This window comes from Balaenoptera borealis (assembly GCF_965194805.1).
Source record: "Balaenoptera borealis genome assembly, chromosome: 14".
Classification (NCBI taxonomy): Eukaryota; Metazoa; Chordata; class Mammalia; order Artiodactyla; family Balaenopteridae; genus Balaenoptera; species Balaenoptera borealis.
Genome location: NC_138875.1, coordinates 77,506,122 through 77,649,496, shown reverse-complemented (window position 1 = coordinate 77,649,496; position 143,375 = coordinate 77,506,122). Strand labels below are relative to the sequence as shown.

The following is a 143,375-nucleotide window of genomic DNA, read 5'->3' as shown; positions in this document are numbered from 1 at the left end:
ATGATCATTATCACCATCATCACCATCATCATCATCATCACCATCATCATCATCCTTAGTGTGTCTGCGGTTGTTATTCTGCCCACAAAGAACCTGGTTGATTGTTTGTTTGTTTCCTGAAAGCCAGGAAACCCCTGTAATATCACCCACTGGCTGTTCTTTGAAGTAGGGCTGCCTGCTCCACCGACCGGGGAGCGGGGGAGGGAGGGAGCCATGTGTTACGGTCCTGAAGCATATAGATCTTCCCCTGCAGATCATTAGGCTCACGTTTGTCACATTTATTTTAAGGAAACTGGTAGGGAGAGGGTGGGTGAGGTTAACTGCTCGATGGATGCTGGGCGGCCCTCTTCTCCAGATGGAGGGAGGTTCAGCAGGGCCCGGAGTGACCCCAGAGGCATGACTAAGGCCCCCGAGCCCAGGCCTGACCAAACAGAAACAAGACTCTCAGCCTGGATCGGTGGCTGGAGGCTAAGCTTTCACCCCTGGGACACTGGGCTAGCAGGGAAACCCGAATAATAGTTTGGTTGTGATTCTTACCAAAGCTTGGGAAAGCACCAGACTTCATCCTATCCAGAGCGGGTCAGGCTGGACTCCTCTGGACCCCACTCCCAGGGCAAGTCAAGGGCCATTCTGTGTGGAATTCTTCTCTGGCGTGAATCATTCCATAGGGTGGGGAGGAAATGGTATGGGGCCTTTTGGGCTCTAACTGCTTGTCCTTCAGGTGGCAAACAGGTCCCCAAGACAAGCTAGTGAAGGGATCCGCTCTGTCCATCGTCAAGGGTCAGACGTTCCACAAACTTTTATCAGGGGCCTTCTGCACGCCTGGGTGAGGCACAGTGAGGGCCATTTGGGGCTGAGCTTCCTAGAGCTGTGTGACTCTGGGACATCACTTTACCTATTCAAGCCTCCAATGATTCATCGGCAAAATGGGGAAAATAAGAGTTCCCACCTTGTAGACTTTTTCTGAAGGATTAAAACACATAAGTGGTCAATAAATGGTAGCTACTATATCATCCTTATGATCATGACCTAAGTTTAGCTTTCTCCTGAGAATCCTCTCCTAGCTCCCAAACTCTCTCCATTTTCCCAAAAAGAAAACAAATTAATCCATTAAACCGTATGCCTCAGCCCTTCCAGAAAATAATCAGGAATACACAACAGTCCTGGATAAATTGGTTGGAAATTAACTCCTGGTAGATAGGAGAAGGAAGCGATATATTTATTCAATGTTGATTTTTCTGACCACCAAAAATATTCCTTTTTGCGGACCTGCTGGAGCTTCATAGATTAACAGCCTTGGCCCAGCACTCAGGCTCTCATCGCCCCGACCCCGGCAAAGCTCCCCAGTCCCCCGGAGAAGGTGTGACTTCAGACAAAATGGTAAGGATGAGGGGGTGGGGGGCGGAATGCAAGCCTGTGTGTGAGGTGATTGTAACCAGAAACACCTCGGCAGGCATCTCGCTGCTGTCCGGAGCGGCCGCTGGCAGGCAGCCGGGCCGGGAGCCGGGAGCCGGCCCGAGGTGCCCTGGTTCCCCGCTGACCGCCCCTCCTAGGCCCGGACGGCCGATAGCTTATCGCGCCCACTCCGGGGGCGCCCGGTGCGACAACCGGAAACGCGGCTGGAGGCCGGGGGATGCTGCATGGAGAGATTTGTGGCGCGGTGCGCGCGCGCCAGCGTTTAGGCTCCGAGTGCGGGCCTTCGTCCGTCCACCCTCGGCCAGGTAAGGCATCAGGTGGGTGGGGAGAGACGGACGCGCCTCTGCTCTCAAGGAAGTGTTCGCTCTGGGCCAGTAAAATGCTGGCAATTTATGGGCACCGGGGAGGTGGGAAGGGGGTGTGGAGGTGGAGAGCCAAACAGGGATGCCAGAGGTCAGTGCAAGCTCGGAGCATCTGGGCTTCAGGGTGCGGATGTCACGAACAAAAGGAGAGGAGAGACAGCTCTGGGACCCAGGCTGTGCACCCCAAGTTGTCAGTGAGGGTGCGTCTGCTAGGTGTGCCTGACCTCCGGTGCGCTTTCGCACAGCTGGCCGGAGACTCCTGGGCTCAGGCAACAATGTTCTGTTCTGCTGCGTACCAGCATGCATTTGGGGGTGCCTGTGTGGTGGGGTGGGAAGCCCTGAAGTAGAGGCTGATCGTGGTGCACTAGGAAACGACAGGGATCTGGAGTCTGAAGCCCTCAGTTTGAGTCCAGGTTCTCCACTTTTTACTGTGCACTCTTGGGCTGACTGCTTAACCTCTCTGGGGTCCAGCCCCCTTATCTTGGAGGGAGACATTCTAAAGGCAACTAAGTGGGTTATTGGAGTTTAGTAAAATGATGATTTGGAAGATCGTTATAAAATAGAAAAAGCCTTATTTGGCGTGGTCTATCATTATTCGAAATTTAGGGTACTGTCTAGGGAGAGTCAACCGGCTCTGGGATGTGTGGTCCCCTGGAAGGAGGCCAGGGCAGGATCAAACAGGTTGAACCATGGCCTGCTCCTGCTCTGAGCAGGTGTCCCCAGACTCGACTCGGGGAAAGACATTTGGGAGGAATGACGTTGGGAGGCAAGAGTTGCAGACTTCAACCAAGTGCATCTCCAGGCCTCTTAACTCCAGCACCCCTAACAAGTCGCTCGGGACTGGGCCCCTGGGAGATCGCGGCCAGAGCCTGGCCCCCAGCGCGTGGTCTCCAGGGTGTGCCCGGGCTCACCGCGCGCCCTCGCACCGGGCTAGCCGCGCGCTCCCGCAGCGCGTCGAGTTCACTCGGGACAGCCGGGGACCCGCGGGCAGACGCGCAGACAGACAGACGCCGCGGTGCCGGGCGGTCTCCGGCTGCGCCCGGGTCTGCGAATCAAAGGAGGGGCGGGCGTACTCCTCTCACCCTCTCACCCTGCTCCGCTAGCCGGGGAGCCCTGAGCGCGGCTCGCACGAGTCAGCTCACGTGGCCCCCGAGCCCCGTGGCGTCCTGGGGTCCCTTCCTAGGGCACTGGTCAGGGTTTACGCTCCGTCTCTTCGCTTTAAGCAGGGGACTTTCACCTGCTCAGGGACTCCGAAAATCTGTATGCAAAATCGCCTATTTAAGTGCTGTTTTTTCTTTCTTTCTTGGTGCGGAGGAAGTCCATTTTTAAAATCTGCTTCTCAGTGGGATCCACATTCCCCCAAAGGTTAAGAACCACCTTTCCCCACCAGGAGCTCCGGGTCTTATCTTGGATGCAAGGTGGAACATTCTAGATTTTGTGTTCTCCTACATATACCTTCAAAATCAGTTGGCTGTGAGACTACCCCGGTGCTCACGCGCGCGCGCGCCCACACACACACACATCTCAAAAATGTCTCTTCCAAAAGTTTAAAGGGAAACTGAGGCTCAGAGAAGATTTGCTGCTAGCTCAGGGTCAGACAGCCAGTTAGAGGCTGGAAGCAAAGCTCAGGCCCCTTGGATCTTAATCTAAAGCTTTAAGAATCCTGAGTGTCCTGAGTCCAATCGTTACTCTTTAATGGAGCAAGCTAACCTGGTTTGAAGGACAAAAACTTGTGGAGCGTGCGGCTGCCAGCAGCACGGGGAAGGTGAAAGACCCAGCTTAGCTCTTTCCTTAATTAGAGGGTTTTTAACCTTTTGGATCCACCGAAAAGCTAATGAAAACTGAGTTTTCTCCAGAAAAATACACCAATGTCTATAATTTTGCAAATAGTATCCAGTGCTCTGCAGATCTTTGATGGCCACCCATGTAATCATGTTAAGAACCTTCATTTTAACTGATCCGAAGATCAGGCCTGGGGGAGAGGCCGATTTGGGGGACCCCCTCTGCACACCCTCTCTCTGAAGAGGCTTGTCCTCGGGAATGTACTGAATACTCTACACACGTGTACACGTAGACACAATCCATCAGCAGACCCGCATGGGCACACGGCGCAACTATTGGCGTGGTCCCGCAGACCCCTGGCTACGCACCCACAGCCAAGCTGCGGGGCGCCAGGAAAAAAGTTCAAGTCGCCAGCCCACTGCCAGCTTAAGTGGTCTTTAGCACCCAGGCCCCTTTAGCCTCATTGTTTATCCATCTGAACGACTCCCCTTCCCGTCCCACTCCCACTCCCCCCCCATCTTTTCCGAGGTCGACTATAAAAATAAACTATTTTTCCTTGTTAATAAATCTCCGCCCGGCGCCCTCTTTTAAAGAACTCAAAAAAAAAAAAAAAAAATCACTGAGCCCAGCGCGAGCGAGCAGAGAGATTAATCTCGAAGCAGGATTTATGTGGCGCGGGCATCCTCAAACAATTGGAGTCATAAAGTGAAATGAGATTCGGAGGCGGGTGGGGGAGGGGGAGGGCCTCGGGAACCACAAACACGTTTGTGTAGCTAAACAATGTGGAAACTCTTAAAGACCCTTTTCTGCAGACATCTTGCAGCAACGGCGCTTCCCTGTCAGCCCGCGGGAAAGGGAGAAAGATATATTAACTGAAGACACAATCTAAAATTACTTATGGGTTTTAAACATGCGGGCAATGGGGGCGGGGGTGCTGATAAACTGTTGTCCATATTTCCTTCTCTCGGTGTATTATTTCCAAGATATTTCACCCCCCTTCACAATGTCCCCTCTCTCCCCGCCCCTTCTTTTCTCTCTCCATTCATTACGTTGACTAGTGTGCAGCGGCCGAAGCCTGGCGGGACTGGAGACCAGCCGGCAGGATCCTGGTTTGCGCCTATGTGCGGAGCGCAATTGCGCTTGTGCGTGCGTAAAGACGCGGGTGGGGCGCACGGCGCAAAAGCACGGGGGCTTAAATCGCTCACATCCGCCTCTGGGGTGACCTTTTTTAAGACCCTTTCTGCCGTTACCTGCGGACATTCTAGAGTTTTAGGGGCTCTAGGAATTTCGAGCAGCATATTTAAGAGCGGCCTTGGGCAGGTTGGCAGGGGAACCTTTCCCTTCTCACCTGAAAAGTAATGGCGCAGGAACACACGAATGCCCAAGCAGTTATGGGTCCCAGGCCTGATCTGTAAATTTAGAGCTGGCTACAGCTCTTCCAAGTTTCCAGTCTTAGTCTGGCTGGACTGCTTAGCTTAAGGTGTTCAGCTAGGGGAGAGGCGGACCCTCCGTGTGGTTGGAAGGACTTGTGTAGAATTATAGTAATTCTGAAGAAATGGGTGGCCACGGGCTCAGCACCCTGGAGCGATGCCCCAGAGCAAAGGACTCACACGGTCATCAGAGACCTGCATGAACCAGGCAGCCTGAGTTAATTAGCCTGTTTGAGCTCCAGTTTGCTCGTCTGTAAAATGGGGACATAACAGTACCTACCCCTAATAAATGAATGTAAAGCTCGATGAAAAGAGTAGGTGGTCAATGAATGACAGATGTTTTTTGTTATGACTGAGTTTTTTAACAATGACAGATGTCACTTGTTATGACTGAGCTGTGAGACCCTGGCGGGGGCCACTAGACTGCCCTGTTATTCTACAGAGGGGACATCAGAGAGAGAGACATTCGGTCTCTGGGAGGGAATTATGATACACTTAAGATTGAAACCCTGATTTCTGGATTCATTCATTGATTCAATAAATATTCCATTAGTTTGAGCCTCCATCCTGGGCCCTGGGGACCCAGCTGTGACCAGGATGGCCCTCTGTCCCGTCCCGCAACCCACCGATCACTAGGAGAGACCGTTGAAACCAACGGTGTCTAATTTGGTGCCGAACTCTCGCCTGCGCATTTCCTTAACGCCTTTCTGGTCACAGCTGGGGCGATGCAGACGGAGTCCTGCTCTCATGGGGCACACAAACGTGGAAGTAACTCACACACACAAAAAGATAAAAAGAAAAACCCGCAAAAGGCGGAGACGTTCTCCTCCACCGAGGACGCCACGGTGGCCGCCGCTCAGCGCCAGCCTGGGACCCGGAGCGCAGCTTCGCCCAGGCCGCCGGCTGCTGCTGTCGCCCTCGCGGGGCAGGCTTCCAGCAAAACATTTCTAAAAGTGTCTGGGCCCGATTCCGGAGTGTGAGGCAATTCCTCCGGCCCACGCTGCCGGAGGACCCTTTATTTAGGCGCGTTTCAGCCGGGCAGCTCTCGTCAGCGCCACTTATGTCATCTTTTCTGGGTGCGCGCGGGCAACTTTTCTCCGCTTACGCCCAGCGACCTTCTCTGAGTGGCCCCCACTTCGGTCCTGCGGAGCCAGCGATTTGCTCCCGGGGAGCGGGGGGAGGGGTTGGCCGCCGAGAAAAAGTGGCCGCCGCGACGGTGTTCTCAGTGCCTCGCGAGTGTGGCCGAGGAAATTCCAGCTCAAACCGCGCATTTTAAATTAAAACAGAACGAAAAACAACTACACTTTTTTTTTTTTTTTTTTTTTTACTGTGGCTCGAAATCGCCGCCTAGTTACAAATTCTCCCATCATATGTCTCTTGAATTATCCAGGCGAGATTGCCAAGTATCCAGATGTTATCCTGAATTTTCCAAAATTTCCTGGATTTGCCAGGCGGTCAAAATCTACTCTTATGGGGAGTAGACTGTATTAGCAAGAGGAAAAGGTTCCATCCACCAGCTATGACTCTGAAAGGATACACAGTCTCCTGAATTTTCCAGATACTTCGGGAGTGTCTTCCTTTGCCAAATTTCCCAGTGGCCCCGAGGTTGGGATGGAAGGAGAGAAAAATGGATGTGGTGTTGAGGGTGGTGAGGAGAGCTCAACTGGACCTCTTCTCAGAGCTTGTGGGTTTCAGGGTGCTTTCATGGCCTAGGGAAGAGCCTCAGAATCAGCACCAGGTTTCCCAAATGGATGTTCGGCCCCCTCCCCATATGCACACACAACTCCCCCACGTACACACAGACATAGGAAATTAAGGCGCTCCTTCTGGTCGTCCAGACATTAATCCTCTAAAATTTCCCCAAATATCCAGATAATTAAGTGTATATGGGAGAAGGCAAACTAAGGCCAAAATTTCGAGATAATTTTCTAATTTCCTTTCATCTCCATTCTCTCAAGGAAGGTGTAGAGACAAGTTTTATCTTGAAAGGCAAAAGACAAACCCAAAACCCCTGTATGTGTTTGTTTTACACAACTCCCTCCCAGCACTTAGCAGCCTAGAGCTCCTCAAACCCACCCGAGGTGACTGGGGAGTGGGAGAGGCAGGTCAGGTTTGGGGATGATTTTGTCGACTTTTTCAGCTTCGGAAAAGACTGTCAGATCTCACCCGGAGCGGATATGGCTTTGCAGCCGAGGCGCCAATTTCTGATTCTTCCGTTTCCTGGAGGGCCCCTGCAGGGGAGAAGAGGGTTTCTTTGGCAACTCTCGCTGACACAGCCTAAGGATAGAGGCCGATTCTACACTAGCAAAGCACGAGGTTTCACCAACAATTTGGATATTTGGAACGGAAAACCCGCGGCTGGCTGGGGGCGGGGGTGGAATAATCCGGGCGAGCTGGGTCTTGACTCCCCTCCCTGCCGTTCATCTCAAGGAGGTAGATGTCTACTCGGAAGCAGGAAAGTCTGAAAGCCAAGACTTTTCAGAAGTCCCCTCCTCTGGGGCTCCTTGAGGATTGGGGTTGATTATTGTCCTCTAGTTACGGGGGGACATTTTTTGAGGGCACAGTGGTGCCTTGAATTTTACAGCTGGAAAGAGGGGATTAAGCTGTGTCTGTGGTTGTCCCCCTGGCTGTATGCTGCCACCAGCAGCATACGAAGAGGAGGGAAGGTTAGGATATGTGAAGGGGCCATCCTCTGCTCTACTGTCCCCAGGAAGCCTGTGATGGTTCACCCAAGTCACAGGTGAGGCCCTAGATCACAATCGTGGTTGCAGAGACTTTACTATCTGGGTTCATGGATCTCTGCCCCCTTAGAGAGAAGATGCTGCGCTTTTACTGCATCCCAAGGATATTCCTAGCCCCCAAATGTTAAGGATACTCTCACTAGAATCTGTTTCCCACCAGCGGTTCCCCACCTACCTGTGGACTCTAATTAAACGGAAATACCTCGGTATGGGGTTGGGAATGCAGTTATCAAAATTCAGGGTTTTAGAGTCCCAATACCTGAACCGTATTACTCTCTTTACTTGCTGAGTGCCTGTGGGCAAGCTACTTAACCTCTCTGAACTCCTTCTCCTCTGTGAACCACGATAGCAACGCTTCCATCACATGGCTGTTAGGAGGAACCAGCCGAGGGAGGGGGCAGGAGGAGGGGACAGCCACACCAAGGTCAGGTCTGATGACTGAGTTCTCAGCCAGAGGGTTGCAGAGCGCAGGCTAGCCGCGCTCATCTTGGCCAGACGGTGCCAACATAGTAAAATAAATATATATTGATGGGCTATTCCAGAAACAGCAGTGTGTGGTGTGGGATATCTTCCTACCTCAGCTGTGTGGGTGGATGTCTGCTTCTCACCGCCAAGCCCTAAGCTGTGGGTTCCAATCCAAGCCCTGCCCCTTTCTAGCTGGCTAACTTTGAGCAAGTGCCTTCCCCTCTCTGTGCCTCGCCTGCACGCGGAGGTGAGTCCTCCCTCTGGGGTGGTTGTGTGGATCAAATAAGTAGGTGCCTGGCACATGGCAGATTGAGAGATACAATATCACAGCACGTCGTAACAAACACGTAAGCAAGCCTAACACAATATACACATACTAATGGAAGGTAAGCGCGGTATAATATCCGATATTACGATGTGTTATATTGTATTATAATCCTGGGCACACGTGTGCGCGCTGGGAGGGACGGACCGCCTTAGCCAGGACATGCTTCGCCATTGCAGTGCCTGTGGGGGACACTTGGGCTTGCTCTCCCACCTTTTCTCCAGCGGTTGTCAGCTGGGGTTTCACAGCGCGCGCCAGCGCTTGGCAAAACGCAAGAACTTTCGCTTTCTCCGCGTGGCGCTGCTCTGAGCTGGCTTCACCCCACCCGCGAAGGTTTTAGGAGGCTCCCGGACACTGCGAAACCTTGGCTGGGTCCGGCCGTTCTGGGAGGTATCCAGTAGTCCACAGGCACCAAGGAGACCGTGCGTCGGAGGAAATTCGTGCTTGAGCTCGGCGCAGTGCTATGCAAACACCCGCCGCTGCTTGGTTCGCGCCGACCCCTGGGAGCAGGAAGCTTGGTGGAGGCCAAGAGAGGACCCGAAAACACCCACCGGTTCTTTCCACTCTCTGCTTTAACGTCCACGCGGGGAGCGGGCAGAGCCCGCTTGGAGATGGCACGGTTGGAAGCAAGGCTATTTTTCTTTTACGCGCTGCTTCTCTGGACGTAGCCATTCCCGCAGATGTGCACTCTGACCAACCATCGAGAAACGATTTGGAGGAGCCCTTTCTTTGGCCCTGTAAAGGCAACACACACCCACACAACTGTTTGCAGCGCTAGAAGCATTGGCGAGAATACCAAATCGCTTGCACTCTGAACAATTTGCCCAAAGAATTAACACCCACATAGAGGTACTTGCGCACCCCAGATCCCAGATCGTCGGCACATGGGCACGGAATTGTTTGCACATCGATGATCGTTTGCGTATGTTCTTTGCACTTTCTGGCACGGATATTTATATTCTATCTGTAGACAGAATCACCTTTTCGCACACACAATTATTTGCACGGGCGTTAGCGCGTATACACTTCATTATATACACGCAAATCAGGGCACACCCGCGGCCATCGCGCTTCTGCGCCGCCCTTGGCGCACACACACGCGCAGACTTCAGGGTGTTAAGAGGGAGGCGAGGTCGAGGTCTCTTATCTTCTCGGGAAAGGCCCAGGGTTTGGAGGAAAAAACTCTCTCGGGTCTGCGTTGGTTCTTTGTTGTCCTTGTTCTTTTTTTTTTTTTTTTTTTTTTTCCGGACAGAGGTCGGAAGCCAGACAGTTTCCCCGCTAGGAAAGACGGCGGTGGGGGCGGGGTGGGGGACGGGACAAAGGCCAGGCAGCGGGTCACCAGTTTTGAATAGAGGTCCAGGAACGGTTCTAGGGTTACGGGCAGGGCTGTGAGCCCCGAGTCTTCGGAGCAGCCTCTCTGGCCTCCCCGGGGCCCGAGAGCCAGGTGGAGCCGGGAGGGACCCACGGCCTGCGCTCAGAGGGCCGGAGAGCTGTGTTTATTTTCTGGTTATTCTTGGCCGCCTTCCACGCGATTATTTGTAGCAGCGCAGGGAACTTCAGGGAGAGCGGGGGCCTGGGGGGGTGGATAGAGGTGGAGGTCACTTTGCCAGGCCTCACGAGTTTTATGGCACCGAAGCTCACGCTCGGAGGGCGAAATTACAGGCGGCATCAAAATGTGTAAATTATAGGTTTGCGTTGTGAAGAGGCCTAAGCGCGGTCGCTGGAGAAAGGCGGGTTGTGGGTTCCAAGCCGACTCCGAGTCCGGCGCCGCGCGCGCCAATGAGCCGTGGGCGTTTGCGCACTCCGTTCCCAGGAGCGGCAGCCTGGGCGCCGGGCCGCTGGAAAAGACTGTGTCCCAAACCGGGTGGCCCCAGCAGCCGGAGAGAAAGAGACCAGGCCGATCTCCGGCGGCGCCCGAGGCCCTAAGGTCTCGCAGCCAGAACTGGGGGAATTGGGGCCCTGTCTCCCCCACGCACCCCGGACCCCCATTGTCACCGGAGACGCCTTTTAGCCCGGCTTGCTAATTCGGTCTAATCGAAAATGGTTTTATACGCTTAGCCCTCAGCAAACCCTCATTTAAGAAGTTAGATGTCTGTGCGGCTGCAAAAGTGGAGCGCGTTGGAGACGATTTCGGCAACATTTCAGTTACGGGCTGTCTTAACTTCATTTCTCATCACTTAGCTTTTCCTTGATCTCTTCTGTTTTCTTTTCTCCTTCATGTCTTAACTTTTTCCCCCTTCTTCATCGCTTTTTCTTACGTTGCTTCCTTTCCCCTTCTCTCCTTCTCCCCATCCCTCCTTGTCTCTCTCTCACCATCATTTTTTCTTTTCCTTCTTTTTGTCCTCACCTTGGAGATATTTCAAGCCCCCCTTCTTTGTAATATCTTCTTCCTTATTTACACTATTTTGCATTTCCCTTTTACTCTCACCCCTTCCTCTTTTTATAGAGTTACCATTTTCCCTTCCTTCCTTTTTCCTTTCTACTTGGGTTCTCCACTTCTTGGCGTTGAATGTGCAGCAGTTGAACTTAAACTTTCTTGATTATAGAAAATCCAACTAAAGCAGGTCCCATTGGCCTGGAGAAAAGCAGAAAGGGGGAGACAAATAACAGCCTCCAGAAGCCCTGCCTTTGGTTAGCACCAGCCTCTTCAGGATCGGGTGTGTTGGAGAGGAGAAGTGGGCTGGAGGATTAATAAGAACTCGAAAGTTCTGACTGTCCACTTGGGTGGGGTAAAATACTCAGTTATTAGCGGTCCACCCTGTGTGTTATCAACCACACGTACATACCAAGGTCTGTGCATGTCTGCCGCCCATTCGATCCCCATCTTTGTCTGATCTGAGAACTCAAGAGAAAACCTTGCCAAAAGTTAGCAAGAATTTCAAGAAGAGAAACAAACCACCCACTGTTAAAATCCTTCTGAGACCACCTAGCTCCCTTCCTGGATGCCAGATTTCTATTTTTTTTGTTTCCCCCTGTGAGCCCAGGTCTCCCTCTTCTCAACAGCTATTCGTCCATTGTTATATTTATTAGGTAAATATAAACCCCATAAATATGCCTGAATGAAAACCTTCATGTTCCCTAATATGCTGTTCAGAGCCACCAACATTCATCTTCCAACCGTTTGACTTCTTTGGTTTAACAAAGAGTGTAGGAATTCTACACTCTTGCTCCTTTCCCTAAGTGATGAGAATATTAACATCTGACCATTGTGCCCCCATAAGTAGCCTCCACCCCATCTACCTTTCCAAGGCTTCCTTATTAATAAGTCATTTCCTCCCAGGCCTTAAACTCAGCCTGCAATTCAGACCAGACAGGGAGAAAATGTTGACATCTCTGAGCCACTGGCCACACCAGGGTGATTGTAGCCTCTGCAAGGAGAGGCCCCCTGGGGACCCGCGCTGGGAACTTGTGCTTCTAGGGATGGGGAGACACACACGGGTGTTCCCGTGTGGAGATCAAGGAGGTGACTTCCGGGAAAGAAGTACTGGTAGCAACATCACTGTTCATTTTCCTGAGCACGTACTCTTTAAGTCTGGCTTTCTGGAATGACTGAAGCAGCTGGCTGATGAGCCCTATTTCTGAAGTCATTGATTGCCTAGCACTCATGAAGCTGGAAACCAGTAAGAAGACTGGTGAAGATGAAAATATTTAATTAACTCGCAATGCTAATGAGGGTGTGGGAAACAGCCACTCTCAAACATGGATGGGGAGAGGATACATGGTTACAACCAGTACGGGGGCAATTGGGTATACCCATTAAAAAGAGGAGAGCACGATCCTTTAACTCAGCCATTTTCTTCTGAGGTCTTGGTCCTACGGATGCAGTCATACATAGGCAAAATGACACACGTATAAGGACAGTCAACGCAGCACTGCTGTAATAGCAGAATTTGGTAAGCGATTTGATAGATATTAACAGGGATCTGGTTAAACTAATGATGGTAAAAGGAGCATTAAAATATTATGCAGCTAGAGAAAAGACGGAGGGCTTTCTGTATGTCCTGATAAGAAAAGACCTCTAAGGGGCTTCCCTGGTGGCGCAGCAGTTAAGAATCCGCCTGCCAATGCAGGGGACACGGGTTCGAGCCCTGGTCGGGGAAGATCCCACATGTCATGGAGCAACTAAGCCCGTGTGCCACAACTACTGAGCCCGCATGCCACAACTAGTGAAGCCTGTGCGCCTAGAGTTCGTGCTCCGCAACAAGAGAAGCCACCGCAATAGAAGCCCGTGCACCGCAATGAAGAGTAGCACCCGCTCACAGCAACTAGAGAAAGCCTGCGTGCAGCAACGAAGACCCAACGCAGCCACAAAATAAATAAATAAAATTTTTTAAAAAAAGGTCTCTGAGATGTAAGTAAAAAATGATTAAAAGCAAAGGACAGAATGGTTTGTAAAGGATGTTTGTCATTTGTCAGAGGAAGTACAATTGCGTGTGTGTGTTTAGGCTCTACAGAAGGGGATACAGGACCCTGTCACCCTGTCACCATAGTTACTCCCAGAGGCATGGTTGAGGGAGGAAAAGTTACTTCCACTGTATAGTCTTTTCTACTTTTTCAGTTGTTTTGCCTTTTGCATGTCTGTACCCACAGTGACTTTTAAATGAATAGAAAAAATAATAAAAAGTGGTAGCTGTCCACATGGTCATTTCCCCAGTAGTCCCCATATTGCCATCTTCTGTCCTCCTTTCCCTTCCAGAATAGCAGTCACCATCTGATGAACACTCACCATGCGCAGAGGCTGGGCCAACCACTTTTAAAACATCTCAGTTCATCCTCACATCAGTTCTCCCAAAGAGGCACCCTTAGCTCCATTTTACAGATGGGTAAACTGAGGCTCTCAGAGGCAAATCTCCTACCCAAGGTCACACACTTAGTAAGATGCTTTCTATCCCAGAGAGCCTGTTTCCTAAACCAAATAACTGCAGTCTGACCTCACTTCAGCATCCTCCTCTTTGTCCACTTTTTTCTTTTTCCAACTCCTCCAGTTCCTCTCCCGTCCCGTGATTCCCACCCCATCTCGCACCACTCACAAGTGGATGAGGGCAAATAAAATACTTGAAAGAGAACAAATAAGTCCAGACCAAGGCAGGTCAACTTGGTTCCAAGGTAAATCCAAAGATAATTTGCCAGAATACATGGCAGCAGATGGCATTGAGAGGTGGACTTGAACATGGAGACAGAAGCAAGTCAGGCACGTCCCTCAGCTCTTCACAGGAAACCTACTCGGTGCTTCAAAAGTATTTGGTCCCAAGTCCTGTCCTTTTCTCCCACTCCTACAGCCGTTCCCATAAATCCTAGCTGGTCTTCATTCCTGGAGCCAGCTCTAAGCCTTGAAAGGTAATGGGGTGTGAGAATATGGCTTCGGAAAATTGCTCGGTTAAGATCTGGATATGGAGCTAAGATTCCTGTGGGGAGCCCTTTAACATAGGTGCTGGGGCCATTACCAAACTTCCTCTTATCTGAGGATTGGGCCTCTGCATGTGATGCCTTTCAACTTCAAATGCATTCCTTTCCTACCAGAGCAATGCCCCAGGAAGATACCAGGAATCCTATTTTTTGGCAGCTGGGACTAACTCATGGCCAAGTCAGCAAATAGCTCTTGAGCACCTAGGATGTCCAAGGTGCTTACTGCACACCCAAGATATTAACATGTGTGTTAGTTTCATATACACTTGCATATTATAAAAATTCAATTTGAACTCTTTAAAAAGTTACACAGTGAAAATATGTCTCCATCTCAGCTCCTTCCGCAGTCTTCCAGTTTCCTTCTTTCCAGGCAATCCCAGGTGTGGCTCCTTTTTTGTATATTTTCTGGACATAATCTATGCATGATTAATTTCTTCTTAATTGAAGCTTTTAGACTCAATGAATAGCCATGGCTTACTGGGTAAGGGCCCAGGTGCCTGGGTGCACATACTGGGCTGTGACTTTTGTTCTGGACCTCTGGCAATTTCCTCAACTTCTCTGCCTTGGCTTTCTCATCTGTAAAATGGGGTTGATACCTGCCTTAAAGGTTTCCTATGAGGAGTAAATGTGACAAAACATGCCAAGCATCTAGGATTTTGCCTGCCACAAAGAAAACGTGCAATGAATATTAGCTTTTGATATTAGAATCAATAATAAATAATTGTGCTCCATTTGCAGCGTTTCTGCCCTATTCTCCTTCACTGGGTTCCTTTCTCACGTAGGTCATAGTGTCTTAGACCTTTGCTGGAAAAATAACTGAGGAATTAAGTTTCTACCATCAGAGGAACAATCTTACAATGTGCAACGTTTGAAAAAGAGGAAAGGATGCTTAACTTCTTTAATCCTGGCTTCTTCCAAATAGAGAGATGGGATGGGGGGGGTTACAAAGTAGAACTGGTATTACCGTTACTACGTGTGTTTGCTACGTGTGTGTGTGTGTGTGTGTGTGTGTATGTGTGTGTGTGTGATATCAAAAGTTGAAGGTAATGCCTGAACCCAGAATCTGGTCACTTTGAATGTGGGTTGGATTCACTAAGGAGTGGAATCTGCATTAAACTTGAAAAATGTTTGTGGTCATATTAAAAAGTAGAGTGGCATTTACAAATTTAAATAAATTTAAGGCTGAAACATACTATAAACTATTGACTTTTTCTTTTTTTTAATTAATTAATTAATTTATTTTTGGCTGCGTTGGGTCTTTTGTTGCTGTGCGCGGCTTTCTCTAGTTGCGGCGAGTGGGGGCTACTCTTCATTGTGGTGCATGGGCTTCTCATTGTGGTGGCTTCTCTTGTTGCGGAGCATGGTCTCTAGGCACGCGGGCTTCCGTAGCTGTGGCTCGCAGGCTGTAGAGCGCAAGCTCAGTGGTTGTGGAGCATGGGCTTAGTTGCTCCGCGGCATGTGGGATCTTCCTGGACCAGGGCTCAAACCCTTGTCCCCTGCATTGGCAGGCGGATTCTTAACCACTGCGCCACCAGGGAAGCCCAAAACTATTGACTTTTGAAATGAATTCTTCTGGATAAAAATTCATTCCCTTTCATAAGTGTGTTCCAGCATTGTTTACTTAAATTGAATCCTATCTCTGCACTGTGTTTTTTTGTGTGGCCATTGGAAGATGGTATTTCCTTTGTATTCTTTTGGGACAACTGGCAGGTTGGCAATGGAGGGCTTTCTCAGGCCGGGGTCTGCGGTTTAGGGCGTGGCTGGAAGTCTCTGTACCTTATAGAGACAAACAGTAAATGCTGGGTTCCTCCCTGGAGATGTGTTTTGAAAATGATTTCATAGTTCTTTGCAAAGATCATTGTACAGTTGGATGGTAAATGATGCTTTTTTCTTTTTTGGTCATCAGTAAGTAAAATTTATCCCTCCTCCCTTCCAGGAAAGAATCCAAAAACATAGGAGGACAGAAAGATCACAAATATGCTGAGTGTGAACTTCTTATAGTAACATAAGCAAAAACTCTGTGTGCTTTTTCTTTGCACTTGGAAAAAATTCTTTAAATACATGGTGCATAGATTAATAGATCTAATTCCTGTGTACTTAACACCCAGAAAGAAAACTTCACATATTAACATGTGGTCATATTCATTTCAAATCTTTTTTTTTTAATAACACAAGTAAAATATTATAAAGTTGACGTGTTTTCCCTTTTCTGATCTCATCTCCATATTTCTTCCTCTCCTTAGAGGTAACCACTACTGTAAGTTTGGTAAATACCAGCAGTCCACATTTTTATACTTCTATAAAATATGCACTTCTCCAAAAGCACTACAAAAATTTGGTTTGTACTTTTTTAATTTGCATGAATCTCATATTCTGTACATAGTTCTCCAATTTGCTTCTGTCACTCAGTGTTATATTTCTTTCTTTTTTTTAAATATTTATTTAATTTATTTATTTGGTTGCACCGGGTCTTAGTTGTGGCAGGCAGGCTCCTTAGTTGCAGCACATGTGCTTCTTAGTTGCGGCTCGTGGGCCTCTTCGTTTTGGCATGCGAACTCTTAGTTGCGGCATGCATGTGGGATCTCGTTCCCTGACCAGGGATCGAACCCGGGTCCCCTGCATTGGGAGCGTGGAGTCTCAACCACTGCGCCACCAGGGAAGTCCCATCAATGTTATATTTCTGAGTTTAATTTGTATTGGTAAATAGATATGACATGTAATTGCGTATATTATATAAATATATAATATTTAGTTCACTTTAGTTGCTACAATTTATTTTAGAATAATAATTGTGGTTGACACATGCATAGCACTCTCCATGTGCCAAGCACTGTTCTAGCATTTTCTATAATGAATTCACTTAATCCTCACACCTATGAGATAGCTGCTATTATTATTCTCATTATCCAGATAAGAAAACTGAGGCATACAGTGTTAAGTAACTAGCCCAAGGTCACTTTCTCTGTTGACGGTTATGTAGATTTTTTCCCTTGAACATCTTTGTACCCGCTTCTTCTTGTATATCAGTCATTTTTCTGTGCGCAAGAGTTTCTATCAAGTAGATACCCAGAAGAATTGCTGGGACTTGTACACTGCTGACTTCACGAAACATTTTCAGTGTCACATTTGCATATGTGACCTTGGGCAGCCTTTGCTTTACTGAGCCTCAGTTTCTTCCTTTGTAAAAAGGGGACATAAGAGCTAACTTGTAGGGACTTCCCTGGTGGTCCATTGGTTAAGACTTGGTCTTCCAATGCAGGGGTGGTGCAGGTTCAATCCCTGATCGGGGAGCTAAGATCCCCCATGCCTCCTGGCCAAAAAACCAAAACATAAAACAGAAGCAGTATTGTAACAAATTCAATAAAGACTTTAAAAATGGTCCACATCAAAAAAAATCTTTAAAAAAAAAAAAAAGAGCTAGCTTGTAAAAGTTGAGGTGGGGATTAAAAGAGCTATACACGTGGTAAACACTCAGTAGCTGGTAACCATGATAGTAGTAAGAATATTACTGTTGCATTAGACTATGGCATTGTTGGCCAGACTCTAATCAAGGATACACTTTCCAAAAAAAAAAAAAAGATACACTTTCCAAAGTTAAGTGATCTCTAGGCCCAAACTGGACAATTCTTCTTAGTTGTTATCATTATATAGGCTTGAAAATAAGCAATAGGAATTTCTGTTAAATTTATATATGAAACCACACCAAACAACCCAGAGTGGGCAAAATGAAGCAGAGCCTTGAAATACAGAACTGGGCCATTCTGGGCCACATGATGACTGCTGTGTGACCCTAGGCAGATCACTCGACCTTTCTGGGCGTCTACTTCTCCAGATCTCAAGGAAAAAATAATTTTACTTTTTAGCCTTGCAACCTAAGGTTGCTATGAAGAAACATAGACAGATGGATGGAGGTGATTCCTTTTGAATTATTGAAAATAAAAGATCTGACGTATAAAGATATTATTTTCTGTACCTTATATTTGGCTGGACATCCAGAAACCATTTTTCTGTTGCATACATATCCAAAACATTTCAGAAAAAAAAATCTTAACTTTTGAAATTGGTTTTCCTTAGGAGATAAAAGGAGCGCATTATAATGGTGTGTCAGGGAATTTTTCTCGTTACTGTGCCAGTTTCTGGTTTGCGAAAATGTTAAGACTTTGTTTTTCTACTTAAACTAATTTAGGTAGTAAAGAGATGAGACCGAGAGGAAAATACACAGATGCAACTCAATCCAACCGTTGTTTTGCAAACAATTGGTTACTTGATGGAATTTAATTAGTTGTTTTCACAACGTCTTGCCTGACCAAATTCATTCTTTCCTTTGCCTCTCTGCCCCACGGCCAAGATGTTATAACTCCAACTAGTTGTGTTTGAAATTTCTTCAATCAGTTGTCAGCTAAATTCAGCTTATTTTTATATCAAGATAGCTCACTGGTAGCTTAAGTCAAACCAACTGGCTTCTCTTCAAAGTAGTTTGTCTGAGGCTTGAGGCCACCGGAAATGCTCCGGCCTTGCTCCTAGCTGAGACCCCACTGATGTCAGTTGGAGTTGGGCCATTTTCATTTGCTAATAAAGCCCCAGAATCCATGGTGAAGAACTGATGAAAGGTGCTGGCTACTGCTGGTTGCAGGGAAACAATGCAACATCTCCTCGGGGGAAGGGAGAAAATCAGAAGTAAACGTAACCAATGGTCCAAACCTACTGTTTCAGCCAAGTCCTAATGGTATACTGGTTGGCTTAGTTTTCCTAAGATGATGTGGGGGATAATAGGGTTGGGGAAAGAGCGAGAGAGAGAGATAGAGAGAGAGAGGGAGAGAGAGAGAGAGCGAGAGCAAGGGAGAGGGAGAAGGAGAGAGAGGAAGAGAGAAAGAAAAAGAGAGAGATTGAAAGCAAGGTCAATGATGAAGTAGATGTTTTTTATTTGTGTAAATTAGCTAGGAGAAGAAAGGAGACTGGGCATTACTCAAAGACAGAAAAGGGAGTTTGTATCCCCTGGTGGGGTAAGAGTTAGCATGCTGTCAGCGGTATGTGGGGTAGTTGTATCATGTCAGGCAGAAGTACTACTTTGTTGATGTCATTATTTGGGGATTAAATACAGTTTAATGAGATGTGTGGGTGTCAAGCTGACAAGGAGTGGTGTGGGGACTTGGTACTGCGTTTGTGTGCATTTATATATTACAAAAGTCATTCCTTCCTCCAATCTAGTCCTTATCGAGCTCACCTCATGATTTTTGCCATATCCAAGCACTCTCTATTCTATTTTCTTTTTATTCACTTTTCTAGACCTGAATATCTACTTTGGGCTCATTCTGAGCCCATGAGTTTGGTGGGTTAGTCTTTTTAAAAAATAATATGCATGAAAATGAATATATAAATATTAACCTTTTTTTTTCCCTAAAGTTTATCTGGTTACACTTCAAAGCACCTTGAGAATGGTCAAAGTATGGGCCACTTGAGGGTGATGGTTAAAAACATAGGATTTAGTGTCAGACCTGATTGAAATCCCAGCTCGAACATTTAGCAGCTGTGTAACTGCACTCTAGTTACTTAAGCATTTTGAGCCTCAGTATTCTCATCAGTAAAATGGGGATGATCGTGTCATCTTTATGGGGTTATTGTGAGAATTAAGTAAGATGAGGCATGTAAAGGGTCTGCACAGTGCCTGGCACCTCCTACGGTCCTCAACAGGTAAGTAAAAGTGTGTTATAGGCTGAATTGTGTCCTTTAAAAATTCTTATGTTGAATTTCTAAACTCTGGTCCCTCAGAATGTGACTGTATTTGGAGACAAGTCTTTTTTTTTTTTTAATTTATTTTATTTATTTAGGCTGCGTTGGGTCTTCATTACTGCGTGCAGGCTTTCTCTCGTTGCAGCGAGCAGGGGCTACTCTTCGTCGTGGTGTACATGCTTCTCTTTGTGGTGGCTTCCCGTGTTGCGGAGCACAGGCTCTAGGCGCGCAGGCTTCAGTAGTTGTGGCACACGGGCTCAGTAGTTGTAGCTTGCGGGCTCTAGAGCACAGGCTCAGTAGTTGTGGCGCACGGGCTTAGTTGCTCCGCAGCATGTGGGATCTTCCCGGACCAGGGATCGAACACGTGTCCCCTGCACTGGCAGGCAGATTCTTAACCACTGCGCCACCAGGGAAGACCCTGGAGACAAGTCTTTTAAAGAGGTAACTAAGGTAAAATGAGGTCATACAGGTGGGCCCTAGTCCATTATGACTGGTGTCCCCACAGAAGGAGAGATTAGGACACACAAAAACACAGACAGAAGAAAAACCATGTGAAGACACAGGGAGAAAGGTGGCCATCTATAAGCCAAAGAGAGGACCCAGAAGAAACCAGACCCACCAACACCTTGATCTCAGACTTCCAGCCTCCAGAATGGTGAGGAAATCAATTTCTGCTGTTTAAGCCCCTCCCCCCCACCCCTCAGTCTGTGGTACTTTGCTATGGCAGCCTGAGCAAACTAATATAAAGCATATAGAATATCTATTCACGGAAGTCTCTACTTTATAATCCTGGTGATTAGCCATATACAGACATGGATTTAGGCTCTATTTAGATCCAAGATGATGACACACAAACCACAAAAAAATAATAGTGGAAACTGGCTTGAAGTACTGCCTTCTTGTTGCCTTCTTGGCAAATTCACAGAAATGTTGTCATCCAGAAATGTGGTTATCACACGAGAAGGGTGACTAATCCCCAGTGATTCTAACTCATCATAATTTTTAGGTAAAGATTTTTGGATTCGGTGAAATGCAGTCATTTTTAATCAGGCTGAAATGTTCTAAAGAGCTTCTGGCCCAGATTCATGGTTCAAGATGCAGTTCATGTTGTCAGATGTTTCTGATGGTTTCTCAGGCCTGAGAAATTCATGTTCATCTAAGAATCTTTTTTCAGCTACTCTCTCTTGGCAAATGTCATTAACCCCGCCCCCCCATCACTACCACATGCCCTTCCAATCACCAACTAGACTATTTATATGATTTAATGAATTCCAAAACAGTTCTTAATTGTGATTACAAACCAGTCTCTATACACTTTATTCCCATGAGCGATGAACAGATTTGGCAAGGTAGGGCATGCGGTGTCATGCACCATGGATGTTTGATGGTTTGAGCTTTCTGTAAACAGTGGTCAATGAAGGCTCTTGAAGGAGAGTGCTTGGGCAGGCCCTTCCAGGCCAGAATGAGATGAGAATTTGGATAGGCAGAAAAAAAGAGGAGAGGCTATTTCAAGCAGAGAGGAGAGGCTGAGAAAAATCAGATGCCATCATATTGTAATCGTTTGTTATATGTCCATCTCCTTATTAGACCATGGTGAGGCCATTGAGAGTAGGGACTGGATCTTATTCGTTTTCGTACACCTGTTGCCAAGCAGAGTGTCGGCAACCTAGTGGCCATATAGCATAGCAGTAATTGTCAGGACCCATGGAGTTCTCAACTTAGTCCACTCAATGGACAGAAACACAACTCAAAGTGGCTGAAGTGAGAAAAGAAATCAAAAGGAGAGGATTTTATTGCCTCATTAAATTGGGACGTCTAAGGGCATGTCGGCTTCAGGCATATTTGCATCAAGGACCTCAACAATGCCTCTTCATCTTTTGGCTCTGTTTCCTTCTCTGTTGGATTCATCATCAGATAAGGTCTTTCCACATAGTAGTTACTGGATGCTCTGGGTTTATAGACAATCAGTACTCACTTTCTCTCTCTCTCTCTCTCTCTCTCTGTCCATATATATATATGGATACCTTTATGTACACATGTAGATGCGCACACATAATTTTTAATGAACCATCTAAGTTAGAGACATTGTTCCTTTTATTCTCAATGCAACAGCAACCATTTACTAAACACAAGGAGGTTCTCTTATGCAATCACAGCACAGCTACCAAAATCAGAAAATACAATATTGATTCAATACTATTACCAAATCCACACTTCATTTCCATCAGTTGCCCCAGTAATGGTCTTTGTAGTCATCCAGTCTCCTCTGCCCCAACCAGTTCATAATCCAACCCACGATCATGCATTGTATTTAGTCGACATGTGCTGCTCTCTTTCAATCTGGAAGAATTTCTTAGCTTTTCTTTGTCTTTCTTGACCATGACATTTTTGAAGAGTACAAACCAGTTGTTTTGGAAAATGTCCCTCCATTTGGGTTTGTCTGATGTTTCCATGTATATTTTTGTGAACATAATGTTCCTTTCTTTTTCTTTCTTTCTTCCTTTCGCTCCCACCATCCCCGGCACTGCGATGGTGGGAGGGAAATTATCCTTTGGATAGCGATGGCTTTTTCACTAGAGATCTAATATGGCATTACCCCAGACCTTTGGCTCCTGTGAACTCCATGGAAGTGGGCTGTGAAGGAAGCCCGTCAAAGATTCCTGTGTTACTGGCTCACGGTTTCTTGAGGCTCGTTGGCCAGACTTTTATGGGTGCTGGGTTTTCAAAGACCATGTGACATTTTGGAGCTACCTTAAGCCCACAGGCCATTTTAGGTCATCTTCATCTAGGTGTGTCTGCTTACAGGTTTGGGTCACTCTTAAGATTTGTTCAGGAAGGCAGCCTTCCTGTAAAAAACATAAAGGTCTTTGGTTTCCTTTATTGAATCATTTACACTCAGACCATTTCCATTGCTCCGTATTCCAACTTGTCTGAATTGACTTCGTACCCTCTAATCCATTCCCATAATTGAGGTTTTACTCACAGGCTGCCCTTATACCAATTATGGTGGAGTTCTGAAGCGATTCTTTATTAAATCACATCACTTTTATTCTCTGAGCCTCAAGTGTTCTTATCCATAAACAGGAGACAATAACAGTATCTATTTCATAGGTTGCTGTGAGGATTAAATTTGAGTTAAAGCAAGTGCCACATTTAGTAAAATGCCTGATACAATGCCCATATCAAATCCTTTTCTGTAGCTCGAGCTATGTATTTGTATGTGTATCTGTATCTCTATTTACCTCTCCATATGTGTAGATTCCACCCTTTACTTTGCAAGTAAAAACCCACGTGATCCTTTCCAGAATTGCACTGGAGAGAAAACCAGGGAGGATGCAATTGATACAGAGTGGTCCAAGCCCCTTATTCATTTGTGGTTGAGCAGCATGACATTAGAATATGAGCTTCTTGAACACAGAGATGTTTACTGATTTTGGTCACTGTTGCAACTTCAGCACAAAGAATAGTTCTGGGCACATAATAGACACTACCAATATTTATTTAAATTGCAAGCCCCACCTTGGTAACCTTGGAGGTTGGAATAAGATGGGGTTAGAGTATTAAATGAATTCCAGGTATAGCTCAGATCTCTTCCAGCTGGTCTGGAGAAAGGGGTGGAAAAGATGCTCTCAGCCTTAGACCTGTGAAGCATTAACTAAGTGCCAGTATTTGAGCTGAAGGGGGGTGTAAAGGGAACAGCAGTGAACTAAAGCGCAGTAAATGCGGTCTCACGGGTGTCTTGATGTGATTCACCACTTAGGATTGAAATTATACTCGATTTCCTGCCATTGTGCTTCTGCACTGTGCCAGGCGTGCCACAAGCCTTCCTTATAATCCTCAAAATCTCCCTGCAAGGTGGGTGTTCACAGTCTCAAGGCTTCAGATAAATCGTGAGGCAGAGAAACAATCTACTCAGGATTGGCTTTTTTTTCCTCCTGTTAAAAGGCCTGAACGCTTTGTTGTGGGTTAAAGGAAACAAGCTTTCTCAGTTCTACACATTCTACACATGGACCACAGAGAGGAAGAAGGATGATATTATCACATCTGGTGGCCCTCTGTCAGTGGCGTGTTAAGTGATAAACATGAATATCTTACTTAATCCTCTTAGCAATCCTAGAAGAGAGGTACAAGTATGTCCATTTTGTAGAAGAGGAAATGAGACTCAGGGAAGTTTAGTAACTCACCCATAGTCACCCAAGTCCACTAATGCCCTTCACAGGGGATCCAGCTACTGAGCTCCACTGGAAACGTGCTTCATATCATCCATGGGTGGTACGTGAATGAAGGCAACTGCCCAGGGCTACTGAGATGCAAAAACTGGGCAGTGGCTGGTACGAGTGACCGCTAGCTCGACCCTCTGGCCATCCAGATCCAAACAGACGGTAATGACTTTCAGCCAGAATGTGGACAGAGAGATGAAAGGCCTTAGTTCACATTTCCCAACCCTTAAGCCAGCCACCTTGACTTTAGAACCATTCTTTGAACTGTCTTCAAAATCCAGCGTGAGAGGAGCTATAAGTCAGCTCCGAGCAAGACCATCCCCTATTATTGCTTAATAACTTCCTGTGAGTCTCTCGGTATATTGCTTCCCCCAGTGGTCTTTTCCTTTTTAGGGGTGTGAAAGGGGAAATAAGGCTTTGATATAAATAAATGGAGACTAATATTCTTGGGAAAAGAGGATGTTGTCCTTGTGACCCACGTGGGCTGTGCAAACATCTTCCTTCATTGAAATGTAAGTTGTTCCAGGTCAGTGACTGAGGTCTCCTGGCAGATGGGTCAACACACATTCATTCAATGTCTCTTTATGTAAATTGAGTCATGACTACTTGATGAGCTACAGGGGTGGGTGTGGGTGTGTGGTGGGAAAACTGGACCGCAACAGCCTGTAGCTGTGTTGTCATAAAATGGTGCCTAGATATCTCCAGGTGTTTGAACCAACACCCTTGCTTTTGGGTGTTGAGCTGCTGAAGACACTTTGCAATCTTAGCTTCATTCACTGCCACATTGCAGACGCTTCCTTGGGAACGCAGCATGAGCCAATGTCGCGCCTGGAAGTTTCCTCTTTACAAAGAAGCGTGCCCCACCTTTCCCTAGAGATTTGAGTCAAGTGAGCTAAGGCAGAAATTTTGGGTGATGTACCTTGCTTGACAAGTCTCAGCTCCAAGACTGGCCTCCAGAACTGTGAGATAATATATTTCTGTTGTTTAAGCCCCTCAGTCCCTGATACTTTGTTACAGCAGCCCTAGGAAATTAACACAGCCCGAGAGGAGAGGGAGACAGTGAGGATGGCCCTGAGAATAAATGTAACCCAAACTCAGCTGACCCTCTGCACACAGTACCTTCTGTGGTGGCCACATCTGTGCCTCTGGTGACCGGGGAGAGTTCAGGGTGGCTCATTTCAAACCTCCCCACACTAGAGCAAGTCAAAGGACATGCCTGATTAAGATTAGGATTTTCTTTGCTTAGAAAGACCAGCTTGGAATTTTACTAGCTCATCTGGAAGTATATGCCATACAATATGTTTGCCGGCATCCATGTACACATGGAAAGCATCATTATATGGATCTGTTTATTTTTAGTTACAAGTTAAATATCAGATACAGATCTAGGCCGATGGTTATACCGAATTCATCACAATAGCTAACACTTACGGATCACTCGCCTGGTAGCTTTTCATGTATTATCTCATTCAAACCCTCCTAATAATTCTAAGAGGGGACACAATTATTATCTCTTCTTACACGTGGGAATACTAAGTCCTAGGGATGTCAGGCGCGTGTCCTTTTGGGCAGCTCTCCCTTGGTGGAGCAAGATGGTTATCAGCAACGCTAGACTTTCCATCCTTAAAACTCTAAGTCCAGTAGACAGAGACCTTCTTTTTTTTTTTTTTAATTGAAGTATAGTTGATTTACAATGTTTCAGGTGTACAGCAGATTGATTCAGGTATACATATATAATATATATAAATTCTTTTTCAGATTCTTTTCCATTATAGGTTATTATAAGACACTGAATATATCTGTGCTATATAGACAGAGATCTTCTTTTTCCAGTATTTCTGGCAAAAGTCCCACAATAGCCTCTGACTGGATAGGATTTGGACACATGCTCATTGTTGAACCAATCACTGTAGCTGGGGGATGGAATATGCTAATTAGCTGTCTCTTGGGTAATTGAAGAATGGGTTGTTTCCCAGGGAGTATCAGGGTGCTGTATCCAGAGGAAGAAATGGACGTTGTCTACTCTGGCCTGATAATGTGTTCTACAGAAAAACCTGCTGTAGTGTTTCTCAGAAAGCACTCACTCATCCTGCCTCACTAAACCCAGATCTATGCATTTCAGATTAACCAGGAAATTGTTTCAATGTAGACCTGACTTTATAGGAACTCTCCCCGACTCCTTGTCTCCTCCAGTTTCCATGGTTTGAAGCCAGAAGCACCAATCTATTTCTCATGCTTTAAATAACCAACCCTTGAAATTAAAGCCTGAGAATTTGCAGCTGGAACCGTAAAACGTCTTTCCTTAAAAACTGGAATGTGGGGATAGTCAGGGCTGGATTTGGCACAAGACCTTGTATCAGCTACCTACTGCCATGATAGTGCTGCGTAACAAATAATCACTACCACCAGTGGCTTACAACAATAACGTTCATTTTTGCTTATGAGTCTATGGGTTAGCTGCAAATGTCTGCCAATTGGTGCTTACTCAGATGCTTGTGGTCACCTTCAGTCAACAGGTGGTTTTCCTGATCTTGGCTGGTCTTTCTTATGTATCTATGGCTTTGGCTGGGACAACTGGGCTGGCTCAGCTCTGAGTCTCATGCTCCAGCAAGCTAGCCCCGGCTTCACACGGAGAAGACAGAGGGACAGGATAGCAGAAATGTACAAGGTGTTTAGTCATCCCATTGGCCAAAGCATGTCACAGAGGCCAAGTTCAGTGTCAGTGTGGGAAAGGGTTACCCAAGGGTATGGGTATCAGGTGGTGGGCAATGTTTGGACCACTACCAGGAAGTGACAGGTTCAGGATTTGATCCTGTGGCAATGCCTGGGAGCTGAGCCAGCCCACGCACCCAGCTTCCTCTCCAGGTGTTTTCTACCCCAGATATTTGCTCTCTCCTCAGTTCCTGGTCACACTTTGGGTCCAGATCTCTCTAAATATAATAGAATACAAGAAATAGAAATATAATACAAGAGTGCCCTCCTCTGTGAACCCAAGAGAGAGAAGTGGAGAGACTAGTCTAGAAAAATCAGTTTGGGAAAAGCCCAGCAAATGTTCCTTTTAAGCTGACTCTTCACTCAGCTCCCTAAATCTCCCCTCTCACCAGGAGCCCCGTTGTCCTCCTCCCTGGCCACTGGGAGCCTCCACCCGGGGAAAAACAGGAGGTCAGGGAGCGGGCGACAGGCCAGCAAGATCAGCGAGAAACAGCTCTTTTTTTTTTTCTGCCGGCGACGGGTCCACACCCAGGGTGCATAAATCCTTTCTTTTATTTTTATTATTATTACAGCTCAGGGTCTAGCATGGGCCATAAATGGATTTAAGAGGCTGCAAGAGTATAGAATTTAATACAGTTGGCACCATTAAATAGTGGCATAGCAAACCCACTTGGAGAAGTGCGAACCCTCCCTCACCACCACCCGCCCCCTTCCCCATCGCCTCTCATCTCCCTCCTGATCCCGAAAATCCTTCTGGCAAAGGTTTCCCCCCCCCCCCCCGTCAGAGGGGGAAGGGCAGAGGGGAATGGGGCAGACGCAAGGACAGAGGCAAGCGGGGAGAGTGTCTGCAGCCCCAGTGGAGAGGGCATTGGGCAAATGGCCAATTAGGGACATTGAGGAGATGGGACAGAGCTTTCTAGATAAGCATGGTTTTTTATCAGCCTATAAAAATACCACTTTCACTTATCTGCTGGCTCCTTGTCCAGGCTCCTGGGAACAGATGGAAGGGGGCACAAAAGAAAGGCCCAGAGGACATGGGAGGGACAGTCCAGGGTAGGGGGCATTTGGGGCAGGGAGAGAGGAAGCGGCTCTGAAAGCCAAAAATATGCTGCAGGGACGTTTTCTTCCCTCCAAACTTACCAGTATTCAGACTTCTATTCTTATTTTATTGCATGGAGCAGGGAGAGTCCTACAGTCTTGTGCGTCCTGTGCATTTTATTGATTCCGTATATATGCTTTGTCTGTGTCTCCACATCGTTGGGTCTGAGTCCATCTGTTACAATACCTTCATATATTCTAGTCAACTGATATTTATCTAGCGCCATGTAGAAGGGACAGATGCTGTGTTGAATAAGACAGTCACGATCTCTGTCCTAGGCAGTTTAGAGCCTATGGTGGAGGCAGATAATAAACAAGCACATAACAAAGATGATAGAAGGAGGCGGCCATGAGGAGAGCTGGGAGCAGCGGCAGTGGCACATGCAAAGGTCCTGGGGTGGGAACAAGTGTTGGTGCAAATGCGGAACAGAGAAGGAAGTGGATGGAATGTGGAGGCACAAAGGGGGCAGGAGATGACGTGGAAGGGGCAGGGAGGGGACAGCTCATGCAAGGCCTTAAAGATACAGAAAGGAGTTGGTTGGTGTTTTTATTTTTGGTTGTGCCGTGCAGCTTGTGGGATCTTATCAATAGTTCCCCGACCAAGGATCGAACCCGGGCCTTTGGCAGTGAGAGCATGGAGTCCTAACCACTGGACCGCCAGGGAATTCCTAAAGAACCATTGACTTTTTTTTTTTTTTTGGCCGTGGTACAGCTTGCAGGATCTTTGTTCCCTGACCAGCGATTGAACCCACACCCCCTGCAGTGGAATTGCGGAGTCTTAACCACTGGACCGCCAGGGAAGTCCAGGAGTTGGGATTTTATCGTAAGCTCTTTGAGCTGCCCTTTGGAGGGTTGTAAGCAGGAATGAGATATGGTCTGATGACTCACTTTTGCTTATGGGCGGGTCGCTCAGGCATCCTTGGGCCAGTAGGTGGAAGGGTGGTGATGGCAGTGGTGGGTGGCGTGTCCAGTGATCTTGCAGTGTGGTCTGCATGAGGGGCAGAAGATGGGGGCCCCAGCCCTAGCTCTGCTCCAGAATCCTTGGGAATTGTGTCTGTTTCCTTCCCGGTCTTTAGACCTGTGAACTGTGCCTCTAGACCTCAGTTTCCCCAGATGTAAAATCACAGAGTTGGACTAGTTATTGCTGAGGGCTCCGTTGGGCCCCACTCCCTAGATGAGTCTATGTCAGAGCCCCGGGACCTCTGTGGGGGGTTGACAGGCAGCTAGGGAAGACGCGGGCTGCAGGGCTGAGGGCAGAGCTGGAGAGAGGCTTCTCCCTCGCCTGCTGCAAAAACCCATGTGTCCTTCCTCCTCCTGAACTGGAGATTTCCTGCCTGGTTGGGGGAGTTAAATCAAGGGGTTCTCTCCAGAGGAACCACCCCGTGCCTTGGTAACGATCCCTGATCGTGCCCACCCAATAACTGCCAGGCTGGGCAGGGGCAGCCCGACTCTAATGGCACCGTGTGCAGGCTGCAGGAGAGGAGAAGTGAGTGTCCAGGGTAGGGGTGGACACAGTGACTGAGGGCAAACCATGGATGAATGGATGTGAATATGACTGTGTGTGATCGTGTGTGTGTGTGTGTGCGACTCAGGGTGAAGGATTGTAATTGTGTGTGTGGCTTTCTGTGTGTGACTGTGGGCCAGTGTGACCGCTTGTGATTGTGACTGGGTTAACGTTCACATATGTGCAGGTGTGAGCCTGCGGTGTGTGTGACCATGGTTGTGTGTCTGTGTGTGTCTGACTGTGAATGTGGGCCGGTCTTTGTGTGACGACGAGCCTGAGAGTGTGTGTGTGACTGAACAGGTGTGTATTTGCCTGTGGGAGCTTGTGTGAGACCGAGTATGGGAGGGTGTCTGTGTATTTGTGTGACAGAATCAGTGTGTGTGTGTGTGTGTGTGTGTGTGTGTGTGTGTAACAGAACTGCTGCCCCTGTACAGGCAGTGGGTGGCCGTGCATGGCTGTGTGTGCTCCAAGTGACTCCCAAGTGGCTGGGTCTGGGGTATCTTGTTGCTTGATCCCTTGGGGACAGAGGGCCAGGACAGTGGCATCAGCGAGGGGCCAGGACACGGGGCTCAGGCAAGCCAGCTCCCTCCCAGCACCGTGGGGCAGAAGGGGCTGGAAACCTCACTGATTTCCGTGCAGGGGTGATGGAAGCATGGGCTCAGTAACCCAGATGAGCGCTGTGCCCCAACCTGGACCCCAGAAGGACTGGCTGCAAGTGGCTGTGGCCCTGGATGGATAGGGCTCCAGGAGCAGATCCACCCAGGAGCAGATCCACCCTGGAGCGAGCCCATCAGGCCCACGGCCTTGGGGGACAAGGTAAAGGCCACTTGGACGGGGGGCGGGTCAGGCACTTGTTGCAGGGGCAGCCAAACTGCAGCACGTGATCCCTTGGAACCAACTTCTAAGAAGGAAACATGGTTAGGACGTAGCGTCACCTCCTCTTCCTTCTGGGACTGGGGAGGGCCCTGGAGGTGTGTGCAGGGCGCATGTGCACACTTGGGTGTGGGCGAATGCTCTGGGCCAGGGGCTGGGGCGTGCTTGTGTATCAGCTGCCCCCCCTCCTGAACTCTGCCTGCAGAGGAAGTAACTGCCCTGCCTACTGTCCAGGTGTGTGGCCAGCACATTTATCGCACCTGACATTTTCAACCTGCCAGGAGTGTGGGCCCTAAGCCCCCGGGGGGCGGGCTTGAGAGGGGACTTCATTTACAACACTGACCCTTCTACTCCCAGGCATCTACCAGCCAGTCCCCAGGAAGTGACTGTGGAATTTGTTTCCAAATATAGACTCTGGTGGCCCGGGCTGCCTGTACACGGCCCCTTTGGCCTCCTGGCTGAACGGCTGGGCTGTGACTGCCTTTCAGGCGACACAGGCGCTCAGACCTCCGCTTGGCGCTGTTGGTAAAAATAATAATCATACAAGTGGCCCATAAAAAAGGAGGGTAGCTGAACACTGGGTTATGAGCCCAGGACACCAGTTGCCCCGCGATGATCTTTGGGTGATGGCGACCCTGCAGGCTATACGCAGACACAAGGCATTCCACAAGGACACACGGACCCACACCAGCCTGTACCACACACACTCGGGGCCCCGACACCATGGACTCACGAGTGTTTTCCCATAAGGAGACGCACAGAAAAAACATATGTGTATTTTCAGTGCTCTGTCTCAAGGAGGGACACACAACAACACACACACGAACACAACAGCAGAGAGACACACAAAGTTCCTCCTCAAATGACACACAGTCATCAGAGAGACTTAAGGATAATGTCATCTCCTTAAGGAGGAGACACACAGCCCACCTCTCCAGGTGGCTAGTAGAATCTCGGGCTTTGTTACAAGATGGGAACTGGGGAAGAGGTTGGGGAGTGAGCTAGAGCCAGCCCTTGCCTGTAGTCAGATTCAGGGGTTGTGGAGTCAGGCGCCCACTCCTGGGTCCTGGGCACTCCCTAGGATGTACCAGGAGCCAGTCCTCCTTGGGGCAGCTGTTGTTGGAGAAGGACTGGCATGGGAGAGGTCGGTGACAAAACCCCAAGAACCCAGCTAGTGTCTGTCCCCCAGGGTCCTGGAAGTGGGAGGTGCGCAGGTGGTGCCGGAGATCCTGGAGATGGGGCAGCCCAACGGAGCGCGCATTTTGCATGGAGGAGGGAAGCATTGGTCCCTGAAGGCCATGGGGTCCGGCAGGTCCCGGGAGGAAGCTGGAGTGAGGATCACTTGCGCCTCCCTTTGGGGCGCTGTCCTGGGGTTTGGATGTCAGAGTTCCTCACTTTCTAAAGGAGTCCCTCCCTTCCTAACTTGGATTTGCAGCAGCCGGTGCTGCGCCAGGAGCCGGTGTGGCAGAGGTGTGCTCCTGGGCAAAGGGGTGGCAGGAAGGAGCGTCTAGAAGCGGGAAGGCGAGGCAGGCGAGGCAGGCGTGGCTGGGGAGGCTGCAGGACTGGTGGCAGGCGCAGACTCCTTCGGATCCCAGGTCCGGAGCCCCTAAGAGGTCTGGGACTTCCCTGAGACCCACGCCACTGGCGCACTCTCTCCACCCCGAGCATGGAGTGTCTGGGAACTGCAGGCTGGATCCACGCCTTCAGCAGGCTGAGCCTACAGGCCCCGCACACTCCCAAGCGGCCAGGGTCCCCTTTCAGGCTCCTCCTGAAGGCGCAAAGCCTAGGGATGGGCACGGAGCTGGGTGAATTTCCAGCAGAGGCTGTGTGACTCTGCCCACCCTCTCTGAGCTTAATTATTTGTTTCAAGAAAAGGAGCCAGGCACATCTCCTCTCGCCCTCTATCCTACCCACCCTATTTCTCTCCCTCCAGGGGACAGTGTGTACTGGCTTGAAGCTGTGATAAATCCGGGCCAGGGTTTGGGAACAGAACACTGAGGTTTGGAGAGGAGGACTCAGCATCTCCCCATCTTCTGTCCCATCCTGCAAAGTGCTGTGGATCTGGGGCTTTGTGTCCACAGGCCCTCTTTTGGGTCCCTCTGCCTCCTCGGTGAGAGTGGGGAGAGGAGATGGGGACACGAAAAGAGATCTAAGCCTTTATCCCACGACTGAAGGAACAACTGACTTCAGCTTCAGACTGTGCTTTTAGGTGCTTACAAAATGCCCTTCGCACCCCTCCCCGCCGCAATCCAAGAGACCTCTTCCCATTCCTTCCCTTTCCCCGGCCTTGTTTTGTAAAAGAGGAGCTCCTGGCTTCTGGAGTCAGAGCGCCTGGGTTCCGGTCCCACCAGCATGTGACTGGCCGGGAGCCACCTTCTCATGGAGCTATTTACAACTAGCTGAGCCGAGTGAAACCATGTTACAAGAGCTCCTGGCCTGCCATAAATGTTAGCTCTGATGGCACCTCGAAAGCTAGTGGGCATTTGAGCCTCTCTCCTTGTGGCTGTGTGGACACAAGCAGGACTCTTCTGCAAATACGAATGCAAAATGCTGGGGAGGAAAGAAATGGGAGCTTGAGTGTGCTAAGGGAACCCCTGCAGGTTGTCTTCCAGACTCAGACGGAAAAAACGGGTAGCAACACTGCAAGGCCAGCCCAGAGTTTTTGCAGACATTGGATGCCCCATTGGAAGTAGAGGGAGAGAAGTTTTGTCTTTCCTGACCAGCTGGGAGATGAATGAGGTCCACAGCAGAGAGTGAAACGAGGGGGAGATGGACCCAGAACAGGAATTGCTCTTTTGGCTCCCTCCATTCCGCCAAACCCGGCCGTCCAAGCTGGTCAGCAACCTGTTTCTTTCTGAGAGCTTACTGCCTCCAAAATGGGAACAGAAAAGTTGTCCTGTATTGTCCAGTGGCCACCCCGCAGAGGGGCATTTCCCCGTGCAGTTTCAAGAAGAAAGCAATGCAACCCCCAAGTATTATTTAATGCTCTTTATAGTACGCCCACAATCCAACATTTTTCTCTCTTAAAGGAAAAGGAGTATAATTTATTTTTTCTCTCAATAAGATCTGGCAGACATTAATGCCATGAGTTTTAGCTCCTGACTTTTCTCCTCCCACTTTGGAGACTTTTTCCAGGCAGGAGAAAGGGTTGCCTGGACGGACACGGGGAGCCTCAGGTGCCGATGGGGGTGGGCAGTATGCGTGAAGAGACCCCCTGGGATTCCTCAAGTCCCAGGTCCCTAGCTGAGATGTGCCGGATGCGGGCTTGGATGAAAGTATCCCACCCGCTGCGTAAGCGCACGTCTCCGAGGTCATCATTCGCCATTCAAAGTGGGGGCTTTTGCTGGAGACCCGAACTTACCCAGCAGAAGTTCTACTAAATCTCGATTTTCTCCCCCAGTTTAAAAAAAAGAGGGGAGTTTTTCAATCCCTGCCGTGTTGAACCCACTGAAGAGGCTCCGGGAAGCCAAGAGCGAAGGACGGAAGCGCCTTGCAGGCCTCAGGGCCCGTGGCAAAAGTGCGCGGCGATTGTCCCCCGGGCGCCCGGTGGTTGAGAGAGGTCGAGGGGACTCCAGGGTTGCCATGGCGACCAGGAAACCCAGGGCCCTTGTGGAAACAATTGCCGGGAACTTTCCCACCCTGAACCTCTGTCAGTTGCACCCCACGGCCAGCCTCTGTTGGTTTCACCCCAGTGTTTTCCGGGTGTGATTGCGGCTGTGTCGGAGGAGCAAGGTGTTTGGGGGTCCCCGCTTCCGGACCCTTCTGTCGCTGTCGAGGCTGCCCCCAAAGGCCAGGAACCCAGTACAAGGAGCCCAGAGGAGACCCGCTGGGGCGCTCTCGGCCCGAGCTGAAAGGGAAGAAAAATTAGAGGTCTCGACCAAGCAATCGTTTTGGTGACGGATCCTTCCAGTTTGGGGTTTGGCCGCCCTCGTCATCCACGCCCCCACCCATCTCCCTTCACCTCCTCAAGGTCATTACTAGAGTTTTCACTCGCAGCTCCAGGCGGGGTGGCCTCCTCCATCCTCCACCCCTGCACCGGTGCAGAACTCCTTTCCGGCAAGTTTCTCCCAGAAAGAAAAGAGGAAGGAATGTGAGGTTTAGCCCTGCAGATGAATCTGCCTATTCCCGCGTCTATAAAACAGCCTCTAAGTTTCTCTTAAAACAGATAGGCCCAAAGCCTGATCAGACCTTAGGGTTTTCCAAAATCACTGGCCTGGCTCACTCTGGCCACAGGGTGGATGTTACCTACCTAAATCACTGGGTTGATTGGGAGATAGCAAGCTGAGCTTTCTTAAAGGAGGTAAATCTTCTCACAACTGCCATCTCCTGTGTTTTCTTTGCTGTTACGTGTTCTGCCTCTCCGCAGGTAGACGGACAGAAACCATGTCCCTTCCCCCTTAAATAAAACGCTTTATGAAACATCGGATCGAATTGTCTCCGGTGGGGATGCCACGCTCCGTGAGAACCGGGCTGGCTGGAAAGAGGCCCGCGGGCAGCCAGAACTGGAAGAGTCAGAGTTTCGTCTCCGTTTTGAATTCTGCCCTTGGAGCAAGCTTAACACGTGTGGATTTAATTTCCCTTTCTTTCTTGCTTTCTTCCCCCCAGCCCGCCGCCCCACCTTGTGAGGAAACAAGAAAAATAGTCTGCCGTGTCGACAGCGCGACACCGTTCCCTTTGCCAAAGAAAATTTGTCTTTCCAGAGCCCCGGAGAGCTGCAGGCTCCCAAGTTTCCATCGCACCCTCCAGTTGAGGGAGGGAGTATCCACACAGCCACCTCCGCCCCCCATCCCGCCTGCATCCCAGACCTGGAGGTATTAGCCTAAATCTCTATCTTTCCAGGGTCAGAGCCCTGGAATGTAGTCTCTTCCCCACCCCCCACTCCTTTCGGGGCTGTGGGGACATTGTGGCCCTGCAGACATGGTGACTAAATGAGGAGGCCTTTCTACAGGTTCTAGGCTGCGGGTACAACTGGAGTTCTCATGGCTCAGAGCAGCCTACGGAATGGGGGGGTGTGCTCCAGGTTTTCTCAGCTCAAGACCCTCACCCTTCTCTTCCACTGGGGACTTGCCAAAGTGGAGGGAAGCAAGAACAGGGACTCCTCTGCATCCAGATGTGGTACTGCCTTCTCTGTTCTTCTGCAGATCTCCAGCGCTGATATTCTGCCAGGCTGAGCCTCTCGAATGAAGTTCCCGTAGCCATTTATTTCATTAACCTGACTGGGGTGGTGGTGGCCGTGCGGAAATCTCGTCCACCAAACTTGGGGGAGTGGAGAGGAGTATTTCCAAAGCACAGGGAACAACATCAACATGTCTAATCAGTAAAGTAAGTAACAAAACTAATTCTTGGTGGAAGTATTGGAGAATATTGGATATTGAAATAATAATAACCGCCAGTATTCCCGGATACTTCTGGTCAAAAGGGAGGAAACCAGGAACCGAATAAAACATTGGGAAGGAGGATACTGCAGTCCTGGAAAAAAATACAACAGAGCCATAATTAACTAGGCAGCAGGGAAAGTGACCGCCTGAGAAACGAGGGAATTTCCCACCCTCAGTCTGACCCTCTCTTCTGCAAAACGAGTTGGTCAAAGTTTGCTTTCGCCATCATTTCTACTGTTGTTATAATTCTTATTAATTTTCCCAGTCCTATCTGCACTTCTACCTATTTTTCTGCCTTCGATAGAGATCCGAGTCAGGCGGGGACACATCGCGGAGAGAAACGGAAATGGGGTGAATTCTTAAGCGAGTTCTCTTTTGGGAGGAAAGAAATACGGTGGTTTGGAAGGCGACTTTCTTAAAAGCAGAAGGCAAGAGTGAAGGAAAAAGATCAACAGCGGTCGCCCTTGCTTTTATTGTTTTCGATTTTTAACATAGGAACCTCTGCTTCCCTATCCATTGCAATATTAAAATCAAGGCAGGAATTTTGCAAAATGAGGAAAATACATTTCGGGAGAAAACCGAGCGCGGGGGGTGGGGGTGGGGGTGGGGATGGGGGTAGGGATGGGGGTGGCAGTTCGGGGAAAGCATCGGTCCTCCGAAAGAAGGAAGGGAGGTTGCAGATCGAAGCCTCTCTTTCAAGTTAACTGTCCAATGACTGGGGAAAGAATGGAGGTTCTCAAACCTAGTTGCGGTCTTCAGTTTATTCTACCAGTGGTGCGGCCTCCGGACCCTCTGGGACAGCGGGTCCGGAAGCTGAGCATACGGAATCCTTTGTGAGTCGGTCCGGGTCGTTGCGGGGCTCGCGCCAGGGATGCGAGAGAAAGGAGCCAAACGGGAAAGAGCTCGCCCCGCTCGGAGTTTCGCTTTCCCCTTCCAGTCTCGGCGGGGCCCAGGCCTCCGTTTCCGGCCCACCTCGGCCCAGAGGTCAAATAGAAACCCATCTCCAGGTTCTGGGTGAAGGATTTGGGGTTGCGCTCTTGGGCATCTGGGAACAAACGCTGCACCCAAAGGGCCTCGGAGTGGGTAAAAGATAATTATTAATAATTTGGGAAATGAAAGCGAATCTCGGGAAAGTCACTGCGGCCTGGCCGAGAGGAGAGACAGGGGTTCTGCTTGCTGGAAGCAGCAGAGTCTGCGGCCGGACTGACCCGGGCGCCCGCGTCCGGCGCTGGAAACCACTGCCAGGTCTCCCCGCGGGCCCGACCTTACCTCGTGAGGCTGCTCGGTCGACTGCGTTCCTGCACTTTCTGTTGCTGCTCCAGCCCCAGACCGACGGGGCCTGGAGCCAAGGCGTGCTTCGGAAAGCCCGGGGGGGTGGGGTGGGGCTGGGGGCACGCGCACAACCCAGGCTCGAACCCCGAAGCCGCGGGCAAGTCCAGAGTCCGATGTCCGGCTCCTTCGGGGCCCCTAGGAGGGGAACTTACCCTTTCCAGAAGGCCGGGCGCTCGCTCGCTCGCTCGCTCGCTCCGTGCTGGGTAGGCCTAGCTCTCCTTTCAGCGCCGCCCGGGGCGTCTATGCGGTACGTTTCGCAACTGAACCTAGTGGGTTTCCAGCTGCGCGCAAAAGCTTGTGCGCATCCGCCACGCGGCTGCTTAGAAGTTATGCCCCCTGACGAGACTAATATTAATAATAATAATCGTCATTACAAAACAAAGTGAAGCGCCTCGTCCCTCTGCAGGACCCGGCACTACAATTTTTCTCTGCACAAATCACCCTCCCGCATCCCGCCCCCGCCGGGCCACGCTGGGACCAGTTGCATCCCCCGACCTAGCTAAAGGAGGATTCGCAGAATGGACTTTTTCTCAGCGAGAAACGATGCGGACGACTCTCTCTTCCTCCAAACGTCTCTGTCTCTTTTCCCCTCCGCGATTAACCCAGTAATTACTTCTATGCACGCCTGCAAGCGGGCAGTGAGTTATCACGTCCCAAACTTAATCAGCTAGAGAAGGCGCCTCAATAGTCATATGCTGAGAGCTCCTCCTGGGAAAAAATTGTTTTAAAATAATGAGAAGACTCTTGCCTCCTGAGAGAGACCTCGATTCCAACCCCCCCCCGCCCCCGCCAACTCGGTTTTTTTCCAATCTATGGACTGATGTGGGCTCCCACCTCCCTTCGCCAAAAGACCCCCTCCCCCTCCCTAAGAAAATCGATCTTGGCTTTATTTGTGGCTGATGTCCGCCACCCCCATTTCCCCAGAGAGCGCTGGATTTGTTTATTTCTTTATTTATTCCCGTGGCCCAGGCGTCTGAGACTTGTGGCTGCGCAGACCCGGGCGGGAGTGATAGGCGAAGACGGAGAGGACTCAACCTCCCGCCGCTGCCCCCCAGTCGAGCGTGACAGCGCGCGGGCCTGTTGCGTGACTTGTGACGTCTCCAAGTCCTATAGGTGCAGCGGCTGGTGAGATAGTCGGTATCGCCTGATTGCCTCTTTATTTTATTGGGGTATGCCTGGTAATAAACAGTAATATTTAATTTGTCGAAGACCACGAACCAACTTCGAGCTGGGAGGTACACACTACTCTTGAAAGACGCTGGAAGAAGGCTTGGCCTACAAGGGGTCTCTTTTGGGGGGTCCTTTCCAAACTCTTCATCTGAATCCCTCCCAGCGAGCCGTTACTCTCGGCATCTGCGCTGGAAAGAAGAGGTGGGAGTTTTGGAGGTGAGTGTCGCCCTGGAGAGCTCTGGGGTGGGGGGTAGAGGATTCTCTTAGCACTGGCCTGCCCACGGCCCCTTGGCTTCCCTCCGCACCTCGGCCCTGCTGAATCCACTCCACTCCCAGCCTTGCTCCTTTTTTTTCCACCGTGGAAATAAGAATGCACTCTCTTGCTCACAACAGTGTCACCTGGCAAGAATAGATTCGCCCTTGAGATTTCAAAATCCCAATTTAACTTGGTGACCCGCAGAATCTGCACTTCACAAACTAAGTGAATCTGGGCCAATTACTTGGGGGAGTACGGATTCTCCCTCTCGGGAGGGACCTGCAGATTATTTATGGGAATTTATTTTATCCGCAAATCTCTGAGAATTTAAAGGGATTGGAGAGCTCTTTCTGGATTTCCCCTTCCTTTTTGCCAGAGATGCAGGCTCTTCCTGAAACCATGTCTGTTTTCCGTCGTTGGCCGGGGGTCGCCCCCTGAGCGAGCCCAAAGTCCTCTGAGCTGACATTTTGGAAGAGTGAGGGTGTTTTCACAAATAAATAAACTGTCTCAGCAAAAGGCTGTTTGAAAGCAAACCTGGAAGGTGGAGTGAGAACTCTAGAGAATGCTTGGGTTGGTTTTCTCTCTAGTTGTCCCACTTTTAGGGTTGGACAATCCACTTTGGAATTTTGCAGCGATGCTTCAGGCCTGCCCTGGGATTTTAGTTCCCGGGGCCATAGAGGATGGCACTGAGGCGGCCTCAGATCTCCCTGGCGCTTCTCCTCCCTCCATCCCTCTCCGCAGACCTTGGCCTGCAGGCCTGAATCTCTAGACAGAGACTGAGAAAAGAACAGGGTGACAGAGACATGGGTGAGAAACAAAAAAGGGGACCCTGACGTTTGTTCCAAGCACTAATTCTTGACTTTCCAAGCTGGGTCTGCTCAGGCTAAGACCTACTGACTGTGTTTACGCTTCTATTGACCTCTTCAACTCGACCCTCAAAATAATACATTTCAGATAGGGGGAGGGCAGGGAGAGGAGCCGAGTGGAGATGAAAACCCCAGCCAGCCCCCAGTGACTGTTTGATTATTTTAATAAAACTGGGCACTGCCTTGTGTACACCTCCATCACGGGAGGTCTGGTGGCCCTGAGGGGGTGGGAGCGCAGGGCGGTTTCTGGGCATCTTTGATCTCGGCCCCTATCCCCACGCACCTTCACCCTGCCTTCACCCCGGAGTCTCTCAGAGTCGGGGTGATGAGTGGGGATGGGGGGAGATATCAGGGCGGCTAGCGGCGGCAGGCTGGGCCAGGCGGGGTCAGGCAGTTCTCCGTCTTGAGGTCAGCGGTGGAGAGAGAACGCGGGCAAGGCTGCAGAGGAGGTTCCCAGCGTGTGTGTGCACGCCTCGTGCGTTCGTACTCCGTTCTCCGCACAGCCGCGTCACCGAGATTACTTCCCGGGCAGAAGCCGAGCGGGTTTGCGATGATTTGTGCAGGATTTTTTGCAGCCACCGAGCCGCGCTCAGAGAAGCAGAGATGGATGGAGGTTGGAGAGCGGGTGGAGAGGAGGGGGTGATCTCGAGGTCTGGGTTTGAGAGTCTTGTTGTGATTTGAGTGTTCGGGAAATCTAATGGAAAAGGTGGTTGGGGGAGGGAGTGGGAAGGGAGAGGGAGGAGGGAGGAAGGGAGGAAGGGAGGGAGAGAGAGAGAGACAGACAGAGGCAGGCGGCGTGCAGTGGGAGCTAGTTGGATAGGCAATTTCAGTACTTTGTAAGCATCAAGGCAGCCCAACGTCACCGAGCTCAGCTGAGTCGGCTTGTATTTCTGAGAGAGAGACAGAGAGAGAGAGAGAGACAGAGAAAGAGACAGAGAGACAGAGAGAGAGAGGGAGAGAGACCGACTCTTACCTCGGATTCCGGAACTTTAACCCTGAAAGCTGCGCTCAGAAAGGACGTCTACCATTCGCAGGCTCCCTCTTGTCTCCCAATTTTCCCTCCCTGTGGGTACAAGGGAGAAGCAGGGCACTGAGATTATATTATTGGAGGTGCTCCCGGAGGCTGCTGTTTTGCTTTCTTCGGAGCCCTTCTGGCGCCTGACAACTTGGAAGTCTTTAGGGAGCGCGAGCGCAAGCGGGGGAGGTGTGTGAGTTGAATTGTGGGCAGTCACTGCCGAGGCTCCCGCGGTGGGTCCTCCTTTGTAGGCAGCGGTAGCCGCTGGTCTGGGGAAGCAGTCCCCCCCGTAGACCCCGGAGCCACCATGCCCGCGCCCCCGCCTCGCCGCCGGCTTCCCTGCTAGGAGCCAGAAGGCATGCAGTGAATGCACCGGCTTCACCGAGCGAGGTAACAGTTCCGCAGATGGCCCGGGGGGCTGGGGAGGGAGCCCGCCGGCCGAGCCGGCTCAGGGAGGCGCGGAACGCGGCACTCGAAGCCTGGCCTCGGATTTTGCAGGGCCCGGCTCGCGGAGATTTTACGCGGCCCGGAGCTGCCCGGCGCGTAGAGCCGAGGAGGCGGCCGGGGCTGGGGGAGAGGCGTTGAGGTTTGCAGCACGCGCGGCCCGGTTCTGTCAAGCCGCATCTCGTTCGGCCCCGCCAGCCCCGAGATCCCCGGGACCCCGGCCAGGGCTCGCGGTGGGACTGTCCCCGCGGCCGGCGGTGAAATGGGAGCGCACGTGGGGCACGCCAGCCCCACTTTCTTTTGTTATGAGCAGGCTTCGGGGCTCCCATCACCGCCTACCCCAAACCCCAAGGGCGTGGTGAAAGAGGCGGCTTGGGTGGGAGTCGGGCCTCAGAAGCTGATCTTCTCCTCGGCACCATTTCTGGGTCTCCTGCCATTGCAGACCCGGGGTGGGATCCAGCCTTTTGCCCAAGCGGCTGCTAAGATTTGGGGGAGGGGGGAGGCATTTCTTGCGCCTCCTTCCCAGTCTTCCCGGGTTTTGAGGGAGGAAATCCCTACTTGGGAACGTAGAGGATGTTGGAAGGAGATCAGAGCAGGAGGCAGGCTCCTCCGGGCTTGAACCGTTCTGCAGCTGTTATTTTGCGTGTTCCAACCTCACATGCTTGTAACCCCGGGCCATTTTGCAAGTTGTGTCGGACCTCAGTGGCCGGTTCAACGCCGGAAGCCCAGGATTTATCCGGGCACCACTTTGGCGTCGCCAACCCCGAGCTTGGGCCTGCAGTTCCAGCGAGCCAGGCCCGACGGAAGCTCGGAGAAGCTCCCCTCGGCCAGGCCGCTCGACAAAATGCCCGTCTCGGGCTGGAGAGCCGAGAAAACGAGGAGAACGCGCCCCCAGCGCTGGCCTCCGGCACCCGGCCGCGCACCGCCCTCCGAACCGCTGCGCCGCCGCTTTCCTGCCCTGTTTGGCTCCTTTTTACTTTTCATGTTGCTTACAGTTGGGGGAAAGGGGAGGACTCAATGTTAAAGGACTTTTAATTTCAAGGCCTGTGACCGATAGAAGATGAACGTGAATTCTCAAGACCTGGTTTCTCGATCAGCAGATCTTTCCTATGTTTTTGGTTTTTGCGAGAGGCGGGTTATTTCAGGCATTTTGCCTGCTGCAGAAAAATATTCCTCTTGTGAGTTTTCATAAACAGGGCTCTGCTGGCCTCTTGTAATTTGACGAAGAAAAAAAAAATCTCAGAAGGGCACCAGGTTTGTGTTTTGTTTTGTTTTTGGTTCGTACCCAATGGCTTCCAAAAATACCCAGGCCTTATCTTTATTGGCTCTTCCAGAAGTCCAGACAAATTTGACGGGCAGCTCGCTTATCGCGGGGGAGCCTGCGAAGGGGAGATGCGGGCCTCGCCTCCTCCCGCTGTGACGCGGGTCTTTCGCAAGAGGTTGTGCGTGGTCTTAAAGTAATAGTAATGATAATCATAACGGGACCTTCTGCAGCCTCCTTCAGCTGGGGACGGAGGTGCTGGTAGCTGGAAACTGCGGCTGGCAGCCTACTCACTGTTCCCTCCTGTCACCAGAACTGTGCTTCCAACCTTCTCTTTTTCTTCCTCTGCGCCCACCCCGTCCCCCGCCATCTGTCTTTCTCTTTCCTTCCCGTCCTCAGAGCAGGACCCCGAGCGGTCACAGGGCCCCGGGCTCACCATGGCCGACGCAGACGAGGGCTTTGGCCTGGCTCACACACCCCTGGAACCAGACTCCAAGGATCTACCCTGTGACTCAAAACCCGAGAGCGCGCTAGGGGCCCCCAGCAAGTCCCCGTCGTCCCCGCAGGCCGCCTTCACCCAGCAGGTAAGAAGGGCCTTGGGGACCTTTGCAGAAACCAAAGCCTCTCTTTCGAGTGTTTGGGCAAGGGGGGCGGGCAGTGCCCATGATTTGCCCCTTTTCTTTTTATCCTTGCGCAATTCCACCTTTCTCTGCCGTGCCTCCCTGAATGCCAGTATAGTGCCATCCACTTTATTGTGACGATTATCTTTATGGCCAGAGGATTTTTGAAATACATTGAAGTTGTTAGGGGAGCCTCAAAGATCCGGCTCTTTGGGGCCAGCGAACAATGGCCCAGATCATTTCTTTCCTGCTGCACTAGGTGTAAACTCGGCTTGAACGCCTCATTAAGGGTCGGGTCAGCGGCCGCTTCAGGCCGGCATGAGCGATGGCTTGACCCCTCTTCAGATCTTTCGTAGCCTTCGCCTCCTCCCGCCTCCTCCGCGTCACCGCGCAGCCGCGCGCGCTGCACCGTTTGTCTGGCGGCCGGGGCCTGGTGGGCTGGCTCCGCGGGGCCGGCGGCGGGGAGCGCGCGCGGCTGGGCCGGGAGGGCGCGGGGAGCCCGGGCTCGCCTGGCTGGAAGCTGGGCCCGAGCCGAGCGTGAAGCCTCGCCTCTCGCTCTGTGCCCTTCACCCCCGGCGCCCTGGGCGCTCAAGGCGTCGTCCGCAGACCTTGATGGTTTTGGAATAGGGTGTCAGAGGGCTGGAAACGGGGTGTCTTGACAAGAAAAGATGTTTGCACACAGCTAAAACCCTTCTTTGGGATTTCGATGTCCTTCCTGGCTTTTTCATTGTCTCTCTCCTTTGCCCTTCACATCTCAGGAAGATGCGCGTATATTTGTATAGAGACAGTGGGCACGCGTTTTCAGAAACTTAAAGAGGTTTGCTTTCAGGGAAAAACAAATCTACTTGTTAGACGTTTACAAATTATTGCAAAACGAAGACTTTGTATGTAATTTTTTTGTATGGGTTTTGTAAAATAACTTGTAGTTGAAAGTAGAAATGTTAAATCGCTTCGCCCATAACCCAAACAGCTTGAAATGAACGAAGCTGGATGTGAGGAGGGCCTAGGAGGTATGTTAATATAGACATTTGGGAATTAATTTTTGTTTGGGATTGTGGAAACCTATTATATAAATATTTAAAATTTTATATTTCACCTATGTCTACATATGCACCGCCATGGTGAGAATAAACACGCATGTATACAGTGCACATCTGTCTATTTTCGTGTGGACATCTGAGTGTCTACATAAGAATATCCTGGGTGGGTTTTTCAAGATTGAGGGTTTTTTTTTTTTTTTCCTTTTAGCTGCCCCTTGGCTAAAGCGGATTGGGATTGGTCCCATTTTTTTCTCAGTCCCCCTCCTCCCCATGCACATTCTGGAACACCCTGATGGCTGGGGTTTTTTCTCTAGCCTTGTGTTGGTGGCATTAGAAGGAGACAGCTCTGCACTGTGGGATTAAGACCTGCCCGGGAGAGAGCATTCACAGGGATTCCTGGGCAGGGGCTGCTCCAGAGCCCAGACACTGCTGCAGTGGGCTGGGGGCAGATTTCAGCCTACGAGCCCACTGCCTCGAGGGGGAAGGAAGAGAAAGCTCTGTGTTTTGGGGGAGTTTGGGGAGGCAAGCCTCACTGACTTTTCTCTCCTTCTTATAGGGCATGGAAGGGATCAAGGTGTTTCTCCATGAAAGAGAACTGTGGCTGAAATTCCACGAAGTGGGCACGGAAATGATCATAACCAAGGCTGGCAGGTGAGATGGTCACCTCTGTGGAGGAGGTACAGGGAACTTGTGGGAGAGACTAAGAAAGGTGTGGGAGACCAGAAAAAGGGGAGAATAGAAACAGAGAGGGAGGGAGAGAGACAGAGAGCGAGAGCGAGAGAATATGAATATATTTTATTTGACTCTATTCTGGTTAAAGAGGAGAACGGTGAATTCCTCCAGTGATCTCCACCGGTGTGACGGGAAATACCTGAAAGATTCAACTCAGGGAACTGGGTGTTTCTTCCACCTCGTATATAAGAAGAAGCAAGAGCTTGGGAGGCTGTGCTATCTGGATGGATTAGTAATAAGAGAAGGAGGGATGAGGTGGGAGAGCCAACGGGAGAACAGAGAGTTGCAGAGACACACAGAGATGAGACGGGGTTTGGGTTTCATGGGATCTCAGACTTGATTCCTGGCCCAGACCCTCCTTCCCACCCTCCCTGACCTTGGAGCGGTTCCAGAGTCCCACCCGATCGCCAAACTCGGAATCGTTGAATGTATTCGCTACCTCTTTCATTGTTTATAGAAAGCAGGCGAAGCCTTTGAAAGTGAACCGGGGCTCGGCAGGTCTCTATATACAGACACCGATAAACACGGCCGTTTCATCAAGACACTCACCCCGGAGTTCCTCTTAAAAGCTCACAGTTTTAGCTAGAAATGCGAGACTTCTGGGGGAGGGGGTAGGAGGGTCGTGCAACTCGGTATCTCAGCGTCTGAGTGCGCCCGGGTGCGGGGACAACCCCGCCACGTCCCTACCGGCGCTGGACTGGCCCTCCGCGTCCCTGAGGGCAGAAAGTCCCAGTCTGCGCACAGCAGGCGTGTGAAGCCGAGGATCCGGTAGGCCGAAGCCACCGAGTGTGTGAAAGGGGCGGGTGGAGCCGCCTCGCCAGACGCCCACCGCTTGTGCAGCCCAAGCCTCCCGCAATAAACTGACAACAGTGACATTTATTATTATTTGAAATTAAACAATGTGTGCTCCCCCGCTCGGCCCGAGCGAGCAGGAGGCGAGTTCTGTTTATACCAAAGAACTCAGGTCCTCTTCCCATTCCGCCGAGGAAGGAAAGGGCGGCCGGGGCCTCCTTTTTCCCTCCCAAGCCTGAGCCAACGGGATTTAACTATAAAAGGCCTGCGAAGCCTCCGGCGCCTCCGCCTCCAGGCGCGCTCGCTCGGGCAGATAAACACCGCGAGGCGAGGCTCCAAGGCCAGAGGGAGAGGTCTCCACTCACCCCTTCCCGCCATCCTTGAGCGAGCCAGGTTCCAGCAACTGGTCCTTGCGCCCCGGGCGGCCTTGGGAAGGCTTGCTTTCCGGGGCGCCCTCCTCCCGAGGCCGGATGGAGATGGGGAGCGCGCCCGGCACACGCGGGGCGGCGGAACCTCCTTGCAACCACCCGATCCTCGCGCAGGGCCCGGTTCCGTCCGAAACTAAATTTCTTTGAGGAGGGCCAAAGCGTTTGGACTCTCTAAGGAGGAGTGCCAGGCGCCTCGGAGATGTGGTGGGGACATTTAGGAAGAAGCTCCTGCGCGACACTCGTGTCAGAGGTCACGCACCGAGCTGTACCCTGGGGGCGGAGTGAAGCCAGGACGTGCCGTGGGTATCCACGCGCGGGCAGCCCCAGGGAGCACCCAGGTGGGTGCCCACGTGACGCGCAACGCTGCTCAGAGCGGCCAAAGCACCTGGCTGGGCGGAGGAAGCCAACTTTTTTCTTTTTCTTTTCCTTTTTTTTTTTTAACAAGCCTTTTCCTGCCCCCAAATAAAAAAGTAGGTGTCTGGTTCTGAAAAGAGTCTTTAGCAAGAGTTGAAATGAGGGGTCCCTTTCAGGGCTTCCTCGAAACCGGTCTCTTGAAGTCCTCGCCGTCTGCTTTCTATTTCCTCCTATAGATAGGTATAGTCCCAGCCTGCTTTCTCATCTCTTGGCCTTTCTCCTCCCCATAACTTGGAGGGAAACCTGGGATGGATCTTGGCAAGAGCGGAGCAGGGGCCGCGTTTCTCGTCCACGTTTCTTAAAAGATCGATTCTTCCATCAAAATTTGTGGACGCGCTCTTCAGAATATTTGCATTAATTCCCTCTGCCTTTGTGTCTCCTCCTCCTCCCCGTCTCTCCTAGGCGGATGTTTCCCAGTTACAAAGTGAAGGTGACCGGCCTTAATCCCAAAACGAAGTACATTCTGCTTATGGACATCGTTCCCGCCGACGACCACAGATACAAGTTCGCAGATAATAAATGGTAGGCACCGTAGCGGCTGGCGGGGGGGGGGGGGCGGGGAGGACCGTGCAAACCAAACTTCCCTCTCCCCACGGAACCAATAAACATTGTTTTGAGCTCCTACTGTGTGCTAGAGGTTTTTGCTGCCCCTTCCGCTGCATCCTCCTGACCTCACCCTGAGAAAAAGAAAGAGCAGCCATTAGCCCCCCTTTTATAAACGAGAAAACTGCGGCTCAGAGGAAGTAAAGTGTCGATGTCTGTTGCTGCATCGGAGGGTTGTGGATTTTTAAAAAGGGTATTGTTACCAAGCGTTGGAGCTATTTCTGGGGGCATAAACCATTAACAGTTATTTTTTATGAGTTACCTGCTTTGAACATGCCTCTTTTATGAAATTGCAAAATCAGTCCGGGGTATTTGAGTTAAACAGGCAAGAGAGGAGACGCCCATTCCTTGGGTACATTGCTCCGGCGGCTGCCAAGAGCGCAGAGGCTTGAAGACGAAGCCCCTTTGGAAAGCCCTCAAGGAGTCTTCCCGAGACTTTTTTGCACATCCAGGCTTCCAGAACCCGCCAGTTGTTCATGGGCAGAGAGACGCTTCGAGGCTCCCCACGGCGCCCTTGGTGCTGGGGGAGTAATTAGGTGGAAGGAGAAAGAGCCGGGCGGCGGTGGTGGTGGTGGGAGCGCTCGCCTGGACACCAGCTCCAGGCTTTCTGCGCATCTGGCATTGCAGATGCCCAAGCAAGACCTGAGGGTCAGGCCATTTCCAGATCATTCTCGTATTCAGCAGCCGTTGCTTTGCTCAAGAACCAGCCGGCACCACGGTGCACTAAGTCTAGGGGGGTGGCGCCTCTCCTTGGTCTAGGTCTGTGACGGGCAAAGCGGAGCCCGCCATGCCGGGCCGCCTCTACGTGCACCCGGACTCGCCGGCCACTGGGGCGCATTGGATGCGGCAGCTCGTCTCCTTCCAGAAACTCAAGCTCACCAACAACCACCTGGACCCATTTGGGCATGTGAGTACCTCGTGCAGATCTTCCTTGTATCTTCAGGTTCACACCTTCTCTTCCTCACCTGACTCTCCTCTCCCTCTTCTCCAGGACTTTCTCTCTCTTCTTGGCTCCTCACGCCGCCCACCCACGCTTCTTTCTTTGCTCCAATTTCACCTGCCTTGGTCTTTTACTCTCTCTCCCTTCTTGACCTGGCCTTCCTTTCTCTTCCCCTTTCTCTCCTCCTTCTCATCTCTCTTTCCTTTTCTCTTATTTCTCACACCTTCTAATTCTTCCTGGCTGTGTCCACCTCTCTCCTACCCAGACATCTGCCCCTTGCCGTCCACCCCGTGGTCCACTAGTTCACGGTCTGGGTGTGTCTTTACTGGGTGGCTGGCGATCGAGCCCCCTAGGTCTCCTGGCCTGGGGCTCTCACCCTGCATCCCTGCTGCCAGCACCCAACCCACCTGCCTTTGCTGAGGGACAGGGGTCATGGGGTGACTAAGGCAGTTCACTCTGGGCCTGGAATTCCTGTTCGTTCAGCCCCATCTGTGATGAGCGGTGGGGAGCGGTGTTTGAGTCCTGCCGAAAACATGGGCCCTCTAGCTCGGCAGGTACTCAGCACAGACTGCAGAGGCTGGACCACGATGGGAGCTGTATACCTTACCTGCTTCCTTCCAAATCCTGCCATATTATGGGGATGTTCCGGCTGAAAGGGAGACCTTAGGCCCCCTGCTTCCTCTTTTACAGATGGGGAAACCAACCCACCAGAGGCGAACTCCCGTACTCGTGCCCCTTTTAGCTCGACACTCTTGGGTTTATCTGTTTTTTTTCCCAACTTCCCAGCTTTCCCCCCTCCTCCCACCATGCCCAGAGTGGGCAAACCAAGATCAGGGCCCTACACCTGGAATCTGGATTGGCCCCGAGACAGAGGGGCCTGATGAACTCCCTGAAATTGCAGGATATTGAGCGTGCAGTCCCCCACCCTCCAAGAGAATGTGTAGCTTCTAGTAGATTCTCTATAGGGTATCATCCTCTCTTCCCCCAAAGAAAAACAAATGAACAGAACACTGATTTGAGGGAAAACATCCCTAAATCTCTTCATTGGAAATAATCACCAGGACAGAACGCAGTCTCTGAATTCAGAGTTTACAACCCTTAGTTTGATGATTCCACCAAACAAGTAGGCTGGTTCGTCTTAGGGCATTTGATCCTCATAGCAGCCTAGAGAGGAGAATGGAAATACACAGCCTTTATATGGAGTCCAGGGGAGGGGAGGTTACCTGCCTGAGGTCACACAGCTTGTATTTGGGAACAGGGATCTGAGGCCAGGTCTCTCTAATTCCAGAAGTGACCTGCATCCTGCCACTTTGGAGAATCAACACACAGGGTTCCCAGTTTGGGGACATGAGGGGATGGGGTACGAATGCATTTGATCCGGAGGGAGGACAGTTTGTGAAGGTCCAAATGAGAAATCCGTTCTTGTGGGGCCTTAGGGCTGAAGCACTGAGTCTGTGTTGGGAAGGGGACCAGGGCCCTCCACTGACGTGCTCAATGCCACTGTACACGTGGTTGGTGTGAGAGCGGACTGTTGACCACTGGAGATGAGAGAAGGAAGGCCTATTCCCCTTCTACGCTGTAGGAAGGGAGAGGAAAGGGGCGGGGGGGGGCGTTTCTAGGCAAAATGCCGGGTCTCCTTTGCGTTTAAACCAGGGTGTTTTGCCTGCAGCGTCCAGCTTGTGGTGCATCCCAGAGCAGACGTGACCTCCACCTTGCGTGGGTATTGGCTGGCTGACGGTGTACTTGCTGTCCCTGCGGATGCTGAACGGATGCTTTAGGTTAAGCGCTGGGGAGAGAAGGGACCATTTTGTAAAGGTCCTGCGTGCATCTCCCAGGACCGCGTCCTTCTGGAGGCTGGGCCTCCGTGGCACCTTGCTCTGGGCTCCTTAGCTTTCCCTCTGCGGCCCCGGGTGTGCCTTTGGGGTGGCCCCCCGGGGAAGGCGCGCGCACGGTCCCGAGCCCTGGGCGCCCGTGTGAGTTTCAAGTCCTTCCAATTCCGCGGAGGAGGGCGCGGTGCTCTGGGCCTCTTCGGACTCCCCAGTTGCCACGTATTCCCACCCCAAACTCCGGACTTTGAGTCCAGAGCCGCCCTAATGAAATTAAGGGCCATTTAGATCGCCCTCACGCTGATGTCTCCACACTGTCCCCAGCCGTCAAAGCAATTTGGCTAAGCCGGGACGGTGGCCGCGCCGGCCCGCAGGGCCCCGCTGCGTCTCTCTGTCGCCACGCCGCCCCGGCCGGCGTCGCTATCGGCCAGGGAGGCGGCCGGGCCGCGGCGGCCGGAGATTAGAGCCGCGCGGCTCGGGGTCGGGGAGCCGCGGGGTCCCGAGCTTTTCGCCCCTCCCCCGGCCGAGTCGGGCCGCGCTCCCCTCCCCCTCCTCCAGGTCGGTTTCAAGAGTTGGCCCGAGAACCCTGCCCCAGGGTCATCCAATCAAAGACGCTGAGACTACCTCCGCCGCTCAGTTTGCGGTCCTGGGGGAAAAAGCAGGCCAGATTTTTCAGCTGGTGAAACGCGGCAGTTCGCCCATTCGGTGGGTATAGATCAGAACGTTTTGAGCTACCAGCTTCCCGGGAGCATCGAAAGCAGGGCGCCATAAGAACAACAAACTCAGTTTTTTTTTAGTAAAGATGCTCATCTTCTCTGGATAGTTCCGCTCCAGCAAGAGTGTGGTGACTGCAGACCCCCTCCTAATATTCACAGTGGTGGTTGTAATAAGAGCTGCAACAGTGAGACCCCCCACTAGTCCCTGGGACCCCCCTCCCCAAGACATGGAGAAGATAGAAAGGAAGGAGAAAAATATTCCCCCCAAAGCAGATGCCACAGTGCTGTCCGGGGCCAGGTCTGGGGATAATTCCGGTGGCAGATCCTGAAATATTGTGAAGTTGGAGACAGGGAATCTCAAGGGCAACCAGACCCCTGTTTGATGTTAGGGGTGGGGCCGGTGCTTCCCTCCTGCCCAACTCACATCCTTAGAGTCTCCCCCTCCCCACCGTTTTCCTCTCTTTTTCCTGCGATATTTCTTCCAGTTCTGCAAATGCTTGGTCTCTTCCTTTGCATCTCTTTGAGCCTTTTTTTCTTGGGGGGGTAGTTATATATATATATATATATATATATATATATGTTTGTTTATTTGTTTCTGCTGTCCTTTCATTCCAAAATTGTTGCCCAGGCTTCCTTGAGGGGGGCACCAATTCCTTGCCCCAAACTTGCTTCACTCCCACTGGGGGGGGGGACATGCCCTACGCAGGGAGTTAATTTATTAAACTAACTTTATTAAGCATTCTGATTTACTGCTGTGTGTGCTTTGGGTAGATTCCTGGAATATTACCCTGGCTTTTTCATATGGAAATTGTCATTTTTGAAATGTTTCTTTTTAATGAAATCACTGGCTTCTTTTCAAAAACAGGAGAAAAGAAATGGGACCTTTTTTCCAAGAACCTATATAAGGAACATAATTTTGGGGTGGAGAGTGGGGTTTTATGGAAACAAAGGGGTTTGATTTTTCTTACAATCTCATTTTCTTTATTATTTTTAGATTATTCTAAATTCCATGCACAAATACCAGCCAAGATTACACATCGTGAAAGCGGACGAAAATAATGGATTTGGCTCAAAAAATACTGCGTTCTGTACCCACGTCTTTCCTGAGACTGCATTTATTGCGGTGACTTCCTACCAGAACCACAAGGTAAGCCCAGTACCCAGGAACCGGCGGGCCTGGGGCCGCCCACTTGTTTGCATGAATCGCAGTGGTCTCCTGCTAAAACCTTTAGCTTTATGGGCACCAACTTCTACTTCAGTGGGCTGGGGCAGGGACAGAGCTGCAGCCTAAGGATCACAGCTGTTTGTACTACATTCATGCGGTTGGCACGAAAGTCACACATACACACACACACAGCCCAGATAGAGACGAAATTATCAAACCATAGATGACCACGTGGTATCAATGCTCGGTACTCAAATGTAACAAGGAGGCATCTCGCTGCAGTCGTGAAGTGATCAGTGAGAAGAAAGGTCCCCGTATTGGCTGGCTCCGTGCTCTTGGGTGGGGACCTGGTGCCACCCTTCCTGGGACCACCTTTTCTGTGGGGGGTCAGTCTCCTTCCCTCCTCCACTCTGCCTTTTGGATGCATTTCAGTTCCAATCGGGGCAGGTGGCAAAGTTGCCGGAAACCTTGAGCTTGGGTTTTCCCAGATGCTTCCTTAATTGTTTCAGCGATTACTGACCCTGGACCACATACTAAAGCGAGGTTGGCATTGCTAAAACAAAAGCAAAAACTGAGCAACCTGTGTCACCAGCTGCCTGGATCAAAGCTCTGGGGACTTAAATATGATCCTGCAAAAACACAGCTTGGTGAGGGGAGGCATGCACGCGACCAATGCATCATTTGGTGGCCGTAGTGTGGTATAGAGGTGGGATGTCTCAGGTGGATTGTGTCACTGTCAGACCCCCACGCTGTTCGAAATCCAGGCCCCGATTTGGGCCATTCAAGGCTTGACCGTGATGTTGGAACAGGGTGCCCCATAACCGCAGGTTGGGGGGAGTATCTTCTATTCTTGCTCAAGAGAAAGGGCTTGTCTTGACTCGTCATGGTTCATGTCTGTTCTTTAGAAACCTGAGTGCATGTGGATTCACTTTATTGGGAGGGAGGGCAGGACTGAATGATTCCTAAGCCTCGTCATGGAAAGATCTGGAATCGGGAAAGGCAAGATATAGGGTTGGGGAGAGGCAGCTGCTGCTGTGGGACTGTAGACTGTTGGGAGTATTAGGAAGTGATTTGGGGTTAGAGGGCTGTGGGAGGGGAAAGTAGGGGGTCCATATGGGATCAGTGAGGGCGGGTCATGTGGACGACTTACCGAGATGGACATGGGGATGGGGCGCCCCTCCGCCTCTACAGCTCCTATCCCTCCTCAACCTGCAAGGGAAGAGTGGGGTGGGGGGAAGGTGTAGGGACTGTGGAGCCAAGTAGGAGAGGCCAGGGTAGGGTGAGAGATGGGCTTAGCACCCTAAAGCCTCCAGTCACCCCTTGAAGGTCATTTCATGCAGGCTGTGTGTTGGTTAATCCCCCCCCACCCCCTGCCCCCATGAAACCAGGGCAGTAACGAAATGTTGCGGGTAATCTCCAAATTCAGGTTGTCAGTGACCAAGGCAAGCTGTGACGGATGGTCACTTCCAGGCCACACGGCCTGTCTGGGATCCCAGGCCTTGAGAGAGCTTCCTTTCAGCAGAAAACTCACTCCCCCCACCACCCCCATGCAATTACTTTTTAAAGGGAAAGAAGGATTCTTTTTTTTTTTTTTTAAGTTCTTCCCACTCGTTGAACCAATAAGCGTGAAAAAGTAAGGTCAAGTGCCCTGAAAGTTCCAGCACTGTTTCAGGCTTATTTGAGACTGGCTGCTAGAAACCTGTTTCCTGGATGGCTGCTGTAAACCTATGTTTAACTTTGTGGTGATGGCCACAGGGCAAAAAAAAAAAAAAAAAAAGGAAAAAATAGCAACCAGGACGCTCAGTTCCCCATATATATGTATGCTTAGAGCCTCCTAGTTCTGACAGAGGATCCAAAAATATGTTGGATTTTTTTTTGTTTTTCTGCCAAGGAAACCCATGTTCATCCACAGAGGAAAGGAAGTGATAGACACATGAAAGTGATCTGTTAAAGAAACACGTGGGTGTTCAGGTCTTTTGGGGGAAATTCCTAAGTTCTGTGTAGTAAAGATCTTGGGGGTCCATCAGGAGTGGGTAGGTCTGGGGGACCACGCATTCTTTCTCTGTTTATAGCTTTATTGAGACATAACTCTCATACAGTAAACTGCACTATTTGAAGTATTCAATTCGCTAAGCTTGACATATGTGTATACCCATGAAACTATCACTGTAGCCACTTAGGGACATACTCAACACCTCCTAGATTTCTATTTAAAAAAAAAAAGTCTTCTCCAATGAATATATTTGGTGATCTGTGTGAGTGGAGTGCCTGTCTAATGGGGTGTGTATGTGTGAGTTTTGAACACAATCTAGGAGATTGTGTATCTAAACACTCACAGATCTCAAAACGTGGGTCTCCAAGTATGCATTTGGATATATGTATTTTTTTTGTTTTTGTTTTTTCTTCCAGTTTTATTGGGATATAATTGACATACGTACTGTTTGAGTTTCAGGTATACAGCATCATGCTTTGACTTACCTACATCATGAAATGATGACCATGATCAGTTGAGTGATGGATATAGGTATATTTGAGGATCACACAGGAATTACTGATTTTCTTCATTGGTTGGACCAGGGAGCCTGGTTGTGCTGTACATATAGGTCTTTTTAGCCAGCCTGACATCCAGAAGAGGGATTTCATAGGAGACCACTTTCAATCACTCTCCCCCGTATGAGGTTTTCCCCAGTATTTAGTTACTGAGTACCAAAGACACCTATTTTCTTTGTCAGGAGGAAGTCTAAAGCAATGGATTTTTCCAGTAGAATCCAGGCCCTTGCAGACATTCCCCACATGGATATATGATGTGTGACTTAAATAAGCGGGTCAGGTTGAGTGTGATTTGTGGACTCTGTTTTGTTACTTTATTGTCCCACCTGGACGGGATGTTGAGACTCCTGACTTCATGGGTAGAAGCCACCTGAGCTGTTCCTCACCCTCCTGTAGGGTTAGGGTGAGAGTCTGCAGGCAGACTGCCTGGGTTCAAACCCATTTGACTTGGGCAGATTATTTAACTCAGTTTTCCCCATCTGTAAAATGGGGATAAGAAGAGAATTTTTTGGTTGTTGTTGTTATTGTCTTTGTGGGGATTAAAATGAGATAATCCGTGGAATGTGTTTTGTGCAGAACCTGGTACAGAATCAGCACAGTGTTAGTGATGATTCCATTGATCGACTACTTAACTGATCAGTTTATTAACAGGGCAACTCCATCCAAAACGCGCGTGTTGGAAAACTCTTTGCCTATCCTATTTTAGAATCTGAAAGACTGAGATTTTTAAATAAGTTCTCAATACTGTGGTTGAAACACAACTACAAATGTTAATGTTTGTGGTTTAGTTGCTTCATTCCGTGGTTGCATTGTCAATCCAAGGACTGTTTGCCCAGCGTTATGCTTTGGATAAGTGCGCAGGGAAAGAAAAGCAGTCTATGAGATTAAATTGCCAGGACAATTTGGAAAAATGCGAGCCACCAATTTTGGGTCCAAAGGGCTTAGTGCCTCCAGACTGATTTGGAGGCAGGTACCAGGTACCAGGTGGAGGCAGGTACACGGCCGGGTTCTTTTCTTACGCTGCTGTCACACACCTGTATACCACGGGGTTCCAATGACACGACATATTTCCTGATCCCAGCTGTGATCCCAAGCTGGATTTGGGAGTTATTTCCCCAGATGGTTGACAGCTTGAGAAAGATATTTAAACGCTCGACTCTTCCCCAGCGACGTTTACTCTGTGAAACATGTTTTTGTAAGTTTTGCGCTGCAGTTGTCAGCAGCTCCCAGAGCAATTCCTAGAAATATTTAGGTGTTAAAAAAAGGTCACGTGGGCATTTCATTTCCCTGCTTCTGCAACAGTGGCTTTGTATGCAAGCATGTCTCTCCCCCGATATTAACTTACTTTGCCATTAAAAGGCATTTTCCTCCTGCTTAAATCATTGTGTATGGAGCCTGTATTTATGAGGTATGAGCTTTCTGCTTGGGACCAGGAAATGAACGCCTAATAGAGAGACATAATTAAGACTTCTGGCCTTCGCGAGGGTTTTGTGTTTTTTTTTTTCAAAAGTGAGAATTCACAACAATTATTCTCATTAATTTTTACAACCTCTGTCTCACTGGTTGGAGCTGGCATTTATATTTGTTTTCCCCCCCCACCCGTGCCCCTCCTCCGGATATCCGGTTTTATGCTTATTTTGGAGGGAGTATATTTGTATGACGAATGGAAGTCAATTTTAGTGGAGCCTTTGGGTAGAACTCAGACATCCAGGTGTATCGGTTTATGTGCCCGTGAGTGACTAGCTCTGTGTTAGGAAGGGAATATCAGAGACAGGGTTATGGTAAGTGAGGGGCCAAGTATGAAATAAGTATGAAATCAGATGGACATTTTTATCTGCACCTAAGCTTGCATGTTAACGTTTCTCACGGGTAATTCTTATGTCCAATAGGCATCTGCACCAAGACATAGGTAAGATCCACACACCTAAGTGTACATCTAGCAAACTGTGCGTATTTTTGGAAGCTATGGTGATAAGAGCAAGAATTAGGTAGTAGTTAATCTGTTTGAGGTGCAAAGAATGGGTTTGAGCAAAAAAATTTTGTTGATAAAATACCAAAGCCACCCTTTTCTTTTTTTTCTCAGGGTAATTTTTTTTATCCTGAACTCTTGGTGAAACAGTGACGTCATGGAATAGGCATTAATTCAGCCCTGATGCCACACCCTCATTGTCTTACTGTCCTCAGTATATTCAGGGGCTGCCTTCCGTCACGGGGTGGGTGGGAGGTACAGAAAGCGGGGTAAGGATTCCCTCCACCCCTTTAAAAAATGATCTAATTTTTACTTAACTTTTTGAGAATTCCCCTCTCCCCCTTTAAAAAATGAGTTATGGTCAATTGGGCTGCATTTTATTGTCATAAAACCGGAGTGAGAAAGAAAACCCCACTAGGTGATGGGCTTTTGGACTCAGAACTGGCTTGAGGAGTACACATGTTCAAGACTGTTTTCCAAAGAGATTTTTTATTTTTTATTTTTTATTGCAGTATCGTTGATCTACAGTATGTGCCAATCTCTGCTGTTTTCCAAAGAGATTTTACAGACGTTTCTACTCATTCTGAAGAGTTAATTCAAAATCAGAAAGTTGCAGGAATGAGTACAGTTAAAAAAATGAAGGAGGAGGGAATGTGTATACATAGAAATACCCAGACATTTTAGAAGTTTTAAAATTGATTTTATTTTTTGGAGCAGTTTAAGGTTCATAGTAAAGTTGAGTGGAAAGTACAGAGAGTTCCTGTATACCCTCTGTCCCCCTACATGTACAGCCTCCCCTGCTCCCAGCCTCCCCCCCGCCCAGAGTGGGACATTTATTACTGTTGATGAACCTACATTGACACATCATCACCCAGGGTTCGTAGTTTGCGTCAGGGTTCACTCTTGGAGTGGTAGACTCTGTGGGTTGTTTTTTTTTTTTTTTGGCTGTGCCATGCAGCTTGTGGGATCTTAGTTCCCCGACCAGGGATGGAACCCGTGCCCCCTGCAGTGGCAGCGTGGTGCAGTGGAAGCGTGGAGTCCTAAGCACTGGACTGCCAGGGAAGTCCCAAGACTCTGTGGGTTTAGATAAATGCATAATGACATGTCTTCACCACGATGTATCCTACAGAATCGTTTCACTGCCCTAAAAATCCTCTGCGCTTCTCTCGTTCATCCTTCCCTTCCTCCTAACCCCTGGCAACAACTGATCTTTATGCTGTTTCCATAGTTTTGCCTTTTCCAACATGTCATACGGTTGGAATCACATAACATTTAAAAAATGTTAATTTTACATATATATTTTATTGTGAATACACACACACATATGTAGTAATTTTATGTTCATGGTAGAGCCTTGGAGTTAGAAGGAAACTTTATAAAACCACCTCTGCCAGAAAACTGAACAGACCAGAATGCTTGCCCCCAAATGGACAAATTATGGGTGCGTTCATTAATTACGCCTAGTTTCTCAAAGCAGCTACTTGGTTTCTCAAAGTCTATAACGATACTACTGGGGGTAGAGGAGATGGTTTTGTTGGGTACTTGAAGATGATGGAATCACAGAAAAAATGGTTCTTGTTCCAATTATCTTTCTATTCATTTATCAGAGAGGAGTCTTACTTCAATACCAGTTTATCATAAATACTTCTCTAAAAGTGTCGAATTTCCCCTTGCAACAAAGAGAAGGCAGGCCTTAGGTTTGGAACTTTCCGTGGGTACCAGGAGAGGGAATTTTTTAAAAAATTTAATTAATTAATTAATTTTTGGCTGCATCGGGTCTTAGTTGTGGCATGTGGGATCTTTCGTTGCAGCGCGCGGGCTCTATAGTTGTGGTGTGCGGGCTTAGTCGCCCCGTGGCATGTGGGATCTTAGTTCCTCGACCAACGATCGAGATAGTTCCCCAACCAGGGATCGAACCCGTGTTCCCTGCATTGGAAGGTGGATTCTTAACCACTGGACCACCAGGGAAGTCCCAGTAGAGGGAATTTGATATACTTATTTTCTTTTTATTGACTAGCAAGTGATTCCACTTTGACATACAGAGAAGTGATATAATTATTTTTATAATATAAATTTAAATCAAAAGTGGTTTGATTTAAATAAAAGTATTAAGCAGACCAGTGAACAGGGACCATATAGATACGATAATGATGGTGAAGGTGACCTTTGAATGACTGGCCTCTGATGAATGCTGCCCGGGTTTCCAGAAAGTGATTTGATATGTAAAAATTCAGTTCACACACAGCTTTTAGGAAATACTTCTGGCAAACTCCATAGGGATGCACTCTTTTACTTAGACCTGCTACTTGTACGCTCACGCTAACAGAATATGTGTTGATGGTTTCCATGAAGGTTCTGGACCTTGAACCAAAGACCCTGTTCTATCACTAAGTTTTGTATAGTGCAACAAAAATTTCCAAGAAGAGGGCTCTCTCTTCCTTACTTAGACAATTTTTTTTTTTTTTGCCCTACCGTGGGGCATGCAGGATCTTAGTTCCCCGACCAGGGATCGAACCCCACTGCCCCCTGCAGTGGAAGCACGGAGTCTTAACCACTGGACCGCCGGGGAAGTCCCCTTACCTAGACAATTAAAGAGGTTTGAAGCTGTTTGGTAGCTATCGTATATGTTATAATTTTATATGTTGGTCTTTATTTAATTAGACACCATTTTCCACCTGAGCTAGCAAACTGTATCTGTGAAGCTATGAAATGAACATGAAATGAGGCATAGTAGGATTTTGAGAGCAATAATCAAGACCTTCCCAATGGAGATTGCCACGCTGCAGGAAGTTGACACCGTGTCAACATGGTACAATCTTCCAAGGAGCAGGGGGTGTACCAAGTGTTGAGGCCGAGATTTTGTTTGAAACACAAAATGCTACGATTTAGGAAAAAAAAAAAAAAAGCCACTCCAGCCGGAATGATGCAGAGTAGGACTCCAATTAATGGGCAAACTGAAACCAGGTTTTCTTCCCCTTTTAAATACAATCTGATCTAGGACATTTTTCAAAGCCTCCTTTCGAATGACATGGTGGGTCCCGTTGATGTGACTGGCTTAACTTGCTTCTTTGGGTTGCCAGAGGTTGCGTTTCCATGACACTTACTATTAGCTGGGTCCCGAGGTAGTCTTGTAACAATCAAGTGAAAACGGAACTCTCTCTCTCTCTCTCCCCCCTTCCTTCAGATCACCCAGTTAAAGATTGAAAATAATCCCTTTGCCAAAGGATTCCGGGGCAGCGATGACATGGAGCTGCACAGAATGTCGAGAATGCAAAGGTAAGAATCGGCTCCCCGCCTCTGCACTCCGCACCCCCACTGATAACCCAGGTGAGCCAGCAGCACCAGAAGAGCAGGCACAGAGAAATGGGGCCCTCTTTGCCATCAAGAAAAAGGAGAAAGAGCCTCTTCAATCCCACTTTCTGGTAACCCTCCGGGTGGTTTCCTCTATCAGGCAACGTGGAGTTGCGTAGCTTTAGGGGAGAGCACGTCGGAGGGAATGTGATGGTCTCCATCTGCCTCGGGGAACAAAAGCTACAATCTTGTCCTCTTTCTCTGTTGTCTCTCTCCCTCAAGTGAAGTCCGCTCTCTCTTTCTTCCCGTAAGTCACAGCCGATGAATGATGTTCTTTTTGGCAACAGCTCTTGATAAATGAAAGGGAAGTTAATGGCTTGAGTGCCTGGGGGTGATATACAGACAAAGTTGACACCACGTGGTGTCCCAGGCATGGGGGGATTGGAAGCTGGTGATAAAAATTGCTCGGTGTTTTTACATATCCTGTGGTCACGGTCGCTGATATGATGAATAGAAGGGGCTGTGGAGAATGGGAATTTGGTCTGATTTGAAAGGATTGTACAAGCGTTGCCAATTTTGTTAAATATTCTCTCTACCTCTTGGTAGAGTTCCAAAATAATTTACCATATGGCAAGAGAATTAGAAATACATCTTGATCCCTTTGACCAAGAAAGTTTTTTTCTTCCCTTTTTGGTGGGTTTAGTATTTCAAAATAAAATGAGGTCATTTAGGAAGCTTTTCCTTATCCCTTCTGGAAGACACGAAAAGGGAGAGTTGGGCAAATGGACAGATGTAGTCATTCAAAGGAGGACAGGAGACCTAAGAAAGAGAAAGAGAGAAAGGCCGCAGCTTTGTGGTTTGAACATTGGGTTTAGAAATACATGCCATGGAAATTGTTTTCAGATAGCGGGCTTACCAGATCTAATTTTGCATGCTCTTAAAAAATAAATATGCCATTATCTTCAGATGGGACACGTACACCACACTCATATGAATTCCTGCATTCATAACTGGTTTCCTTCACAATTGTGGATTTGTAAAGATGCTTTTTGTGGTGAAAATAACCAAGTTCTTAAATGATTATTTAGAAACATTTTTGGCTTTACGTGTCTACATTTGGGAACTGGAGTTGGGTTTAATCTATAGCCGTTGGAAAAGTTGACAACAAATACCACTTAAAGGTGAAAGAGGCCAAACTATTTTCAGCCGTAGGCTCGGGATGCCAAGTTTTTATTTCTATGGTGTCTAAACCCCCATCCTATCCTGATGGTCGTCTGTCATCACAGCAGCTTCGCCGTTGATGGACAGTGTCATCTTGGTCCTCCTGCAGGTAGGGACTGGTTCCAGCCTGCAACTGAAGACCTTCTTCCCTCCCCCACTTCTTCCCTACTTCCCACAAGGTCAAGAGCAGGTGGGATCATGGGTTTAAGGTGTTGCGAGTCGCCCCCTCAATCTTACCCAGTCACCAGATCCTGTTGATGCTACCTTCTTATCATATCTCTCAAGTCGCCTCCTTTCTCCATCCAGGCTGCCTATTCCAGCCACCACCAACCTCGCCTGCTGCAGCCTCCTAACCTCTTTAGACCTGACGTCAGCTCTGTTCCCCTCCCGGACGTGCTCCAGGCAGCTGCCAAAGACATCTTTGTACAACGCAAATCAGACACGCTTACTGCACAGCCTAGAACACTCCCAGGCCTCCTGTTGCTCTCAGTGTCAGGTCCAGACTCCTTGGTGTAGTTGACCACGCCCTTCCCATCCAGCCTTGCCACGCCCCCTAGCTTTGTTGCTCACCAGCGTCCCCTCTCCCTTTCAATCATGCTGAAGGAGCTGCTCCAAGTCTGCCTTCTTTCCATTATTTTTGGCCCTTTGAACACCACAGTTGGTCTGCCTCTGTCTTTCTCCCCTCCTCTTCCACCTCCTGCCCATCACTAAAGCCTCCTTGTAGCTATTTCTTCCTCCAAGGAGCTTCCCCTGGCCACAGACTGCGTAGTCAGGGTGTGTCTATTCCCAAGAGCCCTCACTGCTTTCCTTTGTCAGGCCCGGGCCCTGTGCTCTGGAAGCTGGTTGGACAGATGATGGACATCAAAGGAAAGGCAGGTGGGGAAGGGCAGGTGTTTGAGAGCTCACACGTCAGCGATCCTGGGGACTCTCTATTACAGCTCTGAACAACACGGCTGGTTAGATGTTTAGGCAGATGACTGTACTTTGGTCTGAACGGGCTGCCCTAACCATCCCCTAGTTACTGCAGATTGGCTGAGGGGTCCTTTCCGGGTAGGCCCTTGGAGATGGAAGGAAGGCAAGGTGGTTGGTCCTCAGGAGTCAGTGATTGACGTGTTGGATCGAAACTGTCAGCCTCCGAGCCACGTGTGTCTTTGTGGCCGCGTTAGGAGTTCTGCTGGGGAACAGGGAGTGGACAGGGTCATGCGCGCAGTTCTCTAGAGATGGCCCCTGGGGAGGAGAGGGAGCAAAGCAGAGAGGCTGCAATAGGCTTTGGAGTCAGACAAACCTGGGTTCAATCCTTGCTCTGCGTTTATCGGCATGTGACCTCAGGCAAGCAATTTCACCCCACGGAGCCTCAGTATCCTCATCTGTAAAATGGGCATAAGTAAATATAGCTTCCCCTTTCTGGGGTTCTTGTAAGAATTATAGGAGAAAATGCCTGAAGAGTGCTTGGTTCCTAGACCACGCTCCAAAAAATGATCCAAGCTGGGGAAAACTCCTCATGACTCCCAGTTTTGCCCTTGTTCAGAATTTATTCTGGGCTGTGGTCCCAACTCCCAGCTCGCAGTAGGTAGTGACAAGTGGGGAAGATGGCTCTCCGGAGACGGCTGTGATAACAGCCTGGCTGGAACGGCAGGCTCACTGTTGATCTTGTAATCCTGTTTCCTGTCCCCCACACACCCGGTGACAGCTGGCTCAGGGAGCAAAGCGGGAGGAATGAAATTTCCTCTAATTCCAACAATCGGACGAAGGGAGAAGGGTGGGGTTAAGGAGGGTTGAGCCTTCACTCGCAGTGATCCCACATAAATAACGTTTGGATTAGCTTGGCCAATGTCTGGGCACTCACCGCCCCCTCCTCTCTCTTCACCCAGCAGTCTGGGTTTGGAACATGCAGAGGGTGTCTTAGTTTTCCAACATCGATGTACGGTTTCTAGTTACAGAAGTAGTAACTGCTTATTCTGAAAATGGGGGCACGAAGGGAAAGCACAAAGAAGAAAATAAAATCATTCCACAAATCCTGCCTCCAGCCGGCTGATTAAAATACATGCCAAGGTTATTTTGAAAGGTTAGTCTGTGGCTTAAAAACCTCTTATCCCTAAAAACCAATATTTCCCAAATTGCAGTGTCCCCTCCCCTGGTGAGAGATGAGATGATTTTAGAGGGTGCCCACAGACACACAGTTGCATCAGGCTGATTTCATAGATAGTATTGCTTAGAATGCGACTAAGTTCATTTTTTTTTTTTTTTTTGGCCACGCCGTGCGGCATGTAGGATCTTAGTTCCCCGATCAGAGATTGAATCTGCGCCCACTAAGCGCAGAGTCTTAACCACTGGACCGCCAGGGAAGTTCCCGAGACTAAGTTCTAAGGAAGGAAGGGAAGAAGGAAAGGAAAGAGGAAGGGAGGGAGGGAGGGAGGAAGGATGGAAAGTTAAGGCTGATTATTTAAGGAAAATATTAACTAAATGGCAGGACAGCTGGTGAACATTGTCAAGGTGATATGCACATCGCAGAAATCTGGGAGTTGCACCTAAATAAATGCTCACCTTAATGAGAAAGTGTGGGAGCTTCACTGTCAAAGGTGAACAGGAACTTCCTTGGCTTATGGGGCCAAGGCCAGGGCCCTGGGGTTGGGGAGGGCACCTTTATGGAGAGGATGGGATCCCGGCATTGCCCCAGCAATGGGATTTGAAAGTGTTGGGAGGAAGGGTTTTCTGGGTTGGATCAGGGAAGGAATGGACCGGGAGCTACCTGTCTTGGGCTCTGGAGGAGGCGTCAGACTCTAAAGATCTCTGAAAGCCGGCTGGCGTGGCACTATGGCAGGGAACACCGTTCCTTAGAAGCGTGGGGTTCTAGAGGTAGAAGGGATCCCGGGAGGTGGCATCTGGTCCCAACTTCTTCCTTTTGTGGAAGGGGAAACTGCGGCCCAGCCACTCTTTTATTCAGTTTTTGATCTGTTGCTTGCTTCTCCAGCTAACACACATTGATTCAGGGCTTACTCTATGCCAGGTCCTGGGGATACAAAGGTGAATCCATGCATCGAGGGGCAGGGTCCACTGATGGTAAAGCAGGCTCTGGAGCTGGGGTCCAGGCTATCAACGCTGATTAGCCCCGGGGCTCCCCTACTCCATGGAGCTTCTATCTCCTCATCTGTAAAATGGGAGATAATTATAGAACCTACCTCCAGAGCTGTTGCAAGGATGAGATGAGGTAAAGCGGGCGTCCTAATTACTATTGCTACGACACAAATTACTGCTCAATTTCACATGGACCAGCTGCAAAGCCCTGCGCTCTGAGCTGTGCCATCAGCTGTGTGTGAGACTAAATCCGGGACAGCCAGAGCTCTAGCACTTAGCTTCCGACGCCTCCACAGCCCACTCAAGGGGGAGGAGGTACAGGCAGCCTCGGTGCTTCCATGGGGAGCTCAGAGGCCGTCACAGTGCGCCAGATTTCATCCACTTGCAACCCGCTAGCCCTCGGGAATGCTCCCTCCGTGCTACTTATGGTGGAAAGACCAGGCATCGCTTGCTGTCACTATGCATGAGGTGAAGCAGGAAGTCCCAGGGAAACACTTTGGTTTAGTTCAGGATTTGTGGGTCGGGAATTTGGGAAGGGTGCCTCTGGGCAGTTGTTGCTCGCCGTCTGGTGTTGGTGGGGACGGGGCAGGTATCTGAAGGCCAGACAAGGCTGGACATCCAAGCTGGCACACCCGCAATTGACTCTGGCTTTTGGCTGGGAGCCCATCTGCGTTGTCCACTGGAGCGTGTGCATGTGACCTGTCCAGCATGGTGCACTCAGGGGAATCAAACTCCCCCTGTGGTGTCAGGCTGCCCCTGGAGAACCACAGGGCCTTTGCTCACTAGACCTCGGGAAGCTGTAGTGTCTTTTCTGCTGCGTTCTGTTGGTTGAACGGGACTGACCGAGGCGGACCCAGATTCCAGGAGGAGGGCAGGGATCCTTCCTCTAGATAGAAGGAGGGTCAAGGAGTGTGCCCACATGTTTTAACACTGCCCCAGGGTGCCCAGGAGTGCCTGGCGCGGTCCCTGGCCTGGAGTGACCCTGGATCACGTTAGGTGCTGAGATGGGATCCTTCCCCTCGTGAAGCCAGAGGCCAGGTTGACTGCCAGTTAAGGCGCAGAGGCCTGGCTGTGAGCTTTGTTTCTTTTGGATGGAGAGAATCCCCCCTCCGCCCCGCCAGGCCGCCACTGGTCTTTTTGGAATGACAAACCCCAGAATCTGAACAAACAGCAGCAAAGTGCTTCCTTGGGCACTTCTTGCTTTAATGCACACAGAGTGGGCGTGAGCAATGCCTGGTCTCTGGGGCATACACAGCATTTACTGAGTATTATTGGGAGGCTAGCAGAGTGCAGCGGTGGGGGCTTCAGAGCTCTTCGTGGGAGAATTGCGGTTGCGTCTCCTTCCTCACTTTTTTACTGGACTGCCGATACCTTGGCAGGAAGTCATCTCCAGAGCTGGGGTACTTGGAGTCTCTGTTTGGCTGGCCTGGATTTTGAGCCCCTCAACCAGAGAGCAGATAGAAAAGCTTAGAATCCAGGATGTCCCAGGTAGAGCCAATAGGTTGGTTTTGTCAGCCCCAGGCCGTGGACGTCTCTGCCCACCCACATGAGAAACCCACTATTGTCCCCCACCTCTGCAGTGCATGTCACCTCCTCCTCTTCTACCTTTAGGCCGGGGCTTCTTAATCAGAATCTAAGATCCTGTTGGAAAATCTGATTAAAGCAAGGAATGCTGAAAAACTCAAAATATATAAATAGAAAAAAATGTCAAAGAATTTCAAGGGATTCATGGGGTCCGGGACCCTTCAAAGTTTAAAAGCTTCTGTTGGAGCTGTCCCTCCTTTTCCAGCCCTTCCTTCCTGATTTCAAATGAATGTTCAGCTCCCTAACCTCAGATGGCCTTTTTCAAATGAAAGGCTCAGCGCTCTTGTATTCTCATGCTTGTGGTTAAAGGTGATGGGGAAGTCCAATTAATGAGGTGTGATTTCCAAGACAGTGTTCTGGAGATGGCGTTAAATCCCCACTTCTTGCTGTACTAGGCACGTGGCTTCTCTCAGGAAATTGTGAAGTTATGTAAAACAAGAGGGGGGTTATGTTTGGGAGGCCAAGCCAGCCTAACTTGTGAATGGAGGTTTGTCCCAAGGGGTCCCATCCTGAGTCCTGGTTGTCCATCATGTCTACCATCGTTTAAGGTTTCCCATTCATTCATCTGCAACATTGTACCCACCCCTGCCCTCCCCAGCCTCTGCCCCAGTGAACCTGCTCTTCAGGGATAGTGTCTAAGGGCAAACCACATGGAAGCAGTGCTTCTCAAACTTTTGGCAGACATCACATTAGCTGGGGGTGGGGAGGCTCGTGAAAAAAGCAGATTTCTGGGTCTCACCTCAGAGGTTCTGAATCAGTGGCTCTAGGGAAGGGGTCCGAAACTGCCCTTTAGCAAGTTATCTGATGGAAGGGTCCCCTGGTCACACCTGGATAATTTGTTTTGGCCCTACAGAATGAGCAAAGACATGCAGGTAATGTGTGATCTTATTTTCTGGAAATAGAGCTCTTGTGCTGGGCTGTTTTATAAAAAAGAACCCTTTTCTCTACTTGGTGGTCAACTTTGGCTGAACATTAGGAGTTCCTGGAGTGTGTCCCAGTGTTGCATTATGAAGAATGTAAGACATATAGAAAACATGGAAGAATTGTATGGTGACCACCCATATGCCCACTGATTAGGGTCTGCAATTAACGTTTTGCTATATGTTTGCTCCGTCACACATCCATCCACCAATCTGTCCATCTGTCCATCCATCCATACACCTACCAATCTATCCATTTATCTCTCCATCTATCAATTCATACATACATTTATTCTTCCACCAGTCTATCCATTCACCAATCCATCCATCCATCCATCCATCCATATTATTTTTTTTTGGATGCATTTCAAACTCAGTTGCAGACATGAGTACCTTCCATCCTTGTATACTTCAACATGCATACCATTAACTAGGATTCAGTTTTTGTTCGTGATTCTCTATTTCAGGTAAAATTTACATACTGTGAAATGCACAACTAAGTGCACCATTCACTTCCTGACAAATGCCCATACCCATGAAACCCAAGCCCGTATCATGATATAGAGCATTCCTTCACCCCAGAAAGTTCCCTCACGCCCCTTCCCAGTTAATTCCTCCTCCACTTCCCCACCAGAAACAGTCAATATTCTGATTTTTTTCAAACTGTAGGTTAGGTTTGTCTGTTATAGAGTTTTATATAAAAGGAATCATACAGTGTTTACCCTTTTGCTTAAGGCTTTTTCCTCCTGGGCAGCTTTAAAAACTCCCAATGTCCAGGCTGCACCTCGGAACAACGGCATCAGTATTTACATTCCCCAGGGGACTGCAGGATGCAGCCAAGTTTGAAACTCACTTCTCTGGAGAGACTTCCCTATCTCTACCCATCCCCACCTTAAGCCCTGTCTCTCAACTGTCCCATCATAGCGGCTAACGTTCTCACATTAGGAAATTGTTTTCCTAGAGACCCATCCTCCCATAGGTGTTTTTTGGTTGGTTGGTCTTTTTTTACGGGGGAGAGGCAGACTTTTATATTAGCCCACAGAACATTTAGTATTCCTGCAGAAGTGGCTGCTTTGGGGGTGACTTTGTCAAGGTCATCATTTCACTGACGGTCATTCTGCATATGACCAAGGGGCCCCCGTGCTTCCTTTCGGAACACAGGAGGCCTTAACACAACCCCTGAGTACAGGAAGCAGTTTCAGAAAGGTCCCTGTCCCAGGTTAGTCCCGGTCCCTCTGCACTCTGGCTTCCAGAAGGACCGAGGCCCAGCCTCAGAAGGCATCCCTCTACCTTCTCATTCTCCCTCCAAAATCATTAAAAACAAAACAAAACAAAACAAAACTAAAACTAAAATCAGTAAAGTATTGAGCTCTTCAATTTAGTACTAGATACCTGGGAATACTATCTGATGTACTATTACTAAGAGCCCGCCACAGGTTTAGTTTGCTTTGATCTTTCATGACTGTAGCTTCACATCCAGCTTTTACCTTGGGGCTCACAACTCAACTGTGACGGGGGCCTTGTTATCCCCATCTGCAAAGGGAGAAACTGAGACAGAGGGAGATATCCTGAATCATCCACATAACTGGTCCAGGACTTTTCTTTTTTTTTTTTTTTTTAATTAATTTATTTATTTTTGGCTGTGTTGGGTCTTCATTGCTGTGCGTGGGCTCTCTCTAGGCGTGCAGGCTTCCGTAGTTGTGGTTCACAGGCTCAATAGCTGTGGCACACGGGCCCAGCCGCTCCACGGCATGTGGGATCTTCCCGGACCAGGGCTCGAACCCGTGTCCCCTGCATTGGCAGGCGGATTCTTAACCACTGCACCACCAGGGAAGCCCCAGGACTTTTCTCTTGATTCTGGAGCTGCTTCTGTAGTGTTACTCAAAACCTTTTTGTGAATCTCAGGCCCCTTCAGAGTAACCGATGCAAGTATGGACCTCTCCCTAGAAAAACTGACAAGCTCTACTCATCTGATATTAGGGGTTGGGGGAGGCGATTCATAGATCAGTTGAAGCCCTTGCAAGGTAAGAACTTCTGCTTCAAAACATAATTGTGTGGTTTATAAGCTCGTGTCTATTGAGCAGTGTGTCCCAAATACATGCTAAGCCTTTCCAAACACTGTATCATTTGACCATCCTGAGAGGCGGTGAATCTGATATTCCCATTTTACAGACAAGAGACTTGAGGCTCAGAGAAAGGAAGAACTTAGCCAGCCCCACAGTGGCCAAGTTGGTGACTGGGTACCAAAGGAAGGCACATCCACATAACCTGACTTCAGAGCTGCAACTTGAAATGACCACCCTGGTATGAACTTATATAGAGATTTAAGAGGTTGCCAACCAAGGTTGTCATAAATGGTGGGTGCTCATGGCTAGAGAGGGGAGTGTCTTTGAGTTTCTTTTTTCTTTTCTTTTCTTTTTTTTTTTTGGCGTGGCATGCAGGATCTTAGTGCCCCCTGCAGTGGAAGCTCAGAGTCTTAACCACTGGACCGCCAGGGAAGTCGCAGTCTTTGAGTTTCTTGCTGTCCCTTACATCAGACAGCCCTGATTGAATCAATGGTGGGAAATTCACGTTACTTCTTTGTGTCCCCCCTGGCCTTGCCAGCGAGATGGAACAGCCAGCGTTCACCGTGCTTTTCTCCAGCTCACTGGTGTGGTGAGATCTGAGTCATAAAACGGTCGAGAAGCACTTTGTAGACAAGGAGGAGGGAGCGATTCATTATTTGCAGAGCAAAAACCCACTTGGGGTGAGCTGCCTCCTGTCCCTTGAGTGTCCACACACGTTAGATCAGAGTCGCTTCCCCAAGCCTATCAGAAAGTTAATAAACCGGGAAGGCTCTCATGGGATTTTGGCCCCCCCCCCCCTTTTCATTTTAATAGCAGTGAGTGCTAGTGAGAGGAGGAATTTGCTCTTGGAGAACAGAGATCTTACAGTCCCCAGCCTTGCCCCAGTGCGCGGCTTTAGTCGTTTGAGAAAGGCTGCCAGAAACTGAGTAAGCCTCGCCAGGGGAAAACAACAACCGAAACCTCCCAGCACCCCAGAACCTCTGCCACCTGCTCCCGTGAAAAGGCCAATTCAGTCGGCTGCAGTGGAAAACATTCTCGGGGCCGTTCGTTAGCAGGCTGCGACGCCGTTTGGCCGTGGATTTCAATATTCCCTTGTAACGTTTTACAACCCAGACCCGGCGACAATGGTGTCATTCATTGCATCCGCTCACGTGGAACAGAATGTGAGAGGGAGGCGGAGCTGGGGAGAAGCTGGTCTGCAGCCCAGGCACCCAGGGCGAGCTGAGGTACTCAGGACCCTGGTTGGTGTCCAGACTGGACAGAGCGCGTCCGTGTCTGCAGGAGACAGCGGAGAGCGGTGGGATTTGACATTTGGTAAAGCAGGATTGATTGACAGTTTGACCGGTAAAGGTTGATGGTGCCTGGTGTAGCCAATATCTAACTCTGGCATCATAGAGGAGGATGTCATATGTAACAGAATGGTTGTGTCATCTCAGCAGCGATGGGAAGGCAACAATTCCCTATTATCAAGTATAAGTTGGCAAGAGCTTTGGAATAACCCTGACCTGGAGTGCAGCTCAGCTTTACCTCTTCTTAGCTGGGTGATCCGGGGCAAGTTGCTTAACCTTTCTGAGCCTCATTTTCTCTATCTCTAAAGTAAATCTAATCATACTGATGAAATGGGATTCTTGCCAGGATCAGGTGAGGGAAAGCGTGTCAGTCAACCAGTACAGTGGCTGGGACGTTAGGACGTACAGAGAGAACAACGTGGATGATGAAGAGGAAGATGAGGATGAGGATGGTGGAAAAACAGTCCCCAGTTGCTGCCCTCTTCCCAGACACACGAGGGCTTTTCAACTTTCACTTTAATTCTCTGGTGTCCTGGATTCTTCAATGATGCTCTCCAACTGTGGAGGAAAATAGTCTACTCATCACAGGGACTTTAGAGGCTTTTGCTGTGTTGCTACTCACTGAGTTCCTTTGATTGGTCCATTGATGAGCCCAGGAAAAACAATCCCGGGAATTCCCTGGCGGTCCAGTGGTTAGGACTCGGCGCTTTCAACGCCAAGGGCATGGGTTCGATTCCTGGTCAGGGAACTGAGATCCCGAAAGCACTGTGGCCAAAAAAAAAGATGCCAATGTTGTTTGTTGGTACCATTTTCTTCTCTTTGCCTCTGTAACCCCATCCTGATTGAGAAGTCACTCTACTCTTCCATGCCTCAATTTTGACACCTGTCAGATGGATTTGGGTATGTTGCATTTCAGGCATCAAGAAAGATGTGCGTGATTGATGGTGGGAATGATGTTTCAAGTTCTTCAGAGAGGAACAAACTGAGAGGGACAAGTGGTTATTGAGATAATATGCCTTTCCCACTTCTGTGAGTGTTAGTAATCAAAAGCAGAATTTGGCCTTTCCAGAGAGTAATTTTGCAATTTGGCAGTGCTGGAAGGGAGAATTCCACAGAGTCCATTGATACATTCTCTTGTAAATTCCCTCAGCCAACATTTTTTAAGAGTTATTTTCTTTAATTAAAAAAATAACGGTCCCCATTAAGAATATCAAACTAAAAGAGATTCCCCCCTTCCTGTTGGATCTCTGACAGTCCAGTACTTGAACTAAGCAAGACCTAAATAGAATTGCCAGTGAGATTTGACAACTTCTTTGTTTTTTTATTATTATAATTTTTCTTCCTCTTCTTCTTCTTTTTTTTTTTTTTCCATTACGTAGCTTCAGCAGCCAAGGGAGAACTATAAAGCTAATTTCATTCCTTTCAGCCTCCTGGCCCCAGAAGGAGAGTCTGAGCAGTGGAGCTGCTCAGGATGGCTCCAGCTTTAGTTCTGAGATGACACAGGCCACGGGAAAGCTGGGCTAGGAGACCCCTGGGTGTCGTGAGGGTGTCTGTAGCCTCATGGAAACTTGGCAGACACTCCATTGTCCCCTGTCTGGTTACTCTGACGTACTTTCAGATGACAAAGGCAGGGGCCCAGGGTGGAGATGGTCATCCCCCTGAGGGATGGGAGAAGTGAGAGAGGAGTCTTGGGCCCCAAACACCCGCACCCCCAAAAGCATATTATGTTTTAAAATTGAAAGAAGTCAGTAGGAGATTGGCTAGAAGTAATTCGGGGACAGTTGGGTTAGAAATCTGGTGGTGTCTCTTTGTAGCTCTGTGATCCTGGGCAAGTTATTTAATCTGCCTGGGCCTCGGTTTTCTAATCTGTAAAATGGGAACTAAAGCAGTACCCACTTCATAGGGTCATGGAGAGGATGAAGTGGGCGGATGCAGCATTCTTCAAAATGTGCTAGGTGTAGTGCTCTTTGAATGTAAGATAATTTCAGGTCTACCTTTTGATTTTAATAGGTATTTACTTTAAATTGCATTAGAATAACTATAACTAGTACCACAAACCCCTAATTTCATGGATATTACTACTCAAAGTGAGGCAAAACATATTTAGATAAAGAATTCATTTTAAAAATGGAATAAGTTAAAGAACAGTTGGTTCATGGCAAAAATCACAGCTAAGTTCGGGATCTCCGGATACATATTTCTTCTAGAGAGGCGTTCTTACTCTGTTTAAGGCCATGGGCCTCTCTGGCAGTCTGGTGAAGCTTAGGGATCACTTCTTAGAATAATCTGATTAAATGTGTAAAATAAGATGCATCGATTGCCAAGGAAGCCAGTTATATTAAAACACAGTTGTCAAAATCTTTTCTAAATGGTGATATAGTAGTATGCGCACTTTATGAACGTCTTAAGTAACAGGATCTAGTGGCAGGTCAAAAACGACTGTATTTTTGTAGTCATCATGAGCATAAATGGTGTCTGGAGACACATACAGCTGCAACGGGATGTGAAGCTATTTTGTTTCTGTTGATGACAGTCGCTAGGGCTGCTAACCGAACCGTGGCTTGTTGCCGACACCCAAACAGAAAGAAATACTAAATTCCAATTCAAGATGAGTGAAAACAAAGACATCATTTTGAAAATCTAAGTTTACACCCCTAAGTTTTTCCCCAAAGTTAAGATCTCCAAGTTAAGGAGACAGGCTTATGGCACTGCTTCCTCCCGAGAAATTTTATGGGCTGAAAGCACGAGTCATTTTGTAACGGCAGTCACGATAGTTTCTACTATGTGCCAGACATTTTCTAGAGTGTACTGTTGGGTAATTTCAACAATCTTGAGAGGTAACTGACGCTCAGAGAGATTGTGTCTTGTCCAAGATCACACAGCTGTTAGATGGTACGTCTGGTATAGAACATATATTTTCCTGAATCTAACACCTTTATTCTTCCCACTATACCCTGATGCTTAGATACTCAAGTAAAAATCACAGCCCAGTGGGTTATCAGGGAAGGGAAGGTGTCCGGGGGACTCAGGGCTGACTGCTGTGGTTTCTCCAAACTATCTCTGTATTTCTCCCATTTTGCAGATGAGGAAACTGAGGCTTAGCTAGGTCACCTGCCAACTCTATGACCTTTAGCTGAGCTCTGTGCTACAGACTTGGTGGATTGGAGAACCCATTTCTGTGGGTTGCGTGAAGAAGGGACGTTTCCTGAGGGGTATCGCTAGCAGCTTTGCTGGATCCACAGATGACCGGAGATCGGATTCAAATCCTGCTCTGCCCCTCTCACGTCTAGGGACCCATCTTGGGGGAAATGCGGGGGAAACTTGGAGTATCTTCAGCTTCATTTTCATTTTGCTTTCCAGCCAAGCAGGTCCTCCCCTGGGAGTTTCAGCTCTGTTTCCATTTCGTTTTGCCAGGCGCGGTGGTGCGGTGGGTGGGGATGGGGGGAGGATGGATGGAGAGCCTGGAGGGTCATACGTCGCTCTGGGAGGCTGTACGCGCTTCCTTTATTTGTGTATTCCTCCTAAACTAGTCCTCCCGCTCCACTGTAATAATAATTATTATATTAATAATTCATATAATAATTCTGTTAATAACTGGTAATAGTAATTATTGTTTTCAACATGGAAGTATTCATCTAAACTTCGTAAGCGCTCACTGTAAAAAGAGCCAAGCCGTGCAGACGTGCAGAAAGTAATAAGTTGATCTAAAAGGTCTCCCGTAACCCCAACTTCTGGAGGGAACCTCTGGGATTCATTTCATAATCCAGACCATGTTGTTTCCTCCTTCTTTAACTTAATTCAGCTCACACAGATTTCTGAATTTGTGCATATCCAGCCTTCTCATCCTTTTCAAGGCTGCATAATATTCCATCGTTTAGCTCTATCAAAGTTGACGCTACCATTAATGAGGACATTTAGGTTATTTCTGGTTTTTTCCCTTGTTACAGACAGTGCTGCAGAGAAAATCCTCATACTTACGTCTTTGGGTACTGACCTGATGGCTTCTTGGGAAAATCCTTTGTAATGGGATTGCTCGCTCCATGTCATTGTATATTATTATTATTTTTATTATTATTATTATTGTTTTGGCCACGCCTTGTGACAAACGGAATCTTAGTTTCTTGACCAGGGATGGAACCCATGCCCCCTGCATTGGGAGCGTGGAGTTTTAACCACTGGACCACCAGGGAAGTCCCTGTATATTTTTAAAAATGGATGCTCTCGGGAATTTTCTGGTGGTCCAGTGGTTAGGACTCGGGGAATTTCACCACCGTGGTCCCAGGTTCAATGCCTGGTCGGGGAACTAAGATCCTGCAAGCCACGTGGCGTGGCCCCCCCCCCCCAAAAAAAAGGGTGATATCATATTGCCTTCCAGAAAAGATGGGCAAATCACCCTTCCATCAGCCTACACACTGTACTCGTTACTCTCCTGAACAAGATTTCCTTTCCCCATCCCAAACGTTGGCAGCCCCCTCCTCTTTGTGCATGTGGGAATATTATGGGTCGGGCCGTTCTCTTCTTATCCCCCCCGGATGTTTCTCTCAATTCTCCCTGTTATCTTTGAGCTGTCCCTCCTCTCAGCTCCTTTGCAAACTCACACTCTGATCCCTCTCCCACCCACCTGGCTTCCTTTGGGACTCTTGTGATGCTCAGCACCACTTTCTTCCTTTCCAGGAGAGGTTTCTGTTGAATTTCCCAAACTCTTAGGAGGAAAAAAATGGTCTGAAAGCTGAAGGGAAGGGAATGTGGAGGACGTATCATAAGAGTGTGAGGGACCGGATTTTGAGCAATTTGGAGGAGGCTCTACCTATGGCATCATCAGCTGAGGCTCAGAAAGGTTGTGGTCCAGAAGTCTGTAAGTGGTGGAGATGGGACCTGAATTTGCATCTGCCTGGTCTTAGTTTCCATGCTCTTTTCTCTATCTCCTTTGTCCTCCTTTTTCTTCTCCTTTTCCTTCCCTCTCTCTCCCTCCCTCTACTCTGCCTCCAAAACTGTGACAGTCCTGCTGATGGCTACCATTTGTTGTGCCAAACACCATTTTAAGCCTTTCACGTGTATTAACTAATTTCCTCTCTCAATAACCCTTTGAACCTGGGGGGTTTTATTATCCCTTTTTTACAGATGGGAAAACCAAGGCACGGAGAAGTTAAGTGTTATGTCATTGGCGACAAGTACAGCAACTCAAAAGGAAAGTCTAAGGCACAAGGAGCAAACTATTCAGATTAGGGTAACCTAGGTTCTTACGTGACTACCCCAGGTGGTCAGCTACCATTCTTTACTAATGTTGGGCAAAGACCGCAGCCCCACTTTAAAGATGGAGACCCAGATGTTAAGTCTCAGTGAGCTCTCAGCTCTTTAGCTTTTGAATTAGGGAATTCAAAGACGTCTAGAATAGGTTAAAATATTTCAACTGCCATGTGTGTTTATTGATTATTGAGAGGGGTTCTCAACTGGGGGGTGCTCATTTACCTTTCTGCATATGTATAGAACTGTTCATAAATCTACTTGCCTAATGTATAAGACATGAAAAGGTGGTGACTAAATATATACATATAGGATAGGATGCATTGGATGCACTTGAGTATAACTGGATCTATTCATTCATCAAAGATCCCTTTGTTTCTTATTCTGTGAGTTTTCTGGTAGAGTCTTTGACCCTGTGGTTCAGCCAGTGGAAGAATCTCTATCAGGCCACTGACCAGTGTTACTTCGCATCTTCTCTCTTTCAGTAAAGAATATCCCGTGGTTCCCAGGAGCACAGTGAGACAGAAAGTGGCCTCCAACCACAGTCCTTTCAGCAGTGAGCCTCGAGCTCTCTCCGCCTCGTCCAACTTGGGGTCCCAGTACCAGTGTGAGAATGGTGTGTCTGGCCCCTCCCAGGACCTCCTGCCCCCACCCAACCCGTACCCGCTGCCCCAGGAGCACGGCCAAATTTACCACTGCACCAAGAGGAAAGGTGAGTGTGACAGCCCTGCCCTCCTGGCCACTGTCTGTACTTCTTCCTTCTTTTCCTTGAAAAAAAAAGTACACATAACTACGTGTATTTATTTTTAAAATGTAAGCAATACAGAACTACATGGAGATTGTAAGAAATTCAAACCATTCAAGTAGAGCTAAAGATTCCTTTGACACGTCCCCCCCCTTCCTTGGGGAAAACTTATTTGAAATGTTCAGACCCATTTATTTATTTACACTTGCACACACCTACAAATACAAAGAGTTTTGCTTTTAGTTTTAACAGTTGATATCATACTGCATCTATTTTGCAATTTGCATTTTTTTAAACTTTAGAATGCATTGTAGATATGTTTTCATGAACTTAGAGTGGCCTCATTCTTTTTAGCTGCTGAAGAGAAAGTATTGCCCCAAAAGGATAAAGCTGAGTTTATGTTGCCACTAGTGGTCAGGGAGTGTGCTTCCAGGGAACCTCCTTGGAATTGGATGTGCCCTTTAGTTCATGTGCAGGGTTTGTCCCAGGTGGATTCTGAGCTCTTCTTTCCTTTCCAGATCAAATCAATACCGAAAAAGGCAGGGAGGGAGAGAACAAAATCACAATAGATTTTTCTCTCCTGTGCATTCCTTCTTTAAATCTACTAGGCTGCTGTCTGAGACACAACCTTGTTTTCTTTGCCAAATGAGACCTGGATGATTTTTTCCTAAGGTATCTGAGTCCAGAGGGTAGGTTAAGGAAGGAAATTTCTGGTGGCAGTTTTTCAAGGCAGAATCAAAGGCGTTGATGCGGGCAGTGGGACCAGAGAAACAGATTTGAGTCTCAACTCTGCCACCAGCTTCCTGTGTGACCTCAGGCAGGCGTCCTAGCCCTGCTGTGTGTCAGTTTCTCGCTTTGTAAATGATGCTAAGTTCCGTAGAGCAGTTGGTGCTTGGTAAGCTGGGTGACAGCTATGAAGGAATAAGTGGCAGGTATCCCTCCAGAAAGTGAGTCCTGGGAGGAAGTAAAGAGAAGGCTGCTCATCTAGGTGAAGGTTTGGGATAACAGACATAAGGGGAGGGGGCCATGTAGCCTCGTGCTTACGCCCGTGGTCTTCAGAGTCAGAAAAGCAAGATGAATCCTACCTTTGCCATTTTCAGATGTTTATGATTAGGGGCGAGTTACTTAGCAAACATCACTAAAAGTTACTCTAAACATCACTAGAAGTCATCTATAGGTTCGGGCCCGTGATTGGACCTGTCTCATAGACTTGGTGTGAAGATGTCATGAAATCATGCTTGTCCTGTGTTCAGCACAGGGTTGACTTAATAAACCGGCCCTGTTTCGGTCCGCCAGGCCCACGGCTCCGTCTTTAGAGTGGCCTGTTGGACCTCACAGCCCTAGCAGCCAACACGACGCCTGTCAAAGCCCAGTGCCTGGTGACTGGACCCTTTTTTTTGGCTGTGCTCGTGGCATGCGGGACCTTACTTCCCCAGCCAGGGATCGAACCCACACCCCATGCAGTGGAAGCATGGAGTCTTAACCACTTGACCGCCAGGGCAGTCCCCCATGGACTTTCTTTAAAAAACAAACAAACAAAACCCAACAACTCACTAACCAGACCTATGGAAAAGGATGCTTTGGCAGCTTTCTCTGGAACAGGGGTGACATGAGGAAAGGAACACGGTTTGGTGATTTGACATTTACCAAACTCACATTTTGAAAGAGGGAAGAGCTATCATGGGTCCAAGCCTGGGGCTGGGGAGCTGACTTGGGTGAGACTGAGCTTTCCTGACTTACCTGAAGCCCATCCAAGCTCCTTGGATCTGGAAGTCCTGAGCAATATCACCCCATCAGGCCCCCTGGCCCAACTCCCAGCACGACCGCTGCCAGATGGGCTGGAGACCAGATGCCTGCAAACATGCCTCTTCAGGCACAAGCAGGGGTTAAGAATGTCCCATGAAACACAGGTCCCTGCACAGAGATTCTGTTTTATTTTATATTTAAGGGTGCCCTGCCTAGGTTCCAGACCACAGCCTTTTCAAGAACGTTAGTAAGTAGGGACTCTTATTAACCCACTTTACAAACGGGGAAACTGAGGCCCACAGAGGGAAAATTGTGAGCTAATGGTTCTTGAAGGCAGCATTTGAACCCAAGCCTGGTCTGCAGACTCTGCCTGGGCCCTGAACCACCGCCCTATCTGCCTCCATTACCTTTGCTTATGGGCTACGGTCTCCAAATTTCATCGTCCACCAGAGATCTGCTCTTGAGGCTGGGTCAAACATGCTGATTAAGAGCTCACCAGGTTTGAATTAAAGAGTTCTTTTGATTAAATTAATGCCAGACCAGCAGAAGAGGAGGAAGTTACAGAGAATCAGGGCGCTGTTTTGAGTTCAGTATTTACAGCAGCGTCCTTGTAAATCCGCTCCTGGAGGATGCAGGGTGCAGGCTTTGAATGCAAGCCTGATGAACCTCTTTGGGTGATGTGAGCACTTGGTTTGCGTGGGGTGTTGTCCTCGAGTGAACTTGGGATCAACTTGAGGTGGCCCCTGGGGAAGCTTGAGTCAGTGGCTGGTCCGTTGCAGTATGTTCCAGCAGCTCTGACACTTTCCAGCAGTGTGGCCATGGGTCAGTTGCTTCAGCTTTCTCAACTACCTTTTCTGCAGAATGGGGATGACAGTAGCACCTACCCTGCAGGGTTGTTAGGAGATGAAATGAGATAATCCAGGTAGAGCACCTAAAACAGTGCCTGGTACCCGTTAAGTCCTCTGTGGAACGTGAGCTAGCGCTGCCCTTGGGAAACTCACACGGTTGCAGGCAGCTCACACATGAAACGACTCACCATAGATTTGTTTGATGACAGTGGTGATCGAATGCTCGAATGCTATCACGGAGATACGGAAAGTGTTAACAAAAAGCAAAGTGGGGTATCGATTGGACTAGGGTAGGGCGTCAGGGAAGAATTTCAGCTGAGGTCTGCGGAGAGTGGGAGTTGGATAGGAGATTGGGGAGTCGAGTGGGTGTCCAGGTGTTGAGAAGAGCATGCGTGCAGCCCCTCGGAAGATGGGGAGCCCGCTCCCACTGGGGCAGGGGACAGAAGGCCAGGGTGGTTGGAGCACAGAGCAGGGGAAGGTGATGGGAGGGAAGGCTGCCGAGGAAGGCAGAGACTAGCACGGCACCGGCCCTTGTGAGCCATTTTGGGGGGTTCGGATTTTAGCCTAACACCGATGGGCGGCCATTGGAGGGGTTTGAACCCCCGAGTGGCAGGATTCAGGTTATGTTTTGAGGCAGTCACTTTGCTGTGATAGAACTGATGCCAGGGCCCCGTTCAGAGGCTGTTGCAGGCTCTGAGGTGTGAGATGACGGTGGCTCAGGCCAGGGTGTGCGGAGAAGAGCTGGCGATGTCGGGAGAGTCAGGACCTCGTGACTGGTTGAAGATAACAAGGTGAAGAATTGCCCCTCATTCACGGATGCGGGCACTGAGGCTCAGAGAGATTGAGAAACTTGCCCAGAGTCACCCAGCTAGTGAGCCGCTCCGCCCCAAATTCATACATACTGAGGTCTGTGCACTCGGGGTGCAGGGCTCTGTTCACCTCTGCAGAAACCTCTGCCCTTCTCACCTCCCTCCACCCCCCAAAAGGGAGCTCCCAGGGACAGAGAACATTCCAGCCAAGCTCGGTCTGTCCTGCCTGCCTGCCTCGGAGACGACAAAAAGCAATTCATCATCAGCCTCCATTGTAAAGTGATAAGGAATCAGCCGAGGTTTCCTTCCAGTTTGGGACTCCCGTTAAGTGATAACTCCATGGGTGGCTTCCCCCGACCCCGGCCCCTGACTGCCCCACTATCTGACTTCCCCTCATTGTCTGTCTCCTTTCCAACCAGCCCAGGAGGCAGCCCCAATGAAATGTCAAAGGGCCAGGCCGGCCAGAGGGCCCCTTGTGTTTGGACCCAGCTGTCTCCAAACTATCTCTCCCGATGGTTGGAGCCAAAAAAGCTGGGAAGGTCTTTTATCAATGCCACTCAATCAAATCCAGGACCCCAGGGCCTGGGAGAGCACTTGTCTGTCTTTCTTTCCCCTACCCACCCTGACTACCCTCCCCACAATTAGAAACCAAAGGCAACCCAAATAAAGATTTTAGCAAAGCCATTTTCTGCACTGGTATGGAGAGGGAATTGGATATAGTAAAGGGTTTTTGCATCTTCTCAGTCTCCGTAGTTTGTAGAGCGATTCTACCTCCTTTTCTTCACTGGATCCTCACTGCAATCTTTGAGCCATGGGAGATGCCCTCCCATCCCCATTTTGCAGGGGGGAAAATAGAGGACTAGGAGCTTGGATTCCCAAGGTTATGTGGCTGGTGAGTGGCCGATCTGGGATGCGTTCATCAAGTAAATGTTAACGGTACACTTACTTTGTACTGGGCACTGTGCTGTGTGCTGAGGACAAGGGGAGAGCAAGATGGAAAAGGTCTCTGATCCCAGGAAACTTGTATTCTCACTGGGGGAGACAGGTAGTAAGCAAGTCAGTACATTTCATGGCTTCAGATAGTGGCTGAGATCTGAACTGGAGTCCTCTGATTCCCAGTCTAGGATCTTCCCACAGTACCATCCCAGTTCTTTTCACTTCAAAGCTAAGAGCTAACAGCGTGAGGACAAACACACACACAAATCCATCCATCCATCTGTCCATCATCCATCCATCCATCCATAAGTGTCAAGGTTACCACCTTGTCTTACTCTCTGAACACAGTGGGTTGCATGAAGGCTGAAAGGTTGGGGCCGTCTAGCAGAAGGAGCACTGTTTAAGGAGTCCAAAGGCCTGAATTAGAGTCCTACTTCTGACTTGCTGAAGGTCACTCAGCTAAGGAGTGGGTGCTCACTGCTCTACCTCCAGGGTCTCTGTCTGTGAAGACTCCACCACGGTCTTTCGTCTGAATGAACTCCATCAGCAAGGGAAGTGACCCATTTGGGAATGGTGACAATATTTACTCAATGGCATCAGTGATTTGAAAGCAGCTCTGTGAGTTTTCTAGCTCTGGAATCCACCCAAACACCTTCAAGTATTGGATGACCTTCACAGAGCCATCTCTCCAATCTTCCAAGAGGGAAAACAGAGTCGACCCACATTACTTGGGCAGATAGGATTTGAATACTTACTTTAGGTACAAGGAAGATAGAAACTAGATTGCACTGTTACTATCTCAATTCCTACATGAAATTTAGGTCTTATCCCCACGTACAAACAAGAACTGAGACTGGAATGGTCCAGTGGTTCACCCAAGGTCACGTAGCCAGTGAGTCAGAGACATAACCGTGCCCTGAGATCTGTGTCCTGGATTCATCATTAAAGTCACTTTATCCAGAATCGACAGCCTCTGGAAACACGCAAGGCATCAGGGGTTTTCACACTGCTATGTGGTGACCAGTGGTCAGAATCAGGAAGAGGTTTACTATTGTCCAAGATGCTCCTCGGGGTTCTGGACATTACATCAATATAATTGACCACCCTTACGCAACTTTCTGAAACCAAGCCGTGGACTCATCTGATTGAGGACTTGACCCTTGACTACAGCCCATTCCCCAACCGTGGAAGAGAAACAGGACTCAGCTGGGACAGAGGTCTTTGCTGTTGATCAGCTATCAGGCTCCCAATAAAAAGATAGGAACCAAACCATCACGAAAATAAACACAGAGATTACATCCCAAGCATTTATCACGACCGACGTGAAATTTGGATCCTGGCTTTGGAATTTCTTTACAGTGTGATGCGGACCAAGAGGCACTGGAGAATGCTCACGTCCTGTTTCCATCAATAAGCCAGCATTGAGTTTTTCTTAGGACTCTGCATCAGATCTTCGGGGTATTAAGGATTGGAATGTGTAATTTTACGATTTTCCAAAATGTGCTCTGGCCTTTTTCATATTATTCTTCCTTTTTTACTTGTAACCAGTCTGGAAGGGGATCAGAAACTCGGGAATGGTTAGTTTGCCTTGTTTTTTTTTTTTTTTTCCTCTTGCCAAGGGTACCCTGCAGCTGTACTTTCTATTATTGAAAAGGGGAACGCCCTGGTTAAATGGAAAACCCAAAGGTTATGATTCCAGCAACAATGGGAACATTCAGATTTATGGATCTTGGGGGGCGGGTGGAAGGAAGAATGGAGGGAAGGAATCAAGGGAGGAGGTGGCCAGGACAAAAAAAAAGAAATAAGTCGAGAGAAGCAGTGTCTTTAAGACGCCCCCAAAACGCCCGGTTGAAAAGTGAAAGAATGTGGACACTTGCTCATCTGGATGTCTTCAAACATCTGGGTGGTTGGCATCATGTAGCTAGAACACCTGGAAGAGTGATGACTGCATTTTTCACTTTTTTTTTTTTTTGGACCAATGTTTGGGCATCCTATGGGTCCCAGATGTGTCCCAGAAAGAGTCTAGCTAAAAATAAGTTAGGTGGGTACAACCTTCGTGTAGATATGTGTTATTTGGGGAGATTTTTGACTTACCTGGGGGTATCACTCGGAGAATGATGCCAGTAGAGGTGTTTGGTGGAACCCACACCTGTTGGTTTATAGTCCACTGTGAAGCCATAGGGCTTCCTGTGGGGAGGATGACTGACTTGGAGCTTTACATCCAAGGACCACCTGCTCTTCACACAGTGTCAGCCTCCTGCCCTTACAGGTCCTGCCCCTGTGCGGGGGAGGATGGAGAGGGGCCAAGGATGTGTGCGTGCCGAGCAGGACCGCAACTACCAGTTGACCAGCACCTGGCACTTGGTAGGGGCTCAGTCAGTATCTGTTGGATGACTTGAGTGAGTGGCGTTGCGTAGTAGAAATCGAGAGAGCTTGGAGGCAAGGTGTGGTCGGCAAGGTGAAGCAGACCCAGCTTTGATTCCAGCCCCTGCTCCTTCCCAGCTGCATGGCCTTGAGCAAGTCACTTCTCTGAGCTTCAGTTTTTGCCTCTAAGAGATGAGAGGGAGAGCAGCCACCTTGAGGAATGACTCTAGGAGATTAGAGTCAGGTCACTTAGTAGGTGCTCAATAAATCATAGCTCTTCTTTCTTCCCTTATTTAGTCCTGCATCCTGCCCACATGCCGTCAACCATCACAGTGGTGACAGTTGTGGGATTGTCCCAGTGTTTCATTTTTCTTCATACTTGCCAAACTCAGGCATATTTCTTTTCTTTTTTTTTAAAAATAAATTTATTTATTTATTTATTTTAGGCCGCATTGGGTCTTCATTGCTGCACGCGAGCTTTCTCTAGTTGCGGCGAGCGGGGGCTACTCTTCGTTGCGGTGCGCAGGCTTCTCATTGTGGTGGCTTCTCTTGTTGTGGAGCATGGGCTCTAGGCACGTGGGCTTCAGTAGTTGTGGTGCAAGGGCTTCAGTAGTTGTGGCTCGTGGGCTCTAGAGCGCAGGCTCAGTAGTTGTGGCGCACGGGCTGAGTTGCTCTGCGGCATGTGGGATTTTCCCGGACTAGGGCTCGAACCTGTGTCCCCTGCATTGGCAGGCGGATTCTTAACCACTGCGCCACCAGGGAAGACCAGGCATATTTCTTAACGTTATTCATTAGAAAGAGATTGGAAGTGAGGAAAGAAAAATCTCCAGTTTGGGGAGTAAAATTCCAGCCAAGGAATGAATCTGTGTGAGGTTTACATCTTGGTAGAAACTCCCAAGTATTGCTTCCCTTGAAGGAAACACCTGGAGGTGTGTTATTACAGACGAGGTCTGCCATGACACAGATGGTGTTACCCTGGTAACAAGAGCTGCCCTTGGTGATGGATATCAGGACATTTACATGCTCGATTTTATTCCTTAGCTGCCCAGTGAGGTAAGTATTGCTAACTCTGATTCAAAGGTGATAAAAATGAGTCCCAGAGATGGCAGATGCCTTGCTAGTGTCAAACCGACATTAAGTAAAAGAGCCGGATTCAGACTCATGCATGTCTAAGTTTCTTAACCTGAGGTCTGCATTTTAGGGAGTCCTTGAGCCCCCTGAAGTTGTGTGCATCGCTTTGGTCTATACATACACTTCTCAAAACTTCGTGTTTCAGTTTATTTTTCTAGGAGAGAAAAGAACCCAGCTCTTTTGTTAGTCCCCAGAGGGGTCAGTGACCTCAAAGTGGTTAAGGAAGACCCTCTTTCAGAGACAGAACTCTCTCTACTGCTCTCCACTAGGGATTAATGAGTGCTTACAGAAGGGAAGTGACTTGTTCAGCGATGAAACAGCGACACGTTAATTGGTACCAACTCAACAGATCGTAACTGGGTCCTTGTTCACATAAGGTATCAGGAAAGGATTTGGGGATTCATTCGGGCTCCCATCCATTTATCCACTTGTCCATCCACTGTTCCATCCGTTGCACAAGTATTTGCTGCGTGTCTTTCTGTCTAGCATGGCATGGAAGAACAGGAATTTTGTCACGAGATTCCTAGGATTCTAACCTTAGCTCCACTGTTTATCAGCCATATAAGACCTTGGGCACGTTTCTTGACCTCTGTGTGTCTCCTTTCATCTGTAAAGTGAGGATACTGAGAGAACCCACCTCATGGGGTTGTTGAGAAGATTAAACGGGTGACCTCATGGAGAGTACTCAGAACAGTGCCAGGCAGAGTAAATGCCGTATGTGTTTTTACTGTTATTGTTGATGCTGTTGTTATTATTTTTGTTACTAGGTACGTCCCAGGTTCTGGGAATACAGTGATGGGTAATCCAGACCATGTCTTGCCTTCATGAAGTTCACATGCTGGGGAGGATGGAAGATAATAATAATAATTGTGATTTATTGAGTGTTCCCTTGTACCAAGCTCTGGACTAAGTATTTAATCTATATTTTCCCATTTCATTGTCAACACTTCCCTTTCTAGAAGGTGCTGTCATGACCCTTTCCATTTTACAGATGAAGAAACTGAGCTCAATTTCCCCAGGTTGCTAGAAACTATACAAAACATCTTTTCTAATGATTGCATTAATGTTCTATTGAGGGAATATACTGAAAATTATTTAAAAAAAAAAAAAAAAGGAAACTGAGCTTGGAAAGGTCAAACTGTTTGCTTAGAACTCTGTAGCCCAAAGTCTTAGCCGTGACAGTCCACCCCCTTTTTATCAGAATGGAGGTTGGAGCTAACCATCTTCCGGACTTAATTCTTCCATCCTTGGGCCAAATGGCTGTCTCTGCCTTGAGCTATGGGGTGGCTGATCCTGGCCTCACGGGTGTCTGTCCTCCTGTCTCAGCAGATGAAGAATGTTCCACCACAGACCATCCCTATAAGAAGCCCTACATGGAGACGTCGCCCAGTGAAGAGGACCCGTTCTACCGCTCCGGCTACCCCCAGCAGCAGGGCCTGGGTGCCTCCTATAGGACAGAGTCAGCCCAGCGGCAGGCCTGCATGTATGCCAGCTCTGTGCCGCCCAGCGAGCCCGTGCCCAGCCTGGAGGACATTAGCTGCAACGCCTGGCCCAGCATGTCCTCATACAGCAGCTGCACGGTCACCACCGTGCAGCCCATGGACAGGCTACCCTATCAACACTTCTCTGCCCACTTCACCTCGGGGCCCCTGGTCCCCCGGCTGGCTGGCATGGCGAACCACGGCTCCCCGCAGCTCGGAGAGGGAATGTTCCAGCACCAGACCTCCATGGCCCACCAGCCTGTGGTCAGGCAGTGTGGGCCTCAGACTGGCCTCCAGTCCCCCGGCAGCCTTCAGGCGTCGGAGTTCCTATACTCTCACGGCGTGCCAAGGACCCTGTCCCCGCATCAGTACCACTCGGCCGTGCACGGAGTCGGCATGGTTCCAGAGTGGAATGACAGCAGCTAAGGCGAGGCCTACTCCTTCACTGCCATTTCCAGAGGGAGGGGAAAGAGGGAGAGGGACAGTCGCAGGGAGAACCCCACGGACGAGATGTCTCATTTCACCCCATGTTCACGTCTGCACTTGAGAACCCCCCACCCTGCCCCAACACTGATGTAATCAGTCGCTTGAAACCACAATTCAAAAAATGTGACTTTGTTTTGTCTCAAAACTTAAAAAACCGACAAGAGGAGATGAGTCTCCGCCCCCCCCCCACCACACTCATCAACCGGCCACATTCACACCACCTCCAGATGCCCTCCTTGATTTCTTTTCTTTTGGTCTCCAGAAAGTCCTGACTCCTGGAGTGTTTGATCCTCATGCATAGTTAAGAGTCCTTCCCTGTCTTGGTGTTAATGTTGACGTTGTTATATAATAAATAATAATATATTTTTTTTTCTTTCCATTTTCTTAACGGGACCCAGTCCCTTATTGTGGGGGAGGTCTGAGGCAAGTACGTTTCAAAATATGTATTTGTGGGGTTGCCCTCAAATACTCCTCCACCCCCAAACCTAAATCCGCAACCCTCCGCCTTGACTAAGAAATTACCTACCTCTGCCATGTGGTGTCTCCGATTTTGTCCTCCCTTCCCCATCCTCACGAAGTCCAGTTTCGCCTGCTACCAACCAGTGGAGTCAGGGTAACGCCAGACTCCATCTGGCATCCTATCTTCCTCGGCCCTCCCTGTCTTCCCGGCTCCGTGTTTTTCCCGCCTGCTAAAACGTGGCCTATAGCTTCCCGACCGGAAAGCTTGCTTTGAAAAACTTAAAAAGCCCCGGTTTACATGCGGGCAGAACTGCGATAAGCAAGGCGCAAGCTCTGTGCTGACAAGAGCTGTGAAAAAGCCAAAATAAATATTCGTCCTGATAAGAAAACAAAGCCAGCCCCCAGCTTCCAAACCTCCATCACTGCCGACCCAATCTGGATACAAAGGCAAAAGCCACCATCCTAAAGAAGCAGCCAGACGTGCTTATTGAGGAGTCTTCTCCAGAGACATCACACCAGCACCAAATGCAGGCCAAAACTGTGGTTATTGAAAGCCGAAAACAGTATTAAAAAAAGTGTGTAAGTAAAATGTTATTGCAGGGTTCTTCAGATGTAATATTTTACTGGTACTATTTATTTATAAATAGGAGTTCTAATTAAGTAATAACCTGAAATGAAATCCAGCATGGGAGCTGGCCAAAAGCTTTTAATTTTATTGATACTCAAAACCAAGTTTGCGTTTTTTGTTTTTTTTTTTTTCTTTCAAATGTGCTTTGCTTTCTTGATTAAAAAAGTTTTGTTTTGTTTTGTTTTTAACTGACCCTAATAAAGAGAACAGGGTAATATGTGAGACTGCGTATGTTCAAGTACGTGAGGGCGTGTGTCTGTCATGTGAGTGTCTATTCGATTATGTCTTTTTATGTTGCTAAGGCGGGGGGGGGTGAGAATTAAGTACTCGTTTCGTATATTTGTGTGCCAGTTAATGCCTAATAAATACCATGTGCTTACAAAAGTACAGGGACTTGAACACCCATTTTTTCTCCCCTGTTCTTTCGACGGACTGATTTGAGAGGAAATTTGGTGGAGGAAACTGCTTTCTCTGGTTGTTCTCAGGGGTATTTGGAATCCTGTACTTGAGTGTAATGGAGCTGAGTACGTTTACCCACTGGTTTAGGTCTCTGGAATGGAGATATTTGTTTTAACTGAATTTGGGTTGGCATCGGAAAGGAAAAATCATCAGGAATCCCAGCTGATCAAAAAATGATATCGGCCATACTATACGTAACACCTAATCCTTGGTTTCCTGAAGGATCTCCTTCTTTGAGTTAATTTACTGCAATCAAGGGTTTTGGAGGTCCCAATATAGGCAGCTTTACAGACCTTCAATGGATATTTACTTAAAACCCACGAATTTAGGATGTGTGAGTTTGTCCCATCTAACACGTGTAGGGCAGAACAGAGCAGCAAATTGGTAAGTAAATCAGTGCTGCAATTTTTTTCCTATTTTTATAATTTCAGCTCCCACACCTTTCAAATGATCTAGAACCATTGAATATGTCACATCCCCTTAAAACAGGAACAACTGGCTTGTTAATTCCAAATGGTTCACTTCATCAGGTCCCCCTGGACTTTTCCTAGGCAAAGAACTCCCAGGAAGTGTGAATTAATTATACAGAAATGACAATTCAGCTTCTTTCAAGTACAATGGAGAAACTAGGTCAATGGCCTTCCTGTCCCCACAGAGAATGAATGAGGAAAGTTTCACTGGATGAGTTCTGACTATACTCTAAACAGATACATACTTTGATGGGTTAAAAAAAATCTTCGAAAAAATTAACTTCTAAACTAATTTACCAACTCTACAAGATAGGCAGTCTTACTCTCTCTCAAGAGCATCGTAAGAATACAGAATTCACGTCCCCATCCCCAGCACTCAAACAATTGCCTCATAGGAAAAATCATTAAAAGCATGTCCACAGCAAGTTTCATAAATCAAAAAAGGGACACTGTCCTTCCATAACAGATGCAGGTTGACCTCTTTGTGTTCCAGACAGTGGTAATAAAGGAGCTTTTCAGGGAATTGGTAGGTTTAAGGATGTCATATCCAAAGATTCATGTGGTTTTTTCGTCGTTTAGATGTCAAAAGGCACAACACAAATTACTGTATTTCTATAATATGTTTAGTGGATGTTTGCTCTGGACTGGACATGTGATAATTACTGAGGACACAGTGATAGAGGTTGTGTCCTCCTGGAGCTTATGGTTTACTGAGAAAAACAGCCCTTAGGTAATCATCTGCGTAATTAAAGGATTGCAAAGGCGGGGAGAACTATGAAAGCAGCATTCATGATGTCATAAAGAGATAAGACAGGGAGTCCTAACCTGGGTTAGAGGAACTGAGTCCTGAGTGATGAGTAGGAATTAGCCAGGTGAAAAGTTGGGAGGGAAACATCTCAGGCAGAGGGAACAGCTTGTGCAAAGGTCCTGAGGCAGAAATGGTGATGGAGAAATGAGATAACAGATTCATGAATGGGTAGTAATCACTGAGTCTGCATTCATTCATTTGTTCAACAAGCATGTGTTGGAGTCCAAGCCTGTGTGACAGATAGACACCCTTACTTGTTGAGGACCTACTAATGGTGTTGAGATCTTTCCCAGTTCCCACAGCTGCATATGGCAGACTGGATTTGTGAGCCAGTAGGCTTCTTTGTATAATACTTGGGAGAGGAGTGTTATAGCATTCTTTTGGCTGCGTTGCCCAACACTGAGTATGCAAGTGCGGGACTCAAAATTGTGGGGCAGAGGATCACCAGAGCCATCAGAGACTCTGATCATTAGTATTCTTGAGCTCAGAGAGGTTGGGAACACCCATAACATCACACAGCTGGTGTGTGGCAGAGCTCAGCATGGAACCTAAGTTTGTCCAAGCCTTAGCTTCCTTGGTCACTAAAAGGAGCTATTTCACCTGCTTCAAAGGACTGTTATGAGGTTTAAATGAGATAATATCTCTGGAAATGTCCAGTTAAGTACCTAACACAGTACGTGCTCAATAAACACTTAAAAAGAAAGACATTGATCCATGAAATGCAAGTTACATAAAACTTTTTATTCATTGATTCAGCAAATCCATATTTTAAAAATAATAATACAGGGAATTCCCTGGTGGTCCAGTGATTAGGACATGGAGCTTTCACTGCCGAGGGCCCGGGTTCAATCCCTGGTCGGGGAACTAGGATCCCACAAGCTGCCTGGCATGGCCAAAAAAATAAGAATAATACATGTTGCTAATGAGGAAATAGGAAATTTCATAAACTCCTGGCTGGAATGAAGATAGATAAACTCTTTGGGAGGAGACTTTAGTAAAACAGATCAAAAGCCTTAAAAAGGTGCCAATCATTTAATTGGACTATTCTGCTTTAAGGAATCGGTCCTAAGGTCATAATCTGGGGTGTGCATAAATATTTATTTTCTGGGATGTTCATCATGATTGGTTTTTTTATCGTGTTTTTTTAATCATACAAAACTGGAGACAGCCTTATTATACAATATGGAGTTGGGGAAAATAAATTAACATCTGCCCAGACAGAGCAATATCACTTTGCCATTAAAAACCACATTTGTGAAGACGATTTGAAGAAGATTTCAAGATCCATTATGAGTGAAAGAACAGGTTACAAGAAGCATGCCCACCAGCATCTCAGTTTTACTAAATAACAACAGCATTCATTCATGCTCAGAGGGAAAAAAACCCAGGATGTGTAACACAATAATAATAGTGGTGGGAATTGTGAGCATTTAAAATTTCTTTGTGTATTTGAATATTTTCCATCTTCTTGTGATGAAGATGAATTCTCTTTATAATTAGGAATAGAATTAGTAAAATAAAATCTAGTTTATTTTTTGTTTGTTGACCAAATCGAGTTTGTGAGGAAGGTGAGGCACCGGTGTCTGCTTTGAGGATGAAAGGTTGGAGATTCCATCAGGGGTGATATTGGCCTTGGCAGTGACAGAGCTGGGTACCAGTACCAGTCGGCTGCCTGCTCAGCGTGGAATGTTCTCCTTGGCAGAAACAAGGAGGCATCTGAATGTATCTCTGGCTCCGTTTTCTGGGATTGATTTTTTGCAGGCTTGGTCCTCTTATTGGGTTAAACTGTTGTCCTGGGAAAACTGTCCTTCTCTTCTTAACAGATACACACCCACACATACACACAAACACACAAGCACACACATACATACACACACAAGCACACACACACACGTATGTTGAATCAGGCAGTTGTAAGAATCTCACCTTTGTTCTCTACCTGACCCAGCTTATAAAATTCACCTTACCACTTAGTGCTTCTGTGACCTTGGGCAAGTCACTTAACCTCTTTGACCCTCCATTTAATCATCTATGAATCGAAGACAATAAGAGTACTTACCTAAAAGAGTTGTTCTTGTAAGGATTCAATGAGATAGGAGTGTAAAGTGCTGAGAACCGTGCCTGGTGTAGAGGAAATATGCAATAACTTTTAGCTAATAAGAGTATTAATTATTATTATTATTATCATCATCGTTGTTAGGAGTCCTTCTCCTCCTCCCCTTCTTCCTCCTCTTGCTGGGAAATCTACCCCTATGTTCTTCTTCTATTTTTATAGTAGACTTAAGCTCACTAGGGGGTTAGGAAGGCATCACCACCACCATCAGCATCATCACCATCATCACCTTCAACAATAATTAAAGCATAGCTTTCCCGAGCAGGCTCCACATTGAAGACTATTTAAATAGCTGGCTTTGTAAGTGGCTTATCAACCCTGAATTTTCTATGGCAACAAAGAAGGAACAGAAGTTTCTACATCTTAGAAGGCTGACAAGCCAGCACCTTTTCTGACCTCAGAATGCATTCTTATATACCTCTTCAAAAAGCAGTCAGGCATGTTAATCCTACCGAAGATATGAATTTAAGAATGTTTTGTCCCTGTTCCTGGAACTGTAAGGGCTGAGGGTGAGAGACAGCCTGGAGAGTAGATTGAGGGTTATTCCTGACAGAATTTTAATATCTGACTGACACCCCTGCTACTGTTGATATTAGTACCAGTGATAGTAAGAGTGGCTTTCATTTATTGACCATATACTATGTGCCAGTCCCTGTACCAAGCAGCATACCTATATGGTCCCATAACTGGGATTGTAGGGGCCAATCTGATTCCTGTTTTACAGATGAGAAAGCACCTTAGCAGAGACTTTAGGTGACATGTCCAAGGTCACTCCGCTTACGAGTGACCATTGCATGCTGCCAGACTCCCTTATGTGATGGTTGGATCCAAGCCACCACTGCAGGACCTGCAGGAACAGGAGAAGATGGGCAGCTGGAGTGTGCCAGGGCGTGTGTGCCTTCAGGTGGCGTGTCCTTGGAGACTTCAACCTCAGGGAAAGTAAAGGAGGTTTTGTGACTTGGTGGTTTCCTGGTCTCAGATGCCCAGCTAACCCTCTGGTGTGTGAGCAAGTTGTACTTACTTCCCCAAGCCTCAGTCTACACCTCTGTAAAATGGGGGCAATCAGATCTGCCTCCAGGCTTGGGTAGGGGTTAAATGAGAGAGTTTAATGTGTTTGTAGGAGAGACACACTAAGAGAGACTTCTTTCTTTAACTTTCATCACAGTTTACCCTTCTTCCTTCGTTCACTGCAGGCTTTCTCTCCTGGGGTCAGGAGAGCTTTGTGAGGGCAGGAATATTCCAGTCTCGTCTGATTGTATTTTCATTTAGAAGGTGTTCGCCGTCTATGTCCTGAGTGAATTAATGAATGACTCACCAGATGTGCATCTCGGAGGACAGCAAGTCAAGGACTCTGTGGCTGGTGATTCTCGTGCCCGCTTTTGCATCCTCTCCGCCCACCTCAAATTTCCGATGCAGTGAAGGGGGACAGTTGAGTGCATGCTGACAGCATGCCACCTCAAACATCCCCTGAGATCTTTAGCCACAATCAAGGCAGCAGGACAATCAACCACAAAACCTCAGAGGCATGTGTGGAAAAACATTTATTTTTGCTCATGAACTGAGTGAGCAACTGAGTTGTTCTGTTGAATCAGCTGAGCGGTTCTGTGGATCATGGCCAAGTTCCGCTAGTCTTGGCTGGGCTTGTGTGCCGTGATCAGCCGATGGTTCGGCGGAGGGCAGGTTGGTCTAGGATGTCCTTGGATGGGTGACTCGGTTCTGCTCCACGTGACTTCTCATCCTCACATTTACGTTCAAAGCCAGGAGTGTGTATGCTGTGCCTATAAGTCATTTACAGGTCTTCCCTTAATAGTTCTATAGCCGGGCTTCAACCAGAGAAGCAGAACCAGTAAGAGATGTACAGATATGTATTAAGAACCTTATTGAATTGGCTTACGTTTGTGGGAGCTGGTAGGTAAGTCTGAAATCCATAGGGCAGGCCATTAGGAAGGGCAGTGTATTAGTCAGCTCAGGCTGTTGTAACTGAGTGGCTTAAATGACAGAAATGTATTTTCTCACGCTTCTGGTGGCTGGGAAGTCCAAGAACATGGTGTGCTTTGTATTATAACCCCAGCTCACTACCCGGAGAACCCCATTTTAAAAAATCTTATTTATTTGTTTTTAATTGAAGTAGAGTTGGTTTACAATGTTGTGTTAGTTTCAGGTGTACAGCAAAGTGATTCTATATATACAGACTATATATTCTCTCTATATAATCATATATATATATATAGTATTTTTCATATTCTTTTCCAGAGGAGCCCCATTTTTTTTTTAAACATCTTTTCTGGAGTATAATTGCTTTACCATGGTGTGTTTGTTAGTTTCTGCTGTACAACAAAGTGAATCAGCTATACATATACACATATCCCCATATCTCCTCCCTCTTGCATCTCCCTCCCACCCTCCCTATCCCACCCCTCTAGGTGGTCACAAAACACTGAGATGATCTCCCTGTGCTATGCGGCTGCTTCCCACTAGCTATCTATTTTACGTTTGGTAGTGTATATATGTCCATGCCACTCTCTCACTTCGTCCCAGCTTACCCTTCCCTCTCCCTGTGTCCTCAAGTCCATTCTCTATGTCTGTGTCTTTATTCCTGTCCTGCCCCAAGGTTCTTCAGAACCATTTTTTTAAAAAACATCTTTATTGGTGTATAATTGCTTTACAATGGTCTGTTAGTTTCTGCTGTATAACAAAGTGAATCAACCATACATATACATATATCCCCATATCTCCTCCCTCTTGCGTCTCCCTCCCACCCTCCCTATCCCACCCCCTCTAGGTGGTCACAAAGCACCGAGGAGCCCCATTTTTACCCTGAGTTTTAGGGTTCTGGAAATGTCAGATATTAATACTCTACAGACCTTTAGAGAAGAGGAAAGTGAGGCCTTGTAACTCCAAAGTGGAGGCGGATGTCTAAACTATGGGCATGAGATAGTTGAAACACCATTCAGGTATTCTTCAGGCTAAAGTTTGTCTCTAAGACAAGAGTCCAGAGGAGAAAGAACCAGGTATCACAAGGGAAACTGGGGATAGAAGATTTGACTTTGCTTTCCCAATACCAACTGTATTCAGGGAGTGAGCCTTATTTCTGTTACTTTCATGAAGTTGAAATAACCAGCCCGAAGCCCAGCTATTGCCAGCAGACTTTCCCAACTCTGTCTGGTATCTGCTTCCTTTCTCTGGAAAAAACATTTGAAGGAAAAGAAGGGGAGAGAGAGAGAATGACAGAGAGACAGAGAGACAGACAGAGACAGAGAGAGGTAAAGGAACCTGACAAAAGATTTTACATAACTCTAATTTCTGAAACATAAAAACTATTCTTTTAGAGTAAATCCATTTTTTTTCCCTGTGGCATTGAGGATAGAGAAATTCCTGGGAAAATAATTTGTCAAGTCCTGACTGATCAAAGATACATATGAAAGGAGCTCACCTTTTTTCCTTCCCAAGGAAAAAACCAGCCCCATCTAAGCTCAGAATGAATTGGCAATTCATTTACTGACTGTCAGATAAAGTAGCACAATCTCCATCACATCTTTAACTGGGACAGGACCAGAAGGAAGCAATTCTGTGCCCACCGAATGTACAAGCTGGGGGTATGTTAGTGATTAAGGACTCCTGGCCTAGGGGGAGGCAGAGAGATATGACTCAGATTCGAAAATGCACCATAAATCTCTCTCTTTTATTCAAAATGTGTGTTTTATAGTCGTTTCCTGGCCAATTGCTGCCTTGAATAAATATATAACATATCTGGATTTAGCTTTTAGGCCCAGAGCTGGGGTTTGTCTTGAGGGCCAAGTATTCTTGATATTTCCAAGAACTTAGCAAAGAGCAAATAATGAAGCTCTCCTTTCTTTCAGCCACATCCTACACGGAAAATAAAAATAAGAGGTCGGTGCTAATTGGGCAGAGACAGATAAAGCAACACCTGGCCAGCTGAGCTAATTTCTTGTATTCTCCAAACAGGCTGCCACTTTACCCTCTTGACACTCCTCAGCCAGGTACACCCCAATGAAGTTGCCAGCTCCGAGCCATTGACAGCATTTGGTTAGATCGATACATACTAACTCTGACATTTGGTCAAGAACTTTGGTTTGGAGGATTAAGGTTTATAAAAAGGTTTTCAGGAGATTTCCATTTGATTTCATCCATTCTCTTTTTCCCTCTTGCTATCAACTTCGGTTGAGTTTGGAGTTCAAGCCCCAGAGTGCTTTACAGTCCCGATTATTGAGGGTCCATTGTATGCTAAGCATTTTATATGATTATCATGCATAGGCTCCAAACTTGCTATTGAGTGTGTTAGACGTCAAGGCCAAAAGGGAGACCTACTCAGTTACAAGATTCCCAATATAGCCCTGGGAGGTGTGCAGGGACCATTCTTAGCCCCATTTTACAGGTGAGCAAATAGAGGCTCAGAGGGGCTGTCACTCGCCCAAGTTTTCATAGCTGGACTAGACAAACACTTCTACTTCCTCCAGCCCTGACGCCAGGCACTTGCAGTGTACCTACTGCAAAGCCCAAATGGCACAGTCCCTGCCCTACAAGAGATCTCAGTCGAGTGTGACATTAAATGTCTTGTGCCTAGATTCCTGAGAGTTAGCTCAGAGCCTGGCAAGAAGTGGGTGCTTAGACTTCCTGCCAAATTCCCCAATTCCCGACAGCCTGGCTGATCTAACTTGGAGAGAATGTTAATCTTGATATATATGCAGAAGTCACTGAATACTCTCTTATTTCTCAGAGAAAGCTGCACTTGAGAACGCTCGGTGGTCAGAGGAGACATTTGAGGGAGGACAGAGCTGAATCTCGTAGAGCCTTCATGTTACAATACCATGTCAGGATCTTGTTGTGGAATGAGTTTCAAAAGGTTGAGAATGGAGGCACGTGGGGTGACTCTACCTGCGACAGCTGAGTCAGACTGCCCAGAATGGAACCCCGCCTCTGCCACTTCTCCACGATGCCAGGTCTGGTAAACCTCTTTAATTGCCTGCGCTCTGGTTTCTCTACTTGTAAAATATTGATAAGAGGATTGTTTGTGAATTAAAGCAGTGAAGGCATAAGGAAGGATCTGTTTACACGGCTCTCAGCATAGAACAAACACTCAGAAAACGGCATTGATGACAGGCACTGTCTATCTCCTGCCTATTTCCATCAAGAATCTTTGACTGCAAAAATGCATGCAATCCACAGGTGGCAAATAATAAAATAATGAGGCCAAGAGTGATTAGCATATGTCCGTGAATTCCATTTGGTCGCGTGTGATAGGCTATATTTTCCAAAAGTGGCCACCACAATATTTTTGTCCCGCGCTGTCTTCCAGGGCCATGACGCTTCTCCCATCAAGAGATGGAGTCTGGGCTGATTCATTTTGTTGCACGGTGGAGACTAACACACATTTGAAAGCAACCATACTCCAATAAAAATTAATTAAAAAGAAAAAAAAAAGAGATGGAGTCTGATTCTCCCCTTGACTTTGGGCTGGACTTACTTCTGGCAAATAGAATGTGATGCTGGTGGGGTAATGCTCCCCGGCACTAAGGACTGAGCTAGACACAGGCCGGGCCCAGGGTAGGCGACGGGTGGTGGCCCCTTCAGTTGGAAGACCTCCCAAGGCTAGGTCATAAAAGGTGATACAATTTCTGCCTAACTTGCCCCTGCGCTGGGATACTCACTCTTGAAACCCAGCTGCCATGCTGTGAGGAAGCCCAAATGAGCTTACCGGGAGAGCCCATGAGGAGCAGCCCGTGTGGAGAAGAGCTGAAGCCCCAAGCCCACGGCTAGCACCCAGCCCCAGACGTGCGAGCGAACAGCCTTCAGATCATTCTGCCCTCAGCTCCCAGCATCGCGGTACAGAGACTGCCCCGTGCCATGCCCTGTCTGAATCACTGACCCGCGGGATCCAGGAACGTAAGAAAAGGTTGTTTTACATCACTAAGTTTTAGGATATGTCGCTTCTCAGCCTTCGGAACTGGAACATCCTGTGTAGTTAATAGAAATATATTTGGGGCTTCCCTGGTGGCGCAGTGCTTGAGAATCTGCCTGCCAATGCAGGGGACACGGGTTCGAGCCCTGGTCTGGGAAGATCCCACGTGTCGCGGAGCAACTGGGCCCGTGCGCCACAGCTACTGAGCCTGCGCGTCTGGAGCCTGTGCTCCGCAACAAGAGAGGCCGCGATGGTGAGAGGCCCACGCACCGCGATGAAGAGTGGCCCCCGCTCGCTGCAACTAGAAAAAAGCCCTTGCACAGAAACGAAGACCCAACACAGCCATAAATAAATAAATAAATAAATAAAGGAGTTCCTTTAAAAAAATAAAAAATAAAAATAAAAGAAATATATTTGGCTCTGAGTTTTCGAGCTGCCAAAACGAGGAGAGAATTATAGTTAGTTACAAGAGCCCTAAGCGTTCATAAAAGACAAATACATCGAGATGTTTGCTAAACACCAGGAGGGAGATTGTCCTTGGATTCTTATAAAGATCATGTAGTGCTGTGTAGTGTTTTGGTGATTTTCTTGAGGGTACCATCGTGTTAATGAAGCCCAATAGCAAATATTACAGGACTGTCTCTCTTGGGTTCCCTGGATGTGCTACCACCCTAAGTCACAAAAGTTGGACAAAATCAAGTGGCACAGAGGCCAAAATGATAAAATCCGGTTCTTAAGTTCTCTGCAGGTCTGGCTTAACGTAGGGCATATGTTGCAGAGATCAGTAAGCAGTTGGGGTCAACTCTTTATTGTCAGTACCCAGAGCAGAATCTGGCACCAAGGCGATAAAAGTATTTGTTGAATGAATACAGAACAAATCCTTCATCCAGAGGAGTTGCAAGAAAATACCCTGGTTAAAGAGGTAAGAAGTCAGTTCTGGAGCTGAGAGAAATCCACGTTCAAATTCCCCCGACACCTCTGATTGGCGGTGTGGCCCTCGGTGAGTTACTTAATGTCTCTGAGCCTGGCTTCCTTATCTCTGAGACAGGGAGAATCAGAGCCCCTGTTTCACAGGGTAGTAAGAGCCACAGCTGGTTGTTAAAGGATCATGGGGCCGGATGGCTGAGGTCCGTTTGAACAGCAGCAGAAAGCGTTTCTCTTTTGCTCACTCTCTCTTTCCTGCGTTTCACACTCTCCCCCAGCCACTTGAGAAAGACAAGTTTCAGTTTCAAGTGGTTCCCCTGGGAACGGGGCCCAGGTAGGGAGCCAGTGCTGAGCTAAAAACAGGCCTGGCCTAGGGTGGGGTGACCTTCCCCCTCTGCAAGCTGTGTCTTGCTCTTGGGGGAAGCTGGCCGCCAGGGTGCCCGGTCCTAAATGCCTCACTCACTTCCTCCCCTCCCCCAGCATTGCCTGGTTAGGACTCCTCTCCAGGAGGGGCTGTAAGTACTTTAGACAACAGGCTGATAGTGTCCAAGAGATGGATGGGGCCGCCGCTTATCTTGCTTAAAGAGACACAGCTGGCTGGGTCTGTTGCTTCTCCCCCTCCTCTTCCTTCCCAGCCTGTGAATTTAATTTTCTTTCACACACACACACACACACACACACACACACACACACACACACACACACACACACAGACACACGCACACACAGGCAAGCACACGCAAGCGCACATGCACACAGCCTCTGGGAATCTTCTTTCTGTTTCTTAGGACCGCTTACCTCGCCTTCCTCCCTCTTGTCCATCCTTTTCATGAGCTATAAAACTCAGAGAGCCACCGAGACACAGACTGTGGTCTTAAAAAGCCTGAAAAGTGTAGGCTGGAAATTTGAGGTGGGGACGGGGATGAGCGAAGTATCCTCCCCTCCCCTCAGCAGAACTACCTTAAAAGAGAAAAGGAGAAAGAAGGAGGGAAGGAAGGAGGGAGGGAGGGAGGGAGGGGGGAAGGAAGGAAGGAAAGAAGGAAGGAAGGAAGGGAGGGAAGGAGGGGGGAAGGAAGGAATGGAGGGAAGGAGGGAAGGAAGGAGGAAAGGAGGGAGGGAAGGAGGGAGGGAGGAAAGAAGGAAGGAAGGAAGGGAGGGGGAGGGAAGGAGGGAGGGAAGGAGGGAGGGAGGAAAGAAGGAAGGAAGGAAGGGAGGGGGAGGGAAGGAGAGAGAGAAGGAGGGAGGGAGGGGGGAAGGAGGGAAGGAAGGGAGGGAGGGATGAGGGAGGAAGGGAGGGAGGGAGGAAGGAAGGAAAGAAGGGAGGGAGGAAGGAAGGAAGGAGGTAGGGAAGGAGGGAAGGAAGGAGGGAAGGAGGGAGGGAAGGAGGGAGGGAGGGGGAAGGAAGGAAGGAGGAAGAAGGAAGGAAAGATGTAAAGAAAATAAAGAAATCGGTTCCTTCTCACCCTTATTTGATAGTCCCTTCTACTCCAGACCTCTGGGCTCATATTCTAGATTCTAGAATTGTGTTCCAAACATGATAGGATTCCTGGGCTTCGGGGCTGCAGGAGGTATTTGAAGGGAGAGATGCTCAGGGTTCAAGCCCAAATTCTAAGTCCAGACTCACAGAGACAAAGGGACAGGCTGTTGGCTCAGGATATTCCTGGAAAATTAGACATTGTGAATTAGTGCAGGAACTTTAGAGCCATGTGGACTCCAAGAAAAAGTATATATCCTCTGTAACCCTTCCCTTCTGGGTTCCCACCCCAGAGAAGTTGTTCTCAGCCAGGGGTGATCTGGCTCCCCAAGGGATATTTAGCAGTATCTGGAGACGATTTTGATTGGCGTGATTTCCCGGTGTCTAGGGGGTGGGGGCCAGGGATACTGCTCAACATCCTACAGTACACAGGACAGCAACCCACCCCAACCAAGAATTACCCAGCCCAAATGTCAACCGTGCAGAGGCTGAGAAACCCTGCCCTGGAAAAATACCAGCACAGATGCGTAAGAGAGGATGTACAAAGAAGTGCCCAGCAGGCTTTTTTTTTTTTTTTAAATCAGCAAGGACTTGGAAATAGCTTAAATATGCATGAATAGGGGACTAGCTAAATGAATCAATCTTGACTTTGGTTGCAAGTTAAACTCGCTGGAATTGTAACATTCTGATACCTAGTTCCTGCCTTCACATCTCATTCAATTTGTCTGGGGAGGGGCCCCAGCATTCATATTGTAAAAGACTCCCCCCCCCCACACACACCTTGGTATTTCAACATGCAGCTAGCGTTGAATAAACTAGGTTCTCTCCACCTTCAGGAGTACTATGCAGCAGTGAAAAAGAATGAGGTTGATGTGTATGCAGCTCTATGGCAAGATTCCCAGACACGTCACTAAATGAAAAAAAACCAGTTAGAGAATCGTAGATTCAACGTGGTGCCTTTCAGAAAAAAACAAAACACAGCAAATCAACACACCCCACTGGAAAAGTCTACATACCAGTAATATATACACATGCAAAATAAGGCTACCTATTGTATGGCGTACAGGGTATAACAAGCATCAAATGGGTTCTAGAAAGATACATACATCCTGAAATGCGGTCCAAGGTTACTTCCTGGGAGATGCTGAATGGACCAAGATGAGGGTGAGGTCCATGTGACCTGATCTGCAAGGTTAATTTTTTTCAACAAGGAGAATGTATTCATGATTGTGTAAGTAAAACTTCATTATAAGAGGAAATCAGAGGAGAAAATTGGGTTTATAGTCACTTAAGACCATCGAAATCGAGAGAGGTCCGATATTGCCAAGGGCATCGGGCCTTTCTCAGTTGTGGCCTGGGCTTATTTATGTATTTAATATCTGGAGGCAGCGGCTTCTCCCCAGCTCGCCTTCCTCTACCCCCAGCTTTGCGGCTGCCCCGAGCCTCCGCATCTGCCCCAAGCAACGGACAGCTGATTGGAGCAGAGGCTGAGAGTCGCTCGTTTTATTAATAAGTGTCATGTCCAGGGAGCTTAAATTGCCGGATTTCTCTCTCTCTCTCTCTTCCTAGAAGGCTCCTGTCAGTGATCAAAGCTGTTCTTCGTCTCTGGGCAAAGTGGGAAAGATCAGAGGGGGCTGGGGAGGCTGCCCTACCGCAAGGAGCGGAAGAGCTCCACCTGCATTCGAGAAGGAAGAAGGGAAGTGCTTGAGGTGGCAGTGGCAGGCAGTGGGGATGACTAGGAATTTCTTGCACACCTACTAAGTGCCAGGTCCCGTGCAGAGTGATGAAGATTAAAAAAATGAAAAGGCATATAATCATCTCTGCCTTTTGGGAGATGAATAAACATTCATTTCTCTCCTTAACAAGTATTTGTTGTGCACCTACTATGTGCCAGCCTTTGCTAGGTACTAGGGATCCACATTCCCATTACTCTAATAGCAATACTTATATAACACAATACTTAATACATAATATGCCAGGCACTGTGCTCAGCTTTATATGTTATATGTTAATAATATATGTTATCATTTAATCTTTAAGACAACCTTATGAAGCAGATTTTATTCTTATCCTTATATACATGAAGAAAAGGAGGCACAGAGAGGTTAAGGAACTTGCTCAAGGTCACACAGCTGATATGTGGAATAGCTGAGATTTAAATCCATGTAGCTTGGCTCCTCACTCCATTATGATTTTGGTAAGGAATGTGGACACCATCCCTCGCCCTCTTGGAGCTAAAAGACAAGTGTATGTGTGCTGGGAAGTGGGAAAGTTAGACAGACTCAGATTAACCACCTGGAAAAAAGGTTAATTTATGTCATGGTGTGGGGACCGGAGCAAAGGCTGCTCTGAGGAAGTTTGTTCAGCTGCAATCTGAAAGGTAAGTAGGAGTTAACTAGCAAAATAGGGGGACAATTGTTCTCTAGGCAGAGGGAACAACAGCATGTGCAAAGGTCCTGAGGTGGGACTGAGCTTAATCAATTCTTAGAAGAGAAAGAAAAAGTCAGTGCAGCTGGAGTACAGGGGGCCTGGAGGCAGTGGGTAGAGAATCCCAGGGGATTGGCAGGGGCCAGGTCACAGGGGACTTTGGAGATGGGGGTAAGGAATTTGGTCTTAACTCTTCAGAACATGGAGAAACATGGCAGGGTTTCCAACAAGGGAGCTTTGTGAAAAGCTCACTCTGGCTCTAGTGAGGAGGGCGTGGGGCATTTCAGTACAGTAAATGAGAAGGTGGCTACAGAAGGAGGGGACCCTTCACCCATCGGGGTCTCCTTTCTCTTCCTGCTCCTTCCTTTCCAGCTGCCACCTCTGACTCCCCCCCATTCCCCAAATGCTGCTGGAATATCTACACCCACTCAGCACTCAGGTGTTCTGTTTTTGCCCTGTTTACTGATATGTGCCCACATGTGGCCTCAAATTGTTTCATGCATGGCAGGCTTGTCTCTCTGAGTAGACTGGGGTATGGATGACCGGATATCCACCTTTGAGGCCTCTCAGGCAAACACTGTCATTCCTTGCCTTTTTTTTTTTTTTACCCTGATCAAGGCAGCAATATGCCCATGGCAATCCCATTCTTTTTTTGCTCAAGTACTAGCTTTCCCAGCTTCCCTTGCCGCAAGAAGTGGCCATGTGATTCAGTCCTGGCCAAAAAATCATGGAGGAATCCTGTTGGGGGTGCTTCTAGGGAAAAATTTCCTTCTTTTTAAAAGGAAACACCTTGCTGTTGGCCCGTTCCTCTCTGAGTCAGACACTGGAGTGAAGTGTGATATTTGGTGCTCTGGCAGCTATCATGTGACCATGAGACAACAAGGATGAGATTGAAAGCCAACATGTTAAATACGGTGAAGAGAAAGGATTGAAAAAGTCTGTAGCTTTGATAAAATTATTGAGCAGCTGCAACAGCTCTGGAAATTTTTACCTTCAGATTTCTTGTTAAGTGACATTGTAATATACAATATATTTTAATGCTGTTATGGTTTATTTGTCTGTTTCTTGCAGCTGAACATATCCCGAATGACAGAGCATGATAGGAAGGATAGGAGCCTCAGAGACCATCTCATTCAATTCTCATCTTGGACACAGGAGAAAACTAAGGTTCAGAGAGGGAGAGGGGCTGGTACAGGTCACATAGCAAATCACTGGCAGAGCTGAAGGCCAGAACTTCTGCCTCACTGGTCCAAACGGAAACCTAAGATATCCCAGCCTGGCACTCTTGTTTGTGATTCCATGCGAAGGTCTCAGTGGATGACAGGAACACTCAGGAAATGTACATTCTCACTCCATTTCCCATTTACAGAGACGTCGGGTACATTAGGGAAGAAGCCAGAGATGTCTCAGGTTTCTTGTTGTCATTGACACAGGGGAAATAAAAAGTCTTTAAAACAACCATGTATATTAGCTTAAGCCTATGGGCCAGGGTTTGAGAAACATCAGATCTGGGTGTAAAGACATGAGGCAGTAAGGAAGGAAGTGTTGTCAGTCATCCATCTAAGTAGATACACATTCATCCATGCCTCCAGTGACGTTCTGAGAAAGGTTCAGCAAAGTCAGTGGGGAGTCTGTGAATGAAAGCCATTCATCAGAGGAATCCCACATCTCCCAGGAACACATCTGCCTTAGTATCTCTGCTGTGCTCAGTCCTTGGAGAAGCAGCTCAAGGGAAGTGTCGCTTTGGTGCAAATCTGTTGGTGGATTTCAAAATGCAGCAGCTGGAACCCTTGGTCAATTACTCTCTCTGTAGTTTGGGGTCTATGTGAGGTATATTCTCATGGCTACCACAGCATCATTTCATTCAGTTCTCCAATCTCCCCCGTGAAGTGGCAACCTAAACTGATTTAGTCAGAATGCATTAGGCTGTCCTAAAGAAAACTTGTCCCATAGCAGTCTCAAGGCAGGGCAGCACCGGGGTCGATTAACTCAGTGATGTCAAGCCAACGAAGGATCCATTGTCTTGCTCTGCTCTCCTGAGCCTTCTGACCAGCTCTTTGCATGGGTGCCAGCTGACTTCAGCAGTTACAGTTTCTACAGTGAGTTAACAACGTCCAGGGTAAGCAGAGCAGGAGCCGCCCCTCCTGTGTGTATTTCCTAGAAGCCCTGACACACACCTCAAATCTCACTGGTCAGAATTGGCTCAGGGGTCTCTTCCTAAAAGGATCACTGGCAAGAAGAGGATTTTCATAATAGGCTTAGTCTAAGCAGGATGCAGCCCAGGGGCTGAGATCTGTCTCCCCGTTAGCATAGGGTCCCTTGGAGGAGGATCAAGTCAACAAAATCAGGGTTTTGTCAACAAAGTGGAAAAGGGAACGCATGGGTATTGGATGGATGTCACAGGTTGGATTCCCAGAAGCAGGCCCTGAGATGGCGTTTAGTGTGCAAGAAGTTTATCAGGGAGGGCTCTTGGGATGGACTATTGTGGAAAGGAAGGAGAGGAAGCAGGACGAGCAGAAGGAGGAAGTGGGAGCTTCCCTGGTGGCGCAGTGGTTGAGAATCCGCCTGCCAGTGCAGGGGACACGGGTTCGAGCCCTGGTCTGGGAAGATCCCACATGCCGCGGAGCAGCTAAGCCCATGCGCCACAACTACTGAGCCTGTGCGTCTGGAGCCTGTGCTCCGCAACAAGAGAGGCCGCGATAGTGAGAGGCCCGTGCATCGCGATGAAGAGTGGCCCCTGCTTGCCGCAACTAGAGAAAGCCCTCACACAGAAACGAAGACCCAACACAGCCAAAAATAAATAAATAAATTTATTAAAAAAAAAAAAAAAAAGAAGGAGGAGTTGGGCTGTGATGCTGTCTTAATGAAAGTTTTAGCTGACCCTACAGAGAACCTCGTATTAGTTATAAACTTAGCAGCTTAGAGTAGCACACATTTAGTATCTCACCATTTCTGTGGGTCAGGAGTCCAAACACAGCTTCACTTGTCCTCTGATTCGACGTCTCTTGCATGGTCATAATCAAGATGCTGGATAGGGTTGGGGTCTCATCTCAAGGCTCAACTGGGGAAGGATCTACTTCTAAGGTCACGTGGCTGTTGGCAGAATTTGGTTTCTTGCAGGTTGTAGGACTGAGGGCCTCAGTTTCTCGTTGGTTGTTGGCAGGAGGACACCTTTGGTTCTTTGCCGTGTGGGGCCCCCCCCACCATGGCCATTTGCTTCATCAAAGCCAACAAGGGAGAGAGTCTGCTAGCAAAACAGATATTGCAATCTTATGTGAGGTAATTGAACAAGTGACATTATGTCACCTTTGCTACGTTCTATTGTTAGAAGCAAGTTACGGGTTCTACCCATGCTCATGGAGAGGGGATTGTACAAGAACGTGAGGACCCAGAGGCAGGAATGATGGGAAAACCATCTCAGAGTCTGTCCACCACAAACTCTGAAGCTGGGATGGCCCTTCAGAGTTGTCCTGAGTTGGGTCAAGGGGGTCAGGTCTTTCTGTTTCCCCACGGACCTGTCATTGGATGTGGGCTGTCCCAGGAAAAGGTCGTGACCTCGGATGAGATGCTTTTCTGCTGACGAGGCAATTTCTGACAGCTGAGGGCTATCAGCTGGCAATCTTTCCAGAGCGGAGTCCTGAAGGGGGCATGGAGAAGCAACAGCAACCACGACAGCACACAGCCAACAGGATGTGCTGCAGACATTATCACTATTTACAAGTGAGGAGGTGAAAGTTAAGACTTGACCAGGTCCCCACGTTAGCATGTAATTAAACCACATTCTAACTCAAGTCTGCCTGCCTTGAGAGCCCATATGCTAACCCGTTTTATGGTTTATTCCCTGATGGAATTTAAAATCTAGTTGTGGAGCAAACTGATAGCCTGATTTGCAATTACCTAGGTATAATCCCAATAGTTGATGTTCCTTGCCACCAGGTATAGTGTACCGCTAATCACAGCATCTGTGGCATTTACAAGTAAAAGTGAGCTAGGGAAGGTGATACATAAGTGGGTTGCAGTTATATTTCGAAAGCTAATAGACTTTTCTGAATCTAATTGCATTAGTCAGTGTAGGCTAAGTAATGCTGCAGTAACAAACTCTCCAAATTCAGTGGCTTAATACTCTCACCTGCATCAGAGTCTACTATGGGTTGAGCATTTTTGGCTGTTCTCCTCCAAGTGGTCTTTCAGGGATCCAGGTTCCTTCCATCTTAAATACATAGTCTCCTAGGTGACCAAAGAAAGAGCAAAAGGTTATAGATGTGCAGGAAGTGTCGTGGCTGAACCTGGAAGCAGTAGATATGCATCTACCTCCCTCCCATTGGTCTGGACCTAGTCACATGTCTTTAACCTAACAAGGGATCCTGGGAAATAAAAGATTGAAATGGCATTTTCTGAATACATAGCATTATCCCTGCCACACCCATCTATGTGTCCAAAAAGGAGGCAGACAACGTGAAATGTGAACTCTCTAAAACTAACTAATATTTACAATTGTGTTTGGAAGGCCCATCCCTTTAAGCCTCAAGCTCCAGCTTTGGACTTTAGATTCCCCATATGGAATATTTGCTGGTGGAAAAAAATCAAATGGCCTATATTTACCAAGCCTTTGGGCATTGATAAAGACCATCGTCTCAGGCCTTCTGAGTCGGTTTGACCCTCTCCCGGGTTTCTTGACGCTCTCTGCAGTCTGTGGATCCTGAGGGCCTCAGGTCGGAACCAAGAGACCCCGGGGAGGAAGATAAGCTACCTGGCTTTAAACTATTTCCAGACGAAGGGGCTCTCAGCACCTAAGCCTCGAGGGGAGAGACACTCGCCTTGAGAGACTGTCTGAACCAACACCTGGAAGAGATTGATTGAGAGACAGTTACCACGGCTGCATGATTTATGAGGAGGAGACATTGTAGCCAAGGTGCGCGGGCAGGGGGCTGGGCAGGGTGAGCACAAGGGATGTTGGGTACTTACTGCTGGGTCAGGAAACACTTGATAGTGTTCCACAGTGGGAGTGGGGCTCGTGGCTGAGGGAGGGAGAAGGGCCAGACAGCTGGCTCCAAAGCCAAGTGCGGAGGGGGCTGTGGGATGCACTTCTCCCATGGATGCTGGTTTCGGTGGGACCCAGGGCTCAGCCTTGCTGCCTCAACATTCATCATGTGGATGAATGGTCCCGCGTGAAATAGCACATCTGTCAGGAGCCCTCCGCACTTGCTGGCATCCATCGCTCCAGCTCCAGCTCACGTCCATCCAATGTCTACTTAGTGCCAAGTACTCATTCACACAGTGTCTGAAACTACACATCTCCGGGAGAAGGAGTGTTCCTCCGGCTTGCTGCCCTCTGAACCTCGCTCTCTTTTTCTGAATTCGTAAGAGTGTTCTCTTCCAGGAGCTTAGCTGATCCTTGTGGCCTTTGGACGAATTGGTGACTTCTTGTGAATTTCCTAGTAATTGTCCACCTTGAGTTCCCATCTGGAAAGTGGGGAGGAGTGAGTCTTCTTTGCTTGCATCACTTGCAAGAATATAAGCATAATATTAGTTTAATGCTTAAGGGCAAGGGTTTTAGACATGAGTTGGAGTGCTGGCTCCACTACCTGCTAGCTGTGTAGCCCTGAGAAAGTTACTTGACCCCTCTGAGAGAGTCTCAGCTTACTCGCCTATGAAATAAGTGACAGCTACCTCTTAATGTCCTACAGAATTAATATGATGATATAGGTAAGTTGCTTACCTCAGGAGCTGGTCCACAGCATGAAGTCAACAAATGAGACATCAAATAATGACTACTGATAATATTAATATTAAGGATGGCTAAAGGGCATGCACAAGAAAGTGTTTACAAACACATTGTTACCGTTGATTACACACCCAAGGATCGTGCCCAGCTCTGTCAAAGAGGTAAGTTCTAGGATCTCTGCAAACGTTTGTATGGCTTCCTTTAGCAGGTTTCACACATTTCGGCCAAACTCCTATCAGCCAGTTGGAGAACTGAGCCTGAATAAATCCATATTGAATTTCTATTGTCTAGAGCATAGTCTTCGGGAAAGTTCCATTGTATATGTCTTTATAGGTCAGTGGAGGAGAGGTTTAAATAAACAAATGAACAAAAATATAGTCTGATAAGGGCTCCTCATGGACTCAGTACAATGAGGAATGGAGGTAACCCTGAAAAGAGTGATCAGTGAGTCATTTTCTGGAATGATCCAGGAAAAAATTCCAGAAGGTTGTGACATTAGAGCTGGGTTTGCAAGGATAATAGGAGCTTGCCAGGCACTTTTTTGTTTTTAGGTTTCTGCTTATTGAATCTTTTCTGTCAGTGGATGAATAGGATGCCTTTAAAATCTCTTGGCTGATAGCATCATTTATACCTTCAGGGAAGACGAAAGGGTCCCCAGAGAAGCCCAAGTGCTGGCAAGCATGGGTGATGGAAAGAAGGTAACTAAATTACTAAAGTTGTGAGCTGGACATTTTTTGTACAATCTCTTTGTAGTAGCTCTCTTATGGTTTCTGCTGTCCCACATTCCTTCTGTCTTTTTCTGGCAGAATCATCATCTCCCTTTCCCTTTGTAGAACCACTTATCTTCTGATCCCATTGTGACTGAGGTGGTTGATCGTGTTCTCTGGTTCCCAGGGTGTAGACATGTCCCAACCCTGAGCAGTCAGAGAACTCCATTCCTAACAGTGGTTGGTTTAGGGATGGTCATGTGACTTTTAGCCAGGCCAATAAGAGTCAGCCTTGGCACCTTTGTTGATACTGTTGGGAAATCGAGGCCCTCTGTTTCTTCAGGTCTGGAACTTGGGTGGATGTCAGACTGGAGTTCTAGGAGGCCACTCTGGGAAGAAGGTTGGACTGGGAAGAAAGCTAATAGGGAAGAGAACAGAGCTGAGCAAAGGAGTGAGAGACCAAGTTCTGACGGCATCAACATGCTTTGGCTTTTTGCATACTTGAGTTATACGTCTCTTATGTTGCTTTGGCCAGTTTGAATGGGGTTTCTGTTGCTTGCAATCACAGCAATCCTAATACATCATTTATTCTGCAACTATTGATTGACCTTGACTACATGCTAGGCACTGCATGATTACTATGATTATTAAAATAGCTAAATAATAACACATCTAAAACATTTATATAACACTTATACCTACTAAAACACTTAGTGATAATAATTATTATTATAATTACTGAGCTTGGCCTAGACTATACATAGCTGCCTCATTTACTCCTCACATTGATTCTACAAGGAAAGTTCTACTCTGATCCTCGTTTACTGATGAGGACGCTGAGCTTTAGAGAGCACGAGTCAATGGTCAAATACCTTACTTGCTTATCCTAGGCTAGAAAGTCAGGGCATCCAAGGCATGAGGAAGTGGGATTTAAATCCAGAAAGTCTGTGGCTCCAGCTCTGCTCTTACCCCACGAGGTGCCCAGCCCAGTTCTGGCACTGGGGATAAAAGCCAAAGGGATTAACATATACACACTACTGATATGTGTATATGTATAACTGATTCACTTTGCTGTATACCTGAAACCAACACAACACTGTAAATCAACTATACTCCAATAAAAAATTTTTTTAAAAAGCTATATTTGGAAAAAGTTCAAAGAGAAAAAAAAAGACATATACACACTACTATATATAAAATAGATAACCAACAAGGACCTACTGTATAGCACAGGGAACTACACTCAATATTTTGTGATAACTTATAAGGGAGAAGAATCTGAAAAAAATAGATATATATGTATGTATAACTGAATCACCTTGCTGTACACCTGAAACTAACACAACATTGTAAATCAACTATACTTCAATAAAAAAATAATATATATATTCCTTTTAAAAAAAGCCAGGGGGGGCTTCCCTGGTGGCGCAGTGGTTGAGAATCTGCCTGCCAGTGCAGGGGACACGGGTTCAAGCCCTGGTCTGGGAAGATCCCACATGCCGCGGAGCAAGTAGGCCCGTGAGCCACAACTACTGAGCCTGTGCATCTGGAGCCTGTGCTGCGCAACAAGAGAGGCCACGATAGTGAGAGGCCCGCGCACCGCGATGAAGAGTGGCCCCCGCTTGCCACAACTAGAGGAAGCCCTCACGCAGAAACGAAGACCCAACACAGCCATAAATAAATAAATAAATAAAATTTAAAAAAATAAAAAAAGCCAGAGGAAACAATGGCTCTTGTTTACAGAAGCTCTGAGTCTGCAGGACTGACTGCCCCACAGAGACAGAGAAAAGGGCCAGATGGTATGTAAAGAAGCAAGGAAGGTTCTGGAAGCTCGCAAGACTGCTGGCCTGTCTATTTTGCTTTGCCTTCACCAGCCCAATGGCAGCAGGTACTCATCTCCCATCTCTCATTTAGGCAGTTTTTCATTTGTTGAATTCATTCATTCAACAAATCTTGTTTACAAGCCAAGCGTTGTTCTAGATTCTGGAACCACAGAAGTCAACGAGACTGAAAAGGAATCTGCCCTCTTGTGGCTTTTATTCTAGTGGGGGGACACTGGCAATAAGCCAGCAAACAACTAAACAAAGAAGGTAATTTCTCATGGTGAAAAGGAAATAAACTGGTTGATGTAATAGAGCATACCTGGGGACAGCCTCTTTTAGGTCGGATGGTCAGGGACGGCTTCTCAGAGGAGGTGACAACTGGGTTGAGATTTGATGGTTGAGAAGGAGGCACCTGTGTGAAGGTCTGGTGGAGCCTTCTGGCTGCAAGACCACCCATTTGCCATGTCTTCCTTGCGGGAGGGAAAGATGAAAGAATCGTGCTCCTAGCTTCAAGCTGAGCACACTAAGGGGAGAGACTTTATTGACTAGCCCAAGAGCACAGGGAATTGGATCTGCCTAGTTGGGACCCCAGGGAGCTCTTTCCAGCTGGGCATTTGAACCTCTGTCCACTGGTTCTTCCAGAGGTCAGTCTACAGATGCTCAGAGGACCTTGGGGGACATGCCAGCCCTGGAGCCAAGGCTGGAGGCGGCCCATGCCCACCCTCCACTGGCCTTAAGAGAATTCACTTGTCAGTCACCCATCCCGGAGTCTTTCACAGAGGAACAGCCAAACCAGGCTGGATCCCAAGGGGGTTACCGTAAGCTTTTCCTCGCCTCCATATAATAAAGACAGCTGCTTTAAAACCAATTTGGCTTCTGTGTTTTTATAGAGGAATGAGCTTGCTCATAGCTGCAAGGGATTAGAATGTCATGGAAAGGCACAGATGCTGTATTATTAGTTCTTGGGTGAGGCTGATGATAATACACACTGACCCCTGGTTACCGCCTGTTTGGGCTGCGGGGGCTGGTAGTTACTAGGGTAATCTAATCTTATAATAAAAATAATAGAAGGAAAGGACAAACCCCATCCAGCCCAATGGTACTGTTCATGCTCTATGGGTTTTTTTTTATTGGATCCTTGGTCACTATGGCTACAGCTCTGCATGGTGGTTTGTTGCAGTGATTAAGGTTTTGAGTCCCGTTGACTTAGGTTCAAGTCCTGGCTCCAGCTCTTACTACTATATAACCTTGATTAGGTTTATGCAACCTGTCTGAACCTCAGTTTCTTCATCTGAGAAATGGGGATGTTAATGATGCCCTGCATCTCAGAGGGTTGTTGGAGGTGGATGAAGCAAAGCGCTTGGAATGTAATAACTAAGATTTGTTACTCTTACTATAATTATTAATGGTTATAATTGTCTTATCATTAGTACTCAGAATTAGTAACAGTAGGCTATGTCATATTTCCCCATGAGGAAACTGAGGCACTGAGTGATATGGTAACTTGTTTTAGTCAAACCTTCCCATCTTTCATGTCAATAATGGACTTTACAGACCCGAAGAGTAGGATTTTAAAAGTCTTCCCCATAAATAAATGGGAAAAAAGCAATCTCTTGGCCCTGGAGACAACTATCTAGCCTAGGATAAGCAAGTAAGATATTTACAACACAGCCTCAATAGAGGGGGTATTGTTCTGGGTGGGTCAGAGGGCACATCTAAAACTCTTCCACTTTTTTTTTTTTTTTGCTGAGGTTGTCTTTTTCCTAAAGAAAGATCTTATTGCCTCACATAGGGGCCACTGGGATAATTCCAGGTGGTAGCTCTGGGGAAATCCCAGGAGAATATTCAAGCGAGGAAGGATTTGGGAGGGGAGCAAGATGAATTACCTACTCTGGTTTGCAAGGAAAGGAGAGGAAAACATAAAAATGGAATTAAGCTTAGTAAGGGAAATCAGCCAAGGGCCTTTTGGGGAGCTATTAATAACAGGAACAGCAATAAAGTTTGGCAATTCTGAAGCACCTACTGTGTGCTATGCCGTCATTGGCCCTTGATTTTCATTTTCTCATTTGGTCCTTCAAAACATCAGGCAAGAAAGATAGTAATTTCCTATTCTACGGATGATCAAAGTGAGTCCTAGAGAAGTTATTTTCTACTGAGCCCTAGATTCCAGTTTAATCCTGGTTAGCTGCTTTCAAAGCCCACTCCCACTCCTCATCCCTGCAGCAGCTATCAAATTGCCAAGCCAGGATGAAGAATGCAGACCGTCAAGATCTATCCTAAGGAAAGGGAGGCCCAGCCCCGTGGGGGGCAGATGGTGCGTACTTGACTTATCCTGATGTCTTGGCCCCCTTGCTGGATGGAGGAATTCTGGCCTCTGCAATAGCCCTCCTCTCTCGCCAAGAGGCCACAGGCTGCAGCCTTGCTTCTTCTCCCTCCTCCTGCCACCCACATACCCACGAGTCACGTCCAAGGGTGGAGAAGCCTTGTTAAGTCAGTGGTGGCGCTGTGGAAGGTGAGAGCATTGGGGAACCGTGGAAGAGGTGAACACGGGGCCAGCAGATAAGCAACCTAAACAACCACGAGCGCCCTCCCAGTCTCAGAATGAGGAATTTCCGACAGCGGGTCCTGGCCTGGGTTTTGCTTAGTCTAGTTTTTCGAGCTATGAGGGGTGATGTTCCCAAACCCAGCTGAGCCAGAAACGGAAGGCAGCATGGGCTCAGCAGTTGTCGAGGAGCTTTCCTCAGGGCTAGAGCTCTGGTTTGCTTGTCCCCGTGGCTGACTCGCCATGGCTTCCTCTTTCTCTGTCTCCACGTTGAGTAAATCAACCTGGGGCCCACAGAGTCCTGGAAGGTGCAATTTATGTGAACATACATTTCTCTCTTGAGAGTATCCAGAGCTTGCATCAGAGCCTCAGTGATCCCTTTCTGGAAAAGGTAACAATTTTTTGGAATAGATGAATGAAAAAATGTAAGCTGTTAGCAAGTTGGTGGAGAATGCAAACTATATTTTTGTTATTAACATTCTTCTATTGTCTTAGGTGGAGAGGCCCCAGAAGTAGACCCTGAGATAAGGATCTGAGTGTCAGCAATTTTTGTTTTGCTTTTGGAGGCGATCCCAGTAAACACCAGTAAGGGTGTAGAGAAGTTTGAAGGAAAGCGGTCAATACAGAATGTATTCATGAGCAGGTTACTGCTGTGGGAAACTGAGGTTCAGTCCTGCTGGGGATCTCTGAGAAATAATGCAGAAGTTGCCTCATCGGGGGGAAAAGAAGCTGGCATGTATAACTTCCAACTCCAGCCTGTCCTTGTCTGAGGGCTACTCCTAGACTTCTGGTCTACCCTGTGAGCTAAGGCCAGGGGATACTGTCAGGTGGAGAGTTGCAAATTCTTGCTCTAGGAAGCCATCAGCTTGCATAGGAAGGGTGTGGGCTGAGAGCATATGGGTGAACTCCCCACGGGCGTCTACTACATCCATAAATTCACATTTACTTGTTTCATTGCTCAGTGCAATTTTCTACTTGGGGGAGATACAGCTCTGAAGATGATGAGCTTGGATTTTGTAGTAAATTAGGAACGGGGCTCATGTAATATTAATGATATAAGTATTTACATAAATGCTGTGGGCTTGTAGGTGAGCCTCTGGGATGAAACATCATAAAACATTTCTTTGCGTGGAAAATAAATATGTGCAAATGTGGCAGAAGACCTAAAGGAAATGTGAAATTAAGGAACCATAAAGTCTTATGAGGTTTCTATAGTTACCCTAAAAGTTAAGAGTCTGGGTTCAGGATTCAGATGGTTCAAGTTCTAGGTCTGGCACCTAGGACTGTGTGACTTCCAATAAGTTACTTAACCTCTGAGATTCAGTTTTTGTCTTTTTTTTTTTTTAACCTGTCAAATGAATACTGGTTTTATGTTTTTTTAAAATTTAACCTGTCAAATGATATGAATATTGATCACATACAGCTGTCATGAAAATTAAGGGCAGTAGTGCCTACAGACAATAGTTATAGGTTATATTATTTGTTTAGCATTCTTTCTTTTTTCCCCACCCTTGCCATGGTTTACTGTGTCAGGGGTATACTTCCTGTCCCATTGACTTAAGACTTGGCCATATGGCTTTCTTTGGCAAACAGATGTGAGCAGAGGTAACATATGCTCCATCTGAGTGGAGACTTTAAATGTGCTTATATAGTCTTGATTTACTCATTTGTATTCCTGCCTGGAACCATGAGAAGATCATGCCTTAGGTCGTTAATGAAGCTTTAACTTGGATTCTAGAACTACAGACACATACAGCAGAATTGAACTCAATCTACAGCCTGAGGCACACCAGCTAATCACAGACCAATGAGTGAAAATGAATATTATTCATGTAAGCCATTGAGATTTTTGTGGTTGTTTGTTATGCAACATTATCACAACAATAGCTGACTGTTATACAATGTAAAGCATTTGGGACAAGGCCTTGTCATGTACTAAGAATTTTACACATACCATCTCATTTCATTCTCCCTTCAATGCCACAAGGCAAGTGCTTTGTTAGCCCCACTTTATAGAGGGGGAAAGTGAGATTTGGAGAAACTGAATGGACTTGCCAAAGGCTACCCAGTTGATAAGGATGGCACCATCACGCAAACACAAATCTGTCTGATGCTAGTTGGCTGTAAGCATTAAGCTCTACTGCCTGTTGACGTAGAGAAGAGACTGGAAGGTGAACAATTCATTTTGCATTCTTTTATCCCTGCCACACCAAGGGAAGCGGGTGATAGTGGAACTAAACCATCCAGGCATATGCCAGGATGGAGAAGTAGTCAGGCAAGAGGTAGATCAGCGTAAGAAAGGAAGCTGTCTTGGGAACCAGAGAATCAACAGATTATCTGTGATGATCAGTGTCTTGCCCAAGGTCACCTAGCCAAGTAGAGTCAAAGTGGAGATGAGAACCTGGGCCTTCTGACTCCCAATTTAGTACTTATTTGAAGCAGAGCCAATAACCATGCTTCCTTTTTCTCTTTAATAAAAGTCCCTTATGTTGTTGGAAGCAGCATTATGCCAAGATAAAAAGAAATTATAGCTTGAAGAACCCCTTGCAGATAGGGGTGGTAAATGAGATAGATTTTAGCAGAAGTTATTGACTGGAGTTTCCAGAGAATTCTTGGACTTTCTTCTTTCCTTCCTCTTCCCAATATGATGGCTTGGAGCTCCAGCAGCAGCTGTGATTATGAGGCAACTTTAATGATGAAAGCCAGTGCTAAGCATGGTAGGGCAGAGAGACACAAGTAACCTGAGATACTGATGACATCATGGAGTCACTAACAGCCCTGGTTGCTTAACCCCAGTGGGTGCCATTCACTGTTTATGCTGTGAGTGATGGTCCCTGGAGTTATGCAACATGGTGACCTTAGCTTCCTATGGCTTTTTTATTTTATTTTTTTTACATGACAGAAGATAAATCTCTGTCTTGCTTATTCCATATCTCTTTGACTAGCAGCTGAATGCAATTCAGATGGATATGTCATTCCACCAGGTTCATATGCCAGGTATCTTCCTATATAGACCCCATCAATGGACTCCTTGTCTCTGGCTTCCAACTGGATTCAGATAATGGGAGGTACCAGCAGGAGATGCAAGGGATGGAGGACAGTGAAGATGCGGTCTTGATTCTCCTGCCTCCTTCCCTGCCATGGCATCTAGGGCTGGCAGTGTCTTGGCCAAAATCTCAGCTTTCATCAGAAGCCCTCTCTTTGCTCTTTGTCTCTGGATTCTGATGACATTCCCTCCTTTTGCTCCTTCAGGACTGGCGATATTAACAGCTTCCCGATGTCACTAGACTCTGGGTGCTTCCCATCCGTTGCTGGTTTCCTTAATTCTGCCCACATCTTAATAAATATCACCTCTCTTCAACTCTCCCAGTTACCCCATTTGAGTGGGCCACCTGTTTCCTGCCAGGGAATGTCACTGGAACCCTGACTGGTACAGTTTCCTAGCCCATCTTGGCTGGGACGTCCCTTTCAATTCTCTGTTGCAGCTTGTCTCTCCAGCTAGACATCCCTGAGCCTCTACTCTTCCCTCTCTTACGATCCTAGCACCTTTTCTACTCTTACATGTGCCCAGGTTTATTATTATTATCGTAAAAATCATCATGCAAGGAGCACTCACTACATTCCAGCCACCCCCAGAGGGCACTTTATGTATACTGTCTTGTTTAATTCCCACCACAACGCAGTGAAGTAGGTCTTATGCCCATTCTATGCCCAGGTGAAGTGACCTACCCAAGGCCACACAGCTCGGGGAGTGGTGGACCTGGGACTTGAACCCAGGGTCATCCAATGCTAATGCTAGTGTTCACGCCAAGGACGATGCTGTCTTGTCTCTGGCTTGAATATAGAGATAACCACGACTGTGGTTGTCATGACTAGCTCAGCGTCTATTAGGATATTCTCAGATGTTCTAGTGCCCACAGGAGACCAGTGGCATCTCCTAAGTGTTCACAAGAGATCTGGCATCTCTTTTACCCCAAATTGTGAATACTAACCCTTCAACACACTCACATTTAAACACAAACGCGCACACACACTCAATATGTTCACACTCGCACACTGTCTCACAAACACACTCAGACATGTTCACACGCTGTCACGTACACACTCACACACACTTATATTCACACACACTCACACCTCTACACGTCTTGAGTGACACCAGGAGACTTCTGGGCACCCTTGGCAAATGAAGGCAACTAAACTCGATTCTACAGCAGGTGAGAACATCTCTGCTCAAGGCTCTTTTTGACTTATGACTTAAAAATAACCCCACCAGCTTTAGGCACCTTGGGTTTGCTGGTCTCCCCAAACTTCACACCGTGATGGGTTCCAAAGAAGACTTCACCAGGGCCCAGGGAAGCCAGAACATCTGCTTTGTCACCTGTGGGGAAGATGGAGACATGCTCTGTGTGTTTCACCAGAACAGCTGTGTCTGAGGCCTTGGCTGGCACCTGCCTGACCCAGGTAAGCAGAGTTGAGGTGTGACAGGTTCTTTCTCTTTCCTCAAACCTGGATGGGTGTCAGAGTAACGAACCCATTAATATCAACATTTTCGTGTGGGGCTAGCAAAGGGCTGAAAATCCAGTGGGCGAGACAGACCCCGAGTTGCTTCAAAACCTGACCTTTGGAATCAGATCCTCCTAGAATCAACATTGGCCCTAAAGTTGGGTAGCCTTGGCATGGCACTTACCCTGTTAAAGCTTCAATCTCCTGATCAATTTATAAGAATAGTAATAGAAGTTTCTTAGAGTTTCTTTGAGCATAATTGAGGCAATGAACATAAAAACTTGAGTCCAGTGTCTGTCCCAGAGTTAGTTCTGAGGGAAAAGGGGGAGTTTATTTCTAAAAGAAATTAGGCAAGAAGAAGAAGAACTCAAAGTTCCGAGTACAGAATGCATATGACTAATCTCTCTCAGGCCTTGAAAAATGAGAAAGTGTGCAAATCTCAGCGTATGGCTGCTTTTTGCATTCTGGGAATTTGCCTCTGAGAAGCTGCCATAGGTGTGTAAAAGACAAGTCATACCACCTGTTTAATCAGAATGATACAGGAAAGCAGGTAAAAGCTCAGACACCACAATGCCAGATGTCCTAGCACCCTTTCTCAGTAATGACGAATTGGGAACCACGGCATATTTCCTTAGCTCATATTTTTTCTGTTTGACTCCAACGTAAGTCAGATGCTCTACTGGTAGTCAGATGAGGGAACTTAGGTAAGTTCCTTTCCCTATCTGTGCCTCAGTTTCTTCATCTGTGAGATGGGTGTCACACTATTTACCTCACAGAGTAAAAGAGCAAAATACCCAGCACATAATAGGTGCTCAATGATTAGTTCCCATTCATATAAAGGTGGCTTGGGACTAGAGGAAAAACTAATGGTCAGCTTGGAGAAGGGGTTTCTACATTATAAAGATTTCCTCCAAATGTTCAAAGAAGTCCACTCTTTGTGGACTTGGCCAGAAGTCTCCAAACTTTTGAAATTAAAAAAGAAAAAAAAAGAGGATGGATTATATCCATACTTATCCATATACCATATATCCATGTAATGTTAGCATATTATAAATATTATAACTATATGCAAAAATTAGAAATGAGAGGGATGAGCTAAAAAATGAATATAAAGAGATGTTCTGATATTTCCCCCCAAATCCTAAAGTATTACTCTATGTACCCTACTTCGTATACCACAGTCTAGGTCCCTGCTATTTAAAGTGGAGTTCCTGGTCCAACAGGATCAACATCACCTGGGAGCTGGTTAGAGATGCAGAATGTCAGACCTCACCACAGACCGGCTGTATCCGAATCTGCATTTTAACAGGATTCCCAGGGGATTGAGTGCACACTGAAGTTGGGGAACCACTGCTTCCCTCAATTTCAGTTTCCTTATCAGTCTTGGACCTTCTCCTTATTACCTGAGGTTGAATGAGTTCTTCTCATTGTCTTCAGTCCAACTGGCATCTAGGCAATTCGCTGGCCCCCTGTGACATGGCACCAAGTTCTGTAAACCTTAGAATAGATTGTCCCAAGCCAAGCCTGCTGAATGTGTCTCATTTAGCCTAGATTTAGTGATGCCAGCCAATTTGGAGACATCCTCAAAGAAAGGACTGCTGGTCTCCATCGTATGAAACATGACTGCCGAGCGATTCCATAAATCTGCTTGGGAAAGGCCTGGCAATATTTTTGGAGGTAAAAAAGCTAACAAAACGAATCCCTCGCTGTTCTTGAAGTGGACTCAGATGGAAATAAAATCTTTCCACAAAATGAGCTTTGGCCTCACTTCCTCATTTCGGGTCCAAGAATGACTTTCAGAGAGCATGTTAGCAAGAGCTCTGGCTGCAACACAGAAAGGCAGGCCTGCGGCAGAGAGGCGGAGGGGCCCCGTCACCAGAGAAGCATGCTAATGGGCCGGGCTGCACAAACATTATTTTTTCATTCTGAGGGTAGAAGCAACTGTTGGAGAATTCATCAAACTCTAGACAGGGAAAGGGCTTGGTTTCTGCTACCCTGGCACTTCCCCGAGCTCGGAGTGGAGTTGAGTCACCTCTAGTCGTGGGGACACAGCCAAAGCCAGGTCTTCGGTTACCAGCCGGCCCAGTGGACTTTACGGGAGTGGAAGGGGGCGTGGTGACCAGGCCAATGGCTCAGAATGAAGACTGTGAAAGGGACTACAGCGTGACTGTCTGGTGGAGGGCAGGATTGCACGGCCCAGTGGCAGAATGTGATTGTTTCTTTCTCCATCTGAGTTTGCCCCTTTGGCTGCCATGTTGGAAGCCAACAGGGTGTTAAGATGGCCAGTAGATGGCTGGTGAAAACTACAATTCCAAGTGTCCTTTGCTTCTGGTTAGGTTCAGCCAATGGGAATATCCAGTGGGGGGATGGCGGGTTGGTGGATGGGATGATGGGAGATGCTAAGGTCATTCTCCCACACTCCATGCTCCCTCTGATTTGAGGGACCTCTCTGGGCTTAGTGGTGACTCTAGCAGTGGCTGTGTTTCTCTATGTCCCTCCATGGTCCCAACTTACTGCATGGTAGCAACAGCTCCCAGGTTCTGGCGACGCCCCCTCCTCCCTTGGTCCCTCCTGTCCCAGATGTTAGTGACTTACTGCTTCTTGTTAATCTGAGTCGTCTCCCATGCCCTGTTTGCCCTTTTAGCTCTTCCAACACCTTTGCCACTAGTGACCTATATTAAATCCTTTCTCTTGAACTGCCTGATGGGGTGGCTTCGTCTTCCAGACTAGAGACTACCAAAAAACGTTGAGACTTGGCAGCAGCAACTTGAATGCTGTCAAATGAGTAAGTATTCAGAGACTACTCCCGGACTCGATGACTCAGGCTAACCTAAACAATGTATGACAAGGACACAGGTTCTTCCTGTGATTTGAAAACAAAACAGAACAAGAGACCCACAACGAATAGAAAGCATGAAGTTTCCAATCTCTAGGGAGCAGGAACTAATAGGACAGTCTCCTTAGGATACAACCTTTGAGATAAATCAGCTCAACTGCTTTCCTGGCACTCATGATTCATTTCTTGGAAGAGAGAGGCCCTCATGGCCTTAGCTTGGGTCCCATGGCCACTGGTTGACCAGAAAGCCCAGGGCACTGTGACTGATAGTCCCAGCAAAACTGCAAACAACTGGGAGAGGAACTTATATTCACTGGGGAACCATGTGATCTTGTGGGGGACACAAACGTTCAGTCTGAAGCAGTTTCCTTCCTTCCTTAATTTAATAGTAAGGGTGCCCTACATGAAACTACAAACCCAGAGTACCTTGAACATAGTAGGTGCTTTTAGTGGACTGTGTTGATCTGTATGTTCACCGTCTCCTTCAGATAGCAGCACCTCGATTTTTCTTTGAACAACGTCTGTGGTTAGACTGCTGGTTCCCCCCCCCCCCCACCAGTATCTGTTCTCTCCCTCTTCCACAGCAAGGAAACAAATATGTCCATAAGAAATCTGTAGTTATAGAGAATAGAGAGAAGAGCAGGGTAAGGAAATAAAGAGTGGCAGGGTGCAGTCAAGGGCAGTCTGTCTAGAAAGGTGAATTTCAGCAAAGACGGGAATGATTTAAGTGAATGAGCCATGGGCAGAGCATACCAGGCCGAGCAAACAGCAGGTGCAAAGGCCCTGGGGTAGGAACATGATTTACATGCTGGAGGAAGAGCAGAGGCCAGTGTTCCTGGAGTGGATTGAATGGTGGGAGCCAAGGTGGGAGCAGGTGTTGTAGAGGCTGAGGATCATGGTTGGGACTCTGGATTTTACTCTGAGTGAGCTGAGAGCCATTGAATGTTTTGAGTAGAAGAGAGATGGGATAGGATATGTTTTATCACCCCCATCAGCCAGAGGATGAGCGAATGTGAGAAGATAAAAGAAAGAACGGATATTGAAAGTTAAACAAAAAGAGATTTAAGTAAGAGTTCCAGACAAGACTGGAAGGGTCACTGCAGGCCCGTGCATGAGTCGTTGCCAAATGCAGGGAGTAGACAGGATTTAATCTGGGAAATCTGAGGTGGGAGCAAACACTTCAACCTGTGGAGAGAAGAAAAGGTGTTATGAAGGAGGTGGGGTTTGAGCACAGCTTGAAAGATGAGGTGGACAAACTCTAGTCCTTGCCACCACAGGAATTCACGAGCAGAGGAAAAGCTTGGGCCACATGGGTCTACCAGTTATTTTCTGGCCAACCAGGATTATTAATCCATCCAGCTGTCATGGGTGGGAGAGTGATGGATGGCTCTTGACTCTCTTAGCATTTCCTGGGTCTCTGTCTCTCCCTCTAAAGGCTCTGAATTCAGCCTCTCTGGCTGGCAGAGTCTGGGCTTCTAAATGGAAGATGAGTGGGTGAGGTAGAGGGGTCTACAAGGATGAATAAAACACACAAGCCCCCTCCTCAGGGAGCTTATAGACAAGTAGAGGATTGCAATGTTAAGTAAGTAAAAAGGAGAACTATTTCATTACAAATATTGGTGAATGTGATGAGGGAACACATCAGAGCTGGGGAGAGGAGGGGCAGAGGGAAGTCTTCTCCAGGCAAAGGGACATTTGGGTTGAACCTGAAGGAGTCTCAGCTTTCATGCAAAACTGGAAGGAATAGCATCGGTGGCAGAGGGAACAGTGGGTGCTAAGAGTTCAGGGCAAGAGCGAGCTTCCTGGAATCAAGGAAATGTATGAAAGTGAGCATGGTGGGGACAGTGTACAAAAGGAGTTGTACAAGATGAAGATTCTCCAGCTATTCTTTACTTTCCATTTATTTGGAGGAAAGGCAGAGAAGGATGTACAGGCAACAGCATGGGGTTCCTGGGGGTATTTTATTGCAAAGAATGATTTCTTGTATCTGGAATAATGCCAGATGGGGGTGTGAGTTGCTGATCATTGATGACAGTCGTCACTGTACTGATTTCCAGTGCTCTCCTCAAGAAGTAATCTCTTCCCAGACTGACTAAGGCATGAAAACCCACTTTAAAACTTTATTTGGCCAAGCACAGAGTTTTGTCTTCCTGGCTCAACGATTTGACTTGCTCCATCGGAGAGTACTTTATCCCCAAGGCTTCAGTGGTCTAGACTGTTTTGTTTTGTTGCCACTGAATGTCAGTTAAGGAGGAGTCTTTCTCAGATGCAGTGGGGCTGCCCTATGGCTTATTCCAGGTTGCCAAAAACAAAGACAAAAACAAAAGCAAAACAAACAAAAGCAGTCCCAGCTACTTACTGAAAAGTGCCTGCGGTCAGCTCTGGAACAGACCTTAAAGTTTAACAAACCATTTGTTTCCAGGACCCAGCCAATACTGCAGCTGAGTCCTTTTTCATTCCAAAGCCATTTCGTGTTCCAGGGGATTTTAATTTGTGTGATTCCGATTCATTGGCACGCAACTCATCAGAACAGATTTGTTTGGTTTCAAAAGCCGGGCAGCATCCTTAGATACCCAAGAAACCCCACCATCTCCGCAGCCTCAGCAGCCAGCGGTGTCCTGCCCGTTCTCAACTGGCTCCAGAATGAATTTGGAGCCCTGGAGTCCGAAGCCTTGTCAATTGTTGGCAGCTGTCGTCTTTGTTTTTTTATTTTGTTTCCAATTTGGGAAGAGGATGGGTCCCTGGACAGTATTGTAAAGAGGTTCTCCCAACCTCTCCGTTCTCTGTGACGAGGATGATCGCTCATTCATCCACCAAGCCTTTAACAAGTGCTTGCTGTGTTCCAGGCACTGAGCTAGAACTGGGGAAACAATACGCAGCATGGCTATGACTCATGCCCTGCCCTGAAAGGAATTCCTAAATGGAATTTGCAGCAAACGTTAAACCATTAATGACTCATAAAGTAGTGTTTTTTTTTTTTTAATCTATTTATTTATTTTTGGCTGCATTGGGTCTTTGTTGCTGCGTGTGGGCTTTGTCTAGTTTCGGTGAGCAGTAACTACTCTTTGTCGCGGTGCGCGGGCTTCTCTTGTTGCAGAGCACGGGCTCTAGGCGCGCGGGCTTCAGTAGTTGTGGCACGTGGGCTTGGTAGTTGTGGCTCGCGGGCTCTAGAGCGCAGACTCAGTAGTTGTGGCACACGGGCTTAGTTGCTCCAGGGCATGTGGGATCTTCCCAGACCAGGGCTCGAACCCGTGTCCCCTGAATTGGCAGGAGGATTCTTAACCACTGCGCCACCAAGGAAGTCCCTCATAAAGTAGTTTAATTGCAAACTCAATTTTTCAACCATCAACAAATGTCTGTAGAGTATCTCTGCATGCTAGATACCATTCGGCACTGGAGATACAGCAGTGAACAAAACAGACACAGCCAAAATGGGGATATTAGTAGTATTGAGGTTGAAATGAGATCAGGCACTGTTATTATGAGTTTACCTACCTGGTTTTAAATCTTCAATGACTCCCCAGGGCTTAGAGGGCAATAATGTTCCATCTCTTTGGGCTACGAACAGCTGGGCTTTTCTTCTTTACCAAATCAGTCCAATCCTGGTTTCACCACTTAGTAGCTGTGCAACTGTGCGGAAGTCACATGTACTTCTCAGAGCCTCAGTTTCCTCTTCTGTAGAATGGGGGTAATGGAATCTATCTCAAAGGATGGTTGTCAGGATTCAGAGACAAGAGTAAACACTCAATGAATGTTAGCTATTGTTATTGAAATTATTGTTTTTAAAACTATTGCTACTTGTGGCAGAGAGTCTTAATTATTTGATTTCTCCATTTCATGATAGTAATAGAATCTTTAGCTGGACACACGGCTACTCAGCATAAAAATACATTTCCCAGACTCCTTTGCAGTTAAATGTGGCCATGTGACTTAAGTCCTGGCTAATGGGGTGTGAGCAGAAGTAATTTGTGTAATTTTCTCTTTGTGCCCTTAAAGGGGATGGATACACCCTAATTTGGCACCTACTGGGTGCTAGGTGCTGTTTTGGGTTCTTTGGATCCAAAAGAGAAGAGCAGATGGTCTCTGTTTTCAAGGAGCTCTCAATCCTCCATCCATTGTTTCATTCAACAAATACTTTATGGCCCCTATGTGTCAGGGACAGGACTAGGCTCTGGGATTCAATGGTGAACAAAACAGAGAGGTCCCTGCCCTCATGGAACTTAAGTTCCAGAATATCCACTTATGTTCTGGTTGAGGGGCAGGGCAGAGCACAAGCACATAAACAAAAAGGCAAGGCAACTCCACGATAGAATAATATGATACAAAGTGAAGATGGGAATGCAAGTCTAGAAATGATCATCAGGGGAGGCTTCTCTGAGCAGCTGACACTGGAGCTAAGGCATAAATGACGGGAGGAACCATTCATGGGAAGGTCTGGGGAGAAGCACGTCCCAGGCAGAGGAAGAGCAAGTGCAAAGGCCCTGGGGTAGGAATGAACTTGGTGTGTTTTGAGTCATGGCAAGAAAGGCAGCAGATTGGAGCAAGGCTGAGAGGGCAGGAGATGATGTTGGACAGGTGGGCAGAGACCCGACCACAGGGGGCATCCTTGTGGCCAGAGTAAGGAGTTTAGATATTCTTAATGCAAAGGGAAGCCATTGGGATTTAAGTAGAGGAGTGATATAATGAGATTTGTACATTTAACCTGATTGTGGATCATAGGGGGGAAAGAGGAGGGTCTGGGAAACCACTTAGGAGCCTATTGTAGTCATCCAGGCAAGAGAAGAGAGAGTGGTTCAGGTCATAGAAATGCAGAGAAGTAGAGGGATAAGGGATATATTACAGAGAGAGAACTGACAGCACATTACAAAGATACCTAGGGCTCATCTGCTGGTCTCAAGCAGCTCACAATCCTGTGAGGGAGACAGATACCTAAACAGATAAATATAATACAATATATTGCCCGTGATGAGAAAGCTTCACTTTCAGACCTATTTCATAACTGAAATTGCCCTTGACCTTGTCACAAACTGAGCTCTCATTTCCCATATAAAGTTAAAGTTCCTTGATTCCTCTTTGCGTCACTGACAGCTCTTGGTCCACGGCACTGCATGTGGGGATTGCACCACAGGTATTTGTTGGATGCCTTGAGGGTTAAATCAACCTACACCATTTATCATTCATATCAATAGAATGATAGTTAATATTCACTAAGGACGAAGATCACAGACCAGGCTCTGCGCTTGGTGCTACATATTTTATCATCTGAAATCATCCCTACAATGACCCTTTAGGGTAGATTTTATTGTTTCCCCCATTTTGCAGCAGAGGCAGTTGAGGTTCAGAGAGGGGAGGCAATGTGTTCCTGATCACAGCTTGTCCATAAATGGTGGCTTCGGGATTCACATCCAGTTCTGCGTGACTCCAGAACCCAGGCTCTTAGCTGCAAAATTGTATTTGTTCCTCCTTTATGGATAACCGGGCCTCAACTCCGTCTTTTGTAGGAGTAGATGGGTGTGCCCTGGCCTGTTTCTACATGGGCTCTGTCACGTACTCCCACTTGAGTTAGAGAATCTGTAAAATTTGCTGGGTTGGGGTGAAGAGATGGGCCCACGTCACAGGGGCCTGATCATTTATGTTCCTCTGCAGGCCTGGAGTATGACGGATGGAGACTCTAGTTGAGGTCAGATGGGTCAGCTCTGCCGCTCATTGGCTGTGTGGCCTTGGGCAAGTTACTTTACCTCTCTGAGCTTCATCTGTAAAATGGGATCGATAGTGACAGACCTCCTTCAGTGGGTTTCTAGAAGGATTCAATGTGCCCATAGCAAGCACCCAAAGCATGCTGGTTGCTATCATTGCCATCCTAGAGGTGCAGGTTCAAGGTCAACAAGACGGAGGAGGAGTTACTTCAAGGACCTCTTTCTAAAGTCACAGAAGGAGGGAATTCCCTGGCAGTCCAGTGGTTAGGACTCGGCGGTCTCATTGCCAGTGCCAGGGTTCGATCCCTGGTCAGGGAACTAAGATCCCCGCAAGCCACGCAGCAGGCCCCCCAAAATAAAAAAAATTAAAAACATAAAGTTACAGAAAGATGTAACTGAATTCCTTGCAGCATGAATTATTTGCAAGTCCAGTGTCCTCTTGACCTGCCCCTCCCTTCCAGGGCTCCCCTCCCTTCCTCTCTTGTGTTTTGAGGATTCTGAACCCAGGGATTTGGGCCTGGGAGCCAGAAGCCCAGCAGCGCTTTGGAACTATAAGAGTTAAGCATCCGTCCAGCTCACAAACGCAGAAAAACTCCACTAAGACGCGGGGGAAATATTTCCATCTCTGATAAGGAGTAAAAACCGAGCAACTCATTCCATATGGGCCGGTGAGAGGGGCGGGCAGGGGCGGGTGGGGTCCGTAGTGTGCAGGGCTGCGTGGGTCTGATGAATGACCCACCAGCTGGGACAGGCAGACTGGCCTCCACTTTGGAGGGACCAGGAGAGAGCGGGGACAGAGGGAGAGGAGCTGAGTCCTGGACGACTAGGGGGTGGGCGTCACAGGAGTCATCCCCATTTTTCTTGTGCGTGGCAGCAAGAATGTGTGTCAACATCAGTCATTTCGAAAGAAATGGCAGCTTTAACTAGAGAGGGGTGTGGGGAGGGCAGCATTCGGAGTTATTCAGCTTTGAGTCCATCTGGGTTAAGATCTGGATGGATTTTAGAGAAAAATCACCCAGGATGTCTTGGTGGGCTGTTTGGCAAGACCAAAGAATGTCATTTTCCTTCAAGTGGGTACCTAAAAAATAAATACTGCTTGAGGTGAGTTTTGGTTAACGGGCTATTTGGCTGGATGCAGCCGGATGATGTGGGTTACAGTCTGTGCGGTTCTGTTTTTGTCTTCTGGGCCATTACCCAGGCTGTGTCCTCTGCCTAGGGTGCTGTTTCTCCTCATTTTTTTTACCTGGAAATTTACTAACAATTACCTCATACTGTGTCCTGGCCAGGCGTTTTCTAAGTGCTCTCTAAAATATTAATGTCCTTCTAAAACATCAACTTCTTTAATTCTTCCAATAAAGCTATCCGGTCGGTACTATGATTATTCCAGTTATGCTAAAGGGGAAGCTGAAATAACCAACCCACTCCACTCAGTTCATAGGTGGCAGAGCCAGGATTTGAACCAGGCAAGTGTAGCTCCAAATGCTATGCACTTAACTGCTAAGCTACAGAATTCTTATACTTCTGTTGTACCTTCAGATCTCTACTTAGATTTTCCTGACCAGAGATGCTCTCAGCCTCAAATGCCAGATGACTTGATTCTCTTCTGATCTCTTTAGTACCACTTAATTGCCCTCATTAGGGTGTGAGAGAGCCACAGGGTGCCAGGTTCAGATTTCCTTTTCCAAAGAGCTCCCTGTTCCAAGGCACGAAGCATGCTAGCCCACAGCCTCCAACTGCGGCATCTTCAGGATCCACCTTGGCTCTCAGCTGAGGCCACATCTGCAGCCCCAGCATATGACTGTGACAGAGGTCCTGGGGCCTGGCCACTTTTGTCCAGCAGTCTCTGCTCTGGAGCGCCCCCTGTGTTGACTGGGACTGTCGGATTTGAGTCGCATTTGGAACGCCCACCCTGCCCCCACCACTCTGCTTCTTTCTGTATTCTTTTTCCCTGGCCTCATGAGGGTGAGGCCTGGTCCACGTGCCTGCTGTGTTTCTAATCCCAAGTTCTCTGTGCCTGGTAAGATGCTCTATACTTGTGGTGGGGGAATATTTTCAAAACGCGAAGTGAAATTTTTTTTGTTATTTTGCTATTTAATGTTATGCTTCAGATTGTGACTGCTCTCCCCGTTTGACCACTCCCTACCCCCAGTTTGAGCAAGGTTCTGGGTACCCATTGCCTCGGGGAAAAGTTGAAACAGCAGAAAACAAACCTGAGTCTCATCCTGGCTTTTGAAATTCAAAATCCTACACCCTATGACTCAGGTCATAGGCTGTATATTTGGTATTTATTATGAATAATAGTATGCTTTCATCTCCCTGAGTTAGAAAAGGATGCCCAGGCTGGGAGGGAGGGGAAAAGATGGAGAAGATTTGAGGAGGGAAAGAGAGAAGGGGGCTGAGAGGAGAATACCCAGCTTGAAGAGGTTGAACAGATACAAGGGGCTGGATCAGCCTCCTCCTGAAGGTGGCTCCACAAACCAGGTAGGATCTGAGCAGTATGAAATTGTCCAGTCCCTGCTCCAGTGAATGCTGGGGACCACATGGGTGTTCTTCCTGGTGATGCCTGGCTAGGACCTCCTCTCAACCACAGCCAGCAGGCCCCGTGTTGAACATCTGTCCACAAGGCCCTGAGACTTTGCCAGATCACAGTGTGACTTTCTCCTCTGAACAAACTCTCCTTCCATTGTCCCAGACAATGGAGGGTGATGGAGGTGGAGGTTGGGGCCCTGAACATCACCGAGATGGGTGGTCATCCAGAGGACCAGAAAGCCACCTACAAGCTGTGCCCAGGTGGGGCTGAACAGGACCAGCTCAAGTTGGTCACTGAGCTGCGGCAGTTGTAAAAGATTCTCCTGGTCTCTGAGCTTCTAGCTTTATTTAGGTCTTGGCTCAAATGTCACTCTTCAGAAAGGTCTTCCCTGACTTTGGATCAAAGGCTCAATTATTCTCCTACTTGCGAATCTATTTCCTCCCTTTTATCACCATCAGAAATTGTCTTCCTTGTTTATATACTAGTTTAACATCTCTGTCCTTCCTGGAAGGTGAACCCCACAACTGTAGAACCAGGTGGGCTTGTTCATGGTCCCATACCCAGTGCTTAGTCCAGGGCCAGGCCCACCTCCATTCTGTACAAGGTACTCAGTGCTCTGGAGAGAACAGACAAACTCCGCCTTGTCTTCGGAATAAAGTCTGGGATGCGGTGTGTTACTGCAGACCTCTTATTGGCAAATGGATGAATGGAACCATTTAGAGGAATATGAAATGGAAGAGTGGAAATAACCCCTGAAATTATTGGCTGGGGTCATACCAGTCACGGGAACGGGGAGAAGACCATCTCAGCCGGAGCCAGGGGCTGCGTGGGTGAACTCGAGAGATGGCAACGGTCCACGTGGATATCTCTTGCTTGAGGTACAGGAGGATGCCAATCTACTGTGAGGTGGACCTAGGCCAAGTCTGAAGGTAGAGCTTCCTTCCCCCTGACGTTCATTTCAATCAGATGAAATTCCTGATCGCTTGGTTTATGGTCTTTGAAAAGCTTCTCGGCCAGAGCCACAAATCTTTCAAGGGCCAGCCCAAATGGGGAACGCCATTGGCCTGCTTTCTGCTTGGGCCCTTGGTGGGCAGTAATTCATTCTCCTCGGTTCCCTCCGCCCATGGAGCCAAAGATAGGAGCTGCTTGCCAGAGTTAGTCAACAAGCCAGGGGTGCTCTGGAGAGGTGGACCCCTCCTCAGAAACTGGAGGGGGTGCTTAGGGTACGCTGAGGGAGATCTGTGCTCTCTATTTGGTTTAAGGACACGGGGCTCTCTCCAATCCCCAGGACTTGGTCAAGGGAAGGAGGAGAGGCCGGTCAGGACCTGGGGGCTGGTCTGCCCTGGCAAATTAGGGAAAGACAAAGAGCCTAAGAACAGTAAAGGCGAGCATCGTTAATGAGAATTCAGGGGGACTTAATGAAAGTATATTTGGAACCCTATATATTCCTGAAGTAATCCATATTTTTAGAATAACAATAGAAGGGCACAGACAAGCCCAAAGAAACAAAAAATATATATATATGGATAATCCCTCTACTTAGACATAACATCACTAATAAGTTGTGGTTTAGCTTTCCAATAATTTCATGCATAAATATATATGCTTTTTATTAAAATGAAGTTATACGATACATACTGTTGGATGACCTGTCTCTCTCACTCAGCGTTAAGTTAGGACATATTTCCTTGAAAATAATGTAGAGCTACCTCATCGTTTTTGATTTTTACCTAAGATTTCAATGATGGGTGGCCTGTGATTAAAGAGTAGTTTAACTGGGACTTCCCTGGTGGCTCAGTGGTTAAGAATCCGCCTGCCAATGCAGGGGACACGGGTTCAAGCCCTGGTTCGGGAAGATCCCACATGCCGCAGAGCAACTAAGCCTGTATGCCACAGAGCAGCTAAGCCCATGCGCCACAACTATTGAGCCTGCACTCTAGAGCTCGTGAGCCACAACTGCTGAGCCCACGTGCCACAGCTACTGAAGCCCGTGAGCCTAGAGCCCGTGCTCCGCAACAAGAGAAGCCACCGCAATGAGAAGCCCACGCACTGCAATGAAGAGTAGCCCCTGCTCACCGCAACTAGAGAAAGCCCGCGTGCAGCAACGAAGACCCAATGCAGCCAAAAAAAAATAGAGTAGTTTAACCAAATTACCATTGTTGACGTTCAGGCCGTTTCTAATTTTTTGCACCTTGAATAACAGTGCAGTGACCAGCAACCTTTCATGTCCCTCTTTTCACATGCTGCATATTTCTTTAGAATAAATTAATTTAACTGGAATTGCTAGGTCAAGGACACGCACATTTTAAATGATTTTTTGGTATATGCTGCCAGGAAGACTTTCTAAAAATGTGTATCAATTAAATTCTCATGAGAAGTATTTATGAGAAGATGCCTTGATAGAAATAACTTTTAAAGCAATATATGCTTGTAAAAAAATACAGAAATGTAAACTGAAAGCTGCTTCTTTAATTCCTTCCTAGAAAAGATCATAGTTTTACTGCACTGTTATCAGATCCCAATTTCCATTCAATCTTGATCCTGCCAGACTAACTCCACCTTCTTCATAAGATTTGCTTCTGGACTCTTAAGTTCTGGGAGGGCCGAGGCTATATTTGTTTTGTTCACTTTTGCATGCTACTGCCTATTTCAGGGGCTTGGCACACAGTGGATGTTTATTGTATTAGTTATCAATTGCTGTGTAACAAATTACCCCCAAACTTAGCAGTTTAAAGCAAAAAACATTTATTATGTCACACAGTCTCTATGGGTCAGAAATCTGGGAGGTGCTTAACTGGGTGGGTCTGGCTCAGGGTCCCTCCTGAGAATGTGGTTAGGATGTTGTCTGGGGCTGAGGACTCATCTGAAGACTTGCCTGGACCTGGAGGATCCACTTCCAAGGTGCTTCACTCACATGGCTGGCAAGGCATGCTTGCTGTTAGCAGGAGGCCTCAGTTCCTTGCCATGTGGATTTTCCACAAGGCTGCTTGAGTGTCCTCACAGCATGGTGGCTGGCTTCCCCCAGAGAAGTGATCCAAAAGAGGGGGCGAGGTGGAAGTTGTAGTATCTTTTATGACCTAGCCTGAGAAGTCACATGTTGTTATTTCTCATCAAATTTTATTTCTGTTATTAATTCAGCAATACAGACAGACCTCAGAGATATTGTGGGTGGGGTTCCAGACCACCACAATAAAGCGAATATTGCAATAAGCAAGTCACAGGAATTTTTTTGTTTCCCAGGGCATATAAAATTTATGTTTACATGATACTGTAGTCTATTAAGTGCGCAATAGCATGATATCTAAAAAAAAATACACACACCTTAATTAAAAAGCACTCCAGGGACTTCCCTGGAGGTCCAGTGGTTAAGACTCCACACTTCCAATGCAGGGGGCGTGGGTTTGATCCCTGGTCGGGGAACCAGGATCCCACATGCCGCATGGCACGGCCAAATATTTAAATTAAAAAAAAAAAGGTACTCCATTGCTAAAAAATTGCTAATCTTTATCTGAGCCTTCAGTGAGTCTTAGTAGTAACATCAAAGATCAGTGATCACAGATAACTATAACAAATATGAGAATAATGAAAAAGTTTGAAATAATGCAAGAATTACCCAGCTGTGACACAGAGACGTGAAGTGAACAGATGCTGTTGGAAAAATGGCACCGATAGACTTGCTTGACTCAGGGTTGCCACAAGCCTTCAATTTGTAAAAAAAAGAAATATCTACAGAGTGCAATGAAACAAGGTATGCCTGCATTTTACTGGTTACCAAGGTCGGCTCTATTTCGTGTGGGAGGGTCCTACAGAAGGGCATTAGTTCCAGGCAGCAGGGATCACTGGGGACCATGTTGGATGCAGGCCATCACATTTATTAAAATAAGCTGAAAACATGATTAAGAAAATGAATAATTGCCTTGGATTAGAAGAGGCTAATGGCCTTTTCCTTGCTTTCCAGACTGTACTGTGTCAGCGATGGGATAATTATCAAAGAACTGAGTTCAGACTAAGCTGTGTATTTGCTGTAGAAGCTGCTGGTCTGAACTTTGTCTTGAGTCGGGATAGGCAAATGAGGGCCTACAACTCCCAAAGACAGCTGGGAACTTCCCAGAGGGTTGAGGTCCTGAGGTTCAGACCACAGGCCCAGAGGAAGGCTCGTTCTTGCAGCTCTAAGGAATGCCAGGCCTCCTTGTCAATCAAGGCAGGGTGGGTCATTTGGCCAAAGGGAGGTCACACTCATCATTGAAATACTCAGTAGTTTATGACCTCCATAAAGCTATTAGCCCCGGGAGATGAGGGGAAAGTGGTTACCAGCACCCTTTGCCTCTCTTGGGTCCATTAACATTAGGGTTGTAAACTCGGTCTTAGGCCATGGGTGACTGGTTTTATTATCAATCAATTACTGTGCTTGTCAGCAAGTCCCAAGCACCCTGCCAGCACAGAATCTGGCCCAGATAACTATGGGCAACGCTGGGCAATTCACCTCTACTCTTTGTGCCTCAGTTTCCCCATCTGTAAAGAGTTGGACTAGATCAGAGGTTCCCACACTTCTCACTACCAAAGTCTACTTCCTTTATTTTACTTCGATTGTGTTTATCTCATGTTTCAAAACGATTTCCCCAGCAATTGGCATTCCTTAAACACCTATTTCTCTTCCCCATTAGTATTATTAAAGACAATTATCTTTATATAAAAAGGAATACACAGGGAATTCCCTGGCTGTCCAGTGGTCTAGTTCAATCCCTGGTTGGGGAACTAAGATCCCGCAAGCCGCGAGGCACGAGCAAAAATAAATAAATAAAAAGGAATACACAACTGGAGATTAAAAATTCTGAACACCCCAGGTAGGGCTGCACCCAGAGTATATGGGGCCCTGGGCAAATATTTTTTTTGCAGGGCCCTGTCTGTATAAACAATCTGAGTTACCTGAAATCAACATGTCAGGACCATTCTGGTGGCACGATTCTATGAAAGAAATACCACGCAGGCCTGTGGGAGTGATCTGTACTCCAGGCTGCCCTCCTAGAATGGGGACCAGCCATGGGGCCCTGTGACAACCCCAGAGGTGCAAGTTCTGGGGTTCCTCAAGGTATCTGCTTGACCTCACGCATGGGTTCAAGGATCAGAGAGAGTCACAACGGGGAGTGTCAGGGACCAGGACCCATGTGGGTCCCATCCAGACTCAGAGTGTTCTGCTCAGACAGCAGAGCCAGCCCTGGCTGGTCCCACGCACCAGAGGGGACTTTGAATATTTCAAGGAAGGTGGTCCAAAGTGGGGGGCCTGGGTTAGGGTTCCCTCTTGATTAGAACTAAGAACCATACTGATCATGGGATCATCAATGCTTCCGTGATGACTTGTAAATATTCTGTCCCAAAGGGAAATAAACACATTTCTGTTAATCTGTGAAGCCAAATCACTGGTAAATGAACAATTCTGTTCTTCTGTTGGAAACATGGAACAAAAGTTGAGGCTCAGTCTTGGTACCTTCTTAGACTTACAGAGGACAAAGACTACGGTCATTATACTCACTTATTATACTCATTTATTGAGCAGCTAGTTTGCCCAAGACCCTTTACACATACTATTTCCATAATCTTTATAAGAATCCTGTAAGGAGTCCCTCTATACAGATGCATAAACTGAGATTCACAACACCTTCTTCTGGCTGAGAACTGTAGGAGTAATCCGTCTCCAAGAAATATTCTCTAATAATTTCATCCAGCACTTATTAAAGGTGTTCTATGTACCAGGCATTGCTTGAGCATTTCAATCCTCAGAGCTATACTTTGAGGTAAGAACTGCCATCACCCCCCGTTTTACAGGTGAGTAGATGGGGCTCAGGGAGGTTACATCACAGGCCAGTGTCGCAGAGCTTAGACATGATGACCGTGGTATTGGGACTGAGGCTGTCTAGCACCAGGGCTGAGTTCTTAGCCATACTGCCTTTCTCCGACCTCACTTTCCCAAGATTCTACCTGAAGGAACATCTGTTGAGCAGGTCTTCTGGAAGAAATGTGCTCGGGCAGCCAAGTTTGGAAGTAGAAAAGTAACCTTTGAATCCTTGAGGATAACTCATTCCACCTCTCTGAGCCTCAGTTTCTTCCTCGGTAGGATGGGGATAATCTCATCTTGCTGGAGGCTGCTATGGAGATAAAATAAGATCAGGTGTGCAAGGTGCTGGGTTAACAAGGACTTGCTAGTGTTTCTATTCTTAGCCCAAACTACCCAAGGAAGTAATGCCTGACTTATGACAATGGTGATCTTTCTGGCACGTGCAAGGTGGAATTACGCTCCCGGGTAAATGGGAGCGTACTCATGTCAAAGGAAATACGGGTACCTCGTTTGGCAGGAGTCGGGTAGGTTGGAGATTGGAAGAACTTAAGCATCTGTGTCTCAGGTTGGGTATTCTGGAAGCAGACACCTGAGTGGCCTGTATCAGGCCACACTGGCCAGGCATTTATAATTTTCATCTCGCTCAGTCGCCACTGTAGGCTGCCCCTAGAAGGACGTGGCCTTGGGCGAGGCGGCAGCTGAGAGAGACCTGGGGGGGGGGCTGGCCGCTGGGGGCTCATCTGTTGACCACATTCCCTACAGCTGGACAGCAAGTCCTTCCTTGAAGAAGGATCTGGAAGGCGCATCTCCTTGTCTACCAAGCCTGCTAGGCTGGTGGCGCCAAGGGCATTAGGAGGGGGGCGATGAGGTCATTGGGCTGAGCAGACAAACCGCATGTTTAGACGACTTCTGCTCCCCTCTGACTCCCCCTACACTGTGTCTCGTTGTCCAAGTCCTACGTGACCACCAAGAACGCTCCACGACGCCTCCCCAGGTGACTGCCAAGGTGCTCTCATCTCCATGGAAACCCTGATGCTGGTGAAACAGTCATCACGGAGCCAAATTGGAAATTCCGAGAGTCCTCGACTCGCCTCCTCATGGCCCAGAGGCTTGAAATGGAAGCTTCTGAGGCTATTTGTCCTTCAGTCCTCAACATCTGAGCACATAAGAGGCCAACCCATGGCTGAACAAGGCTTGCAAAGCACGCTGTTTCTGGGGAACCACAGAATAGGAAGGGCTGAACCCAAGGACTTCAGGGACACCTACAGGAACTCAGGTTGCTGGCTGATGGAGAAGTCAGCTGAGGTCCTGCTAAGTTCTGCCTGTCCGTTTCCTCAGGCTGTTGAAGGACATCAGCATACTTGGCAGACTCAGTGGATTTCTGGAACATCTTAAGAAAAACCACTCAGCCTTGGAACCCAGAAAATAAACTGGCGATGGAGGCAGATTCAAAACTGAGAATGGCAGAAACTGTGGGGACAGCCATCATGTGAGCTGGAATTGTATGATTCAAGAGTGTGACTGATAATTATGCTGTACCCATATGTAAATCAATGAACAATTTATTATTGCAATCAAGTTTTTCTGTAATTAAACAGTTGCATAAGTATATATATAGCAATTCATTATTATTATGGTTGATATTCGTTGAACACTGCTGGGTGCATTGTCTGTATTATTTCATTTCATCTCCCGATAACCCCATAAGGAAGATGCTATTATCATTCCCATTGTACAGATGGGGAAATTTAGTCTCAGGAAAATTAACTCACTTGCCAAGTTCATGTCAATAATAAACTGTGGAGCCAGTTGGAGCAAGTCGTAGGCTTACCTAGAACAGCATGGCGTGGCTTGGCTTTTAAGGATACAAACTCTAGAGCCAGATTGGGGTTTGATTCCTAGCTGTACCACCTATTAGCTGTGTGACCCTGGACAAATTACTTAGCCTCTCTGTTCCTTGGTTTCTCATTTGTAAAAAGGGGTTGATAATAAATACCATGGAGAGGTGTGGAGAGGACTAAATGAGTCAGCACAGGTGACGTTCTTAGAACAGGACTGGCACGCGGTAGGTATTTCATAACTGACAGCCTTGATTGTTGTTTTGTACAAATGTCTTCATACAATGGATCCCAAAGCTCCCACCCATTTGAATCTCACCGTGGTGATGACAATCGTGGTATCCTTTGGCCACTGAACACAGGACAGAACAGTCTGTACAAGTGTCATAAATAGTGACTTAGCATTAACTTAGAGGTTTACAACAGCCATTTACTGAGCTTGTGATGTTGCAAGTCGGAAGGGCTCAGCCAGCCAGAGGTTTTCTGGCCTCTCTCATGCATCCACTGTGAGCTACAGGTTGATTGGGGGCTGATGGGTCTAGGATGACTTCCCACTGGGAACAGTAGTCTCTCCTCCAGCCAGCTAGCCTGGAATTGGTCTCAGAGCAGCTGGGCAGCTTCTCAGAGGAGGAGAAGAGGCTGCAAGGCATCTTGAGGCCCTGGCTCAGAAGAAACATAGCATTGCCTCCGCCACATGCTATTGGTTAAAGCAAGTCACATGACCAGCTCCTATTCAAGGGATGGAGACTAGGTTCTGCCTTTTCATTGGGGGAGCTGAAAAGTCACATTGCAAAGGAGGGGATAAAAGCACCCACGTTTGCAAAGAGTCTACCAGTTACTATACAGCCTACATTTGGGGTTGGTCCCCGTTTCAAATATTCTGCTCCACTGTCAGCATAGACCGCTGACGTGGTCTAGAAATGCCAACCCTTTGGCATTCACCTTTATCCATCTGTCTCTTGTCCTCTGCAGTGAAACAAAACTCTTTTTCATTTTATGGGGCCCAAATTACAGCTAGGAATGTAGAACTGTCAGTGGAGTATTTAACTCGCAACTTGGGGGTCTAAGACCTGGATTCAAATCCAGGCTCTGCCAGGTATTTGCTGTGTGACCATGGGCGAGCCACTTCCCCTCTCTGAACCTCCGTTACCTCCTCTGTAAAGCAGGGCTCATAATAGCTTCTATGTCACAGGGCTATTGTAAGAATGAAGGGAGACAGCCGGTGTGAAGCAGTTGTCACCTGGCCTGGTACCCGGCTCCATGAGTGCTGGCTTCCGTAACTAGTATTATCCTTATTCTTATTCCCCCGCTATGACCACAGAAACGATTTTTTTTCCTTCCCTGCTCTGCAAATTATAGAGGCAAGGAGTGAGAGTGATGCATTGCAACCTGTAATCCACGCGATGAGCCTTAAACAGCCATTTCCAATCCCCTTTCCTCCTGCTGGGAGGATAAACTACGACACTTACCTTCTCAAAGCCAGAAAAACAAGACAAAATAAATAATAACCAAGTGCGGTATTTAACCTCACGATGCCCCTGAGAGGGGAGACCGGCAAGAAGGATTAGACAGCAGTTCAGAAATCTGGAGTATACTGTCTACAGCCAACTTCTTTGGCCAGCTTTTTTCTTTTTCTTCCCCCACGCAGACCTCAGCAGTGAGAGAGCCAGACCGGAGGGTCTTAAAGTACCACAGCCACATTTGAGGGTTTGCTCAGGATTAAAGAAAGGCTGATCTGGCCGGAGGAGCTTATGCCTGAAGGCCTCCCAGCCCAGCTCTGTGGCTCTGACATGTGAGGATATGATTCTGATCAACACTCCGGCTTGGAGTCATGTAGCTCAGCTCTGGATCGGGGCGTGCTGATCACGGGGTCTGACAGGTGCTTGGATTTGGGGGGAGATGGGGGGGAGACTGGGATGTGGATTTCTACTGGTCAAGACTCTTTGGCCCAGTTTGGAAAATGTGCCAATTCTCAAGATCCTTCCCGAAATTCCTGATCTTTCCCAATTTGTTCTCTGCTGTCTGAAGCCTGGGGCGTAGCACGAACTTCCCTTCTTGGACAGGACCAAGGCCAGTACCTTTGGGGCAGGGGAGTGGATGGAAAGAATTTGGCCTTCTGAGTTGGCGGCGCAGGCTCTGTGGCTGGCTGGTTGTGTGCACTGAACCCCTCTGAGCCGCATCTGATCCTTTCCACTCAGACAGGTGGGTGGAACCAGCTTTATTCTTTCCTTTTGCCAGATGGGAGCACGGAGATCATGATGACGGCGCTGATAATAACTAATGTTTGCTGAGCATTTTCTACGTGCGGGGCGACATGCTAAGTGCTTCAGATGCTTTGTCTCCTTCAAGCCCATTCATTTTTTCACATTTTACTAATGAGCTCACTGAAGCCCAGCAAAGTAAATCCACATGCTCAAGGCCACACAGCTGGTAAACAGCACAATGAATGTGCTACGCTATTATTCATAATCGCAAGCATTCTTTTTAAACCTTCGGCACTAGAGGTTCTGATTACTCAGTGAGAACACGATTCCTCCCTCCAATTGCACACCCACGTGGCTTAGACTAGCAAGGTCTCCAAATGCTTTTTTTTCTTTTAAATAAACTGTGCCAGTGATCTGCTGTTTTCTAAAAAGCTACCCCCCATCTTACTCAAGTAAAACAACCATTTTCGTATTCTCATGATTTTGTGGGTCAGAAATTCAGTCGTGGCAGAGTAAGGAGGGCTCGCTCATGTTCCAAAACAACTGAGGTCTTAGCTGAGGTGACTCAAATCCCAAAATGGCTGGGATCATTTGCCTGGAGCCATATGTCTGGGGCTTTGGTTCTGGCTGTCATCTTGGTTCCTTGTTTCTTCTCTCCATACGGCATCTATTGGGGCTGGAAAATCGGAGATGGTTTCTTCATGTCACGTTGTCTAGGCTAGTGTGTCTGGAACAGTTGAGGCTGTTGCCCACACATCTCTCTCTCCCTCCATGTGCCTCTGCACGTGGCTAACTTGGGCTTCCCCACAGCATGGTGATCTCAGGGTAGCCAGACTTCTTACACGGAAGCTCAGGTCTCCAAGAGCCCTTGTTCCAAGAGGCCCAGGCAGAAACTACAAAGATTCTTATGACCTGGTCTTGGAAATCCCAGGAGGTCAGCCAAGGTCCTCAGCATAGCAGCCAAGAGATGTGCCACTTGGAACTCCCTTCAAGGAAGAATTTGTCCTTCCGCTGGAAGCAGTATCGCCCACGGCAGCCTCCAGCTGCAGTGCATAAAGGACCTACTGCAGCATTCCAGCCAAGGGGGTGTCCTGCCAATGACTGAGCAGGGCTGGGGTTCTAGGGCCTGGCCATTTTCAGGCAAAACCAGATTCTTCTAACAGGTGATCTTTGCCCCGGGACTCCACGTTGAGTCGCTCAAGACATTATCAGATCAGGTGCAAGGGATGAGGAATTAGAGTCCACGGCTCAGTGGCAGGAGTAGCAAAGCCTGTGCAGCTCTCTTTCATCTACTACATCAACTCTCTTTATCAGTGCTCAACGGTACGTATATATATAAAGAAACGTTCACATGGCACAAATGTATACCTCAATGAACTATCACAAAGTAGACTCACCCAAGTATTTACCATCCAGATGAAGAAATAAGACTTTACTAGCACCTCGGATGCTCTGCCAGTTTCCACCCACCTTCCTGCCCAAAGCTAACCATTATCCCAACTTCTAACACTAGAATTTCATTTGGCCTGTTTTTGTACGTTATATAAGTGGAATCATAGAGCATACACTGTTTTGTGTCTGGCCTTTTTTACCTTATATTATCTTTGAGATTCATCCACGTTGTTGAGTGTGACAGTATTTATTAATTTTCATAGTATTCTATTGTATGAATATATTGCAATTCATCCATTCTATTATTGATATTTCCACTTTTTGATCATGCACCTCATCATTAAGAAATCTTTGAACATGCCCTATATAGAATATATATTATGTATATAACAGTATATGCACTGCTGTAGTAGTAAACTTTGTATACATTGAAAAACATATAGAAGTAGGTAGTAATTTTGAAAGATGAGCTAATCTAGAAGTTTTAATATTTTCTTTCTGCATCCTAGTGGATCACGCACGCCCCACCCCCTACTTTGTTGGCTCCTGGCTTGAGGGACAGAATTCTCATAACATACATATATACTTAAATAAGAGGTCATGTGACATAGGGGGCCGATCATAGGCTTGAAATCAGATCTGGATTTGCCTGTGTTTACTAGCTGAGTGATTCTAAATAAACGATGCCATGTCCTTGTTTATGGAGGGTGGCGTCTCTGCCTTGCATTCACCCAGGAAATATTTCATGTGCACGTATTATGTGCCAGGCACAGTTCTAGGCACTGGGAAGACGGCAGAGACCTGCAAAACCACATAGCAAAGGGCATCGCTATGCAATTCTGATTCTGGGAGAGAGTGGAGAATTGGACGTGATGATCCTCTTGCCTGGACAGGCCAAAGGGACCAGGGTGTTTTGGTAATTCTTGGAGAAGCCCTGTGTGGGAAGCAGACAGCATAGCCTGCCCTTCTCTGATTTTCCCTGCACTGGTCCCTCCGGTGCGGTGTTCTCTCCACTCGAGGCCTCTCCCCTCGGCCCCGCCCCCGAGCCTCCCCTCCATTGTGTGGTAGGAGGGGGCTGTCCCTGGTGGCAGTGGGAGGGAGACAGAGGGGAGAGGGGAGGCAGGGATGGAAGGGCAAAGGGCAGAGCGGTGGAGATTTCAGAGACCCCGCGGTTCCATCAAACACCCCCTCCACACGCCCACCTAATACTGCCCTGCCCCTCCCTCCCTCTGCCCGGCTTATCTGGACGGGGTGTCTAATTGAAATTGAAGACCTGTTTAGCTGTGTGCCTACACAGTCTGCTCTCAAATGTGGGCTACCACAAAGTATGCACTGGTGTTTCATGTTCTCAGGAATCTGACAAAGTGATGGATACTCAGCGAAGCTATTTCTTCAGAGGTCTGGAGGCCGTCTCTTGTTCAAGCTGGGCAATTGAAGATTCATCCAAAACACCAGTCTTGTGCTAACGAACCCAATACGACTGAAGAGAAACGGGTGACCGGACAGCCCTGAGAAACACCTAAAGGCTTGGATCTGGGCTGTAAGGCTGCCTTGCAAAGAAGCCCTGAGATTTTTACCAGCCCGGGAAAACTGCAAGAGAACTGAAACTTGCTTGGGAACGATTGTAGGCAAACACCTCCTTGTGCACGTGATCAGGGTAGGTCCAAATTGGGGGACCACTGTCTCAAAAGAGAAGGGATCTTTTTTTTTTCTTTCATCACAAATCCCTTGGAAAATCTGATAAAAGGTATGGATCCTTTAACCAGGAAAAAATGCACCCACGTGGATGCATAAAATTGCACATATCATTTTAGCAATGAAAATAAATAAAACATAAAACAGCAGAGGTACTGTTCTACGCTCTTAAGTTTACTCATTCAATCCTTATTAAACCTCATAGGTAAATACTATTTATTACCGTGCCTGTTTACCCAAGGTCACCCAGGTGCTCAGTGGGGCAGCTAGGACATGAACCTGCAAGTCTGAGGTCAGTGGTCATGTTTCTTGTCATTACCTCACACTGCCGTGCAGGGACTCTGGAGGGAGTGACCTGATGATAATTCATTGTGAGAGTAATGATAACATCTCACACTTGATAGAAAAAAATTCACATTTTACACATTCAGGTGGATGGACACCTGTTGGTTTTGCCTGTCTGATGTCTTTTCTTTGGTGGACCACCTCCCTAACCTTCCCCCACCCCCATTTCAGTCCTGATTGTTCACATAGGGTCAGCTGCAACCACTGTCTCCCAGGATGGGAAGGTGTGTGTCCCGGACCTGGCTAATGAGAGCCAACATTCCCCTGCACATGGAGATTGGTTTCAGAGGTTAGTCCATGAATTTTTGATGGAGCTACCAGGAAAGAGAAGGTCTCTTTTCTGCTGATGTTTCTAAGAGGTAAGCATTAACATTTTGGAGTAATCAAAGGAATGAGCCTGCTTGAGAAGGAAACTAAAACAAAGGAAAACAGAGGCTAGAGATAAAGAGAGTTCTCCATAGATGAATGGATAAGGAAGATGTGGTATATTTATATAATGGAATACTACTCAACTATAAAAAAGAATGAAATAATGCCATTTGCAGCAACATGGATAGACCTAGGGATTATCATAGTAAGTGAAGTAAGTCAGACAGAGAAAGACAAATATCATATGATATTGCTTATACGTGGAATCTAAAAACAGTGATACATATGAACTTATATATAAAACAGGAATAGACCCACAGACACAGAAAACAAACTTATAGTTACCAAAGGGAGGGTTAAATTGGGGAGCTTGGAATTAACATATACACACTACTATATATATAAAATAGATAACCAACAAGGACCTACTGTATAGCACAGGGAACTATACTCAATATTTTATAATAACCTATAAGGGAAAAGAATCTGAAAAAAATAGATATATATGTATGTATAACTGAATCACTTTGCTGTACACCTGAAACTAACACAAAATTGTAGATCAACTATACTTCAATTAAAAAAAAGAGAGAGAGTTAGAATCTAGATGATCTAGATGATCACAGTTCAGTGATCAGATGATCACCTTGATCCATCCATGCCTGATTTCCTCTTGTATGGAAATAATATTGTATAAGACAATATTATTTTTGAGGGGAGGGGTGGTGGATTTCTGTTATGTGCAACTGAAAGGGTTGTGATAAATATACAGACATTTTATCATCTTCCCCCTCTTTCCATCTCCAAAGACAGTTTCTCTCCATGATACACATGACAACAGAGTACAGCGCTGTGGTTCAGTGGTGACCACATAGCTTCATATCCTGCTCACTGGCTATGAAGACTGGAGACACCTGGCCCCCTCAGTTATATTTCAGACCCTTGGAGTAGGTGTTAAGTCTCAAATACCTCTTCCCTACATACTCAGCATGCACAGATTCTTAAATAGTAGGTGCTCCATAATTGCTTACCAGTGTAATGGGATTATAAGTAAGGATTTCTCTATCTTGGAATTTGAGCTGAACTTCAGAGCTGAAAACAGTAATGGCTGTTGAGTGCTCACACATTCTAAAGAAAGGGGTTAGACCCTACTGACAGGATGTGCAACAGGAGGCCTAAAACTGGTTCTTGTCACCCACAACACAAGGTGATGAACACGGAGGGAAAACAAGAGTGTAAGAATTTCCTTAAAGAAGGTTGTTAATTAACAATTGTATCTTTCTCCTCATGCTGTTCCCTCTTCCAGGATTACACTCACCCCTTTACATGAGAGATGAATTCCAGCTATCCTTTAAAATTCAGCTTAAGTGTTGCCTCCTCTAGGAAGCCCTGCATGGTTTCTATAGCTAGAGCTGTTGCTCCTGTCCTCTGACCTTCATCCCAGAGCCCATAATAGTTACTTAGGTTCTAGTACTTGAAAATACACACTAATAGTGTAATAGTGTGACATGGGTCATCTCTCTGTTAGCCCAAGAGTGCCAGCCTGGCACAGATCTGTACTATTATTCATCTCCTTACCCTTGAAAGGGGGGAACAGGGTTGACTGTATGTGACTCTAGCAGCCATCCTGCTAAATTAAAGGCTTTTTGTCTTGCTTAGAACTTTCCCAACTTTGGATATGCAGAAATGGAGCTGGATCTGAATATGGGAGTAAAGCTAGAGAGAATGGGATCTTCTGTGAAATGGAGTATGCAGAATTTGGAGCTCCAGGAGGTGGAGCCTAGAGGTGGGGTGGGGTAGGGATGAGAAGAAGAGATGGAAGGGGAAACAGAGGGAGGAGCTGGGGGAAGGCCGTGAGGAGAGGCTGCCACATACAGTGGAGGGCCAGGGAAGCCATCTCCCAGCGCGGGGGTGGTCAGAGACATTGGACAACAGGGATGTCTAGTATTAATTTGAAATGTTTTACATGTTTGCAGTGTAAATCCCCTTGGTATCTTTTAGTCTTAGATAAAAGCTTGAACATAACCAGAAATCTTATGAGATTATTTTTGTTTTTATTTTGCTTGATCTGAAATAAGGAAAAGGGCAAAATTCATAAATGGGTGGACAGTATGAAAAAAAAAAAAAAACCATAGTGATTAACAAACAGAGCAAGTTAAACAATCCCTGACATTCAAGGTGAACGGTTGCAATGAGATCATAAGTCCCCTGGAAGTGGCAGACATTCTGGGTAGGGCTTTGGGTTTCTATAAGGCACGGAATGGGGACTTTGAGCCAGCCTTGTATAGAACTTATGGGGCAAGCAGCTGCCAGGTGACACTGTTTTCCACGCTCCTGGCACAGTTGTTCTCAAAGTATGGTTTGCAGCCGCACCTGGGAATTTGTTAGAAATGCAAATTCTTGGGCCCCACCCCAAACCCACTGAGTCAGAAACTCTGACAGTCCTGCCCAGCAACCTGCAATTGACAAACCCTCCCTGTGATTCTGATGCGTGATAAATTTGCAAATGGCATGTTAAGCCCTCAGTAGCTTTGTGTGAAATTAACGAATAAAAAACTTATGGAAACACAGTGCCCTCATGGTAAACCTCTGTTTTTATGTCTTTAGAAAAATTTTTAGCTCTGTGCTGAATCACAATTCATCAACAGCCAGGCGTCGAGCTGTGCTTGACTGGCTTTCTCTCTAACAACCTCCCATCAGACCACCTCGCATCCCAGGGTATAGGTTGAGTGCGGCTGCCTTTGGGTCATGCAATGAAAGTGGATATTCTGAGGCTCCCTGGGCCCACAGCCCGATGGCAGACTACCCACTGGACCCCCAAACTGGTTTTCTGTT

General features: G+C 47.7%; 1 protein-coding gene and 1 long non-coding RNA gene across 5 annotated transcripts; one reads left to right on the top strand and one right to left on the bottom strand.

The window, feature by feature from the left end:
• Positions 1-33,470: 33,470 nt before the first annotated feature.
• Positions 33,471-42,103, bottom strand: LOC309611380. Of its 3 annotated transcripts, none has more exons than XR_014234488.1 (5): positions 40,865-42,103; positions 39,350-40,129; positions 35,109-37,949; positions 34,043-34,128; positions 33,471-33,911 (listed from the first exon to the last, which is right to left on the bottom strand). It is a non-coding gene; the product is annotated as an uncharacterized lncRNA (long non-coding RNA). The 3 variants fall into 3 exon arrangements; XR_014234489.1 differs by having other exon boundaries at positions 41,084-42,103; XR_014234490.1 differs by lacking the exon at positions 40,865-42,103 and having other exon boundaries at positions 39,350-39,760; positions 40,040-40,340.
• TBX5 (T-box transcription factor 5) lies at positions 39,597-90,021 on the top strand. 2 transcript variants are annotated; one of them, XM_082355728.1, is made up of 9 exons: positions 39,597-39,679; positions 42,186-42,370; positions 44,003-44,097; positions 46,215-46,334; positions 47,175-47,322; positions 50,892-51,044; positions 58,766-58,857; positions 74,757-74,983; positions 84,180-90,021. In XM_082355728.1, the coding sequence occupies exons 1-9, from the start codon at positions 39,670-39,672 to the stop codon at positions 84,755-84,757; spliced, it is 1,608 nt and encodes a 535-aa protein (XP_082211854.1). In that variant the 5' UTR covers positions 39,597-39,669; the 3' UTR covers positions 84,758-90,021. The 2 variants fall into 2 exon arrangements, with proteins under 2 accessions (XP_082211854.1, XP_082211855.1); XM_082355729.1 differs by lacking the exon at positions 39,597-39,679 and adding an exon at positions 40,339-40,471.
• Positions 90,022-143,375: the final 53,354 nt, after the last annotated feature.

What these genes read in the sequence shown, in the direction of transcription:
- TBX5 (XM_082355728.1), top strand. An exon ending in CTTCCTACCAGAACCACAAG is followed by an intron (nt 51,045 to 58,765) that starts GTAAGCCCAGTA and finishes CCCTTCCTTCAG; the next exon opens with ATCACCCAGTTAAAGATTGA. An exon ending in CCACTGCACCAAGAGGAAAG is followed by an intron (nt 74,984 to 84,179) that starts GTGAGTGTGACA and finishes CTGTCTCAGCAG; the next exon opens with ATGAAGAATGTTCCACCACA.